Here is a 144,179-nt window from a genome sequence, read left to right on the forward strand (position 1 = left end):
AAAATCCAGCAATATGGTGCTTATGAAAATATTTTAAATTATTACAAGTAGAAGTATGCTTTTGATATCATAAGATTTGTGCTCTGTAGGAGATGAAATAGGAACTCAGCAAACCACTCACAAGCCACCTTTTGAACTTCTTTTAAAAAATATTTATTTATTTTAATTGCCACATCGTAACTGTACATAGTTATGGGGTGCAGTCTGATCTTGTGATGTATACATATATAGTGCAATAATGAAGGCAGGGTAGTTAGTGTATTCCTCACCTCATGCATTTATCATTTCCTTGTGTCGAGAATATTCAAGAGCCTCACCTGTAGCTGTTATGTAATATACAAAACAGTGTTTTCCATAATCACCCTACTGTGCAACAGAACACCAGCATTCCTCCTGTCTAATTGTAATTTTGTATCTGCAGCCAACCTCTCCCTGTTTTCCCTTCAGCCTTCTCCTTCCCAGTCTCTGGTAACCACTGTTCTCTCTGCCTCTATGATACGAACTTGTTTTATTGTTGTTCCCACATGTGAGTATGATCACGTGGTATTTGTCGTTCTGTGGCCGGCTTACTTCACTTAACGTAATGTCCTCCAGGTCCATCCACGTTGCTGCAAGTGACAGGATTTTGTTCTTTTTTTATGATTCAGCGTTTCCTCCAAGATAAGCAGGTTGCACATTTGTTTCCTTATCACTGAATGAGTACATTTGCTATGTGGGAATGTTAGCTATGAGCCAATTAAATTATTGGTATATAGTTATACAAATAATGATTTTGAAATTATAAAAATGCTTCTCTTTCTGGAAGCAATGAGGCACAGGCATCTTGCTCAACCAAAACTGCTATTAAATGATTAAGTGGCAGGTTAAATAGAAAAGGCATCTGAATTCATACTGATTTATTCCACTGGATTTTTCCTACAAAAATTTGATATTTTCTCAATTTAAAAAAATAGACCCAAATTGAATATTTTAGATATTTACTTTTAAACACATTTAATGGTCATAAACATCTAAATTTATCAATATCACTGTTAATACTACATTTGATTATTATTAAAGAATAAAAAGTATTTATGTAAGAGGATGTCCATTATTGCTAATAAAAGAATAAATTAAGAGAAAATATTCAGTTTTTGATATTACAGCGTTTAGGTGACGAAGGTAGTAATCTCTTTAACCTAATGTGATTGTAATAGTCATTCAAAGGTCGTGGATTTTTTATACATATAAGAATTTTACGGAGCACAATTTCTTAACATCTGAACCAGCTACTCTACTGCCCTCTCATGGATGTTGTGTAAGTAGCAAGAAGAATAAATACATCAACGTAAGAATCAACACAATACATTTTATTTGTTAAAGGAAGCCTGTGATGAGTGACAGTTCCACCATAAAATACCTGTTGTTTTCTTTATTCAGAATATTAGCTTTACATTAAAAGTTGTAAACTGTTTAGACACAGACACTTTCAATAATTGTGATGTAAAATAAATGGAGTAAATAAATTTTATTTTTGCTGTTTTAAACTACGGAAATCCTTATTCTCAATTACGCGATTATTCCCGAGTTTGGTAGTCTCACGTCACTGACAGAGTGCAAATGCCTGCAGGTTGGTAGTTCCTTCAAATGATAAATAGTCTTGCCATAATTTACAATTTTCTTCATGGAGAAAGGTGAGAGACCTTAGAAAACTGTAAATATAAAGTAGAAGCCCAAGCATGGAGCTCAGCATAAGAGACTGTGTTTGTGGGAGGTGGAAGGGAGTTGGAACAGAGTTACTGCATGCAGTTGTACAGATTTTAGACTGCACATCTCCAAAGGGTGTTACATACATAAGATATTTTAGAATGAGTGCATACATGTAAATTACACCATTGGGACTTCTAGTATCTTGAACTGAGTAATTAAACATTTTGTCCCTGTATCACTAGGAGGTTAAGGAAATTCATCAGTGCTGATATGGAAGTGCAGTCTATGGATAATTAAGACAAGCAAAGAGCTGGTAAGTACTGAGTCTCTGAAGCATAATATCCTCAATTTGATTTGACATATCTTCAGTTAACAGTTGCAGCTCCGGGTTTAGAATTTCACAGGCCTAAGGAACATGATGTAAGCACTATTTTAGCACTGCTTTTTGGTTCACTCCAAACATACAAATATGAGCATTTCACATGCAGTTTCTATTACTGTTTTTTGGATAAAAATTTTTAGAAACAGTGACAAGTCTTAGAACACTGTCAACCAGATTGAAACATGTTGTTTGACATGTAATATGATCAAAGACACAGGAAACTATCACCCGCTCTCTGTATTGTTCTTCAGAGATTACCTAATTCTAAAAGAACTAAGTGTTAATTATCTTATGTACCAAGGAATAAAGTCCAGATGAACTGTTCTGGAATAGCTGCAGAGCCCACCACTGTGATGCCCATGTTGTGCTGCCAAGAAGACCAACTGTCAGATGCACTTTACCATTGGCTCTGCCTTCTGAGGGATTTGCTTGCAACTTAATATAAAATAAATACCTAGTCAGCTACTCAACATGGATTAAGAATACAAGGCAACACCTTCATTCCTGTAAAACTAAGTCAGAATAAATATTAAACAAAAAATTGAAGGCATTGACGTACATCCAATTTTGACAAATCTTCTCTAAAATCATATTTCCTTGGCATACAAAGTGAAACTCATTTTAGAGTAATCTACTTCTATTTTAATCTGAAACTATGTTTTATTAAGACATGATATTTAGAGGGGGAGTATGCTTGTGTTTGTGCATGCTAGAATAATTTTTTATTAAAAATCCATATCACTTTTTATCAATCTATTCTGTTTTTTTGATTGGTTCTGCTTCCACAGTGGCCTCCTCTTCCAGCTTTTTTAAGTTATTGCTCTCGACTTCCAGTCAAGATGGTGGAATAGACAGTCCCCAGCATCACTCTCTCCCACAAATCAACCAATTTACAACTATAAAAAAGCAATGACAGCCAAGCTGGCTCCACTGGAGCTCAGGGGAAGAGGAGGAGAGACCTACAGAGTTCATGAAGGTGGGAGAAGCCACGATGAGAGAAAGAAAAAACTGCTTAACCCATTTTGAATCCTGGCCACTTCCAGGCTGGAGCTGCTGAGCTCAGGGAGCAGGAACTGGCAAAAGCTGCAGCTGTGCCCTTTGGATGAAGCTGCTTGGAGGCGGCAGGGGAGAAGAGGGCTTTTGTGGCCCCCAGGCCAGCAAAACCACTAATAGGGTTTCCATGGACCCACACAGGAGGAGTCACAGCAATTGAAAAAAGGAGCCACTAAGAGGCTGGTGAGTCATTGCAAGGGACAGGAGCATGGCATTCCATGGGAAGTGTTTGGAGCATTGGCGGTGGGGGAGATGGGCCCACCAGTGGAACACTGGGGCACAGCAAGGACAGCTGATCTGCCCCCCAATCAGTGTAGGTCCACTCAGAGGAGACTGGTCAGGAATATAGAATTGCATGGGGTGCAGTTTGATGAAAAGACTTAAGCACAGACCAGAGTTTCTACACAACCCAGGTATACCAAATCTCATGAGAGCTAGAAGTACCTATAAAGTCAACCATTAAAACCCAAGCTGCACAAAAAGCCTTCCCTAGGGAACCAGCAGCAAAGCAGCAATTTAACTCAACCACAGGGCTCAAGTGCTGGTCCCCACAGGAAGTTCCCTCTTTCAGAAGTAAGCAAAAGACAAAAACTTAGTTCCAGCACAGAGTTGAAGTGGTGGGAACAGCAAATAATCCAACACAGAGCTGAAAGAAAAATCAAAGTACCCACAACCAGAGACAAAGTTTGACTTCCGGTCAAGACAGCAGAATAGACGCCCCAGTGTCACTCTCTCCCACAAATCAACCAATTTACAACTATAAAAATGTAACATCAGCCAAGCTGGGGCCGCTGGAGCTCAGGTGAAGATGAGGAGAGACCTATGGAACTCATGAAGGTGGGAGAAGCCACGAAGAGAGAAAGAATAAACTGCTCTCAGCATTTTGGACCGCGGCCGCTTTAATACTGGAGCACATGGAGCAGGAGCTGGCAGAAGCAGCACTTGTGCCCTTTAGATGGAATTACTTGGAGGAGGCAGGGGAGAAGAGCACTCTGATGGCCCCCAGGACAGCAAGAACACTAATAGGGTTCCCGTGGACTCACACAGGAGTGAGGAGCCAGAACAGCTGAAAAAGGGGAGCCACTGAGAGGCTGGTGAGTCATCACAAGGGACCAGCACAGGGCCTGTTCCATGGGAAGTGTTTGGAGCATGGGTGGTGGGGGAGACGGGCCCACTGGGAGAACACTGGGACACAGCAAGGACAGCCAATCCACCCCCAAATCACTGCAGGACCACTCAGAGGAGACTGGTCAGGAATGCAGAATTGCATGGGGTACAGTTCAATGAAAAAACCCAGGCCTAGATCAGAGTTTCTGCACAACCCAGGTGCACTGAGTATAAGAGCCAGAAGCACCTATAAGGACAACCATTAAACCCCGAGCCGCCCAAAAAGCCTTCCCTAGGGAAACAGCAGCAGAGCAGAAATTTAACTCAACCACAGACCTCAAGTACTGGTTCCCACAGGAAGTTCCCCCATTTTAGAAGCAAGCAAAGGACGGAAACTTAGTTCCAGCCCAGGCACACCACAAATGCCTTGGGGCCCACCAGGGCAATTTAACTCAACCACACAGCTAAAGTACTGGTTCCCACAGGAAGTTTCCCCGGGTTAGAAGCAAGCAAAGGACAAAAACTTAGTTCTGGCACAGGCACACCATGAATGCCTTGGGGCCCCACCCAGGAACCCAAGGATTGGAGCCAAGGACTGGACCCCACTACCACATACAGGCACACCACCAAATGCCTACGGGCCTGCCCAGGGACCTGGGGCTAGCAGTCAGGGACCAGACCCCATTCCCACAACCAGGCACACCATGCCAGCACCTCAGGGCCCACCCTGGGACCCAGGGCATGGAGAAGGGGACTGCAACCCCCTCCCACAACCAGGCACACAGCGCCGGCACCTTGGGGCCCACCCAGGTATCCGAGGCATGGAGAATGGGACCGGACCCCCCCTCCCACAACCAGGCACACCATGCCAGCACCTCGGGGCACACGCTGGGACCCGGGGTATAGAGAAGGGGACTGGACCCCACTCCCACAACCAGGCACACAGCGCCGGCACCTTCGGGCCCACCCAGGTATCCGAGGCATGGAGAATGGGACCGGACCCCCCTCCCACAACCAGGCATCCTGTGCCAACACCTCAGGTATCGCCTGGGGACCCAAGGCATGGAGAATGGGACCAGACCCCCCCTCCCACAACCAGGCACACCATGCCAGCACCTCGGGGCACACGCTGGGACCCGGGGTATAGAGAAGGGGACTGGACCCCACTCCCACAACCAGGCACACTGTGCCAGCACCTTGGGGCCTGCCCTGAGACCCAGGGCATGGAGAAGGGGACCGGACCCCCGTCCTACCACTAGGCACACCACACCAGTGCATCGGGGCCTGCTGTGGACCCAAGGAATGGAGAAGGGGACTGAAACCCCCTCCCACAAACAGGCACACTGTGCCAGCACCTCGGGACAGACTTGGGGACCTGGGGCATGGAACTGGGGATCGGACACTCTGTACAACCAGGCACACTGCCAGCACCACAGAGCAGGCTAAAAATATCTCCTCCATGTGGGTGGCACACCACAACCACCATGATAACCATGGCTGCTGTGAAGGCAGCTAGATGCCAGAACCATCACGCAGATGGTCTGTCAGCCACTGGAGTGCATTCACACAAGCAGAGTCACCAGCAGAGACCAAAGAAAAGAAGAGGACGTCTCTCTACACAAAGCCCATTTCAGAGTGACAGAAGAAGCATCTGCTCTGTGATAACATTGTGGGACCTGATCACACCTCTCAGCATTGGACAGATCATCTAGGCAACAAATCAACAGAGTAACCATTATTCTTTCAGAAGGAGAGAAGAAATCTAGGGTAATTAGAGGGGGGAGGGGGGAGGCAGAGGGGAAGGAGGAGGGATTGGACAAGGGGCATAAAGAATAATTACAATTTGTAACAATATATATGCTAGTAATATTTGATCAACAGATCTCAATGTTGAACCCCCAAAATATGTATAATCAATTTCGATTCAATAAAAATTATTTTAAAAAATGGGGAAAAAAAAGATGATGTATTTCAAGGGAGAAGTAGTAATAGATGACTTTGATGGTAGTGCCAGTACTAAAAAGAAGAACAAAGGAGAAGGACAAACAGTGGCTTCTGCCACCTACAGTTGAGAAAGTCGCTCTCACTGTACTGGAGGCTCCCTCAGGGCAGGCAGCGAGTCTTTTTGTGACTTAACCTAGTTCTTAGGCACAGAGTGCATTCTAGTTGCATGAAATAGTGCTGTTCAAAAGTGATTCTGTTATCTCAGGAGGCTGCTCCTTGGTGAGCACTTGTCCCCAAAGCAGTCTTAAGTAGAAGACCACCTCAGAATCTTCTTGCTCTATTTTGAAATAGAAATACATTACTGCTGAAAAGTGCGGCTTTCCTTCCCACACATAACAATGTGTGTAAGTGGAAAAGTCAGCTGTTACTTGAGAAAGCCTGTATTCTTCAATTTTTCCTTAACAGAAATTATATTTAGAAACATTTCAATTGCATTGAAGCAGACATAATTCAATTTCACCATTAAAATTTCATTTGGCTTCTAAAATTGTACAGTGGAAACATTTTAAATTAGAATATATTTTTTATTGATGTTTTCAATATTGACATATAGTTCCTCTGAAACAGTTTCCCATGAAATCCAGGTTCAACAACTTATTAACTGCCCTATAACTAGTACATTTTAAAACAAAGAATTTCCCTTAAAGATTAGTTACAGGTGCAAGGCAAGACCAGACTGAAGATGATACAGATTCAAAATTCTTCTGACCAGCTTGTTTCCAAAATACAAGTTAAAATTATGGTAGAGAATTATACTTTTTTTTTTTTTTAAATTTAAACTCATCCCATGCTAACTCTCATAGAAAACTTTCCCTACTACAGTGGGGCCTGAACACTCCTTAAATGAAGTGAGCTCACAGCCTCTAGCTAGAACAACTAAGAAGTTTTCTTAAACGGCACACAAGGTTGGTCCTGCTTGCTCCAGAAGTTTGTTATTCAAGCGCTGTTTGAGTATTACAGTGGGAACTAAACAACGATTAACCTGACCACTATAGGACTGTCCTGTTTGCTCTTACAGCTGGCAGGTGCTCAAGGGCACTCTAGTTTCTCATGGGACTCTCCATGTCTCTTGCTGCTTTCTTGGTCTTCAGTGTCTGGATACTGAGAAAGATCTAGGGTCAAAACTCAGCTGAACATGCAGTCCTCATACTGAAATGGAGAAAAGACAGTTAAAAGCCAGTTCCCCTAATTACGGAAAAAGTATTATTAAAGTAAAATAAGAGCTATTAGTGAGTCTAGATTTGCATTAAAAAGGAACCTCGTTGTACCAGAAAAGGTATCAATTATCTGCATTTACATCAGTTTTATTTTTTATTTTAACTTCTCAATATATATTGTAGTTGATTTTCATGACCCTTTACCTGTTCCTCTTTCCCCCTCCCTCTCTCCCCTTACACCCCCACTACATCATATCTGTTCCCTTGTCTTAACAAGTTCAAGGAATTGTTGTGATTTTTGTATCAGTTGTTTTTTTAAAATATTATCTGGTATGAGTTTTTCCATTTCTCATGCAGCATATTTCCATGTGGACCACTAACATTCTGTAAATTAATTTTTATCTTACCTTAAAGGAAAACTCAGGAAGTAAACCCAAGTGCCCCAAAACCAATTGACTTCAATTAGTCGCTCTGCTCAGTTAGCTCAGGTAAGTATTCTGAATGGCTTAAGAAAGGTGTGTTCAAGATGTGATGTAGTGGGGGGGAGGGAAGAAAGGGAGGGGGGAAAGAGGAATGGGTAAAGGGACAGGAAAATCAACTACAATGTAACTACAATGTGGATTTAGAAGTTAAATTTTTTTTTAAATGGTGTTTTCAGATTCTAAAAGTTACTGTCAACCTGGAATTTCTAGTGATTTTTTTTGTTTTTTCCTGTGATACATTTGGAAGATAAATAGTTCACTGTTCTACCACACTACATTTGTTTTTGCTTAAAACATTCAAACATGACAGAAATATGAAATATAATATTAAAAGGTTACTCTGTGTAAGTTCATATGTACTACTATTTTATGTAACAAAACTATTAATGTTCTATAATTTTCAATTTGCTTCTTTCACTTGAGATATACCTTAAATTTCCATGGACTGTCATAGGAAAATATATGGATAGTTATTTTTAAATCTTATTTGATTAAAAAATCATTTAAACCTGTATTTATTTACTACAGAAGTCAAACGGTATCTACAAACTTCATTTGGAACTTTTAATTATAAAAGGAAAGCCCTGTAGCTGTAGGGGTACTAAGTGGGTTTATAGCAGTTTCTCCTCTCCCCCTTTAATTTATCTTTACCTCTGGACAGATGCTTATTACTGCGTCAGCTTTGGAAAAGAACTCTTCTTTTAAGGAAATAATTATCATCTGAAACTGTGTTTGACTCTGCTCTTTGATGTAACTTGTTACCTGGGTGGAAATAAAAGTCATATAATTCATCAGCAAGGAAAAGACTTGTTTGGACTTTGGGGACAGTGATCCTGCATGTCTCTGTCTACCCATTTTAGGTGGTAAGGCACTCACTTGCCTTTCTGGTAATTAATTAAATCCACCACAGATGCAAAAATGGAAATAGCTTAGATTCTAAAATATAAGATGTAAGTAAAAATATATGTATTAACTTCATTAAACCCATGATCGAAAACTTTAAGAATAGGGCTTTCTATATATAGTATCATGTCATCTGCAAATAGAGAAAGTTTGACTTTGTCTTTTCCAATCTGGATTCCCTTTATTTCTCTCTCTTGCCTGATTGCTCTGGCTAGTACCTCCAGTACTAGCTTAAATAGAGGTGGTGAGAGTGGGCATCCTTGTCTTGTTCCTGTTCTTAAGGGAAAGGCCCTCAGTTTTTCCCCATTCAGAATGATACTGGCAGTGGGCTTGTCATGAATGGCTTTTACTGTGTTGAGATATTTTCCTTCTATGCCTAATTTGTTGAGAGTCTTTATCATGAAGGGATGTTGAATTTTGTCAAATGCTATTGAGATAATCATACGGTCTTTGTCCTTGAGTTTGTTGATGTGAAGTATCACATTTATTAACTTTCATATGTTGAACCATCCTTGCATCCCTGGGATGAATCCCACTTTAATGTATAATTTTTAAAATATGTTGCTGTATTTTGATTGCTAATATTTTGTTGAGGATTTTTGCATCTAGGTTCATCAAGGATATTGGCTGGTAATTTTCTTTTTTTGTTGTGTCTTTATCTGGTATCCAAGTTATGTTGGGTTCATAGAATGAGTTTGGAAGAATAGTTTCTGTTTCAATTGTTTAGAATAGTTTGAGGAGAATTGGTATTAACTCCTCTTTAAAAGTCTGATAGAATTCAGCTGTAAAGCCATCTGGCCCTGGACTTTTCCTTGACAGAAGATTGTGAATTACCGCTTCAACCTCCTTGCTTGTTATTGGTCTGTTCAGGTTTTCTATCTCTTCTTGGCTTAATCTTGGTAGTTTGTATGTGTCTAGAAACATATCCATATCTTTCAGAGTTTCATATTTGCTGTCATACAGTTGTTTATAATAGTCTCTAATGATTCTTGTATTTCTGTGGTATCAGTTGTAATGTCTCCCTTTTCATTTCTGATTTTTGTTATCTGGATCTTCTCTCTTCTTCTTTTTGTTAACCTACCTAATGGTTTGTCTATTTTATTTATCTTCTCAAAACACCAACTTTTTGTATTGCTGATCTTTTCTATTGTTTTTTGGGTCTCTATTTCATTTAGTTCTGCTTTGATCTTAATTATTTCTTTCCGTCTACTAGTTTAGGTTCAGATTGTTTTTGTTTTTCAAGTTCTTTGAGGCAGAGTGTTAGGTCATTTACTCAAAGTCTTTCCATTCTTTTGATATAAACATTTATTGCAATAAATTTGTCTATTAGTACTGGTTTTGCAGTATCCCATAGGTTTTGGTATGATGTATCTTTATGTTCATTAGTTTCAAGAAATATTTTGATTTCCTGTTTAATTTCTTCTTGGACCCTTAGGTTGTTCAGGAGCCCATTGTTTAGTTTCCAAGTATTTGTATAGTTTCCAGTGTTATGAACTCCAAGAGCTAGAAAATAACTTCAGTAACGTTGCAGGATACAAAATAAATGCCCCCAAATCAGTTGCATTTATATACTCAAATAATGAACTAACAGAAAGAGAAATAAAGAATGCAAGCCCATTTACAATTGTCACACAAAAAATAAAATACCTAGGGATCAATTTAACCAAGGAGGTGAAAGACCTCTACAATGAGAACTACAAACCACTTCTGAAAGAAATTAAAGAAGACACAAAAAGTTGGAAAGACATTCCATTCTTTTGGATTAGAAGAACTAACATTATGAAAATGTCTATACTACCCGAAGCGATCTACAGATACAGTGAAAACCCCAACAAAATACCAATGACATTCTTCACAGAAATGGAAAAAACAATCTTACCTTTCACATGGAATAACAAAAGACCGCTAATAGCCAAAGCAATTCTGAGCAAAAAAAATAAAGCTGGAGGCATAACACTACCTGACTTCAAATTATACTACAAAGCTATTGTAACCAAAACAGCATGGTACTGGTATATAAATAGACATTCAGACCAGTGGAGTAGAATTGAGAACCCAGAAATCACCCTTCTTGCTTACAGCCATCTGATATCAGACAAAGACAACAAAAATCTACATTGGGGAAAAGACTGCCTCTTCAGCAAGTGGTGCTGGGAAAACTGGATATGCATATGCAAAAGAATGAAACTAGATATACATCTTTCACCGTACACTAAAATCAACTCATAAGGAATCAAAGACTTATGTATGAGACCTGAAACTGTAGAATTCCTGAGGGAAAATATAAGTGAAACAATTCAGCAACTAGGTCTGGGCACAGACTTTATGAACTTGAGTCCTAAAGCTCACGCAGCAAAAGAAAAAATAAACAAATGGGACTATATCAAACTAAAAAGCTTCTGCACAGCAAAAGGAAACAATCAACAGAGTGAAACGACAACCTACAGAGTGGGAGAAAATTTTTGCTAACTATGCATATGACAAGGGATTAATATCCATAATATACAAGGAACTCAAACAATTATGCAGTAAAAAAACCAAATAACCCAATTAAAAAATGGGCAAAGGAGCTGAATAGACATTTTTCAAAGGAAGACATACAAACAGCCAACAAGTACTTTAAAAAAATGCTCAACATCACTAGTCATCAGTGAAATGCAAATTAAAACTACATTTAGATACCACCTCACACCAGTTAGACTGGCTATAATCAAAATGATGGTGAATAACAAATGATTTCGAGGGTTTGGAGAGAAGGGAACAGTCCTGCACTGTTGGTGGGACTGTAAATTAGTACAACCACTATGGAAAACAGTATGGATGTTTCTCAGACAGCTCCAGATAGATCTTCCATGTGATCTAGCAATCCTACTTCTAGGTATATACCCAGAGGAATGGAAATCATCATGTTGAAGGGATACCTGCACTCCCATGTTCATTGCAGATCTGTTTCCAATAGCCAAGACATGGAACCAATCTAAATGTCCATCAATGGATGCCCAGATAAGGAAACTGTGGTATATATACACCATGGAATAAGACTCTGCCATAAAAAAGAATGAAATTCTCCCATCTGCAACAACATGGATGAGCTTGGAGAAATTTATTTTGAGTGAAATAAGCAAAGTACAGACGGTTAAATACCACATTCACTCACTCAAATGTGGGAGCTAAGAGAGAAAGAAGGAAGGAAAGAAAGACCACAGTGTTGCATTGGACTTGCAGAGGGAGAGAACATTTCTTGTGCTATAAAGTGGAGTGGGGGGGAAACGGGGAGGAGGATGGAGGTTGGGGATGGTTGGGTGGGTGATACAGGGTGCAAATGCAGTTTGTGGTAATGTGTAAGCTGACAGTGTGAATCTGGCCCTCACATCATGGGCACGAGTGGTGAAAATCAGCTTTGTATCTCATGAATATTCATAACCAATTAAAAAAACCCAGAAGTAAATGAAAAACAAAACAAAACAAAAAACAAAACTTTAAAAATACATCTCTAACTTGAGATAATATCATCTGAATGTGCAATCAGCCTTTATAACAAGGTAAGTGTCACTCCGATATTTTATGAGTGAACAAGGACTGGTATTTAAACTTCCAGCTTCCTATTTTGCCAATTCAAGCCCTGAAGATGGGAAATACATGGCAATTAAATATGAATTTGTAATCCATAATCCAGTCATTTGGTTAGAGGTGAACTCGGCCTCCTTCAGGAAGCTCAATTCCAAAGGAAATGAGAATATGAGCAAAATACTCTGGATAGAAATGCGTCTTGGTGAACAAACTACTCACAGCTTGGAGAATGACAGAGAAGAACTTAGACTCAAAGTAGCAAGAGTCTAACAAGATACTTGCCAACTGCTTAGATCTCTCGGAAGACCTGGAGTGGGTCTGTGTGTGTACTGGTCCTGACTGCACCAAGACACTCTGGAAACAAGCTTCAGAAGCAGGAACGGCAGCTTCATTTGAGGAATGAGTCACCAGCTAAGGTGAATGACGAGCGAGGAAGGAAACTGCTCTGCTCTTGGCTAACAGGCTGAATTCATAGAAGGAATTAGAGGCAACTAACTAATCGTAGCTACTATGATGCAGGACTAAAAGTCTTGGGATAGTGATAGGAAAAGAAGAGATGTATGGCATGCGTTTTGCTTGGAGAGTTACCTATTATAAATGTTGGGCACCATGATCACAAGGAGGAGTGGAGGCTGCTTCATAGTTGCTCATAGTACATAAGCGCTCACACTCAATTCAGCAGTGGAGTGCCAGGACCATAAATCTCAAAGGGATAATGGAAATTAAGAGGTTTTAAAACATAGGATAGGTGCTAATGGGAGTCTTAAGTAAGGCCTAGTCCCTGGAGATGCCACCAATGCGAGAATCTAAATTTTGCTAGAAGATGTGGATACCTTGAATGCAACCAAAGAAAGCAGCAGTTCACAAAGATTTCCTGCCTCACAGAATATGGGATAGAATGTACCAAAATTTTCCTCCTAAGGGGAGATTTCTCCCAAATGGGTCAGGCCATGGAGTCCAGTCAGCTGATGTAGACTCCTGTCATTCAAGAGAGACAAATCAGGACTTTCTCTCGCTCCTATGTTTTCTTCTCCCCCAAGTCAACACGAAGTTTCTGGCACAGACTTTTTTGTGTGGTATGGAGCTGATGTGATGTTCTTGTGTATCTTGTGCCATATTAAAAAAGGAGGGTCCCAGAAAGATTTGGGTTAGACGAATACAACTTGGGAAATGCTGAGAGACTACATTCAGGCCATAAGAAGGTATCTCACGCTGCAGCTCTGCAACTCCCCCTGACTCGCCCAGGCATCTCAGGAGAGAATCAACAGAGTAAGAAATCAGGGAGGTCAGCTTCAGAGGCACAGAACCTACTGGGCAGCAGCCTAAGACTGAAAACATCTCTCAGAGGTAGGCTCAGTCAAGCTCACAAAACTAGATTATAAACCAGAATGCCAATTTACGAGTAAGTAATGAGATCTGTATCTGTCAGCATGACATTAGAACAGCCTTCTTGTGAGCAGCCATAAATGCAAAGCCCAGGCATTTCTGGAAGGTGGATGGGCCTGGAATCAGAACCAGGAGAGTCTAATTCATCCACCTCCAATGGCAGGAGGACCATGATACCACATCTCTGCAGGCTGGAGCTGTCCCTGTCTCGGGTGGTGATGGGCACTGCCAGGGTTTGCCTTTGTCCTTTGTTCATGTTCCATGGCTGACCCCATTCTCCTATCCCAAATTCAATCTAATTACAGTCAAGCTATGTGAGTTGTGAGCCTGGGTCTTTAGGTAGCTCTGTGCAATCTACCTACCAATCTTCGAATGCTGACTAAAATTTAACGTACAATTTGAACTGTTACCTTAGCTCCCTCATTCTCTCAAATACTGAAAACAGGATCACGCCCAAGTGAGTTTTGATAAAATTGGGGAGGTAGAATTTAATTTAGAGATATTATTCACAGACTTTATTAAACAGCTAATTTGATCCACGAAACCAAAAAAACCTGTGGCCTGGTATTAGTTGCCCTCTAATTCCCAATATCTAGATTTGGGAGAAGCAAGTTCTGGCGGTAGTAATGCTGTTGATAAAGCACAGTGATCCTCATTTGACCCCCTGTGTGGATTTCCTATCTAGTATTGAGGGTCACCTAAACCTAGAATGAAAAGTCAATCATCCTGTTTTGAGATACTTAACTTAGATTTGTAATGTATTGATTTTTATTCAGCAATTATCATTGATTGCCCCAGAACCCTGTTGGTTCAGGGTAAACTGCCTTCTGACTGCCATTATAGATATTCTATTGAAAATTAAAAGCAGAAAGAAACTTACTTTGCCTATGTTAGTATTGTCCAGGACTGCATCCACTTCATTTAAAACAAAGAATGGAGCAGGCTGAAAACTAGAAAAACATTACAGTGAAGTAAGTTACAATTTTCCATTTGTTTTACAAAAGACTTGAAGGAAAGCATTAACATTATTCAGAGTAAATAAGATGCATCTTCTTGGATACTTTTGTCTGGGTAATCAATGACCTTTATGCTGCTAAATCCAGTGCTCATCCTGTGTGACCTATGCAAGGAGTGCTCAGTCAAACCCGCTCCTTGAAACACTAGGACGACACAGTCTACTGCCCTCACCCCCTGCTCCCTCTGCATCCCTTCTGCTAACACGTCATCTCTCTGACCTTGAACATGGCCATGCCCTCAGGGTCAGGGTTTAGTGCTCTCCTGTATCTAATTAACTCCCTCGGTGATTTCACCTGGTCTCAAAGATTTAAGTACCATCCAAATCCTGACAGCTCCCAATACTCCTACCAATCGTTCTGAACTCTTGCCTCACGTGTCCAGCTGCTTACTCAACAATTCCACGTAGGGGTCTAACAAGCATCTCACACTCATCCAAAATCAAACTCCTTACCTGCCCTTCCAAAACTACTCCCTCTTGTGGGGAGCTGCCTTAGTACCCCAGCTGATTAGGCCAAAATGCATGGCGTCACCTGAGTCTTTCTTCACATTCCACAGCCTGTCTGTTCGCAAACTGTGCCCACTCCAACTTCTGTTCTCATCCTGGTCCAGCCCGACACCATCTTTCACCTTGATTGTAACATAGTTTTCAATCCCTGTGCCTGCCACTGCTGCATAAAGTCTATTCTTCACACATGCCAGGCTCACTATGGCCTCAGGGCCTTGGCACTTGCTGCTCCTCACATCTAGAACATTCTTCCCCTATCTACGACTTGCTCCCGCAATTCCTTCAAATCACTGTTCAAATGTCACCTTCTCAAACAGGCCTTCCCTGCGACCGTCTAAAACCACAAACCCTTCTCTGCTGCTCATTACCTCCACTCCCTACTGTTTATTTTCCTCTATAGATTTGTGATTTTCTAGTATTCTCTACATTAGAGAATTAGTTTAATAATATACGTTATTTATTATCTGTCTTCCCCAACTAAAATGAAGATATCTTTGAAGCAGGCATTTGGTTTGTTTCACAGCTGTTTCCCCGCTGTCTGCAATAGCACCTGGCGCACAGTAAAGAGTTAGTAAATATTGTCGAATAAATGGATGGGGGCGCCACCTAGTGACGGTCTTATTCTGCTAAGATTCCTTGTTCAGGACCTGCCTCCTGCTCTCCCAGAGTACCCCTGCCATAGTCGTCTTCTCTCCCATTCCTGTGGTGACCTGTTCCTTTTCCTTCTTGAGACCCGTGAACAATGGTTGTCCCACTCCTGTATGTTTATTTTCCTGGTCATGGAAAGAGAGAGGCAGCATCACCTGCAACTCAGATCTTCATCTAATGCTGTGAATGTTGACAGCTATTATTTGTCTTAATTATAGTTAACTTATTATTTCTTGATTTGTTTCACAAAGAAACAGTGCCACCATCATCAGTGGAAATAAGGAGGTTAAATACTTTTTAAAAGAAATGCTTAGCTTACCATTCTTTACTAAATAGCAGATCTCTGAATATGGACTGGGGAAATAATGTACAGGCTGGATTTTTTGTTTGTTGTTCTTTTTGTTCCTTGGCAATCCTGATGTACGTTTGGCCATTCCAAATATATCTTTTTCTTTCCTTTCTAAAAAGCTGGAATATAACAGCTACTGATAACAGAAACTGAATAAAAATCTGTCAAAGACTGAACTCTCTCTTAGATTTGCTGTCTACATTGTTGCAGGCCTAAAATATAATGAATTGTCTGGCTGAAGAAAACAGTTTTGTATCACATTAGTAAATATTAATGAAGACAAACAGTTAATAAGTCTTCTATAGGATGGTCTGCTTGGTTTCTGCCCTGATACAAAACTGAGTAGCTTGTTGTGACCTTACCTGTACACAGCAAACAGGAGAGCCAAAGCTGCCACACACTTTTCTCCCCGTGACAAATCCTCCATCAGCATAAACCGTTTCCCTGCAGCCATGCAGCTATAGGTAATTCCCTCCAAGTAAGGTTCTTCAGGGTTCTCCAAGATAAGAAATGCCTGAAACACATTTTATTTATGTAGCAACATTAGCAAAGCAACTAGTAAATTTCAACTTGGGGTTGCCAGGGCTGGCCTGTGGCTCACTCGGGAGAGTGTGGTGCTGATAACACCAAGGCCACGGGTTCGGATCCTATATAGGGATGGCCGGTTAGCTCACGGTGCTGACAACTTGGGGTTGCCACAGAGTTTAAATGCAAAATATTCTATTGTTTAGGTTTTCCTCAATTTTGATGGAAACATACCAATGCCTGTAAGTAATGTATTTAGTTCTGTATGTAATCACAGGCAACAGGGTTGTCTAAGTAGAGGGAAGAAGGGAAACATCCTAACACGCCCAAGGATCAGGCCTTGCCACCAGACTGCCATTCAAACCTCTGCAGCAATGCCATCGTCTTACAAAAACAGTCTTCATTCAATTTACTCACTGGTCTATTCTTCAAACACTTATTGAATATCTGTTGTGGGCCAGACACTGTAAATAGATAACTCCTGTTCTCAAGGAGTTAGTGGTTTTATTTTAATCTTACTTTACTGAAAATTAGTATGTTATTTTCAGTTCAAATTTGAAATATCTGATCCAGCACCACCTCTCAGTCATAAAGAACAACAAACAAACAAACAAAAAAACACATGAGAAAACAAAAGCAGAGCAGGTACGTATGTCCTGACCTGCATCTTTCTTTCACACTCAATTCCCTAAGTATTTGCTATGGATATTTATAATGCAATGGGTGGTTACAGCAGAGAGGCTGCCATTAAAAGGGACATATCTGGATTTGAATCCTAACTTTAGTTCTCTCTCTCTCACTTGTTACTCTGTTCGACTTCACAAATCCACTGTTTTCCCAAAGTCTTCTACATGACCCCACCTTTATCATAGAGACCTACCGTTCTTTGAAATCAAATTAGTACCAGACAACAGCATTTCAGAACTCAAGAGATCCTGCAAACCAAATGATCTAACCAACTCATTTTTTTAGATGAAGAAACAGGCCCAGAGAAGTTCTGTCCAGGCTGGCCAGTGTAGAGTGAATGGGATCTAAAAACAGGTCATTAGAGAACCAATCTTCATGAACTGACTATGCCCCATAAGCAAGTCACTCAAATAATGGGGCAGTGTTTATTTCTTTCCCACCAGAAAAAAGCCACTATCGATAACATAAAATTCTCACTAGTATTTGGGGTGAAAAATACGTACTTGGGCACTGTTGTTTCCACAGAGCTTCTTGTAGATTTGATCAATTGAGGTTGACACGTGCTCAAAACACTGGCTGAAAAGATCGTATCTCCTTTTTTTCACCTGTTCAAACTCTTGCCTACACATTGTGGCTTCCTTTGTGCTGGCCTCAAAAGCTAAGAGAGAATCAGTGTTCTTTATTTTGGAAATCACTGAGGGGCTTCTCTTATTTAGACTTTAAAGCATAAAATAGTTTTAAAATTGGATTTCGAATTTGCTTGTCTCGAGTAAATCTACTTTCGACATACCTCAAATATAATTAATTTCAGGAGCGTGGCTTTTACAATCGATGAGCCCTTTTTCTAATAGGGATAATTTCTAGATAATATGGACAAGTTCTAACAAGTATATAAGAAACCTATTTTACTGGTATAAAAATTATCATTATCTGTTCTAAAATAACCAATAAACATGTTTTAAATTAAGCACTTTTTCAAAAAGAAAGCAATTAGTGATTCGGTATTAAAAGCACACATTAAGACAACAGAGGTAAATATATGTAATAAGAAACAGAAAGGTAAAATCTGTGGGGGATTGTCGTCAAGTGTTAAAGAAATCAAAACACCCATGAAGATGATCTTATTAACAACTAAACTCAATTTCACCATCTGTGCATTCTTGAAACTTGTGTCTGAGAGTCTTCAAGTTCTCCTGGGCTCGTCGGTATGGAACTCCTCTCTTGCACAGAACAGCTTCCTGGGATGCTATTTGCTGCAGTAGGAATCTAAGGTGGGCCTTGACTTCTTGATCGGATTGTAGAGCCTATTATTGGCAAAGAACAACACTGATTGTCATGGCTTTTCATCCAGATTGCTAAGGTAAGGCACACATGCAGGGCCCTTCGCCATCTGACCCCACCAGCTCCCTCTGCGCCCCACCCTCCCCGAAGCCCCCTCTGAGCCTGGGGCTGCAGTCGCACCACAGCACCACAGTGTCTGCAGCTTCCTGAGTCGGCTGTGCTCTTTCGTGGCTCTAGTGTTGCCTACGCTGCTCTCTTGGAACACACTTTACCTCCTTATTTTTTAATCTGGTAAAAAGCACCAATTTCTATATCACCTTTATTTACCCTTTGGTTAAAAATATTGATCATCTACTATGGATTAGACACTGAGGATTCAATGATGAACACTACTGTGTTTGCCTTTAAAGGGCTCACAGGTAGCGAGAAAAAGAAACTGGCATTTACAACAGGGAGAAAAGACCTCTAAGAGGCAAGCACAGGTACCGCGGGGCAGAGAGAGAAGATCCCACCCAGCTAGAGCAGGTAACGGCCTGAATGAAACCCGAGTGATGAAGAGAACTAACTCAGATGAGGAGGAAAGAGAAAGTGTGTTGCATGCCCTTCCAGGAAAACTTTCCTTACCTCCCAGAAAGTTAATTACTACATGACAAAGGTGACATTTTAATTCCCTGGGAAGAGAATTATTTGAAAAATGCTGGTAAGTAAATTAGTTAACTTTGGCACTTTGTAAAAAAGTAGACTCTTAACTCATATCATTACTAAAATAAATTTCAGGTAAATTAAAGACATAAATGAAAACAAAAGAAAACCACAAACAGGAATATTTACTCAGTAAGGAGCTGGGAAAAAAGACTTTCTAAATACAAAAGCAAAGGGACAAAGCACGAAACGGAGGACTACAGAGAAGACAAAAGCTTCTTTCTTATTCCCAAAAGGTGCCACAAATACAAAGCGTCCAGCAAATCTAATAAAATATATTAACAACATATGTAATGAGAAGATGTGGTGGGCGTCGCTGCTCAGCATCCACTCTCCATCTCTTCTTTTCCACCCCAGCCCATGCTTTTGACCAGGCAGGTCCATTGCTCCCTCATAGATCCCAGGTACTAGGTAGCGGCTTGCGTGCTTGGTCTAAGGCAGAGACTACCACCCCCTCCCCCACAGTGATGGGCTCAGGAATGAACACGTGACTCCATTCAGGCCACTGGGATAAGAAGACAACTGCTGGGCCTTGGTAGGAAGAACTGTTCTTCAGTCTTGGAACAGCACCACTACAGAAGGCAGCCTCTCTCTCCTCTGAAGCTTATGGCTGCGTGCCTGGAAAGCCAAGACTGGCTGCAGTCATTTTGGCCTCACAAGAGAAGCAGCCTCTGGATGAAACCACCATGCAAGAAATGTATGGCTACAGGGATGACTGAGAAATGAGCCAGCGCTACTAAATTAAGGGATTGTGTAGCTGGATTCCAGGTCTGTCCTCTGCAGCTGCGGAGCGATTGCCACACTATGGCCTATGGCACTCTGGAGAAGCCCCTGTACCTGCTGAGGGTACTACATTGGGACACTGACAGGGCCAGTTCAGGATGCTGAATTAGTTGGCTACTTTTGTTGATGCAGGACTTCTCAACCTGACCACAGAAACTTTTCTTGGGCTAGACATGTCATGGTACTAGTGTTCTGCAGAACACACAGTGAGACACACTGATACGAACATTAGAAAAGGAACCAATTTCCTGCCATTTTGTGCTACTGTGATATAATAAATATATCTCTGGTCTTTGTCCTGATTCCTGGCACAGAGTTTCTACAACCCTTGGAATTTCCTGAGTGATAGAGTTAAGAGGAGCATTTTTTGTTATTCATAATAAGCCCCTTTCCAACAAACCAGAGTTTATGTTGATGAGCTGACTCTTGGAGGATGGGGACTGGTTGCCAGAGGAACCAACCTCAGCCCCTACTGTCTGGGGAGGGCAGCGAGGCTGGAGATTGAGTATAATGACCGATGACCAATGATTTACTCAGTCATGGCCACATAGTGAAGCTTTCACAAAAATCCCCAAATAACATGCTTTGAGACTCTTCTGCGTTGGTGAACACATGGAGATGCTGAGAGGGTGGTGACCCTGCAGGGGGTATGAGAGAGGACACGGAAGCTCTGCATCCCTCTCCCATACCTACTCCTGTGCATCTCTTCCATTTGGCTCTTCCTGAGTTGTATCCTTTATGATACACCAGTACATGGAGTAAAATATTTCCCGTGAGTTCTTTGAATCATTCTAACAAATGATCAAACCTGAGGAGGAGGTGGTGGGATCCCCCGATTTATAGACAGTTGGTCAGAAGTATGGGAGGCCAGGCTTGTAACTGGTGTCTGAAGTGTGAGCAGTCTTGTGGGACTGAGCCCTTTACCTGTGGCATCTGACACTATGTCCCAGGCAGATAGTGTCGGAATTCAGCTGAATCTTAGAATGCTGAGATGGTCTTCAGAGAATTGGAGAATTGCCCGGTATGTAAAACACCCACATATTTGGTGTCAGAAGTCTTGTGAGTATAGGAAAAATATTTTTCCTTTGTATACTTCTTCAAAAACCATTAGGGAAATCTACTTTAACAAGAAAAACTTACTCTATCATCTAAATGTCTTCTTGCGATATTTAAATACTATATTCATTATTACTATGAGTGAGTTAGAAACAATGGAAACCTTTCAATTACCTTCAAATCCTCACTTAGAGAGCTGTAGTCTATTTCAATGGCTTCCTCTTTTTCACAGATACCAGTAGTTGTCTGGGCACTTTCTGCTTCACTTCCCAACTGAAAAACATGGGAAACTCTGTTATTTGAAATGGTGATCTCTATTCATTCGTCAGCCCCCAGCCCTCCAGTTGCTTGTCACCTCATTATGATTAAAAGCTAACAATGAAGGCCTTCAAGGCCACGATGGCCTGGCCCTTGGTCACCCTCTGATTTCATTGTGCACCACTGTCCCGTGCTCACCCTGCTCCAACCACACTGGCCTCCTTGAGCACAGCAGGCACATGCCCACCTCGGGGCTGGCACACTGCCCTCTGCCTGGACAACCTCCCCGAGATGTCTGCACCACTTCGGGTCTCACCTTCTCTCCTCACTGGCTGCCTGCAGGCCATCCCTGGCCTCTCTACCTAAAACTGCAGTCTCCCCTCCACTGATACCCTACATTCCCTTTCCTGCTGTATTTTTTTCTTTAGCATGTATCAACACGTCACAAACAAATATTTTACTTGTTTATCATTTCGTCTGTCCATCTCTCCCTCACTAGAATATGAAAGAGAAATATTGGCCGTTGTATGCACTGCTGTATTCTCAGTGCCTATTGCAATGACTGACCATATATACTTTGATTTCCATGTTTATTACTCTCTAAATGAAGGAAGGAATAGGATAGAAGGAAGAAATAAGTGAGTCCTTCTTCAGCTGCAGGCTGGCCTCAGGCCAAAACCAAGAATCACAAATTAAGAGGCAAAAAAAACCCAAAACACAATGACTGTCACTTTCTCCTTTGTAGATATTCTCAGCTGAAACAAACTCAACGAAACTACTTTTGGAATTAAGTCTACATTTTACGTAATTCATGTATGTTAAAACAGCTCACACAGAAGTTGAACTTGACTACAAAATGTACTGTCGATGCCCTAAATCTCATGATCATTTTTTATGTGATTCGACATCCTCTTTTGTATTACACTTCTATGTAAGTCATCTGGTGCCTTGCTGCTGAAAGTGCAGTCAGTGGACTAGCAACAGCAGGCCTCACCTGTGGGCGGTTAGAAATGCAGACTCCTGGGCAGGAAGAATCCCAGGTGCTTCCCCAGCACGTTATGACTTGGGAACCTGTCACCTACTAAACTCTTCCCGCAAATATAAGAATCTTCTATGAGAACCCTGGCAGGTGTAAGTAACTTACTCTCTGTCTGAACGCCACCATCAGAAGGTGAATCTCAGGTTCTACCTCACAGGTGTTGAAAGACAATTACTCCTACAATTGTAAGACAACCATTTTTAACCCGTGATCATTGTTCAGCCATCAGGAGAGAGACACCTCCTATCTCAGGCTGTTTGTATTCTGGGCTTTGTAGAATATCTCGTGCAGCATCACTATTACACCTCCACCACTAGATGTGCTTACAAAATTCCAATCAGGGAACTCACCAGGAGAGGCCCACTATCTTTCTCCTAGGAAGTGGCCTCTGTGGCCTCTACTCTCCAAATCTAGTATTCCCCTTAGCACCAGAAAGAACAAGTGTGACCCACATGAGAGACCTTCACCAATATGAAGAGAATCAGTGTGTTCCCAAGACGTCACTTCCCAACACCACCTGGTCTAGGATTTCTTCACTATCCCGGACTCTTGAGTGAATGCAATATTCCTGTGTAGCTTCACTAGCGCACAGCCGAGAAGTATCACGTTTTAAAATTAGACTTTATTTTTAGACCAGTTTTAGGTTCACAGCAACGTTGAGAGGAAGGTTACAGGGATATCCCATATCCCCCCTGAACCACACATGCACAGCCACCCCCAACGTCAACATCTCCCACCACAGTGGTGCATTTGTTACAGCTGATGATCCTACACTGACACATCATAGTCACCTAAAGTGAAAGTTTACGTTAGCGTTTGCTCCTGCTATTGTACTTTCTATGGGTTTATATCAATGTATAACAACGTGTAGCCACGGTAATGGTATCAGACACAGTAGTTTCACTACCCTAAAAATCTTCTGTACTCCATTTATTCATCCCTCACTCCTGGGAACCGGTGATCTTTTTACTGTCTCCCTAGTTATGCTTTTTCTGGAATGTCATACAGTTGGAATCATACAGTATGTAGCCTCTCAGATTGGCTTCTTTCACTCAGAAATATGCATTTAGGTTTCCTTCATGTCTTTTCATGTCCTGATCGCTCATGTCTTTCTAGTGCTGGATAATATTGCATTGTCTGAATGTACCACAGTTTATCCATACACCTACTAAAGGACACATTGCTCGTTTCCAAGTTTTGGCAATTATAAATACAGCTGCTATAAACATCTACGTGCAAGTTTTTGAATGGACAGAAGTTTTCAGCTGCTTTGGGTAAATACCAGGGAGTGCAACTGCTGGATCACATGGTAAGAGTATTCTTTAGTTTTGTAAGAAACTGCACAAATGTCTTCCAAAGTGGCCGTACCATTCTATGGGTTTCAGCAATGAAAGACAATTCCTCCTGCTCCACATCCTCGCCAGCATTTACTACTGTCAGTGTTCTGGATTTTGGCCACCCTAATAGGGGTGTCGTGGTGGTTTTGGTCATTCTCGCAGGTGTGTAGTGCTGTAGGTGTGAAGCCATCTGTATAACTTCTTTGGTCAAGTGTCTGTTAAGGTCATTGGCCCAATTTTTAATCAGGTTGTTTTCTTATTTTTGGATTTTAAGAATTCTTTGTATATTTTTACTTTTCTTTCAAATATTTAATTTTATTTCACTCACTTTTAATTTTTTATCGTGATAAAATACACAAAACATAAAATTTACCATTTTAACCACTTTAAACTGCACAGTTCAGTGGCATTAGGAGCAATCACATTCTTGTGCAACCATCAGCACCATCCATCTCCAGAAACTTCTCTTCATCCATGCTGAAATTCTGCACCCATTACACAACATCCCACAGCCTCTCCCCCTCAGTCCCTGTTTACCACTACTCTCCTTTCTCTCTCTATGAACTTGACTATCCTACGTACTTCACACAAGTGGAACAATACAATGTTTGTCTTTTTGAGTCTGGCTTATTTCACTTAGCATAAGTTCTTCAAGCTTCATCCATGCCGTGCCATGTATCAGTACTTCATTCTTTTAAACTTTTATTTTTTTAATTTTAACATTTATTTCTACATATTTGTGGGAAATAGGGTGTTGTTTCAATACATACATATACTGTCAATTAACCCACTTAGGGTAGGTAGCATAGCTTTGTACCTGTTAGTCAACCAGTCCCTGCCACCACACCCAGCCTCATCCTCCCTCCGTTGCTCGGACTTTGGTAACCATTATTCTACTCTCCACTTCTATAAAATCTTTTTTTTTTTTTTTTTAAGTTTCCACATATCATGTGGTATTTGTCTTTCTGTTCCTGGCTTACTTTGCTTAAAATGATGGTCTCCAGTTCCACCTATGTTGCTGCAAATGACATGATTTCATTTTGTTTTATAGCTGAATAGTATTCCATTCTGTATATATACTACACATTTTTTTTAATCCATTCATCTGTTGATGGGCATTCAGCTTGATCCCATCTCTTGTCTATTGTGAATAGTGTTTCAATGAACATGGGAGTGCAGATGTCTCTTTGATACATTGGTTTCATTTCCTTTGGGTATATAGCCAGTAGTGGGATGGCTGGGTCATCAGGTAGTTCAATTTTTAGTGTTCTGAGGAACCTGCACACTGTTTTCCAGTATGGCTGTACTAATTTACATTCCCACCAAGGCAGTAGTTCCTTTTTCTCCACATCTTTACCAGCATTTGTTATTTTCTCTTTTTGATAAAAGTTATTCTAACTGAAGAAAGATATCACATTGGTGTTTCCATTTGCATTTTCCTGATGATTAGTGATGTTGAGCAGTTTTTTGTGTGCCTGTTGGCCATTTGTATGCCTTCTTTTGAAAAAAGTCTGTTCAGGTCAAAGGCCCATTTTTAAAATTTGGTTGTTTTGCTGTCGAGTTACTTATGTATTTTGGTAATTAGCCCCTTGTCTGATTTGTAGTTTGCAAATACTTTCTCCCATTCTATACCTTGTCTCTTCACTTTGTTTATAGTGTCCCTTGTTGTGCAGAAGCTTTTCAGTTTGACATAGTCCCATTTATCTATTGCTGCTTTAGTTAACTGTGCCTTTATATTTTTGTTTAAGAAAGCACTGCCCACTCTCATTTTGTGTAGCATTTTCTCTACATTTCCTTATAGTAGATTCAATTTCTGGTCTTAAGGGCTCAGTGCCTCACAAACCTATTGTGGCACCTCGATCTTGGGGTACAGGTTCACACTCTGTGGCAGGGTTAGATATTTACTGCCTACAGTGCCAGGATCGGTGGCTGCAGGCCTCCTGGCAGCTTGGGCTCTGTTAGCTGTCACTCTGGCCCTGGGGTAGGGTGTGACGGGGTGCTGAACACAGCACTGGCCTGATTCTGGGGGAGAAAGGGTACTCTGGAGGTTTGGATCGGGGGAGCAGAGTATGGCTGCAATTTGGGAATGACAGCAAATGGGGCTTAGTTGTCACTTAGTTCCCAGGGGATGAGGCACCTTGTAGTGGTGACTTTAGCCCCTGAAACAGTGGGACTTAGCACTATATGAGTCTTCAGAGGCCAGGTGCAATGGCAGCAAAAACCCAGAATGGAGGGGTGCAGATTTTTAGGCTCTGGGGGGAAGGGAGTAGCAGAGCGCTGACTTCACTCCCTGGGGGAAGGGGTTTCTCAGCAGCTGAGTCTCTAAGATAACAGTCTAGCTCCAGGGATGCAGAGTACCAGAGTTGTCCAGCCCCTCACCTCAGACACTGCTCTGTTTCCCTGGGATGTGAAGCACTACATCAGCTCAGCCCTGGAATACATAGATGCTTAACTCAGCCAAGAAGCTTCTCAACTAAGACAACAATTCCCAAGGGGCAATGCACCCCTTCAGCTCAGTCCCTGCAGGTGGACTGGGAGGGGTAAAGATTCCCCCAGAGGGAGTGTGTAGCTTTGCAGCTTTAATTCTAGCTTGAGGGTGAGGGCACAGCTACCACCACCCCTCCCCATACCATAAAACGCCCTCCAGCAGCATTTCTAGTTCTAAGATGGGGAAGAAGACTTGTGAGCCATAGATGGCAGGGTATGGTGTGATCTCCTTTGGGAGAGCACAGCTGTGTGGACTCCAGGCAGCTCCTTCAGCTGGGCTTAGTGCCTTTCTATATATTTCAGATAAGTCTTTTATCAGATATGACTTTTGCAAATATTTTCTTTAAGTCCGTAGCTTGTGTTTTCATTCCTTTGACAGTTTCTTACATGGCAGAAATTTTTAATTTTAATAAAGTCCAACTTGTCAATTATTTATTTCATGAGGCATGCCTTTGATGTTGTCTGAAAAGACACCACCAAACACCTGCTTGGTGTCCTCTGAACTTTCTGGATGTGTGGTTTGATGTCTGACATTAATTTCGGGAAATTCTCAGTCATTGTTTCCAATCTGTATTCTGTTACTTTCTTACTTCTCCTTCTGGTATTCCCACTATAGATATGTTATACCTTTTGTAGCTCTTCCATGATTCCTGAATATTCTGTTCTTTTTCCTCCACAGTCTTTTTTCTCTTCGCTTTTTAGCTTTGGAGGTTTCTATGGAGATGTCCTCAAGCTCAGAGAGAACCTTTTCTCAGCCATGTACAACCTATTAATAAGCCCACCAAAACCATTCTTCACGGGTTTTTGATCTGTAGCAATTCTTTACTGTTCTCTTAGAATTGCCATCTATTATGGATTGAATGGATTGAATTGTGTCCTCCCAAAGTTTAATGTATTGGAGGATTGGTCACCACTGTGAAAGTGTTAAGAGGTGGGAAATCCTATTATAGTAATTGAAAGGTGGGGCCTTGAAGAGGTGATTAGATTCTGAAGATCTTGCCTAGTGAAGGACTAACAATGGTGGGCATGGGCATGGTTCCAAGAAAGCTTTAAGAGAAGAGCACATGAGAAGTCCTCTTTCGCAGCCATTTTCTGCCATGTGAGACCTCTCCAGCACTGTAAAACCATCACCAAGGAAGACCCTCACCAGATGTGTTCCCTGGACTTTGGACTTCCCAGCGGAAACTGTAAGCAATTAATTTTCTTTTCTTATAAATCATCCATTTCCAGGTATTTTGTTATAAGCAACAGAAACAAACACACCATCTCTCTGCTTACACTGCCCACCTGATCTTTCTGGTTGTCTGCCTTCTCCATTAGAGTCCTTAGCTTATGAATCACAGTCATTTTACATTCCTGGTCCGGCAATTCCAAGATCCCTGCCACATTTGAGTTTGGTTCTGATGACGATTCTATTTATTCAAACTGTGTTTATTGCCTTTTAGTGTGTCTTGTACTTTTGTTCTTGATAGTCGAACGTGATGTACTGGGTGAAAGGAAGTGCTGTAAACAGGCCTTTAGTAATGTGGTGGTGAGGTGTGTGGGGAGGAGAAGCCTTCTACACTCCTATGATTAGGTCTCAGTCTTTTCAACCTTGTGTCCACTGTGAACTTCACAAGTGTTTCTGGCTCAAGTTGACTGGGGTTGGGTATTTCCCTTCCCCCAGAGGGGTTAGGTGACTCCAGAAGGTTCAGCTCTGGTTAAGACGTTTCACCTGAGGGCAGACCTTAAGAAGAAGGGAATTCTCTGGCTCTCAGAATCTTTCCTCTTCTCCTCCCCTTGCCTTAAGCTCAAGTAGATTTTTCTCTGATATTCACAGGGAGAACCTGGCAGAGCTTCAGGAAGTAACACCTACAAAAGTGTGGAAGCCCCCACTCACTGGGTCCCCTGAAACCAGACTTTTTTTTTTAATCTCTTAGACTTTTACACACAGCCTCCAGCAATTCAGAAACTACAGTTTAGGTTTTCCTACCGCAGTGGCACCAGTCCCCCATGGAGGTTTCTGCTCATGGGTTTCTCCTCCAGTAAATTGCTACACTGTGTATTCAACTGTCTCCCCAGCCTGTGATCTTACTTCTCTTATGACTCTAATAAATTATTGATTTTTCACTTTGTTCAACTTTTTACTTTTTGTGAGGTCAGAGTGGCAACTTGCAAGCCTCTACATGGTGAACTGGAAAGTGGAAGTCTCACTTTTCTTTTTAGATAACGATTGAAAATGAATTCACCTTAAAGTCTTAATACTATACCTGCTTTGAAATACCCTTCCATAAATATGGAAGTCTTTCATGCTAATAAATAAGTAATTTCACATTGATGGTGGGCATGCTGGAAAATATTCCTGAAGGTTAACTAACACCAGAGCAGCAACATTGTTAGTGACCAACATTTATGTAGAAGTCAGTCATTAAAATTGCTTCCTCCTCTATTCCATTATAGTAAACCTCTTTTAAAGCTACCTTACCTTTTAAAACAGACTTTCCATTTCTTTCAGTAGCACAGTGAGCGCTGCTTTTCTGTTCCCACCTCCTTCTGCTGGTAACAGGCCCCTCTTCCCGTCTTTTTACACACACAAGAGTGCGTACATGACCCAGAATAAGCCAATCCAAATTCTCTGACAAGATTTCTCTGAGACAGGGCAGGGGAAAGTTCTCTTTCCCCTCTAGTCAAAGCCAGTGCTTACAGCTCCAGCCCCGTGGAGAGAGTCGATCAGAGAGAACAAAGCCAATACGTACTGAGCAAGAAAGAGTTCCAGCAGCATTCAAGTTCCTGGATTCAGCCATGCCTGAGACCTCCTCCACTCCACCCCAACCCTTTATCCCACTTTCTATCTTCCTTTCTTTCTTTCTTTTTTAAATCTTAAAGAGATTTGAGTTGGGTTTGTGTTATTTGTGGCCAGGAAAGGCTTTTCTCCTTTCCTTACGTCCTGTCTAGAATGTGATCTCTGTTAAAATAAAGAAAAAAGACAAAGACTTTTGAGTGTAGTACCACACCAGAATTATGCTATGAGAAGTGGTCAATATTAGCAAGAGAAAAGCTTCTTTTATAGATGTTTCATTCTGAGTAGCCCAAAGGACCCCAAAGCCTTTTATGTAGCTGAAAACTGGATGGAATTGAGTGAATTTCTGATGTCTGGAGGCACAGTAGGAAGGAGAGCAGGATGGGGAAGGGAGACCAAAGAGAAGAGATCGACGAACACACTCAGTTAGAACTCACAGATGACTTGGGAAGCAAAGCAAATAACTACTTTCAATATACTGTGGATTAACTGAGAGTAAGACATTCCTTCTGAACTGTACAGTGTTCCTTCCCTAACATAAGGGACAGAAATACCGGCATATCCTTGCAACCAACGTAAAACATTCTGTATAACAGAAACGTGGTGAAAAAGAAGGAAAAAAAGGCCAACAGGGACATGTCGACCATTGGTGGGCCTTGGCTTTATCTCGTGATTTCTTGGGTGTCCATTCTTGCCTCTCCGTGCACTCTCAGTACCTGGAGATACTCAGTGGGATTTGTATCTTCCCAGAACCACCTTGATACAGTTGTGGGTGAAAGTACAGAGCAAGATCCCTCCACACATTAAGTGCAATGTTAGGAGAGTGCAGGGAACTGCTCCTGCTGGCAGGTGACTTGCATACTGCCTGAACTTCATTGTGTAAAAAGTTCTCAACTCCAATAGCTGTAATTCTGTTTTCTTTTGGGTATCTAATATATAAGTAAGAAACACAGATCCATCCTGTAGAGCTAAAGAGACATGATTAACAAAAGAGAAAAGAGAAATGCATGAAATGCCTAATCCTTTGGAATGACAACCATTTTGCCCTTTTTCCTTCCTGGAAGAAGATGTCTTCCCTGCCCCTAAACGGGCTGTAGAACAAGAGAAAGAAAAAGCAGTCAAAGGGCACTGCATTAATTTCCATACAACTGCACATATTTTAAAATCATTTGCTTGAATACCTCCAGTTCAGTGATGTCATCCAATGATCCAAACAAAAGAATTATTTCAATATTTTGAACTTTGCAATCAACGAGCATGTCATGTTTCTTTAATTGTTTCTTTTCCACAGAAGTTTGAATGAGTACAACTTCTTTTTCCAACTTTCCCACTTGCCTGTAAATACACGGATATGAAAGTGATATTATTCATTGTATAAAGCTGCACCAGGGAAGAGAAATGTATGTTATAAACTTCCATGACAAAATATTTTTTCCTATTATTGCTATAAACTCTAGAGTTCACTCATTGATGCTTGAAATTTACACATTAACACGCTTGCAAAAGGCCATAAATGTAATGTTAATCCAAGGGAACATTTTTTAATGATACCCATTATTGCTTTAATCAGGGCTAACAAATGTACAGTGCTTTCCTAGTTACTTTATTTTTAAATCTGTATAATTTTTCAAGCTGTATTTCTCCCTCAAATATAAGCTCGACATTTTAGAATCTCAAATCACGAGAAATAGTCTCTTTACAAGAAACATGTCTTACCAAGTAAAACATTTTTATTATTACACACATAATAATCTGAAGCTTCTTTACCACTGCCACCACTAATGTAAGCCTATTACCTGGAAATAAGGGTTTGAGTTTTACCAGCTGAAACGGTGTGGGATTTTGAAGTGACCTAGAAAGAGGACAGGGTGGAGAAGAGGGAGGAAGGGAAGAAGGAAGGACTGTATGGTTTTCAAGAACAGGAAAACAAATGATTTTGTTTGAGCTAAATGCAAGTGTAAAAATTCAAGAGTTAACAGACTTTAATTCTACTCAAAAATCTTAGACAAAGAGCTTTCTGAAGCACTGAAGATCTTTGCATAGTGAGGAAAATTGTAAAATGCCGTGAAGCTGAGCAAAAACAGAGTTCATTTCATCTGATCACCCACAGTCGTATCCGTCCTACAGGAAAGCAGATGTCATTCTGGTCCAACATGCCAGCCAATTCAAAGTGTCATCACAATCATGGCTAATGTATGTTCATCGTGTTCCAGGCACTATTCTAAGTGCCATATGAATATAAACTCATTTAATCCTCACAGCATTCTATAAGGTAGGCACTATTATTATCCCATTTTACTGATGAGGAAATTAAGGCATAGTATGTAAGTAGCAGAGCTGGGACATGACCCCAGGCAGTGTGGCTCTACATTCTACTCTCTGACTCTGTGTGCTAAGCTGCACAGACTACAGGGAATCTCTGTCCAGCAGGAAGATACCAGTATCAAGAGGGATTGAAGGTAAGGGACTCTATACAGGTTCATGTTTTCACCCACCAAAAAGAATTATTTACTCTAAACAACTAACCACCTCTCTTGGTTTTCCCCCAAATTAGAACGTTTGGGCTGGCTGGTTAGCTCAGTTGGTCAGAGCATGGTGTTACAACACCAAAGGGTTTGGATCCCCATTCCAGCCAGATGCCAAAAAAAACCAAACCCACAATGTTTGAAATTTCATATCGATGGTATACATGTTTAAACTCTGGCTAGGTCTTTGAAATTGATGAATTATTAATTACCTTTCAACAGCCAAAAACTTCTTCCGTTCCTCTTCAATTTGAGTTTGAGCTTTGTCAGTGTTGGAATTCTGAGTGATCAATACGTCTTTAAGCTGCTGCCGCTTTGCCATGAGTTCCTCCAGGATTTGCCGACAGTTTTCTTCAGCCTGAATGGGGAAGATCTGCACTGTAGATTTACCATCTTTTATGCGAATAAGGTCAACAGATGACCGTATTACCAACAAAACCAAGCCATTTCATTGTTCTGGGTGCTGCCTGAACCTCTATTATAGATTGTGCCACACTCTCATTCTATGCTTTTTGGAAATTGGTAACCACTACCTGCCTCCGTCCTTCATTTGGATTCACTCCTCAGCTCACGGCCATTTGACTTCTGTTCCCACTGTCCACTGAAAGTGGGTCTTGCTATGGCCTCGATTAGGAAATTAAACAGACATTGTCCAGGCTGTACCTTTCTGAGAGCCTTCCTCACATCCTTCTTCCTGAAACTCTGGGGCTTCTATGACACCAGCTCTTCTGGCTCTCCTCCTAACCTAACTAGCAACCTTCCAGAATCCCATCATTGCTCCACTGCTCTTCACTACCTACCTCCCTGCCTGGGAGTCTCAGCAGTTCTCACATGGTTTCAATGGACTCCCATAAACCAGCAACTCCCAAATCTGAATCTCCAGCCTAGATAGATTTCTCCCCTTATCTACATACTCTTTAACTACCTGCTGGAAACTGCCATCTAGATGGTACAAACACAATTCAAGCTCCCCCGGTCCAGAATTTTCTCTCCTTAACCTGATCCTACCATCACCAATCATCCAAGTTGGAACTTAGCAGTCATCGGGAGCATCCCCCCTTGCCCTCCCTCGAACCTCAACATCCCATAATTCATGAAGCTCTGCTGATTTGAAGTGTTTTTCAAATCTGCCCCCAACTCCTTCTATTACTATTAGGAACCTTCGGGAGCTCGACACGTTTATTCAAGGAAGGACATTACAATTTCAATAAAGAGGCACTTCAGCCTCCCATTATTACCTTGTTTAGGTTATCGATGTATTCTCTTCTTTTCTCGATGCCTTTTTTTAATGCGTTGACCTTATTCAGATTCTTATTAAGCTCATTCCGACTAAATTTCAGTTGAATATTAAGCCGAGCTTTTTGTCTTTCAAATTCTAATCTAGTATAATAAAGTCAATCATTATAATTGGTAAGCAGAGTGCTTTGATTTTTTAACTTTCCCTTATGGAAGTCCCAAAGCAATACAAAACTAGAAGGAATACTGTAATGAACCCCTATGTAGCTCTCACTCAACTGTAATAATTATCAATTCTTGGTCAACCTTGTTTCCTCTATAACCACACTCACTGCCCCTTCCCACCAGGCCTCATGGAATTTCATCTGTCAATATTTTCGTATGTATCTCTGAAAGGGAAATGAATGTTAATTCATAATCACAAACTATTACAGGTAAGAAATGTTAATTCCTTAATATCAATTTTCTATCAATGCCAAATTTCCCAATAGTCTCATTAATTTTTTAAAAATTACCCATTCTTTGAATAACGATTGACACATTGCATACAGGTGATATATTTCTTACATCTTTTGTAATCTATGGGGGTACCCTCACTTCTTTTTCTTTAAATTACAGTTTATGTTTTTATTCTTATTATTTAGTCAGTCTTTTTGAATAGCTATTCCAACATAAATCCAAACTTGGGAACTTAAGAACGTGTTCCATCCTGATGCACTTTCCTACCTTCCAAGCTTCACATACTCCTCATTATTAATTCTAATGTCAACTGTAGATCATCCTGCCCTCCCTTCTCCCTCACATGCCCTGCTCACAGATACTGCTGATAAGAACAACAATACAAACAAACAGTAATATTTAATGAGAGGTTGCTAGATGCCTGACAGTTATAAAAGCTTTTACATCAATGAACTGTCTTAAGTTGTGTGATCGCATGAGGTAAGTAGTACTATCCACCGTATTTAACAGATGAGGTGACCAAGGCACAGTGAGTTAAGTAACTTGCCCAGTGTCACGCACTTAGGAAGTGGTGGAGCCAGGCATGACACACTCAGGGAGGCAGCAGAATTCTACCCCTACTCTCTGACCACACTAGTCAACTATAGGAGAAGTTAAGAAAACCTTCAAGGGATTTATTTCTGCTGCAAGAAGCAGACATACAGACTACGTAGAAGTAAAATACCTACTCACTTGGCTCAGGAACATGACACTACTCTGGCTTTCCTGTCCCCTTACTGGCTGCTCCCTTAAAGGCTCTTGCTCATCTCCTCAACTTGTCACCATCTCCTGGGATCACTTCTCTTTTCTATCCATATTCACTCCCTTGGTGCTCTCATCTAATAAAATAACTTTAAGTACCATCTGTATACTGGCAATGCCAAAATTTATACCTCTAGCCTGAATGTCTCCCTTGAACTCCTGCCTTGTATATTCAACTGCCTATTCTATGTTTCCAATCGGATGTCACAGACATCTCAAACTTAATACCTGGAATACACAATGGATAAGCTGGAATTAATAAGAAGGTTTAACAAAGTAATCAGATGTCAGATCAATCTGAAATTTGAGACCATTTTTCTACAAGAGTAGAAACCAACTATAAAAAATTATAAAATATCATAAGAATACTACTCACAAGAATAAAACCTTCAAACAGATTCTATGGAAAAAAACTTTAAAATTATAATAAAGGATATAGATTAGAATAAGTGGAGAGACATTCTATTTTCTAAAATGGGATGACTTCATATTTTGAAGATATCATTTCTCCTCAAATAAATCTATATATCCAATGTAACCTCAATCAGACTTCCAGTTAGACTTTTATGAGAAACTCAGTAAACACTGTGGTAGGCAGAATTCTTTAGAAAGTCTACTGTAGTTTAAAGTTGACTTCAGAACAAGGAATATAACAGGAGCAAAGAGGGGTCATTTTATGATGATAAACAGATTAATTAATCAGAAAGACATCACAATCTCCAGTATGGATGCACCTAATAATATGGCTTGAAAAACATTAAGTAAAAACTGACAAAACTAGAAGAAGATATTGACAGATCCAGAAGTGCAAGGGAACTTCAAATAGTTCATGGAAAGATTAGTATTATCTTTTAATTCTATTTTTCCTTGAATTGTTTGAAGTACCTTTGTATATTTGGAAATTTCAAAGCTCCGCTCTTAGTGACTGCCATAACAACTAGACGGAGAATCAGTTAAGTACACAGAAGACTTGAGCAACACCAACCAACCTGGCCTAACTGCCAAGTACAGAAGATTCCGTCCAGCACATTTCATGTGTGCATGGAACACTCACTAAAATAGACCACACGACAGGCTATAAAACAAGCTTCAATCTCCTTAAAAGGATAGAAATAATGCAGAATATGTTCTTTACCAAAATGGGATTAAATTAAAAATCAGTAACAGAAATATATTTGAAATCCCCTCCTCTTGCCAATATTTATTTAAACAACACACTTCTTTCTAATCATCCCGAGTCATAGAGAAAAAATCACAAGGGGTATTAGAGATTACTTTGAACAGAATGAAAATGAATATACAACATACTAAAATTTGTGGGATTCAGCTTAAACACTACTTAGAGTTAAATACATAGCTTGAAATTCTTATATTAGAAGAGAAATCTAAAATACATAATGTAAGCTTTCCTCTTAAAAAGCCAAAAAAAGAAGAAGAAATTAAAACTAAATAAGTAGAAGGAAGGAAACATTCAACAGCAGAAATAAATATCATAGAAACAGACAATCCATAGAGAAATTGTAAGACCACGACCTGTTCTTATAAAGGATCAATAAAACTGATACATTTCTAGCAGATATTAGTAAGAGAAGACAAATCACAAATATCAGAAATGACAGCACATCAGTATAGACCTTGAGGACTTTAAAAAGGATAGAGAATACTATGAACAATTTTGTTAATAAGTCTGACAACTCAGATAACATGCACAAATTCTTTGAAAAACACAAACTACCACAGCTCGCGAACAGATAGAAAATAACCAGAATTGTACTATGTCTATTAAGGAAACTGAAAATTTGTAATTGAAAACCTTTCCAGTATTGCCTGTACTATGGTTTATTTCTTTAAATCACTTTTTTAAATTCAAGAAATCTTATTTTAACAGGAGTTTTGCATTTATTATTATTAATGTAAAATTTATTTTTAAAAAAGATTTATTGTTCTAAATGAAAAATAGTATATTATTTGATATAAATTAGAAATGCTAGTAAAATTAAAAATTATAAAAAGCAAACCAAACCACAAGCCTTCCCACAAAGAAAGGTGAATGGCCCAGGTTGCCTCATTGGCAAATTTATGAAGCATTTAGGGAAGAAACAATACCAATTCTATACAAACTCCTTCACTAAAAAGAAGAGGAGAGAACAATTCCCATCTCATTTTATGGGTCTGGCATTACGTTGATACCAAAACATGACAAAGACAATACAAGAAAAGAAAACTACAGATCAGTGCACTCATAAATATACATGTAAAAATCCTTAACAAAATTTTAACAAGTCAAACCTCAAAAGCATACAAAAAAGACCATGATCATTTTGGGTGCACTTCAGGTATGCAAGGTGGATTAACATTCCACAATCAATCAATATAATTTATTAATATATGTATTTACTATTAAGATACTAAAAAACAAAAACAAAAATGAACCATACAATCATCTCAATAGATACCAGAAAGAGTATTTGACAAAATTCAACACTCATTTATGACAAAAATGTCCGTCAAGTAGGCATAGAAGAGAACATCCTCAACCTGATAAAGGGCATTCTAAAGTTCATACACCCAACCAAGACAGACAATGTTTTTCCGCTCAGAATGGGAATGAGGCAGGATGTCTACTCACACCACTTTTATTCAACATTGTACTGGAGTCCTAGCAAGTACAATTAGGTAAGAAGAAGAAATAAAAGTTATACTAATTGTAAAGGCAGAAATAAAATTATTGATTCACTGACAATATGACTATCTATGTTGAAAATCCTAAGGTTCTACAAAAGAGCTATCAAAAATAATAAGTAAATTTAGCAAGGTTTCAGGATACAAAACCAATTTTATTTAGACATACTACCAACAAACAATTTTAAATTGAAATTTTAAAACAATTCCATTTCAATAGCATAAAGATATGAAATACTTAGGAATAAATGTTAACAAAACATGCACAAGACCTGTACACTGAAAACCAAAGACCATTTTTAAAATTTTTGGTGGCTTTTGTCAAAAAGACCCTAAAAACCATTAATGAGAGTAATTAAGAAAGACCTAAATAAAGATAGATACTATGCTCATGAATTGGTATTTTTAAGATGTCAATTCTTTCCAGATTGATCTATATGTTAAACACAATCCCAATCGAAATCCTAGCAGGTATTTTACAACAACCGAAAAGCTGATCCTACAATGTACATGGAAATGCAAAGGACTTAGAACAGGCATGGGCTTGATCTCTCTGGTCCACTACCCTCAGTGCCCAGAAGGGTGCCTGGCAGATATTTACATAGTTAATATGTGTTAAATAAATGAAGTTTAAAAGAATTACAGAGAAAAAATACAAGGAAGTGGGACAAAATGTCAACAGTTTGTATTTCTGGACAGTGGGAAGTTTTCACTATTTTCTCCAAGAGGCACATGCTACTTTTAGATTTAAATGTTATAGTTGAATAGATAATATATACATATGGTACAAAATTCAAAAGGTATAAGGATATACAAAAAGGAAAATGTCTCTTTTCTATGCTTTCAACCTCCCCAGTGGCAGCCACTCTTACTATTTCTCAACAGATGGCGTGTTTATTTCCACCAGAGTATCATTTATCTTCTCATTTTCTTCACGGTGTTTTTGCCACACAATTTTTTTTTTTTAATTTCTTTGCATTTGCATTTTGTCAATTTTTCTTTTATGGCTTCTGGGATTTATGTCATACTCAAAGGCCTTCCCTAATAAGGCCTTGTTGTTTTAAATTCTCCCATGACTTATTCTAGTATTTTTATGTCTTCATTTTTTTTAATATTAAAATCTTTGATTCAGCTGGAACTAGTGTGATCCTAAAGAATGAGAAACGGATCCAAGCAGGTTTTTCCCACATTCCTGCCACATGTATCCCAACATGAATAATTGAAGAGTGTATCTTTTCTCCATTCACGTAAAGTATCAAATTTCTCCTCATAGATCTGAGTATATTTCTGGACTCTATTTATGAGCCAGTACCTCAAGGTTTACACTATGTTTTAAAACCTGGGAGTTCTAATCCTTTCTCATTACCATTTTCAGATTTTTCTTGGCTAGTTCCACACGTGAAATTTAGAACCACTTATAAAGTTAAAAAAAAAACAAAACTTGTCCATCCATGTATTAAGGTGGTGTTTAAGTTATATATTATTTTAGGGAGAACCAACTTCTTTATAATATTGGCTTTTCCTGTAAAAGAGCTATTATCCCTTTCCTTTTTGTTCACGTTTCTGTTCGTATCCTGCATTCTTGTTTAAGGCTTTTTTTTTTAACATATTGTTTTCATATTTGGTAAGTTTATTTCTAAGTTAAAATGTACTTTACCTTTTTTCCCTGATATGATTGGGATAGTTTCTCCCAATATCCTGTGTTACAGGTAGTTTGTATATAAAATGGCTATTAATTTTTGAATTAATTTTTATGTATTTTTAATTTTTTTAAAATTTCGTTTTAATATTTATATCCAGCCACATGACTGAATTCTTTTGTTTGTAATAGATTTTCATTTCTTCTCTAGGGTTTTCCAGATATAAATGATATATCCTGCAAACAGTGATGAGTCTACCTCCTCCTTTCCAAATTTTTATACCCTATTTATTTTTCTTGTCTAGCTCTATTGGCTAGTATCTCCAGAAGAATGTTAGATAACAGTGGTGGTAGTAGATAGCATCCTTTTGTTTCTGACTTTTTACACTTCTAGTGTTACTACACAAAACCACACACAATGCTGATTTCGAATGAGATGTATTTTGTCTTATCACAGGAATCTAACTATTCACACTAAAAGATTTTTCAATCAGGAACGGATGTTGAATTTTGTCAAGTACCTTTTTCATCATCCTTAGAGTTGATCATGTGATTTTTCTCCTTTGACCATCAACATGGTGAATTACAGCAATAGATTTCCTGATACTGAACCATCCTTATATTTTCGATATCCACTAGATAATGGTATATTTATTTTGTTGTTATACTCCTGTTTTCTATTTAACCTTGTTTTATTTGGTTATTTACAGATAAGATTGATTTTTAGTTTCTTATTTATGTGTACCTTTTTAAATTTTGGCATCAATATTATGTTTATTCCATAAAAAATGCATTTCTTCCTCTTCTACATGCTGAAACAGTTCAAATACTGAACATCTGTTTAAACGTTAAACACTGAAGTTACCTGTGCATTTAAATTTTGCTGGGATGATTCACCTGTGAAAACATGTGAGCTTGGTGTATGTGGGGATGGGGTGGGAAGGAAGAATTTTTACTTCCTTTTCCTATGGTAGCTGTTTAGAGTAATTTTTGGCAATACATTGTGTACTGAAAATTATCAATTTTATCTGCATATATGGATATTTACAGACAACCAAGCAAATTAATGTTGCATTATTCTTCTAATTACCAGTGTAAGTGTAATTATGCCCCCATTCTCTGATATTGTATATCTGTGCTTTCTTTTAGAAATTATGGAATGAAAGAATTAGATCTATGTAGAAGAATATGAATTTTTATTAGCTATTTCTGGAGGAGCTGAAATAAAAATTACCTCAGGCATAATTCCTCTAAATTATGAAATAATAGTTATTACTTTTATATACATGTAAGCTGTTTACAAACATCTTTTAATAAAAATACCTTTTTTGATCCATTTCTTGATCCTGTTTAACAGGTTTGTTCTCAAATTCACGAATATTTTTCACACCAATTTCTTCACAGAAGTGTTGAAAGATATCATCTTCTACCTTTTAAATTATTTTAAAACAGTTGGTTTAATAATTTTAGGAAACATATAGACAAATGGTTCAATAAAAATTTTTCCCTCATATTTTTATGGATTAGGTCAAAAACTAATTCTACCAAACATTACTGTACTCTGAGGAGCCAGTGCTTTCTCTTCCTTTAATTCCATAAACTATGTCCATCTATTTTCAAATTTCTTATTCAGAAAACCCATAAAGAATGCTTGCAAATTGGCCTTATTAAGTGTTTTGGTTTTATGAAGTATTTAATATAAAATTGGAGTGATTTAGTCATTCACTTTAGTCACACCAAAATACAACATTCTATGTAAACATAGAAAACATTCTTTATCTATGAGTGGTACTACAGCATCTTAGGCAGTATAAAAACAAGAGGAATAGAGCACAGAATTAAGAATCAAAAAGATGCGGAAAAACTAGAGTGAGCTAAATCCAACAAAATAAAATTTAACTGAAATATTTTTAATGTCCTGAGTTTATGTACAATTATAGGATGAGAGAGACCTGTCTTAACAGCTGGACTTGTTAAAAACTTTCAGATTTTAGTTGAATTAAATATAAATGTAATAAGATTGATGCAGTAGATTTTTCCAATTAGCACAAGTAGATAATCCAGATCATGAAAAGTTATAATTATATGCACAGAGTCCCATGATATTCTGTACTGCTGAGAAAATATTTTGACATTATGCTCCCTTCTGGGCATTGACAAACAAAAGAGTGCATGTGGGGATGGGGTGGGAAGGAAACATTTTCCAGAGGGTGATTATCAAAACTGGCCTTAAATGCCTGGTAATGTGAAATGATAAAAGAAATTAGGGATATTTAACCTGAAAAAGAGATCATTAAAGAGCAGCATGAGTCCGGTTTCACATCATGTGATAAAAGCAGAACTTAAAGCTATGGGTGGAAGTTATAGAGTTGTGATCTGACAAATAACTCTTGGAGGATTAGAGATACCCAACTGTGGAAAAAATTAAATTAGAAAGTTCCTGTCACTTTATAAGCAGATTCTAGACAACCAAATCTTTATTGCACCATGCCTGGCATTTAATAGATGTTAGAAAAAAATAACTACTGAGTAATTCAGGAGCCTTAAAAGATAACCTGAATGACAGTTCTCTCCCTCCTGGTGTCAAGGACAGTGGAAGGAAGAAACTAATTTTTCCAATGGGCAACGAGAGGTTGAACAGGAGGGAGTGTGCACTGGTCACTGTCACTTAAGATGGGCAACAGCGGTTCGCAAAAGATGCAAGGAAACTAATTTGGCAAACCAATAAAACTTAGCGTACGTGTTGTCTCTGATAGGACAGTATTAACAATATCATCCTTTGCTTTAGCACATATTCAAGAAGTTCTCAATCTGGTATCTGGTCTAGAACTATATTCTACATATCATTCAATAATAAATATAACATTTACGACCTCATTGATCTTTTCTTGAAATTCTTTAATTCTTTGTTGTCTTTCTTTGATTCCTTCGTTCAACTTAGTACATTGACACTCAATATTTAGTAGTTCACTTTGTAGCTGAGATTGTTCCTAATAACAAAGGAGAAAAAAAAATTTCAACATGCATGATAGGTGTCTTTTAGAATAAAAGAGGTATTCATGAGTTAAGAGGAATTCAAGTACAGTTGGATAACAAGATTAAGTACCATGAAAATAATTAAAGGACAATAATATAACCTCAATCATATGGTAAAGTATCTAAAGAGTACATGATGCTATCTATAGAATTCCTGAAACTCTGCTGTCGTTCTAATTTCCATCACATTTTGTGTAAGTCTGTAGTACCTGGTAAAAAGTAGCACGGTGCTTTTTTATCATCTGTAGTTCCATCTGCGAATATTGGAGTAGTGCATGAGTTCCTTGGACTAGAGTCTGTAATTGTTTCAAATCTGTTTCCTTGTAGAGTGTCTTCATCAAATCCTAAAAAAGAAGAAAAACATAAGAACATTTTACAGTAGAAAAGCACTTTCTCTTTTCAAAGTGCTTTCACGTGTAATAATTCACTGATTTGTACATGCAACAACACCCTACCTTCCCTCCTTATAAGAGACCAGGCGTTTAAGTACATTAGCCATCTGGAATAACCAAGGTGCCATATAAACTCCTCAAAAAACTAATATACTTTCCAACAGGAAAGGACTAGGTATGAAAAATGAAGAACGGGGAGTGGACGTGTTCCCCTCAACACAGAGAAACGGCATCAGCAGGATCGCGTGACTCAGTGCCTCACTTTCCAGGCATCCTTGTCTTTCTGCTTGCCGCCCCCATTCCCTTCTCCCTTCCCTCACCTTGTTACTCAAACAAATTAACTCCCTCGTACATGTTCTGTATTTGTACTCCAAGTCCTTATGACATACAAGTACGTGAGGTATATATATATTCACCTATCTGTGTTGGTTTTTCAGGCTTGTTTTGCAAATTTGGAATCATATGGTTAGTGTGTTTCTGCATTTTACTTTTCTTATTCAATTACTCACAAAAGTCAACTGATAAAGCTCTAAATTCATTCTTTCAATGGCTGCATATTATTCCGGAGAGTGACTGTACCAAAATTATTCAACTACTCACTTAATGATGGGCATTTACTTTGTTTCCAGGTTTTTGCCACCATGAACAACACTACAGCATACCTGCATGTATGCCCTCAAGTACTGGTGTTTTTATTTCCATGCAATAAATTCCCTGGGTGAGATTCATGGGTCAAAAGTATTCACGTTTTTATTTTAATAGCTGATTTCCCAAAAGGTGTAATCATTCACTTTTCTATAACTATTGTGATTACTCTTTTCCTTACATCTCCGCCTGCGATAAGCATTTTACATATATATTTATTTTCCATGTCTTTTTGATAGGCATAAAGTAATCTTAATTTGTATTCCCGAGTACTACATTCTATATTAAACATTTCTTTATGTTTACTGACCACATGGATTTCTTCTTTCGTTGACTTATCTAATCCTATCCCTCGCCCAGGTGTTTCTATCATAATGTCTTCTTCATGTCAATTTGCAAAGAATTCTATAGGATACAGCCTATGCTCTTCATTTAAAACTCGCTTAAAAATGTATACAATGGCTTTTATCCTCATTTAAAAATTATTTTATATGGAACAATAAAAGACCACGAATAGCCAAAGCAATGCTCAGCAAAAAAAATAAAGCTGGAGGCATAACACTACCTGACTTTAAGCTATACTACAAAGCTATAATAACCAAAACAGTATGGTACTGGCATAAAAACAGACACACTGACCAATGGAATAGAATAGAGAATCCAGAAATCAACCCACACACTTACTGCCATCTGATCTTTGACAAAGGCACCAAGCCTATTCACTGGGGAAGGGACTGCCTCTTCAGCAAGTGGTGCTGGGATAACTGGATATCGATATGCAGGAGAATGAAACTAGATCCATACCTCTCACCGTATACTAAAATCAACTCAAAATGGATTAAGGATTTAAATATACACCCTGAGACAATAAAACTTCTTAAAGAAAACATAGGGGAAACACTTCAGGAAATAGGACTGGGCACAGACTTCATGAATACGACCCCAAAAGCACGGGTAACCAAAGGAAAAATAAACAAATGGGATTATATCAAACTAAAAAGCTTCTGCACAGCAAAAGAAACAATTAAAAGAGTTAAAAGACAACCAACAGAGTGGGAGAAAATATTTGCAAAATATACATCTGACAAAGGATTAATATCCAGAATATATAAGGAACTCAAACAACTTTACAAGAAGAAAACAAGCAACCCAATTAAAAAATGGGCAAAAGAGCTAAGTAGGCATTTCTCGAAGGAAGATATCCAAATGGCCAACAGACATATGAAAAAATGCTCAACATCACTCAGCATCCGGGAAATGCAAATCAAAACCACATTGAGATACCATCTAACCCCAGTTAGGATGGCTAAAATCCAAAAGACTATGAACGATAAATGCTGGCGAGGCTGCGGAGAAAAAGGAACTCTCATACATTGTTGGTGGGACTGCAAAATGGTGCAGCCTCTATGGAAAATGGTATGGAGGTTCCTTAAACAATTGCAAATAGATCTGCCATACGACCCAGCCATCCCACTGTTGGGAATATACCCAGAGGAATGGAAATCATCAAGTCGAAGGTATACCTGTTCCCCAATGTTTATCGCAGCACTCTTTACAATAGCCAAGAGTTGGAACCAGCCCAAATGCCCATCATCAGATGAGTGGATACGGAAAATGTGGTACATCTACACAATGGAATACTACTCAGCTATAAAAACGAATGAAATACTGCCATTTGCAACAACATGGATGGACCTTGAGAGAATTATATTAAGTGAAACAAGTCAGGCACAGAAAGAGAAATACCACATGTTCTCACTTATTGGAGGGAGCTAAAAATTAATATATAAATTCACACACACACATACACACACACACACACAAATCGGGGGGGGAGGGAAGAAGATATAACAACCACAATTATTTGAAGTTGATACAACAAGCAAACAGAAAGGACATTGTTGGGGGGGAGGGGGGGAGGGAGAAGGGAGGGAGGTTTTGGTGATGGGGAGCATTAATCAGCTACAATGTATATCGACAAAATAAAATTAAAAAAAAATTATTTTACATTCATCTTTTAATCCATCTAAAATTTATATATGTTATAAGATGGGGCACAAAATTACTTTCTCTAGATGTGCGGTTACCATTTATTAAATAACCTATCCTTTTGCCTCCGAATGAAATGTCATGTTTGTTATATACAGAGTTGTCAAATATACTGGGCTCTACTTCTGGAATTCCTAGTGTTGCTATCCATCCATTTCTATGCCAATACTACATCAACTAGATTCCGATGGTTTCTCAGAGTATTCTGTGTGCCAGCAGGGGAAGTCCTATTTCACTCTCTTATTCTATATTTTTTGACTAGTCTCAAGAAAATTCACTTGTAAGAACTAGAAGATCATTTTATCAATTAAAAAATCCTTGGTAGTATTTTAATTAAAATTGCATTCAAGTTGTATATTAATGGAAGGTCTTCTAACCTATGAATATAGCATGTCTTTCCTTTCCGTTGTTTTATGTGTTTCAATAAGACATACTTTTCTTTTTAAATTAAAAATTTTTTTCATGATACCTGTTTATAGGACACAGCTTGTTGTTACAACACATGCACATATTGTATAATGTTCCAATCAGAATAATTGGCATTATCTCTCTCCTAGACATTCATTCCTCTGTGATTATAACATTCAGGATACTCTTTTGTGGCTGTCTTGAAATATACTATACAATATTATTAGCTACTGTCACCCTAGGGCACCAGGACTTATTCCTCCTCTGTAACTGTAGCTTTGTACTGGGCCACCACCCTGTCCCCAGGCCCCTCCCCCACCGAGCCTCTGGTAACCACTATTCTACTCTCTATTTCTCTCCTTTTGTCTTTTTTTCTTAATTGACCCATGATAATTGCATATATTTATGGAGTTATTGTGCCTTAATATTTGCATTTATTCCTATTGTGAGAATATGTTTTTCCCTTTTGAGGTGCACAAATATAAACTATGCATTTATATTCATATGGGAAGTTAGTCTTTAGTTTCGGTTTTTTACTATCTTTATAATATTTAATATTAAAGCTACACTATCTTTATAAAATGAACTGGGAAGCTTCCATATTTTTCATGATCTAGAATGGTTTACATAACATTAGAATGATATCACATAGACCTCAGCCAGCTATAAACCCAGAGTCTTCTTTTTTTTAATTTGTGGTAAAATACACGTAACATAAAATTTACTATCTTTACTATTTTTAAGTGTATAGTTCAGTAGTGTTAAAATATTTACAATGTCATGCAATAATCTTCAGAACTGTTCATTTTGTAAAACTGAAACTCTAAGTCCATTAAACTACTCTTTCTCCATTCCCCCAGCCCACTGTACTCACATGTATATATCACATTTTTATCCATTCGTCCACTGATGGACACTTGGCTTGCTCCTTCCTACCTTTCAGCTATTGTGAATAATGCTGCTATGAACATGGGTGTACAAATATCCCTGAGACCCTGCTTCCAATTCTTTTGGGTAGGCACCCCAAAGTAGAATTGCTGGATCATTCTATTTTTGAGGAACCACCACCCTATTTTCCACAGCAGCTGTACCATTTTATATTCCTTAAGTCTTTTTTCAATTATAGATCAGCCAACTAACAGTGGCTTTAAATATAGTGGTTTTATACTTCCCCCAAACACAAGCAGTCTAGTGTGATGCAGTTGCTCAACAATGGCACCCACTCTCACTTTCTCAGTTCAACGGCTTTTATCTCGTGCTTGCTTTTCTCTTGGTGCAAGATTGCTGCTACAGCTCCAGACCTCTTGACTGTGTTCTAGTCAAGTACAAGAAAATGCAAAAAGTAACAGTAACACTTCCATTTATATCTCATTGGCCAAAACTGTCACATGGCCACCCATAGCCACAAGGAAACTTGGGAAATCAAGTCCTCTTAGTGTTTTATGATTCTACAATAGAGGGAGGTAAGGAAGGAGGAAGATGTGGATGGGGACTGGGCCACCCAATGACATTAATGCCTGCTACTGCCTGTCTTTTCAAATGTCCCACTTTTTTTCTGTTTAATCTTGGTAGTCAATATTTTCTGAAAATAATTTCTTCCAGGTTTTCCATTTTTTAAATTATATAGTTATTTGCATCTAAGATCCTTTAAAGGTTTTTAATTTTCTCATTCCTGATCACGTATGTTTGCTTCTGGCTTTTCTTTCCTCCATTAGGGTTGCAAAGAGTCTAAATTTTAATTTAAAAAAAGAGACTGAATTTTATTAGTCATTCAAAGGAACCAGGTTTTAGATTCATTTGTCCCTTTTCTAAGTTGTAATTAATTTCAGCTTTAAAAATAATTCCCTTTTATGGTTTTGGTACTTTGTGGTTGTTCTAATCTCTTAAGGTGATTAATAACTTCCCTTGTATTTCATCTTTCTTCTTTAATAATTAAAACATTTCACTCTTGATGCAGATTTTACTGTGTCTTAAAAATAATGGTAGAAAGTATATTCATCATTTTCTAGACATTTTATAATTTGCCTCTTGATTCCTTGTTGATCCCTAAACTATCTACAAGCACACTGAATTTCTATGTAGGCAAAGACTTTTTTATTCACTATTTCTAACTTCATGGAGTATGATCAAGGTGACCTCACGTGTACGTTTAAGAAACTGTTGAGGTTTCCATTGCGGTCAGCATGTGATCAGTTCCTCTAAGTGTTTCATGGGTATTGTTCATTATACTTCACATTTATTGAGCACTTATCATTGTTCTTTGCAGCTTCTATTTATTAACCGTCTTAATCCCCTTAACAAGGTTATGAAATCGGTGCTATTATTATTCCCATTCTATTGATGAGGTAACTAAAGCATAAAAGCCTGCGAGTAACTTCGAGTCATACCACTAAAATGTTTCACTATAAGTTTCATCTTTACTAAGAAATATTCTCACTTTAAATACTTAGGTGCTGTGTGCTGCAAACAGCTATATAATGGAGAGCTTTGTTTCTTATCACATAACATCTTCTTTGTTCAAGTCATTTAATAAATCTTTATTAAAAGTGTACTATACAACCCAAGGATTTTTAACTTTAAATTTCACATTGTCTGATATTGTCACTACTTTTTTTTTTGTTTGCATTTGTCAGGTGCTCATGCCATTATTTTCAACACTCAATTTTAAGATGACTTCTTGTAAACGACACGTTTAGCTTTTTAACCTATGACAGTCTTGGTCTTTTAATGGGAGACTTGAATCCGCTCATTTCCCGTAATGTCTGTTATACAAAAAATTTATTCCTTCCATTTTTGGTTCTTTTCATTCATTTTTGTTGCTTTGCTATCTGTTCTTGTGTTTAACACTTTGGTTCCACCTCTGACCCTCCTACCCCTCAAGATTCAATCTTTAGAATATTCTAATTTCCTCTCTTCACAGATGAGAACTTTGGAACTTATTTACATCCCTCTCCATTTCTATTATGTTGGTTTGGCTGTTAGTTTAGCACTGTTAATTCATCATAATTAGGTCTAATTTAATTCATGTGGTGCTTAGAGTACTTTCTCTAGTATCTTTGTCACATGGAGTATATGATGACATAGTCTCTGAATCTGCTTGTATGCAGACTCCTAAAAGTTAAATGGTATCCTGGGCTACAATCCTTTTCCCTGTGGCTATTATTCCATAGTACTAACAAGCTCTGTAGTCTATATGCTTGATTTTTTTTCCGTATAATTTTTTTTTTGAAAAGTGTGAGGGAGGGTTGTTTAGCACACGAATTACACCAAGATCTTCATTATGGTGGGCCTTTTCTCACCAAACCTACATGGGACTGAGTGTGTCCTTTCTGTGGTATATTAAAATTCATTCTCAAATTAGAGAATTTTTTATAAATATGTTTCCTCTCCTCTGTGTTACTTTTCATCCTTCTGGGATTTTATTATTCTCAAGTCAAGTTCCCCGAGTCTATCCGCTAAGTCTCTATTAGCAGATATCTTTACTTCATGATTTCATTATCTTTGCAATTTTGTTCCCTTCATTGAGATGCTTCTTCCATTTGGTCTCTCAGGTTGCTAATTTGGTTGTCAACAACAGGAATCTTCTCCTTCAATTCACCTACTTCATTCTGTAGCTAAGAAATATTTTTAGTTCCAGAAGGTCTTTCTTATTCATTTTTTTTTTTTTTTTTTTAGGCAACAGGGGTTGGGGTGAGGGTCAAAACTATACTGAATCTCCTTAAAGCTCCTTCATTTTTTTCGTTTGTTTTTGTTTTTGTTTTATTTGTTTGTTTTGTTCAAGTTGTTGCCTGTCTCCTGGAACACCTCAGATGCTTTTATGTATTTTTTGCCCACTGAGGATCAGGTTTGGGTATTAAAGCACCCTAAAGAGGAGCAGCCTCACAACCTACCTGTTCAGCAAATAATTAGCTTCCGGGGATTCAAGACCAGCCATACCCACATGGGACAAATTTAACTTACCCTTAGGATCCCCATGTCCTTATTCTTCCCGAGGTGCTCTTTACAGATGAAGAGGAGGAATTCCTGCATCAGCTTTTCCGAGCAGCCTCCCCCAGAACCCAAGATATCATTTCCACCCAGCTGTCACTTGGTTCAGATGAGACACACATCTAACATTCATATGGAACAACAAAAGACCCCAAATAGCCAAAGCAATTATGAGCAAAAAAAGTAAAGCTAGAGGTATTAAGTTTCCTGACTTCAGACTATATTACAAGTCTGTAATGTAGCATAGTACTGGCACAGAAACAGACATGTGGACCAATGGAACAGTATAGAGAACTCAGAAATCAACCCACATATTTCCAGCCAACTCATCTTTGGCAGAGGCCCCAAGGATATACATTGGGGAAAAGACTATCTCTTCAATAAATGCTGCTGTGAAAACTGAATATCCATTTGTAGAAGAATGAAACTTGATCTGTACCTTTCACCATATAACAAAATCGACACAAAATGGATTAGCAATCTAAATATAAGGCCTGAAACTTTAAACTTCTAGAAGAAAACATAGGGGAAACACTACAGGATTTAGGACTGGGCAATGACTTTATGAATAACCCACCAAAAGCACAGGCAACAGAAGAAAAAATGAACAAATGGGATTATATCAAACTAAACAGATTCTGCATAGCAAACGAAACAATCAATAGAGTGAAAAGACATCCTACACAATGGGAGAAAATATTTGCAAACTATGCAACTGGCAATGGACTAATATACAGAATGTATAAAGAGCTCAGACAACTTTACAGTAAACAATGATCCAATTAAAAAATGGGCAAAGGAGCTGAATAGACATTTCTCAAAGGTTGACATACAAATGGCCAACAGGTATATGAAAAAATGCTCAACACAACTAATCATCAGGGAAACACAAATCAAAACCCCACTGAGATATCATCTCACCCCAGTTAGACTGGCTACTATCAAAAAGACAGAGAACAAATGCTGGCAAGGATGTGAAGAAGGGGGACCTTCCTACACTGTTGCTGGGACTGTAAATTAGTACAGCCATTATGGAGAACAGTATGGAGGTTCCTCAAACAACTGCACAGAGAACTTCCATATTATCCAGCAATCCCATTCCTGGGGATACATCTAGAGGTTTGAAAAACATCAGGTCACAGGGATACCTGCACTCCCATGTTTACCGCAGCTCTATTTACAATAGCTAGGCAATGGAACCAACCTAAATGTCCATAGATGGATGCCTGGATAAGGAATTTGTGGTATATATAAACATTGGAATACTACTCAGCCATAAAAAGAATGAACTTCTGCTGTTAGCAACAACATGGATGAGCCTGGACAAAATTATCCTAAGGGAAACAACCCAGGTACAGAAAGAGAAATACCACACTCATAGCTGAGAGTTGAATCCATAAATAAACAAATGAACAATAAAGAGAGGCAGAGAGAAAGTAAAAAAGAAACAACAATCACAGTGATATGTTGAACTTTAGAAAACTGTAAGTGGAAAAGGGGAGGGGAGGGGAAAAGGAAGGGGGCTGATGAGGAATTGTTCAATGGACAGGAAATTTTCCTCAGGCTATAAGTCTCTGTTGCAAGATAAGGATTGTGGCACAGCAGGTTGCTGGCTCAAAGACAGACTAGTTACTGATTGTTATGTAAAGATACAGAGAAATTGCTATATGGAGGAATGTTTGCTAAGATCAAGCTTGTGTTGATAAGTTCACCTAACTGTCTACTGGAATGTCATCTGGCTTGTTTCACCAAAAGTTCCCAGCCTATATTTTTAAACTATAACCCCACATTTGTTCTCTTCCTGTAACTTCCTGGTCTGGAAAATAAATGCAGGAAGAGAACCCCAATTTGGTGTTAATTTCCCAAGGAAGGGATCCCTCTTGCTTGAGGGTTCTTGTGGGAGATTAACCACTTTGGGGCCTCTCACTGCTCAGTAGAGATGGGATTTGAGTGATCCTTTGTGTCTCTGTCACCCAGGGGAAGTGGGATGACAAATCCGTGAGGGGCAAAGCAACAAAAAGCCACAGGTAACTATATTGATCCAACTAGCACACATTCTACACAATTATTGAAAATCAACATTACACCCCAAATGTATGTATAATAAAAAAAGTAAATTAAAACAAACATACAAACAAACAAAAACCAGGTAGAAAGTTAATATGGACATGGATAGGATGCAAGATTCATTTCAAGTTGCCATCATCAGAACTTTCTCTGTGCCTTGACCTAAATTTGTAAAACTTTCAAAAGCTGTATATTTCTATACCTTAGACTAAAACATAAAATGTGCTCTTATGCTTACAGAAAAAGAGTAAAAGATGTTAAGTAACCTTGCCAAAAATCAAGTTTTTGATTCATTCCTTGAGTCAGAAACTGGTAATTTGTATACACAAAAGAAGAAAGCTAAATAGGAAAAATAAATAATCTGGAAGCATTCTATCAATTTAGTATCTAAAGTTGACATTTCAAGTATGTGGAGGGGGAAATACAATATGCGACAAATGATACTTTTATAAAATGACAAGTCAATTGGCAAAAATAAGCTGGATCCCAGTCATCAAAATAAATTCCAAAGGAATAAAAAAAAAGAGTAAATGTTAAATACACGAAAGCACTAGAAGGAAGCATTATTGAATTTCTTCTGTGAGCTTAAGAAAGAATTACATCTCTCTAAGCATGATACATTACAACATCCAGAAGTAATAACAGATTAATAAATTTGGCTACATAAAGATGAAAAACACATGTATGACAAAAAGAATAAAGTCAAGTGTCAAACAGATACTTGGCAATCAACAGGAATAAACTGGTGATAACGCACACAACATGAGTATCAAAAACGGTAGGCTAAGTAAAGAAAGCATGGGCAAAAACTTCTTACTGTATGATTCCATTCAAGTGAAAGCCTAGAAGAGGAAAAACTGTAATGACAGAAAGATTGGGTTGCCAGGGCCTAAGGGGTCTAGGGGAGGGGACTGAGTGTAAAGGAGCACAAAAATGGGATTGTGTGTGGGGGTGGGGTAGTGGAAATGATCTACATCATGATTGTGGTGGTGGTTACATAATGAAATACATTTGTCAAAATGTATTAAATTACACACTTAAAATTGGTGACTGTTATTGTATGCTCGTTTACTTATTATACAAATAAAATAGGTAATAAAATAACAAACAATCTAATAGAAAAATGTGCACAGAAAAAAAAAACAGTTCACAGAAGAAAAACTTACAAGGAACCAATAAATACATGAGGAAATGTTCAACCTGTTATAATTTAAGAAATGAATATCAAAGTAGACCACAGTTTCCTATCAATCAGATTGACAAAGACAAATATTTGCTAGTACCCAGTACTACAATGTACGGACATGCACACTCTACTACAGGTTTTCTTTTGATGAGAATTTAGCAATATCTATCAACATTTTATTTATTTATATATTTTTTGGTGGCTAACTCGTACAGGGATAGAACCCTTGACCTTGGTGTTATAACACTGCACTCTAACCAAGTGAGCTAATTGACCAACTGTCTATCAACATTTTAAATACACATATTCTTAGACCCAGATATTCCACTTATAGAAATTCATCTCAGAGATATATTTATGCAAATAAAGATATAATAACATACATTTATAGAGTGCTTCATATGCCAGGAATTTTAAGTATTTTACATAAATTATTTGATTTATTCCTTATAATAACACTAAATGCAAGGTACTTTTATGATCCCCATTGTACAGATGGGACAACTAAAGTACAAAGAGGAACTTACTCAAGGTCATACCACTAGTGACTGGCAGAGTCAGGATTCAAACCCACGCAGCTTTAGAATTATATATGGCTCTAGAATTTATACTCTTAGATACTATGTTATTCTCCATCTCTAAAGAATGTTTAACGTTGGACCATTTGGAACAGCACAATACAAATCAATAGGAGACTGGTTAAATAAATAACATCTACAAAATAAAATACCAGGCACAATTCACTAAAAAATAAAGTAACTTTCTATATATGAAAATTAAAACATGTCATTTTACGGCATTAAATGAAAAAGCTTGTTGCAAACACTACTTACAGCAAAAATATATTTTAAAGCAAAGAAAATAGGAAAATACATATACTTGCATATACAGAGAATACTTCAGGAGGTTAAGCATCAAACTGCATTTAGCAAATACCACTGATATATAATTTTTACTTTTTACTGTATTCCATTCTACATTATTTGAATATTTTAAAATGATAGGCATGCTACTTTTATTACCCAAAACCCCAACCTGTTTTAAAAACACACTCCCTTATTGAACTAGTATTTTGGAACTTTTATGACATGGATTTACCTTCAGCTCTTGGATTAGCTGGCTTCTTCTGACTCTTAGATTCGTTAACTCTTTCTCATCCCAGCATCTAGCCATGTCTTTTAAATCACTTGACCCTCCAGAGATCACGCCCGATTTTAAAAATAATGTTCCATCAAGAGCCACTGTCTGTAAAATCAAAAATATTTTACCTTGAAAAAACATACATAAAGAAGACAAAAATAAGGACATAATGTGGCAATTTGTACAGCTGAAAATTTGAAGATGAGAAACCACTTACTATACTTTACTGACAAAGTATGTAGTTTACGAAGGGACACCAGCCAAGAAACAAGCCACAAATGCAAAACCCCTTTTACTCAGGCCCAAAGCAATTCTAGATAACAAATTAGCAGCAATTACAAAGGTTTGAAATAAGCTGAACATTAGTTTCAAACATATTCAACACTGGCAAGCAAAAACTAAGAATACTTATATGCAGTATCAAATAGATTACATCACATAGTCCTGGGTCTAGAGGAATCTTGTCATATATGTCAATGGCATATTTTGAAAATTGCCTTCATAATTTTAGGATACCAAAAATATCGCACTCTCCAAAGTGGATATGAAACTGGAACCAACAAAAAAATTTAAATGGAGTCAAGGTATAATACAGCGTGAAGTTTATAGTCCTGTTAGTAAGCATGTGCTTTATGGAGTAAGTGAAAGGCTCCACTGCTTTCCTGCTTCTAAATTGTTGTCAATAAAGCATATTTTACCTCTACACTGTGTGTACTAGTAATGTGTGTATATGTGTATGCCAATGTCTCTTATATGACAATCTTCAAAGTCCTTGTGTGGTCCAAGACGACTCGTAGAGTTTCAGCCATAGTGTCTGTGCTTCAAGAAAGAAGACAGGAAGGGAGAGTCAGGGTAAAAGGTTCCCATAAGGAAGCTTTCCTGGCAGGCCCAGCAATGACTACCATTTACATCCAGTAGCTACACCTAGATTGCTACACAATGAAATCAAGGTCCATGAGTAAGGGAGAAGCAGAGAGGAATATTGAGCAGGCAGTTGTCTCTGACACAGACAGGAGGTAGCCAGGGAAATGGCAGTGGTGGCATGCTGGTGGGAAAGGCATGAATGCATAAAATGGATTGTGTATGAGTGTGCACGTGTCACAGGGATGGGATGGGGAAAGAAGGAATATAATGGGTTTGGAATTCCTGCAACAGTTACGGAACAACTTAGAGATGAGGCTAGTAGACAGGCCAGATCTTTGGCAGCCATCAGAGGAAGAACGTGGATGGAATTCCACTGAGGACTAGTGGAGCCTGTAGAGGGAGCTGAGGAGGACTGGCTCTGAACACACTGAAACCCAACAGAAAGAGAAATGTCAGAGAGGAGCTTTAGATAGACCATTCTGGCAACTATTTGGAAAATGCATTGGTCCAGCAAGGCCAGAGATGATGGTATAAATTCAACCAATATTACTGAGGTCTAAGAAAAGGAAAAAGATTTGAGAAATATTTAGGATATATTATAAGAAGAGCCTGGGGATTGTTTGGATATAGAGGTCAGGAAAGAATCCCTGGGGAAACAACAGGATTTTGTTTGGCTGGAATAGTATCATCAAGAATTGAGTTGAAGAACAGAAGAGAGATCAAGATTTAGTAAAAAGAACATGAATTTCCTTTTAAACATGCTGGTTACATAGTGCTTGTGGGCTAGCATTTTCTTTATTTATAATGTGTACCTTGATTATTTTGTTAAAGAATTAATTCTCATAGATTACAATAAAATTATAATGTATGTTAATATACAATCAGAAAGCTACAAATATTAATTAAAATAAAGTTAAGAAATTAAACTAGGTGAAAAAAGAACAAAGTATAATTAATAATTTAGACTACTTTAAAGGCTAAATTATAATATTATAATCACTAAATTTAATTAAATAAGAAAGAGAAAAAAATTCAGTATATGATATTATGGCAAGTAATTAATCATTTAGGGGAAAAAGCTAATACCAACATTTAACAGTGTACATCAAAATAAATTCCTGACAGATAAACATTAGAATATAAAAGTGAGACCATTGAAGAAAAGTAAACTAAAAAAACAGTGGTAAACTTAGGTAAATATATAATTAATCTTATTATAAAGTCCCAGTTGTATATATAAAAATAACTTACAAATATAGTTGTTTATAAAATAACATAAGATATAACATATATGCTATAATACTCACTAGTAGTTCTTATAGAGTGTGGTTACCACGTATGGCAAATAAAAATACAGGATGCCCAGCTAAATTTGAATTTCAGATAAACAAATAATTTTTTGTATATGTATGTCCAAATATTTTACTTGGCAACTATGTTAGGGAATGAGGTGAGGTGTTTTCTTTTTCAGCTCCTGTTTTCCAAAGTTTTCTAAACTGAACATTTATCTACTTGTATTTCTGATGTATGTAAACCAAAGTATAACAGAATAAAAATGTACGGGGGCCTGCTTGGAGAGAAGAGAGAGAAGTATGTCAAGGATTTTGAGCTAATAAATATCTGTCAAAATAAACCTAAGTTCTAGTGCCAACTCTTTCTTCCCAACCGTGATACGTGGGCAAGTCAATTTTGCCTCTTTAAACAGTGTGTGCAGTGATTTTCTGGAGTTGTTTTTACTTTATTGCTGCAGTGACTGATGCTGTTGTTATTGCAACTACTCACTGCTGAACACAATGTGCATTGACACAATGCTTATACATTATTTGACTTGATGTAGATGTTATTTCCATTTTACAAAACGGGCCTTGCTTAAAGATATTAAGTAACTTGCCTAAAAGCCATAGGCAATATAGCACACGGGCTACAGTCCAACTTAGTCAAATACCTAAGTCCATGTTCTTAACTACTATATTATACATCTCTTTCAAATTTAAAAATGTAGTAGGGAACAAAACAATGAATTATGAATTTTATGAGTTTTCAGTAGTTTTTAGGTACACAACAATTTATTTGTATTAAATGTCAATGTACCTTCTTTCATTTGACTTACAGTTAAACTGCTATTCCAGAAAAACGTTTTTCCCCCAGACTGCAGTTTCCTACACGTATAGCTCATATGAGTTGCTCAGTGCCGTAATCCCTGCCTACCTTGGGGGTTACATTCTGAAAAATACCTTGGCTGGCATAGCTGTATCTCACATAAAATAAGGAGCTGAGGAAATTTTTAAATACCATCACATAAAAGTTCAGAGGGCATGGGCCTGCAAAAAGAATGAATTCTTTGGCATTAAAAACTTGTTCTGTAGGATAACACACTATTTCCTGAACCAACTTCAATTGTTTCAAGAAATATTGTTCCAGCGTTATAGGATGGTGAAATAGATTCTCCTACAATTTTTGTGTTATGTAAAGTATACTGTATTTTTAAGTCCTCTTTTTTTGGTATGAAAAATAATATCCTTTAATATTTTATTTCTGAATGGGTAAGATATTCACATAGTTCAAAATTTAAAAGATATTTAAGAATAGAATGAAAAATGTGCCTGGAATTCCTGGCCCCAAGTATCACTACCATCCCTAGATGTAATCAATGCTTTCAATTTCTTGAGTATTCTCCCAGAAATATTTTTGCATATAGAAACAAATACATGCATAAATTTCTTCCCCATTTTTACACAAATAGTCTACTTATTGTTTTTTTAACTGAACATATCTTGGAGATTGTCTCATACTTGGACATACATCAAGAGCTACATGCTTTTTTAAGGTTGCATAGTACTGCATTCTATGAACGTATTCTAATTTTATTGAACTAGTCTTGTATAGGTATCGGGGTTGGTCCCAACTTTTCCTATTACACACATGGATCAATGGATAAACCTTGTGCACACATCATTTCATACAGTGAAAATGATCTATATGTGAAGCTGCTAGAAGGTACAACTTTTAGGAATTCCCCTTCACAGAGCAGGTAGAAATTTACACTCTCAGCCGTGAAGGAAAGGCCTCCTGCCCCACAGAATGTCATCACACTTTCTGATGCTGGTCGGTCTGACGGGTGAAAACAGAACCTCCGTGTAGTTTTAAGGGGCATTTCCCATCTTACAGGTGAGGTTAAGTTTTCATGGTTAAGAGCAATTATACTTCCTTTTATGAAAACAAGTTTGTTCATATCCTTTGTCCATTTTCCCACTGTATCATTGTTCTTTTCCCTTGATTTGCAGGAAAATTTGTTCTTTTCCATGAGTTGCAAATATTTCCCCCAGCTCGCCATTTTCTTTTTTATTTTGCTCATGGTGGTTTTTGCCATGTAGGAATTCTTTATGTTACGTGAATTTATCCATCTTTCATAGCTTTTGGGTTTTCTGTCGTATTGTAAAGGCATTGCTGCCTCTGGGATTGAGAAAATATTTCCATGTTTTCTCTTAAAAATTTTACGGTTTTATTCTTCACGTTTATGTTTCTAATCCATCCAGAACTTATTCTGATATAAAAGTATGAGGATTAAGTTCAACTACATTTTATTCCCGATGGTACTCGTTCAAGCGGTACCCGGTACTTTTATTCACTTTTGTACAATGTGTGCAAATTTTGAAAAACGATCTTTTCACAAATCATTCAGCTATGTAATGACATTTTTTTGCTCCATCATATTAAAAGGGCAAAACAAATAGATCTTCCCATACATATTTTAAAATAACAACCAGTCTATGGGAGAAAGAAGCAAATAACTGTTGTGACTCTGTTTAAGGGGGGTGAATGGAATAATTCAGTATATGTAAAGAGATTCTAGTTTCTGAAATGTTAGTACATAAGTTTTTAAATTATTAAAAAATTGAGTTATCACAAAAATATGGTAACAAAACTATAGCTAGCAGAATTGCTGTTAACTTATGTAGTTTGTAGTTATGTATATAGATTATATATACTATAGTTTATATATAAACCAAACTATTTTGTGATATCACTTGCAATGTTTGAATAAAGAAAATTCTTTTTTTTTAAATTTTATTTTGTCGATATACATTGTAGCTGATTATTGCTCCCCATCACCAACACCTCCCTCCCTTCTCCCTCCCCCCTCCCCCCCAACAATGTCCTTTCTGTTTGCTTGTTGTATCAACTTCAAATAATTGTGGTTGTTATATCTTCTCCCCCCCCCCCCGGTTTGTGTGTGTGTGTGTGTGTGTGTGTGTGTGTGTGTGTGTGTGTGTGTGTGTGTGTGTGAATTTATATATTAATTTTTAGCTCCCTCCAATAAGTGAGAACATGTGGTATTTCTCTTTCTGTGCCTGACTTGTTTCACTTAATATAATTCTCTCAAGGTCCATCCATGTTGTTGCAAATGGCAGTATTTCATTCATTTTTATAGCTGAGTAGTATTCCATTGTGCAGATATACCACATTTTCCGTATCCACTCATCTGATGATGGACAATTGGGCTGGTTCCAACTCTTGGCTATTGTAAAGAGTGCTGCGATGAACACTGGGGAACAGGTATACCTTCGACTTGATGATTTCCATTCCTCTGGGTATATTCCCAACAGTGGGATGGCTGGGTCGTATGGTAGATCTATTTGCAATTGTTTAAGGAACCTCCATACCATTTTCCATAGAGGCTGCACCATTTTGCAGTCCCACCAACAATGTATGAGAGTTCCTTTTTCTCCGCAGCCTCGCCAGCATTTATCGTTCATAGTCTTTTGGATTTTAGCCATCCTAACTGGGGTTAGATGGTATCTCAATGTGGTTTTGATTTGCATTTCCCGGATGCTGAGTGATGTTGAGCATTTTTTCATATGTCTGTTGGCCATTTGGATATCTTCCTTAGAGAAATGCCTACTTAGCTCTTTTGCCCATTTTTTAATTGGGTTGCTTGTTTTCTTCTTGTAAAGTTGTTTGAGTTCCTTATATATTCTGGATATTAATCCTTTGTCAGATGTATATTTTGCAAATATTTTCTCCCACTCTGTTGGTTGTCTTTTAACTCTTTTAATTGTTTCTTTTGCTGTGCAGAAGCTTTTTAGTTTGATATAATCCCATTTGTTTATTTTTCCTTTGGTTACCCGTGCTTTTGGGGTCGTATTCATGAAGTCTGTGCCCAGTCCTATTTCCTGAAGTGTTTCTCCTATGTTTTCTTTAAGAAGTTTTATTGTCTCAGGGTGTATATTTAAATCCTTAATCCATTTTGAGTTGATTTTAGTATACAGTGAGAGGTATGGATCTAGTTTCATTCTCCTGCATATCGATATCCAGTTATCCCAGCACCACTTGCTGAAGAGGCAGTCCCTTCCCCAGTGAATAGGCTTGGTGCCTTTGTCAAAGATCAGATGGCAGTAAGTGTGTGGGTTGATTTCTGGATTCTCTATTCTATTCCATTGGTCAGTGTGTCTGTTTTTATGCCAGTACCATACTGTTTTGGTTATTATAGCTTTGTAGTATAGCTTAAAGTCAGGTAGTATTATGCCTCCAGCTTTATTTTTTTTGCTGAGCATTGCTTTGGCTATTCGTGGTCTTTTATTGTTCCATATAAATGTCTGAATAGTTTTTTCCATTTCTGAGAAAAATGTCTTTGGAATTTTGATGGGGATTGCATTGAATTTGTATATCACTTTGGGTAGTATGGACATTTTCACTATGTTGATTCTTCCAATCCAAGAGCATGGAATATATTTCCATCTTCTTGTATCCTCTCTAATTTCTCTCAGCAGTGGTTTGTAGTTCTCATTATAGAGATTTTTCACCTCCTTGGTTAACTCAATTCCTAAGTATTTTATTTTTTTGGTGGCTATTGTAAATGGGCAGGCTTTCTTGATTTCTCCTTCTGCATGTTCACTATTGGAGAAAAGAAATGCTACTGATTTTTGTGTGTTGATTTTGTATCCTGCTACTGTGCTGAAATCATTTATCAATTCCAACAGTTTTTTTGTAGAGGTTTTAGGCTGTTCGATATATAGGATCATGTCATCTGCAAACAGGGACAGTTTGACTTCATCTTTTCCAATCTGGATGCCCTTTATTTCCTTCTCTTCTCTGATTGCTCTGGCTAGTACTTCCAACACTATGTTGAATAGGAGTGGTGAGAGTGGGCATCCTTGTCTAGTGCCTGTTCTTAAAGGAAAAGCTTTCAGCTTTTCCCCATTCAGGATGATATTGGCAGTGGGTTTGGCATATATGGCTTTAATTATGTTGAGATACTTTCCCTCTATACCTAACTTATAGAGGGTCTTTGTCATGAATGAGTGCTGAACTTTATCAAATGCTTTTTCAGCATCTATAGAGATGATCATAGGGTCCTTGTGTTTGAGTTTATTAATATGGTGTATCACATTTATTGATTTGCGTATGTTGAACCAACCTTGCATCCCTGGGATGAATCCCACTTGATCGTGATGAATAATTTTTCGTATGTGTTGCTGTATTCTGTTTGCTAGTATTTTAGTGAGGATTTTTGCATCTATATTCATCAAGGATATCGGCCTGTAGTTTTCTTTTTTGGTTATATCTTTACCTGGTTTTGGTATCAGGATGATGTTTGCTTCATAGAATGAGTTTGGGAGATTTGCATCCGTTTCAATCTTTTGGAATAGTTTGTAAAGAATCGGTGTCAATTCCTCTTTGAATGTTTGGTAAAATTCTGCTGTGAATCCATCTGGTCCTGGGCTTTTCTTTGTTGGGAGCCTTCTGATAACAGCTTCAATCTCCTTTATTGTTATTGGTCTGTTCAAATTTTCTACATCTTCACGGTTCAGTTTTGGGAGCTTGTGTGTGTCCAGAAATTTATCCATTTCCTCCAGATTTTCAAATTTGTTGGCGTATAGTTGTTTATAGTAGTCTCGAATGATTCCTTGTATTTCAGATGAATCAGTTGTAATATCGCCTTTTTCATTTCTAATTTTTGTTATTTGAGTCTTCTCTCTTCTTTTTTCTGTTAGCCATGCTAATGGTTTGTCAATTTTATTTATCTTTTCAAAAAACCAACTTTTTGATTCGTTGATCTTTTGAATTGTTTTTTGGTTTTCAATTTCATTCAGTTCTGCTCTGATCTTAATGATTTCTTTCCGTCTGCTAACTTTAGGATTGGATTGTTCTTGTTTTTCTAGTTCTTTAAGGTGAAGTGTTAGGTTGTTCACTTGCAATCTTTCCATTCTTCTGAAGTGAGCATTTAATGCAATAAATTTTCCCCTCAATACTGCTTTTGCAGTATCCCACAGGTTTTGGTATGATGTATCATTGTTTTCATTAGTTTCAATAAACTTTTTGATTTCCTGCTTGATTTCTTCTTGGACCCATATGTCATTAAGTAGAATGCTGTTTAATTTCCATGTGTTTGTATAGTTTCCAGAGTTTTGTTTGTTATTAATTTCTAGTTTTAATCCATTGTGGTCTGAGAAGATACATGGGATAATTCCAATTTTTTTGAATTTATTGAGACTTGATTTGTGACCTAATATGTGATCTATCCTGGACAATGATCCATGTGCTGATGAGAAGAATGAATATTCTGAGGTTGTTGGGTGGAATGTTCTGTAGATATCTGCCAATTCCAATTGGTCTAGAGTCTTGTTTAGATCTTGTGTTTCTCTACTGATTCTTTGCCTAGATGATCTGTCTAATATTGACAGTGGAGTGTTCAGGTCCCCTGCTATTATGGTATTAGTGTCTATTTCCTTCTTTAGGTCTAATAGAGTTTGTTTTATAAATCTGGCTGCTCCAACATTGGGTGCGTACATATTTATGATTGTTATGTCTTCTTGATGGATCAGTCCTTTTATCATTAAGTAGTGTCCCTCATTGTCTCTTTTTATGGTTTTTAGTTTAAAGTCTATTTTGTCAGATATAAGAATAGCTACGCCAGCTCGTTTTTCTTTTCTGTTTGCATGGTAAATCTTTTTCCATCCTTTCACTCTTAGTCTGTGTGAATCTTTATGGGTGAGGTGGGTCTCTTGTAGGCAGCATATAGTTGGGTCCTGCTTTTTGATCCAGTCAGCCAGTCTGTGTCTTTTGATTGGGGAATTTAAGCCTTTTACATTAAGAGTTGTTATTGAAAGGTGTTGATTTATTCCTAACATTTTATTGGTTGTTTGGTTGTCTTAGGTGTCTTTTGTTCCTTGCTTTCTGATTTACTGTTTGGTTTCTTTGTTGGTTCCTTAGGTTGTAGATAGTGTTTTTGTTAGCTTGTTTTCTCTTCATGAATGCCATTTTTATTGTACTAGCGGGTTTAGATTTTTCTTAGGTTTTTATGGCAGTGGTAGTTATTTTTCAGGAACCAAACCCAGTACTCCCTTGAGGATTTCTTGTAAGGGTGGTCTTGTGGTAGTGAACTCCCGCAGTTTTTGTTTGTCTGAGAAATATACTATTTGCCCCTCATTTCGGAAGGATAGCCTTGCAGGGTAGAGTATTCTTGGCTGGCAATCTTTGTCTTTTAGTATTTTGAAAATATCATCCCATTCCTTTCTAGCTTTTAGGGTTTGGGATGAAAAGTCTGATGTTAACCTGATTGGGGCTCCCTTATAGGTGATTTGACGCTTCTCTCTTGCAGCTTTTAAGATTCTCTCTTTGTCTCTGAGTTTTGCCAATTTGACTATGACATGTCTTGGAGAAGGCCTTTTTGGGTTGAATACGTTTGGAGATCGTTGAGCTTCCTGGATCTGAAGATCTGTGATTTTTCCTATACCTGGGAAGTTTTCTGCCACTATTTTGTTGAATATGTTTTCAATGGAATCTCCATTTTCCTCCCCTTCTGGAATACCCATGACTCGGATATTTGAGCGCTTGAGGTTGTCTGATATCTCTCTCAGATTTTCTTCCATGTCCTTGATTCTTTTTTCTTTCTTTTTGTCTGCTTGTGTTATTTCAAACAGCCCATCTTCAAGTTCAGAGGTTCTCTCTTCAACTTCGACAAGCCTGCTGGTTAAACTCTCCATTGTGTTTTTTATTTCTCTGAATAACTTCTTCAGTTCAGCAAGTTCTGCTACATTTTTTTTCAGGACATTGATTTCCTTGTATATTTCCTCTTTCAGATCCTGTATACTTTTCCTCATTTCATCATGATGTCTAGCTGAGTTTTCTTGTATCTCATTCAGTTTCCTTAGAATTATCACTCGAAATTCCTTGTCAGTTATTTCAAGGGCTTCTTGTTCTACAGGATCTAGAGTATGAGATTTATTAACTTTTGGTGGTGTACTTTCTTGATTTTTTGTATTTCTGGTGTCTTTTTTTTGGTGTTTATTCATTGTGGCAGGGGGTTTCACAGTCCACCGGTTTGAGACTAATGACTAACTAGGATGTTGCTGTGGTTGCCAATTTGGTATGGCTCCCGCCGTGACTGCTCAGTTGGCCACTAGTGTCTTGTGTGTGTGGTTGCCTCGGGTCTTGGGCTTCTCCGGGGATCCACCTTTCTGGTCAGCTTGTACTCTGCTGGGCTGGTGGATCACGTACCACAGGGTGTGTGATCTCTGTTGAGCTTTCACTTTCTGTACAGGACTTCTCCCCGTTCGGTGTGCTCTGGCCCAGGCTGTTAGATCGTGCAGTGGCGACCCCACCGGGTGTGTGGTTTCTGTCGAGTCTCCGCCTCCCTGGCCGCACGTCTCCCCCCTCTGTGCACACTGTGCTGGGCTGGGGTGTGTCTTCTGCACCCCTCGTCTATCAGCTGGGCCTTCAGGACCCTGCTCAGCACCGCCTCGCCCAGGAAGTCTACCAGGTTTCTGCTAGGCACAGACGACCGGTCTCTCTGGGTGCCTTTGTATCACTGTGTAGATCTTTCTCGGGTCTTGTTCACCTTTGTATCCCCCCGGTATAAACCGAGTCTAGTGCCCGCCTGCAGCCTGCTCTCCGGCAGGTTCAAGCGGACCTGGGAACTCTCCTACCACACTATTCCCAACCAGAAATTCGTTAGGCTTTTTTCCAAACTGGTGGTCGCAGAGATGGTATCTGCCTCCCAGTAACAGGAAGTTTACCGGGGCCGGAGTCCAGGGTGTGGTGGAGTGACAGTCGGCCCGCCCGTACTTCCTAGCCCTCCCAAAACTGGTCGGGACGCCCCACACCCCCAGCCCCGCCAGAGAACCGCGGAGGGAGTGGGAGAGGAGGCCGGTCCGCAGGGTCCGGAAAGCCCCGCGCCAGGCCAAGCAAATGGGCTCAGTGATGGCCGAGCAGGGCGGAGCTGCCCGCACCTGGGAAAATGGAGGCAGCACCGGGGCAGTGAGTGGCCTGGTGGTGCAGGCAGGAGCCGCGTGGGCATCCACTCCCCGAACAGAGCTGTGCCAGGGATCACTCACAGTGCTGTGCCAGGTCGGGCGCTCGCTCTGTCTCTGGTTTGTTGCCTTCCGTGTTCTCGGCGCTGCCGCCTCGGGCTGTTCAGTCGCGGCACCGCTCGGGCACTCCCAGGAATCTTCTTTAATGCCGGTCTGAAACCTCGAATCCTGAATAGGGCAGCTGGCCGCCTTCAGTGCGGCCCCAGCCTCCGGGATCCTGGCTGCATCCACAGCAGCCCTGGCGCCGTGTTCCCTGTTTCAAGACTCGGTTTTGCAGCTAAGAATCAGTTCTTTTCCTGCTCCACACTTCAAAGCTGTTGCCTGTAAATGAGGCAGCCTCTCCTGCCGGGGGCAAAGTGGCGTTGAGCCCCCACGACCGGCCAGCAGCAGCAGTCCTCCCTTAAGAGATGGCCAGAGGAAGGTCCACAAGCTTCCCGGCTGCCTGAGGCTCAGTGGCCACCTTTTCCACCTCAGCTACTCCGCGCCAGCCGCTGCAGCCGCCGCCATCTTGAAAGCTCGGAAGTGCTTTATCTGAATAAAGAAAATTCTAAAACATAATATCAAACTTGTGGAAAACCAAGAGCACAAGTTGCAGACATCAGATGATTTCTGTGAAAATGTGACATCTATCCAATTGCTGTACCCAACCTAAAACACAGAAAATTCTCTAAAAGTTCCTGGAATATAGTTAGGATACAAATGAGACAAATAAACATTAAAATTTTGAAATACTGATGAGAACAAGATACAACCTACAGGGTAAAGCCTGTTATTGTGAATAAGTTACAAATCATAAATATTTGCTAAGTAAAGGAATAAACAATCTTTTACCCATGTGACTTTAAATTTGCCATACAAATCTTCAAAAGTCAATTTTACACATATACAGGTCAATTATAGTTAATGAGGTAGCAAAGTAAGGAAGACACCTTATTAGCTCACTTATTACACTTGCTTAAATTTAATATGTAGAAATCAATGACAGTAATTACTAAAAGACAGTAATCTCATCATTATTAATATTATTATAGACGGCAGCACCGAACGTATGAGAAGTTAATCATGTTACATAAGTCACTAAATTTAAAACTGGAAATTCTTACATCTCATAAGAATAGCCTGTTTGCAATTCTGGACATTCCGGATTAAATGTGTTAATTGACTAGTAAACAATAAAACGACTATCATTTGAGAGTTATTTTCCAGGCACTATAATAGCATTTTGCATGTTATTACTTAACTTAATCCTTATAACCACAGGAAACAGGCAATATCATTTCACCAATTTTAGATGAGAAAACTAAATTAGAGCTTTAGAAACTTGCCTAAGTCACATAATTAATTGCTAAGTAGAATCACTGGTCTTAATCAGAGCTTATGCCTTCAGCGCTATGTTACACTTCATCACGAATGTAGTTTTTAAAAAAAAGGAGAGAGAGAGAGAGATAATTTCAGGAATTTAACATCACTCAACTAAATATAAACTCTATTCAACTGAGAGTGAAACAATATTTGTTTTTAAAACCAAAATTATTCCCTTGCGAGACTAGTATTCAATAATCTCATTTCAATTGTGCTTTGATTAAATTCAAATGTGTTAAACCTTCAATGTGTAAAAGGCAGTATCTCCATTAAGCTATTGAAGAATTAACTCAGAATGAAAATAAGCACCTAAAATCTTTCCTGGTATATAAAAATACTTGTACCACGTATGTAAAGGCAGGGAAAGTCTGAGGATCATAAGGACATTTATTCCATATAAAGTAAAAACAAACAAACAAAAAAACTTCTTTAGGATATAATTACAATAAATCTATTTTCCAAAATATAATTTATGATGTTGGGGACTGCTACAGAGGTGAAATTTTAAAAAACTTAACTGAACATTATAAAAACTAATGAAGCCGTAACCATCTTGGGTCCCATGGTAGTTTTCCGTATAAAAGAGAACATATGGAAGCACATATAAATATTGTTTGTGTAATATATGAGTCTTATAAATACTGCTTCAATGTATCCAAAAGTGCACCCAGTACAAATCTTTTCTTACTTTCCGTCTTTCAGGTCCATCGAATGCAATACTCCTGGCTTCTTCCACAGTCTCACAGACAAGGCCATTTCCACACACAAATTCAATCACTTTCTTGAGCTGAGGAAACTGAGTCCGTATGACATCAATCGCCATTTTACAGCCTTTAATCTCCCTCAATTTTTCATTGATTGGCTTGATCTAAAAGGTTTAAAAAATTCTTCATATACTAGATATACTAAAATATAAACCAACTGCTCATTACGTTCTTTCTCACCAAACACATACAGGCGGGACGACAGATGATGAATAGCGTGCACTTACACATAATAAAAGTTTGACATGAACATGATGAGCTATATCCCACCATTGGCTCATGAACATTAAAAATAAACTTCATCAAAACCCAGAAGATTTAATGTCCAGATACAACCCTGTCACTACTTATTTGGGAGAAAACAATGCAGGAGAAGTGCTCCATGCTCTCAAGACCATGAAATGTAGTGGAAAATAATAACCTTTTACATACGTGTCAAAAGAGCGGTACGACACTAGGGCACTTAAAAAACACTTTAGGAATAAATGATCAGGAAAGGCTTCAGACCTTCTTAGTCATGACTCGTAGGTTGGATCTACAAACAGATCAGAAAAGTGGCTGCAATGTATTAGTGAAAACCTGCAACTAAGATCTCACCTTTGTGTGACAAAGCAAAACAGCAAAAATGCTACATACAACCAAAATGTGTATATGTGTGTGTGTGTTATATATATACACACGTACACACGAGTATATACACTTGCGAATATATATTTATATAAATTGAAGCGTATGGGAGCAATCTAAAGTAGTTACTATTAAGGAGCTGGACACTGAAAAGGGATAAGAGTATTCCCTTTATATTTGATATACTTCTTTATGAGACGTTGTTAAAAAGGAGTTTGCCTTGAAAAACATCTCAAGTGGGGAATAAGTAGAACAGGATTTTAACAGGCAGATGAATTAGGACTAAGAAGTTTCAGGAGGCAGAAGGTCTAAGCAAAAGTGTATTAGTACAATGGGCAGCTGGCACTTGCTGAGCCCCTCCTCTGTGCAGACCCTGTGCCAGGTGGTTTACTTGTAATGATTCCTTGCAATAATCCAATAAGGTAAGAATTAATTCTCCTACTTCATAGATGAAGAAATTGAAGCCCAGAAAAGTTATGAACAACTTAATGAGAGCAAATTAGAAGTAGGGCTGAGATTCAAACTCAGGGCACTCCAACTCCAAGGCATGTGCTGTTAACCACTATGCACACTGCCTGCATTTCAGGGTCTTGACTGCCAGATCAAATAAAACATTATCTTTGGTAGGCAATAAAAAATCACAAAAGATATCAATTGTGATATGACAGAGTTCCTGCTGCAGGAATTTAGATTCTGGACATGGGAACATATCTCAACACATAACTCAAGGCTCAAAATTGAGACTGCCCCACCAAGAGTTGACACACTGGACCAAATATTCACAATAGAGACTGAGTTGACATCTCGCCCACAGACCATACATCTTATCCATCTCCTATCTAGATGGTCCCTAACTTACGATGGTTCAAGTCATGACTTCTTGACTTTACAATGGTGTCAAAGTGATATACATTCAGTAGAAACCGTACTTCAAATTTTGAATGTCAGTCTTTCCCTGGCCTAGTGGTGTGCGGTGTGGTGCTCTCTTGTGATGCTGGCAGGGGCAGCAAACCGCAGCTCTCAGCCAGCCACGTGATCAAGAGTAAACAGCCGACACCCTGCAGCGCACTGTGTTGCTAAGCTATGAGGTTCGGTAGGTTAGGTGTATTAAATGCATTTTCAATGGATGATATTCTCAACTTACGATGGGTTCAATGGATGATATTCTCAACTTACGATGGGTTTACCGTGACATAAAGCAATGGTCAAGTTGAGGAGCACTTGTATTTTGCTACAGAACAAAATACATTGCTGGCTGGTTTGCAGAGTGGTGTACTGCTAGAGCAATGACATCAGAGTCACCAGGATAGAATTATGCAAAACTAGATTAGGAAAAAAATGATGTGATATCAAGAAAGATAGCAGCTACTTGATATTATTCTTTGTCTGCCAATACATCAACGCTAGCCATGCAAATGATGGGCTAATTGGCAACGATTTTTTTCAGTCACTACCATTGTTTTAGGTAATAAAGACGTACTATAACAGACAAGTTTTTATCACTACTAAATACCAACATTACAAATTTCTTACCTCTAGGTAATCTAGAGCAAGGAATGTCTCAGATTCAGCTCTTTCCTCCTTCAGAAATTGAATACAATCTTTTGCTATTTTTACAGAGGCTACAACAATGGCAAACATGTACTGGCCAAGAAGCTTAGTAACAGCCAGCTGGTATTTCTTATGAATAGGATGACACAGGTCAAGCAGTCTTCCAAACTTAGCAGGTTTCAAGAAAGGAAAGAAAAACAAATACATAGTGAGGAACGTATAATTCACTGTTTTCTCATGTAACAAAGCAACATAGACAAAAAGTAATTTATAAAATTATATCATAATTTAATAGACTCATTCACATGGACCTAAGTTCTATTATGAAATGTCCATTTAGGCATGTCACTTCATTTAAGAAAAGAGTAATGCAGAGGGACTAACCTTATCAAAGTACTAAAATATTTTCTAAAACTGTAGTAATTAAATAATATTCATTCATTCCCTATTTATTAAATGAGAATCTATGAGGCACCTACTATGTGCAGGACTGAGCTAGACACTGGATAAACATTACTTAATAAAACAGATACTCTCTGATCTCACAGAGTTTTCAGTCTAGTAAGGAAGAAAGACAATCAATAGCCACATGCATGTAACAAAACACAGCTAGTCACTGTGGCAAAAAAAAAAAAGAGTGCTCTGAGAATATATAAAAGAGATCAGGTTAGCCCAAAAAGTCAAGGAAGGCTTCCAATGAAGAAGTGTTATTTGAGCTAAGATCTGATGAATGGTCAAGAATTAGACAAGTTCAAAAACTTTACTAGCATATGTCTGAATGTCAAACATCCTGTATCAATAGTCTCTAGAATATCTGAAGATTTAATTGTATATCTTTGGTCTCTCTTCCTTTTATTAGGTTCTACTTCAAGAACACAATTTCCTTATGATAGCTCATCGCAGTATTTAATATTTATTATCTTTGCTTTAAACGTTTAAATCTCTTTTTTTTTTCTTTTCCATTTACATGTGATTATCTCAAGCTTTTCTTCTGGGTCAAGAATTTGATTTTCAGCTGTGCAGCTCACTCCTTGTTACTTCTATTTTATTTATTAGTATTCCTTGCTACTTCTTATTAACTTATTTTATTCGTCTATTTTATTTATTAAGTAAATGTTAACTAATTATTATTCAGTAATAATGTTTGTTCTTAATTTGTTTTCTTAGCTCCACGTTTTCCTTTTCATTTTGTTTATCCTCATATTTGAATTTAGTTTTATGAATTCAAGCTCTTATTAAATTATGCAAAGCAGAAAACATTTATGGGGGATTATGTTCTGTAACTGTCTAGGCTGGACTTTTAGGCCTCTAAATATTTTTAAATATTTTCTTTCTCTTTATTATTATGTATACTTATAGCTGTAGCTGCCATAGTGATTCTTTTTGTCTTGCTTAGGTTTAATGTGGGCATCTCTGTTTATTTTCATTTGCTGTAATAATCTTTTCATTTTCTTTTTTTTTTTTAAAGCCTACAGTACCAGGTACTTCCAGGTGGTTTCCTATCCAAGTACTAACCAGGCCCAACCCTGCTTACCTTCCGAGGTCAGACAAGATTGGGCGCGGTTAGGGTGGTATGACTGTAGACAGACTTTTCCTTGATTACCTTTCCCAAAGAACTGAGAAGGCTAACTCCTTTGAGCAACAGTTGGTGGAGCAAGTATTTCCTATTTTATCCACCTTCGTACCACCTCGGGGGTTGGAGGGCAACGTAAGTGAGAGCTCAGCTAAGGCTTTGTAAGATTACGCTTTGTTTGAATACCTGAGTTGTGCTCTTTCTTCTGATTTTTGAAATTAATATCCTATACAAAGGTTCTTCTACCTTGGGGGAGGAGGACAAATCCACTTTGCAAAGAGCTTCAAAATGGCCTCTCAATTTAATGAGGAGCCATAGAGTCTTCGTTTTCATCAGAGAGCATTAGAGAGTCACCTTTCCTGACTCACCAGAATTTTAGTCTAAATCCCTCCAGTTAGAAGAGCAAAAAGATACAGATAAGTTTGCTTCTTGCTAGACTAAGGTATACTAAGTGAGAATTTTAGGAAATAGTCAACTTATCGCTTGGCTTAGGCAGAGTTAAATATAAGCAATGCTATACTTCAATTTTTTTTTTTTAATATCCTGGACTATCACCATTTTTTAGGTTTATAACATTAGTTTGACTGGTTGTTGAAAAGGATATGTTTAGGTTTTTGTCATTTTGTTAGAAATTGTAGAAAAAAGATTCTGTGACCCAGGTTTACTCCTCCATCATTATCCAGAAGTCAAAACCACATATAAGAATCAGAAAGTCAAAAAGGATACTGTAAAGAAGATGAAGATGGGTGGCCAGAAAGGTACAAGGAAAACCATGACAGTGTGGTACCATGGAGGCCAGTGGCAGGTGTTTCAAAATAGGTCAAGTGGTTAACAGTGTCAAATGCTGAAAACAGGCCATCATAACATGACTGCACAGTGTACAATGATGTTAGTGACAAGCAAGTCAGATACCAAACCCCTGATCCCAAAGGAAATAATGCTGTGAGGGTGACACACCAAGTAACAGGTGATTTGTATTTTGGTTGATGACATACATAAGCAATGCTAGATGCGTAGTTAGAGAATAAAAATATGCCAATGATGTCGCTGAAAAAGTATTTTTAAAAAAATTAAAACCTTAAAGAACATGGGGTATGAGTCAATGTATCTGGGGGCTCAGACTACTTCACGGCACCCGTTTCCTTTGGGGATACTGACAATAACTCAGACTTTTTGGGTACTGTGTTCATGTCAATGCTTCTCCCCAGTAATTAATTATCTTTAGACACTACCCAAAGTAATTTACATTTTACCCCAATTATTTACTTTTATACTAAAAAATGTAAATTGCTAAGCACAAAACTTAAAGACTTCTGAATTGTTTTGCTTCCTAATAATGTTATATTTATAGTTCCAAATAAGAATATACTGTTTTCACCACACAGGAAAGCTTAGCCTTATTTTAATTGTTCATTCTAATTACCACAGAATCTGGGTAAAGTCTACTAAGGCGATTCAGAATCTCTGCTCTCTTTTGCTGACATCTTCTCTCATGGTCATCAATTCCATCATTCTGCAGTTCACTTTCAATAAGATCCAATTCTTCATTAACCTCAGACATTCTTGATTTTGCTTTGTCAATTTCAACCACTAGGGTTTCCTCTTGCTCTTTCTTCTCTTTCAAGCGATCCCTATGTAATAACAACAACAGATCATATAGCAAAAAGCAAAACCAAAATTTAGGAATTACCACATGCAACGTACTCTTATCTGGCATTGCAAGGGAATGGAGTAGTGCTCTATTAATGTTGAAAACATAAAAAAAAATACAGTAAATCTAACACCAAATGAGGGCAAAAACAATTTTGATCATTCGTTGTTGATTCAAAAGATATGTATTTCTGCGCACTGAAATAGTAACAATAGATTACTATAACCAGAGCAATCCTCATGAGCTTAATAATAAGGAAATGCCAATTAAAAAGAAACCCTTAGTTACAGAATACTTAGGTTGTATGAGGGTTCTTCAAAAAGTTCATGGAAAGATTCATATTATCGTTTAATTCTATTTTTCCACGAACTTTCTGAAGTAAACTTGCATTAGCTTTCATGATATAACTCACTACTTTCATTAAAAATATCAATACCAAAAGAGACTTAAAGTTTCACTACTGCTACACATTTGTATTTCCAAAATTAAATATTTCATTATTTATGTAGTCAAGGATAATCTTTAACAACCTACGATGAAATGAAAAGCAATGGATGAAACAAAGAAAAGAGTTGAGGAGTGAGAACTTTATAACAGGAGGAGCATTCATTTGATAGACAGAAATAACCAGACACTTGAGACGTAAGAAAGCTGAGTGGTTTTCTTTTTTTCTTTTTTTTACTCTACCTACATGCATGTCTTTGTATCCTCCTCCAACTTCTCTATTCGTTTTTTATGGTCTTCTATTTGTTCTTTTACTTGTTTTAGATTTCCCTGAAACAGGAAAGGAAACCTAAAATCAATTACAGGAATTCCACCTCAGTTAAATTACATGCCTAACACTCACTATAACGTTGTAAGCTGTTATAAATTTGAAGTACATCGAAGACAACCATATGAAAATATTTATGAGAGCAAATTTTAATTTTGAAAGGGCAGTGTGGTATAGAGCTTTGAAGTTGCACAGATCAGGGTTCAAATCGTGACTCCACCATTTGCTGGATATTTGATCTCCAGCTAATTCACTCTCGTAGCTTCAAAGTCCAAGAGGATTATTTTCAAATATCTACACAGTTCTTATCTGTCCCTCAAACTAATTCATTCAATAAACATTTATTCACTGGCTACCATGGGGTAGGAACTAGAGATACGATAATGAACAGGACAGAGACCTTGCCTTCAAGGAGTAATGTCTGGTGGGAAAGAGACAAGTAATGACAGTAGTGTGGTTTAATGTTAAACCACTTATAGGACAACTAATAGACTTTTGGGGAAAGGACTTCACAAAAGTCTTGCTCTATTCATTTTATCATTAAATCCAGTAATGTAGTAATCCCCGATTTGTTTCATGTCTTTAAGCCTTCCCACATCTAATTCATCCTGTGTACTATAGCAAGATTGATCTGTCTTACTCCATTACTGAATGATCTAAAAACCAGGAGTGTATGAAAGTAAAACCACAATGCTTTTCCGTGTACCACTGGGAAAGAAAATACCACACTTTTCAAGTGGAAAAAAACAAGCGTATTCCAAGATAATTACCCTGTTTTACTCACTTATTACACAAATTTACTGAACAAACCTGCACTACGCAAGGTGCCAGAGTTATAAAAATGAGCAAGACAGTTCTTTGGCTGTAGGAACCCACACATGTTGAAATTAGAGTCTCCATACTGAAGTTCTATTATGTCACGTAAGAATTCCATCCAGAGAGGGAAGAGCAAGAGTCGTCAATGAGGAGAGTACCAAGCTCAGCCGCTGGGAACAGGCGCTTCTGCGCCTTTACTCTGGACAGTCCCAGAGCCTGTGTCATGCTAGACGGTCATTACTTTAACATGCCAGGTGGGTCTCTTAGGTGGTGACCTAAGGGCCTGGGACAAATTTCAGACTTGGCTTAGGTGGAAGAGTAGGATTTACTGGAGGAAAATCTAAAAGACCAGGGTCAACAAGAGAAGAGAAGGCGTGGGTCGCATTTGCTCTCACCATCCCACAGGAGGTGTGTCAGGACCTGGGTGCTCTGCTGGACGCATAATGTGGGATAATCAGACTACCCTGGTACTAGGCATTCTGGACTTGAGATGCTGGCTGATCATGCTAGTTGTCTGAGAAAACCAACTATTGCTCAGCGCCAGAGATCTTGGGACCTGTGGAAAGTGACAGAGCCTCCTATCTGTGAAGGGAGTCATCGGTCCTGTGGAAACTCAGTTTGGGCACAGCTCTTCCCCATCTCTCACCACCTGAGCATGTTATTTCTTTTTTATATTCACAAGGCAACAGCCGTTCAACCGACACTCATTGACATGTACTAAGTGCAAGGTTTACAATGGACATCATTATGAATCCTGCCTTGAAGAAGCTTCCAGTCTAGCAGACCTGAGCCAGTTAATTGTAAATTCTGTGCAATCTTATAAAATCCCTTAGACAGATACAGATTAATAACAATGGGTACTCATATGAAGACGAAATTATTTTTGGCTCTTTTTTCGAGTGGAGTGGGGAGAAAATGAGGGCAAGGGAAGGCTTTGTGCTATAGATAACTATAGAACTTATAATGTGATACAAATGATACAATTACACAAATGTTTTAGAAATATTTCCTGCGGGCCGAGCCCGTGGCGCACTCGGTAGAGTGCTGCGCTGGGAGCGCCGCAACGCTCCCGCCGCGGGTTCGGATCCTATATAGGAATGACCGGTGCACTCACTGGCTGAGTGCCGGTCACGAAAAAAAAAAATTAAAAAAAAAAAAAAAAAAAAAGTATTTCCTGCTATGTGACTATCTTTGTTTTTCTTCTGACACAAAATGCCACCTCTTCTGCTCACAGGACTGTCATACACTGCACCTTCCATATTTGCAGTTCCATCTGCCAAATCCCAAAGACTAAATGAGACAGTATACTATAAGGTGAAGGAGAAGCACTCTGAAGACAAAGCGTTTGGAAGTAAATCCCAATTCCTCCACTTATTACCTTAGTCAAGTCTGCTCAGTCATTTTGTGTTTTGATCCCCTCAGCTGTAAAATACAATAATCCAACACATATTTATTGACTATCAGCTGTGGAAAAGGAACTATTCTAGGTGCTTGAGATGGATCACTGAATAAAACAGACAAACATGCCTGCTCGCATAGAATGTACACTGTAGTGGGGGAAGGCAGACAAATATATCTGAACCATAAAAGATCTCCTAAATAATACTAAGCAGCATAACAGGTAATCCAGAAATTATTTAATTGCTTATGTTTGATGTAAATCCATTTACATATTGAAACGTTACTACCAAAAGGGAATAAAATGTCACTGAGGATAATCCCAAATCATCACGGCACAAACTGAGGTACCTGAACTTCACCATGCCTCCTCTTTTCAAATGCCAGGCTGTCTTCCTCCGCCTTCTGTTCCCACTGCAGTTTTTCCAGTTGTTGGATCGTTATAGCTGCTTTCGTTCTTACTTCTTCCTTAAGTTCGTCATAACGATCCAGCTGTATAAACAGCATTGAAACATTGCTAACTCACTTATAGAAACACGACAGGAAACTCTTCGTATTATACTAGCAGATAATTAATCTTATCAAAAGCTAATTTTATATACATTGGATCATAATTGGCCATCTTCCCCAGGTAATCTAATGTGAACATCATAGAAAACCCTCTTTATTTAAAACTGCTTCTATAGAGCAACAAGGTATTCCAAAGAAACCCTATAATAACGTTTCTGTCAGAAAATCTTAAGAGAAAGGGAAATCCAGAGACAATGATATATCTTTGTCCTCTTTATACAGTCACTATTATTTTAGTATATATAATATGATGTAGGATAATCATAAAATTACTGAAAGAGATAAATGATAAAAATTTAGCTGAGAAAATATTTGGAATTCTCAATTATGATATTTGGATATTTATTATTGCTGTATTATAATTAATTACCATATACTAATTTGGATATTAATTTATCACTGAACATTTTAAATCACCTTAAGTAATCAATTTCCTTCCTGTCAATTAAATGATGTCTCTTCAAAGCCACATATATCTGACCTTTAAATTTTTATAATATCACGAGATAAAAAAAAGTACCTTAAATAACTTAATTACCTAACTTTTATATAAGAAAATGACATCATGTAACCTTGTTGAAGTATTTTCTAGACTTTAACTTATAAATGTTATAATGCCATCTAATCTTATAAAAAATACTTTAGTCTGAAGAATAAATTCAGATTCTGTGTATAGGCTAAAAAATCTTAATCCCTATAATTTACATTCTGAGGAAAATCTCTTAAAATATCAGAAAGAGAGAAAATCCTTTACATTTTTTCTAATTAAAAGGAGAAGTTGAAACAATAGGTACAAAAGATTTCCCATATATTGACTTTTTCACCTTACTGTCTTCCAGTTTTAAGTCTCGTAATTTACTTACCAATTCTTTCTCAATCTGGTTTTCAAAACTTCTCCATGCACCATCTAAATCAACCAGTTCTGCCTCCAGAGCTCCTATCTCATCTTCATGTTTAGAACATTGTTTTTCACTGTGCTTTACTGATTTCTTAGCCACATCTAATTTTTCCAGGTGGTGAGAAATGCTTTCTTTGGCTTTAATGTATTGAAGCTTCTTCTCATTTAAAAGTGCTTCAAGAGATCTAAAAAGAAAAAAGTTCACTTTAAAGGAAAGTATCTATTTTTAAATATATAAGGGGAAGAAGTCCTTTTGATCAAATCACATTAAATAATGAATTCTAAAAATCAGCTTTCAGACTGTAAGCAGATCAGTGGTTGCCAGAGGCTGTGCAAGGTCAGGGGGAGGGTTAGACAGATGAAGCATAGGGGCACTTTTCAAGAGTGGTTAAACTACTCTGTATGATATTGAAGTGGCAGACACATGACACTATGAATTTGTCAAAACCTATAGAATTTTAGAGCACCAAGAGTGAACCGTAACGTAAGCAAATTTTTTTAAAACATCACTTGAAAGCTTGAGGGATCCTAAACGGAACAGAATGTGATAAAAGAAATACAAATGTATAAATAAACAACCTTACGGAATGGGTGGGAGGAAAAAGGGCTCACCTAAGTAATTTTGGAAATGAGCAGAGTCTTTAAGACTAAAATCAAAAGGAATTGTTCATAAGCACTGTACTCCAGTTATAAAGTTGCTTCCCTTGAAGGTATGGGTGAACAATTCTGATACTGCTATACGTGATTACTGGAATCGAACAATTAAGCTAATGGATGGCTGATGGTGGACGCCAGGTTTCTCACCATTGAAATGGGGGGTTATAGATAAGCAAGAGAAGGCTAGAGTGATCCGTGTGTTAATGGCTTAAAACGGAGAGACAGTCTGAACTCATGTTTAGTTCAATGAAGATACAGATGACTATATATGGAAATACTTAGATATGTTTATTCACAAGAGTTACTATACACACATATATTTCCTAGTTCTGTCAACTGAGAAAGCCTCAAAACAAAGACATCCAGAAGGAAAGAGCACACCTAGCACCCAGATGTATAGTTCCTAACACCAATAAAAGGACCAGAACTCCTTGAAGAAATTACTGACTCCTGGGCAAGCTCACACAGGCTAGAGCAGGCTGATTCTAGGACTGGCCCCTACGAAATGAGCCTGGAACATCTCGTAATGCAGAAAACGTAAGGAATTGCCCCCAAACCAAAATCCCAATGATGGGGATATGTCGAAGGGACACAGGAGTCCATTCAGAGTTCTTCATAATCTAAACTGCCATAATCTAAGCAACAAAATAAACAATGCAGTATTAGATTATAACCTCAAATATAAAATATCCTCATATCCATACTGATGTAAATAAATAATTGAATAAATAAATAAATAAGAGACAAATCTCCCGTATAGAAGAATTCTAAATAAATTATGTAGATGCTCTGCCCTGGATGCAGAACATAACGCCCCGTTCCTCAGGTTTGGGCTCTGCCTCGTGACTCCCTTCCAAAGAACATAGTATGAAAAGGGGGGAAATAAAAGAAGACCTTTCCAATGGAGAAACCTGACAAAGTCAGGTGCTCAGGGTCAACGTCAACCGTGATATCATGTTGATATTATGATATGTGGTACAGGATGTGATATGTCCTATGACACATATCACATGTTAACATCCTGATGCCTTATGATGAGAATGGCATTTTATTTCTGTCGTCTTCCTCCCCGAATCCCACAACCCCTGTCTAATTATAAGAAAAGTTTTCAGACAAATCCCAACCGAGGGACATTCTGCAAAAACCTGACCAATACTTAAAACTGTCAAGGGCATCAAAAACAAGAAAAGTCTGAGAAACTGTCATAGCTGAGAGAATCCTAAGGAGACAGACAACTAAATGTAATATGGTATTCTGGATCAGAAAAAGGACATTAGGTAAAAACTAAGAAAATATGAATAAAGTATGAACTTAAGTTAAAAATATTGGGCCAATACTGGTTTATTAATTCTGACAAATATATCACACTAAGATGTTAATAACACGAGAGACAGGGCGGAGAATTCTGTACTATCTTTATAATTTTTCCATATATTTAAAAGTATTCCAAAGTAAAAAGCTTATTTTAAAAAGTCAACTTTCAAAGTGTCATTTATTTTTTACTTTCTATCAATCTACATAAAACCCAGCTATTGCTACCTATTTTTAAAGACTCACTTTAATTCATTTTCTGTCTGTTGTAGTTGTTCGGTTAGCATTCCACGTTCCTTTTTCTTGGCTTTAAGTCTGTTTGCATGATGAGAAAGAGACTCTTTTGTGACACTCAAATCCCTATTCACACGCTCTAACGCAGAATTCAGAAAACAAATTTTCTTCTCATTGTGATATAGTTGGAAAAGGTGTAGTTGTATCTTGTTGACTTTCAGTTCTTCAAGGAGACTGTGGTAACGGTCTGCCTATAAAACAGTACAATTCAACAGCAGTAAAAAGTGAATATACTTAAGCTCACCTTTCATAAACCCAACGACTGTATCAACAAATGATCTCTAATGAATTTTCATTGATGTCACTAAGAAACACTATTTTTGCCTAAAGTAGCATTATTTAGGGAAGGTTGCTGAATACACTTCTACATTAAACCAGGAAACCATTAATTTTGTATCCATGAGCTCAGTGGTGTGGTGGTAAGAACAACGGAGTGACACCCCTAACCCGGCTCCTAATCCCATTTCTGTCTTGAGGAGTTTGGCAAGTCCATTAACATTTCTAGCATCAGCCTCCTCATTTGTAAACTGAAGGAAGAGCATCATGTAACTTGTACGGTCCCTAGAAGGGAAGAGATTTTCCTACTGATAGAACTAATAGGACTATTATAGTTCTTAATTATAGGTGAAGAGGAAGAATTTCCTTAACACTGATGCTATTAATAAAGAAATAAAGGAATGAAGTCCCTCAAGAGGAGAGCTCCTAATCAATGAAGAATTTCAAGTAACAACTAAATGGTCATCCTCCAGGATGTTGTAAAAAATTAGGAAGTTGGACTATTCTAATTGTCCTTATCATTTTTCAAGTTCTGTAATTTTATAAGTTATTTCACTACACTGTGACTATTGCAGTCTGACTTTCACTGCTACCACCCCTTTTTACTGACAAAAGGGACACATATACACATTTTAAAAATATGAAGAAACAAAGAAAAACCACGAATAAGAAACATATCCACTTCTCATTTATTACCTTAAATACTTATTGAGTATCTACTGTGTGCTAGGCCCTGTTCTATGTGTTGCTAAGGATATAGTGAAGAAGTAGACAGACTGTCCGTGCTCTTGTAAAGCTTATATTCCAGTTATTTGAATGGGGCGGGGTAGAGGAAGAGGAATCAGAGAACAAACACACAAACAAATAATAAACAAGATCATTTCGTACAGCAATACATGTTCCAAAAGAAACAATACAGGCTGATGTGACAGTACAAGGGAGGGGATGCTAATTGAGATTGGCGCAGGGGCTGGGGGTGGTGGACAGCAAATGCCTGCTTGAGAAAAGAAAATGGCATTTTTATAAACACTTGAACGAGAGAACCAGCCATGCAAAATCAGGCATACAGCTCTCTAGGCAGAGGAAATAGCAAAAGTACCAGGATAAAAGGGAGCTTGATGTATTTGCCAAATAAGAAAGGTCAATAGGGTAGCAAAATAGAGGAAGTTAAGGCTTGAGAGGTGAATAGAGACCAGATCAGTAGGCAGGAAAGGAGACTAGATTTTCAGTGCAGTGGGAAGCACTGCCCTGGAACCTTTCATGCAAGGGAAAGACAATTACCAACCATAGACAAGGCACTATACAGTTCTTCACAAAGGTCGTGGGAAAATGGAGCTAAAAGATAATACTAATCTTTCCATGAACTTCATGAGGACCCCTCGTACTAGGCATTGTGAAGGGCACCAAGAAATACCACAGCATTTGAAAAGTGCAGCCATGATTTCTTAGGAGTCGCCAAGACCCTTTTAGAGAACCCCAGAGGACAAAACTATTTTCATAATCATACTAAGACATCATTTGCCTTTTTCAGTGTGTTGACACTTGCACTGATGATGTAAAAACCAATGGTGGCTAAAACTGCCAAGCTTTAGCACAAAAAAGATTTAATGCTAAGTATTTAGGAGAAGATAGCTGTCTTCTATTAAGCCAGACGTTAAGGAGACCATAAAAATGTAAAACTGTGTTGCTCTTCTAATTAATTTGTTTGGAAAATGTAGTTATTTTTCATAACAATCTTATTTATGTTAACATGTAACAAGTTTATTATTGCTGCTTTTTACATGGACCATTAAATCTGTTTTTAAAATTTCCAGTTTGATTTCAAATACAAGAAGGATTGGTAGATAAAATCCACATGCACAAAAACTCTTTGTGGTCCTCGGTGGTTTTTAAGTGTGTAAGGGGGTCAAGATCCAGAAGTTTCAGAGCCTCTGCTACATAAGAAATAAACCTATCAAGCGTGTTTCTAGTTGAGAAAATCAGACATTTTTGTAGTTCAGGTGGTCCTGCCTGTTTGGGATTAAGAACCCAAATAGTGAAAGATATATCCAAAAGTTTATCTTTACTGAACATTGGGCTTTCTTTTCCTTATATTATTAAAGAAATCTTCTTGGTAATCCCAAGCCAATACCTAGCAACTCTAACAGACAAAAAGTTTTGGTATCTAACACTTACTTGGTTACATCTTCATGACATCTTACCTCTTCTTTCTCTAATTGTGCTTGTTTGCACTCTGCAGCTACACTTTTTTTCTTATTAAAATTAGACTGTGCATCCTCTTCAGCTTTTTGTAACTTTCTCTTCTTTTCCTTATATTCTCCTATTAGTTCTCCCGAGCTGCTGATTTCCTCAAAAAACTTGGTTCTTTCTTTGGGTTTTTTCATTGAAATCGACTCTACACTTTCCTTTTAAAAACAGTAAAGCACATGAACATATAAAATATAGTGATGTATTTTCCCAACTATGAATCCAATCAACTACTACAGCTACTTACCTGAAAAACTAGGCAGTGTCGCGCTTTGACTGTTATGCCTATCTTCTCCAACTCTGCTGTGTAAGCAGAACGACTCACAGGATTATCATCACAATGAAATTCTGAGCATCCGCCTAATATAAAAGGATAAAGACTATTACAGGAAACATAAATATCAGACATCTCTCTACAACCAAAGAAGTTTAATAAAATCATTTTTGTTATTGAAACGGCCAGTGTTGCAATAATATAATCATATACATACTAATAAATGCATTTAATCAGCCAACAAATACCGATTGTCTATTAGGACGGTACCTTAGAAAGTTCATGGAAAAAATAGAATTGAAAGATAATACAAATTTTTCCACGAACCTTTTGCAGGACCCTTGTATATGCCAAAGACTATTTTACAGCAGTGAACAAAACAGATAAAAATTTCTGATCTCAAGGAGCTTATATCCTAGTCAGGAAGACAAACAAAAATAAGATATGCCATAAAAATAAATAGGATGTGAGAAAGTGGTAAATGCTGAGGAGTAAAAATGAGCTGGGAATGTGCAATGGAAGTTTCTGTGTTATGGGGATAGGCTTTGCAATTTTAAATAGGGTGGGCAAAGGAATCCTTACTGATATGGAAACTTTTGAGTTAAAAATCTAAAGAAAGTGAGAAAACTTGCCAATGAATATATCTGGGTGATAAAGTGGTGAAATATTTAAATTACTCATGAAGGCACAAGTATAAAATAATAAGACAGCATTTATACATTAGAAATGTTCTGGTGAACATTGAACAGTAACAACAAAACAAAAACAAATACACGTTTTTATAGAGGCTCTGTGAAATCCAAGCATCGGATAAAAAAATAAATAAACAACTCTCAGTGTTGTTTATTCAGCCAACACAGGGAATTCATGAATAAATCGCAACATAAAAATTCAAACATTTCACTCGAGGTGCTTTTTATGGTAAGAAAAACTGTCTACACAAGCCAAAAGTATGCATCTAATTAGTTCATCATAAGAAAAGCAGATAAACATAACCTCAGGAAGAACTTTTATAACTTCTCTCTCTTTCAGGTAGACTCCTTATATCTTAACCAAATATCCAGATATAAAAATGCTATTTGACAGTAGGGGCATTTGAACAAATACAAGGGTACTTCAAAAGTTTTGTAGAAAGATTTTGAAGTACCCTTGAAATGTCTGCTTAAGGAAGAGTCTTAGTGGAACATCAAATAGATTCTGTTCCTTGCCTCTGAGATTTTCTATTGAACAGGGGGAAATAAACCCTCTCCTTCTCTTTGCCAGTGGAACAACAATGATCACCCTTCAAAGAAAGAAAAGAACAAGCAATCTGACTTAATCCTAAACAATCAAATGACATAAGCAAAAATCTACAGAAAATACCTCGGATAATCCTTGTAAATGTTTTCTCTTCCCCGCTTTCCTCCACATACACAATTTTTACACTTGCAGATGAAGAAATAGGTTTTCCAATATGTGCTCCATGAATAAGATCTTGAATATTTTTCACTCTTAAATTAGCTGCTTTCTCTCCCATTACAAAACGGAGCGCATCCATTACATTAGACTTTCCTGGGGAAGGAAAGAGAAAAATTCATTCATTCCTAATGATAAAAAGCCTTGACCAGAGCTGAAGAAATCAGGACACGACTGGGAGTGAAATACAGCCAATATACATGCCTAAATAGTTCTGTCCTGTCAATGTTCAAATTGCATGTGACTGACAAGTTTTACTATGATTACTTGTTTCTCCTATGCAGCTATGGTAGACCATTAAGAGATCTAAATTTAAGGATCTAAATCCCAGCTCTCTCCCATTATTACGCATTACACCGCAGATAATCATTTAACGTCTATGAATTTCAGTTATTCTTATTTTATAAATAAGGAAACTATCACCTGAAACATTGTCAGTGCAGCACTAAGCCCTCACATACTAAAAAAAAAAAAAAAAAGCTAACTAAACCCAGGGTCTTCCCAACGGACAAACTAAGGTTGCTCGACTATTTAGGACTGGTATGAAATGGTGCTACAAAAAATTATATAGCAGGCCTGAGACTGCTATCCTGTGAAAGTCCTGCTTACAAGGTTGGCATCTGGGGATTGGGATTGGAATTTGGGGAGGGTTTCTACCATTCCCTGATCAGAATAGCCCATTGTGCCTAAAATGTTTGTGCAAACAGTATGATTTATGCTAACACCTGATTTCTTTCTAAGAGTCTAGAATTTTGGTATGTGTCAGGCAGAAAGGACCTGTGTGACCATCTCCCTGTAAAAACTGAGTCTTCGGTGGGGTTCCTGAGTAGGCACCATTTCACCCCTGCGAACTTTTTACTGGATGAATTAAGCACTGTGTGACTTCAGTGGATGAAGACTCATGATCTTGCACCTGGTTTCCTCAGACTTTGCCCCACGTGCCTTTTCCCTTTGCTGTGTTTGCTTTGTATCTTTTCACTGTAATAAATAGTCCTGAGTACAACTATGTGCTGAATCCTGTGAGTCCTCCCTGAAAATCACTGAACCTGGGGATAGCCTTGGGGATTCCCCACGCCAATGGTAAATTTGTTATCCAACCGTGGGCCAGTAATTTCCTCTAAGACAATTTCCAAGGTGTAATATCGATGCAGCTACTTCCATCTGTATTTATTTATTTTTTCCTTTCTCACATTCCTCCCCCCCACATCCACAAACAATTTAAATTTTTAATGCCAGAAGGAGGAAAGTAACATGAACAAAGAGAAAGTTATACCGTCAGTCACTAGAAATATGGGTTCATTTTAGAGATTTAGGATCTTTCTTAAAAAAGCCAGAAGTGGTTAACATGCTGCAAATTCATTTAGCTATGTCTCAGTTAACCAAAGTTAACTGATATATATAAAATGTGGCTATTGGGCTAGCTACTGTAAGACAGTGCATGTAGGACAAAATGAACATTCGTGGAACTGAATTATTAAGTCTGACAGTAACAGAGCTAAACAGAAACTCTTTTTTGGTCAATCCTTATTTAAAATCTGCCTAAAATCAATACTTCCCCACCCAAATTCACTCATTCAATTAATATTGTCCCTGACTAACAAAGGTTATATTCTGTCAATAAAGTCAGACAGTACACAAAAAAGACAATTACATGTTGTAATAAGTATAAAGAGATAAACTGAGTGATGAAATAGAGAGTAACAGAGAGGCAAGGTCAGATAGGATGGACAGAATACATTTATTAAGTGTGCACCTGCAGCTGGTGTTAGCTAACCAACCATGTTGAAAAAATGAATGAACGAATCAAGGCAGGTTTTATAATGATCAGATTGGGGACTTCTACTGTATATAATTTAGAACCAACATCAGGAAAGTTATGCTGAAAGAGTCATCTTTAGGATATCATCACTTGATAAATATGGATCAAGAATTCAAAGATATAAAAATTACACTGTCATTCTCTAAGTCCCTTTTGATTTTAACTCTACATGACTCCCATTCCTCTGCTTCTTTACCACCCTTTGACTAGTTCAAATCGTCCTTACTTTTAAGAACCTCCTTATCTGGACTCTTCAACTTTCAATCTCTTACTCCCTCAAATTCATTCATTCATTCTACAAGCATTTTCTTTTTCTTTTCTTTCTTTCTTTTTTTTTTTTGTCTTTTTCGTGACCGGCACTCAGCCAGTGAGTGCACCGGCCATTCTCATATAGGATCCGAACCCGCGGCGGGAGCGTCGCCGCGCTCCCAACGCCGCACTCTCCTGAGTGCGCCACGGCTCGACCCTACAAGCATTTTCTGAACACCTATTTATCAGGCAGTTTGCTAAGTAGTAGGCTGAAAATACAAATCTGTAGAATTGCACTGTTAAAATTTAGGGGAGGCCATATTTTGGACTAGCCTCCAGCACTAGGCCCCAGCAGAGGAGACCAAACCGAAATGGAGTCACTTATGGAAGTGCTACATAATCAACTGAAACTTTAAGGAAGCAGGTAAATCCCCAAACAGGTCAGCTTTTCCTGAAAACAGGAGATTCACCACAACCATTAAGAAAGAGCCCAGCTAACCTGAGTCGGCATAATAAGGAAGTCTCTACTTTAATCCTCACAAAAAAGGTAGCCTGTAGGGACCTGATGTTAACCAATCCACTTCCTTTTAACTGTTCTGTTTCCTTGGTCCCACCTAGGAAAAACGAACCGCTCTGTCATGCTCAGCAGAACTTCAGTCTATAAAATAGAATGAAGTGCTACCTAATTATATAATCACAAATAAAAGCCAATGAGATCTTTGAACTAATTTTCTTTTGTAATTTTATCCTTTTACTCCTCCAAGGTGCTTACAATGGGGAATGTCAATTTTCATTGAAGCCTATTTTGTGCCAGACACCCCATATCTGTTATTTTGTCTTTGCAACCATCTTAGGAGACAGGGATTTAATTTGCATTTTACAAATAAAGAAACAGAAGCTCAAAGTCAAACAAATCATGTTTTGGAGTGATGTTTTTCTGATTCCAAAACCTATGCTCTTTCCACTAAATGCAGGAAATTCTAATAAGCTATTTAATAAGTTCTAAGATGAAATGAACACAAAGTACTATATTGGCGCTTAGGAGACGCACTAATGATTGGAAGCTCTGAGTAGGCTTTGCAGGAGATAATTGTGAGCTAAGATTTAAATGGTAATTAAAAGTTTAGAGAAGGGGGTGCAGAAGGTAAAATACCATCCCAGAAAAGAGAATAGCTTCACATTGGTACGAAGAAGTGAGAGAGCACTGTACCGTTCCAGTAAGAAACCAAGTAATTCTATGCAGGTACAGCAGAGCTTACAAGGTTGGGAATCCTAAGAGACAGAGATAGGGAAGTTAAGCAAGAATTACAATGTGCTACATTAAAGGAATTAAACTTTATGATGAAGATTATGTGAAGCCACTGAAGTATTTCTTTTCTTTTTTCCAAAATATATTTTATGAAGATTTCTCAGACAATAACCCAACAGGAAAATGGGCAAAGGACACAAACAGCAATTCAGAAAAAAATATAAAGGCCCTTAAACATATGAAAAGATGCTCAAACTCACTCATAAAAAGAAAAATGTGGACCTTGAGAGAATTATATTAAGTGAAACAAGTCAGGCACAGAAAGAGAAATACCACATGTTCTCACTGATTGGTGGGAGCTAAAAATTAATATATAAATTCACACACACAAACACACACACACACACACACACACACACACACACACACACAAACCGGGGGGTGGGGAGAAGATATAACAACCACAACTACTTGAAGTTGATACGACAAGCAAACAGAAAGGACATTGTTGGGGGGGAGGGGGGGCGGGAGAAGGGAGGGAGGTTTTGGTGATGGGGAGCAATAATCAGCCACAATGTATATCGACAAAATAAAACTTAAAAAAATAAATTTAAAAAAAAAAAAAAGAAAAGAAAAATGTGCAGAAGAGGTAAATCCATAATGACAGAAAGTAGGTGCCGAGGGATGGGTGGAGATAGATAACAGGAAGCGAATGCTAATGGGTACAAGGTTTCTTTTGGGGTGATGAAAATGTTATGGAATTAGTACACAGTGATTTGATGATGGTTGCACAACTCTGCGAATAAACTAAAAACCATTGAAAGTGCACTTTAAAGGGATATATTTTATGATATGTAAATTACATCTCAATAAAGCTGTTTTATAAAAAAATTCTAAAAGAGTACTTCATGTATTTTCTAGCTCTGTACGCTGAAATAGATCAGAACCAAAGTTTTCTGAATGCACTGAGTACGTCTAGTTCCTAGAAGGTGGTCTCTAATGTCTTTCCTACTAAAACGAACTGGAAGTCATTAGAGAACCAGCTAATTCCAAGTCTGTGGCAGGGAAAATTGAAGATAAGCCTGGGAACTAGGACATCATATTTCAGAAAGGAAAGAGTACAGGACGCAGCTTGAAGGAATTCTGACCGAATGAATTGTAATAATATGAACACCAAAAATGATTTCGGTGGATTAAAACACACTGCGTCAATGACAATCCATGAGTCCATAATGATACTAACAAAACAAAAAAGAGAAAAATTCATTTTCACCATTTAGGGCAGTTATTAAAAAATTTTTGTTTGAAGATATTAATTAAAAGCAAAGGGGCAAGGATTTATCTTGTTTTTCCAGTGTGAATTCTATTTTAGGTTAATCAGAAAACTCCATTTATTGAAGGGAAGCTCTTTTTTTCTTTTACAGGGAAATACCATCCACTGAATGTACAAAGCATGATAGAATTAGAAAATCTGATTTCGTAAACCTTAATGAAATGCTGATTCAAAGATTATTCACTGGCATTAAAAACATAAATAAATGTCAATAGAGAACATTTGAATAACACCAAAGTAACAGTGGACTTTCTAGTTAGAAAGAAGGAGAAAATCTACACAATACAGAGATCACTGTCACCATCCTAATCCAGGGGTCAATTTTTAGCATCACTAAGAGTACAACAAGCAGGTATTCTGTGACATAATGCAATGTGAAGTACACAATAACACCTATGATGGAGTCTAGCCAAAAATGTTTAATTTGAATCTGTCAGCTCTTCAGATATATCTTCCACTTCACAGAAAAAGAGAGATAGAGAAACAAACTAAATAACACCATAAGGAAGCAGTCAGACAAACCTAAATATTTTATAGAAAAACTTTTCTAATCTTTTCAACAAGTCAGTGTTAGAAATAAAAAGACTGTGCTGAATAAAGAGAGTTAAGGGCTGCAACAACCAGATGCAATATGTGGTTCTAGTTTGGAAAATGGTTTGGTCAAAGAGCATTTTGGAGTCAGCCGGGAAATCTTAATTTGAGCTGTGCAGCAGATGAAATGGTCGTTTACTAAAAAAGGCAAAGATAACTGCCTGAAAACAATAATCCAGAAAACAGTATGTACTGGATGAACTCATTTTCAATTTTTAAAAGTTTGCATTGAAAAAGTCTTTATGGCTATGGCCCTAAGTATTAGAGTAGTAATCTCTGAATTGTGGGAATATGATCGTTTTACATTTTTAAATTTAGTTTATTTTTATTAGCGTATTCATTGTTACAAATCATACGTATTCTTTATGCCCCGTATACAATCTTCCCTCTCCCCATTCCCCTTTTCTACTTTTTTATTCTTTTACTTTTTTATTATTTGTTTTCTAATTCTTTACAAAGATATATTTTGCTTTTGTAACAATAAAAGATTATTTTTTTTTTAAGAATTCCGCAGCCATTATGAATTATCAAAAAAAATCTTTTTTTAAAAATCACTTTCCTGGTTAGAAATGCAAACCATTCAACATAGAAAATTGGGAAAATATAGTTAGCTGAAAATCACAGCATTCAGAGAAAACCTTGTTGATGGAAATGGATACGGAATGTTGTCAAATGCCTTTTCCTCATCTATCAAGAAAAGAAAATGGATCTTCTTTCATGTGGGAACAAATAAAGTTTACTCTGGTAGCACCATGCCACGTGGATTTAAAGTACTATAAGACTGAAGGTTGGGAACTCAGCAAACAGGTTCCTGCATTAATCCAAAAAAAGAGATGATAAGAGCCTGAAGGGATGTGATAGCAGTGGGAATGCAGGGAAGGGCACAGGGCTATTAAGGAGGTAGAACTGGCATGATTGGTAATATACTGGCTGTAATTGGGAGCATTTATCAACGATGAAGGAAAATTCATCAAGTCGGTAGTCATAGGAAACCCTGGGAGAAAAGCCTTCTAAGCCCCAGGACCAGCAAATGCTAACACTCCGAGATGGCAATGTGTTGGGCCTATGCAAGGAAGGCAATAAAAGAAGCAATTCTGACCCAAGTATAGTAAATGTGGGGATTCCAAACTTATACTTTATTGCTTCCCTACATATGCACTACATGCTCCCAGTTTGGAATATGAGCTGTTGCACAAATAGACTTTCACAAAACACTGGAAACACACTCTACTCTTTTGAGTACAGCTCACACGCCATCTTCTCTGGAAAACCTTTCCTGATCTACACCTCTTCCTATCTGTACCTCCCCCAATCAAATGTTTTATTTTCCTCATTTAAAGTTTCATAACCACTGTTATCTAGCATTCTATCTCAATTAGTGTGGTATTTTCTCTTTTTTTAAGTAAAACATTTCATTAATAACCTTTTATACTGATTACACATTAAAATAATATTTTGTATCTGTTGGATTCAATATATTAAAATCAACTTCACCACATGGTTTCAGGAGGTGACCTAACAAAGGTGGAAATGATGACTGTAAGAGAGGCCGGTGATCTGAAAGCTGGCAAATAGAATGGAAGGGACTTTTGCTTCCAGAATACTTGCCGCCAAGTTTAAGCTCATGAAATAAATTCACAAAATGACCAGACGGTTTTCATCTTAACTAATTTGAATATAGGTTAAACTATCAGTCAATTAAATTTAAGTTATTGAGTATAAGAAGACATTAAGAAAGTTAAGTAAAACTCTAATTAAAAGCCAATAAGCAAAGTCTCTGTTTTAACAGCATCACTAGCCTTGCCAAAACAAGGATCCAAAAAATTCGTTTAAGACTCAGAGTTGTTTCTCTCCATGGAAATCTTCAGTAAAATGCAAAAGATTTACACAATCTGAAGAGAAACCAGAGCATCTAGTGTTACTTTCTTACACTCCCTGTAGGTTAGGAACAGAAGCTGTCTTAGTCTGCATATCTTCTTCTGCTCCTAGCACTAGATTTATGTCAACAACTATTTGCTGAATCTAACTGAATGGAAAACATAAAGGTTAAGATTAAAACCGAAATTTTTCCTTTACTCCTCCCCCAAATTAGGAACATATCGAGTTTTGGCAGGTGGTGACAATAGGAAATTATTATAAATATAACAACCAACTAAATTAAAATATAACAGGAAGTGATGAACTGGCTTCATGAAATCTATCTTCATGTGCCAGTAGTTCTGTGAGATTAAAAAAATCTAACAAGAGTTCAAATGAATATAAATGAAATATCACCCATTAAATTAGTCATGGAGGAGTAGTATATTGAGTTTTGGCCTTCATATAGGAAAAAGAATGTGAACAGCCAAGACCAAATCCAGTATTAAGTAAACCAAAAGTCGTTGTGGACAGATGGTATTGAAGGCAAAGCTGAAGGAATCCATGACTGGCTTCATGTGGTTACAAACACAGTCCCTATGTTACCAGTGATGCTCATGAGGAGGCTGAACTTGCAGGGCATGTTTGTCCAGGGAAGGGCAAGCGGAATTTGTAAAGGTATTTCATGATAACCTTAAGTTGGGGTGGAGGGGGAGGCGGAGGGGGGGCAGGGGCCCGGCCCGATGGGGGGTGGAGGCTGAGGGCCGGGGACTCAGGCTGGAGCCGTCCCGGCCGGGTCGGGGTCTCCCGCAGTCCAGTGTGCATGGCCGCCCTCACGTCCCCTCAGTGGGTGGGCGGTGGGACCGGGGACTCAGGCTGGAGCCGTCCCGGCCGGTTCGGGGCCTCACACAGTCCAGTGTGCATGGCTGCCCCCACGTCCCCTCAGTGGGGTGGGCGGTTGGTCGGCGCCCCCAGCAGTCCAGTGTGCATGGCCGCCCTCACGTCCCCTCAGTGGGGTGGGCGGTGGGACCGGGGAGTCAGGCTGGAGCCATCCCGGCCGGTTAAGGGCCTCCCACAGTCCAGTTTGCATGGCCGCCCTCACATCCCCTCGGTCCCCTCAGGCAAAGTGCTGCCGACTGGGCCGGATGGAGGAGTTCAGGTCCCGCCTCGAGGTGCCCAGTTACCGGAGTTATTGGGGCCGATGATGCAGGTGAACCTCTTGAAGGGGCCAATGACCTGGCGGCCCCGCCACGACTTGAAGTTCTCCACGATCAACACCTGCAGGACGCCCATGGCGGCAGCCTCCTCGCCTCAGCCGCGCCCTCGCGCCTGCCGCGAAAAGCGTGGGAAGAGCCGCTCCAAGTCTCGCGAGCCTAGAACGAGACCCTAGAATGAGACCACAGCATGACAGCGCCGTTCCTGAGCAACTGGAGTTGTTGACGACTGTGCACTCTAGGCAATGTGCTGTAAACATTTTTAAACATAGTTATTTTAAATCCCTTGTCTGATAATTCCAGAATCTGTGCTATATTTGAATCTAGTTCCGATGCTTTCCTTGTCTCTGTAGATAATATATGTTCTTTCCTTTTGGTGTCACTGGTAAGTTTTTTGTTGAGAACCACACGTGTTCTACAGAGTGAGGGAAGCGGAGGTAATTAGATACCTACTGGGAGGATTTATGTTAATCAGGATAGAAGTTGGGCTTTATTTCTTCTGGCTATAGGTACCAGAGCCTTCAAGTTCCTCTAGTGTCCTTGTTTCTGTCTTCTCTTTTATTAATTGTGACAAAAGTAAAATACTAGCATAAGATGACAGTAATTGGGGAAACTGGGTGTGGAATAAATTAGATTTCTCTGTACTGTCTTTGCAATAATTCTGTAAACCTAAACTTTTCTTTAAAAATATGTTTTTTAAATTTAGGGTTTTTTTTTCAATGAACATGTTTATAGGGTACAATTTCTTGTTTCAATATATCCATAAATTGTGTGAAGATCTAATCAGAATAATTAGCACATCTGTCACCTCTACATTTATCATTTCTCTGTGGTTATAACATTCAATATCCTCGTTTCTGGCTATCTTGAAATATCCTATACATTATTATTAGCTATTGTCACCCTAGGGCACCAGAACTTATTCTTCTTATCTAACCGTAACTTTGTAACTTTGCACCAGTCACCAACATTTCCCTGGCGCGCCCCTACCCACTTTCTTTCTCTGCCTCTGGGAATCACTGTTCTACTCTATGTGTCTTTTTTGAAATTTATTTTCCTTAATCAACCCATGATCATTGTATAGATTTACGGAGTACGATATGATAATTGGGTATATTTATACTGTGTGCAATGATCATATCAGGGTGCTTAGTACATCCATCACCTCAAACAATTGTCACTTCCTTGTGTCAGAAACATTCAATATCAGGCTGGCCCATTGCTCACTTGGGAGAGTTTGGTGCTGATAACACCAAGGCCACGGGTTCAGATCCCTACATAGGGATGACCCGTTGGCTCACTTGGGAGGGCGTGGTGCTGACAACACCAAGTAAAGGGTTGAGATCCCCTTACAGGTCATCTTTTTTAAAAAAGGGGGAAAAGAAAAAGAAACATTCAATATCATCTTGACTAGTTATTCAAAGATACACTGTGCTTTATGTCCCCTTCCTCTTGCCCCCGCCACTCTCTAGTAACCACTAGTCTACTCTCTGCTTCTGTGAGATCAACGTTTTTAGCTTCTGCATATGTGGGAGAACCTGTGGTCTTTCTGTCTCGGTGTCTGGCTTATTTCACTTAATATATTTCCTCCAAGTTCATCTATGTGGCTGCAAATGGCAGAATTTCATTCTTTTTTTTATGGCTGAGCAGTATTCTGTTGTGTATATATACCACATTTTATTTATCCAGTCATCTGTGGAAGGGCACATAGGTACGATCTAGCTCTTGGCTATTGTGAAGAGAGTCGCGATAAATGCGGGAGTGCAGGTAACCCTTCTACCTGTTGATTTCCATTCCTTTGGATATACAGCCTCAGTCTGCCCACTTGGGTCTTGGCTCTTTCTGTTTCCCCACTAAGTCCTGCTCAGGAACTGGGGCTGATGCTCACATGCAGTTATCTTTCATTGAAATTTCCCAGTTAGGGATCCCCTTCCATGGTATTGCATTTCAGGGAGAACTAGCAGAAGACGTAGTCTTTTGGTGCATCTCCCAGTGTTTGGTATACAATAGCCATTGCCACGTGAATGAGTGACAAGTGACTATGATTATGATCTCCCGTGTAATGTCCAACCTTAGACTAACTAACCACTTTAACTGGGTGACAATGAGGTTTTGCTTTCTGAGTTTGATCAAGAGAGGTGGGGCAGGGGTGTCCTGTCAGTCACGGACAGAAACAGCTGGGGCCATGGTGTCCCCACGCAGGAAGTCTGAGCAGACTAAAGGCTGTAGCAGATGGCGGGTGCATTGTTCAGAAGGACACTTCCCAGTTCCCAGCATACCCCAAGACTCACATTAAGATTTGGAAAGGAGCCGGGCAGGAGAGAGCATTGGTGTCCCTGAGGGATGTAGGCTGTGGTGAGCATCTGCTGCCCTAGGGGAGGCATGAGGAGAGTGCTCACTGGATCCATCGGAACCGCCCTGGCAGGCCAGGGAGGGACGTGGGAGCAGAAATTGGCCAAGGTGGGCTGGAGCCCTGGACCGTGTCATGAATCAGGCAGTCCCAGGAAAATGCCAGGGGCAGTCCCCTGTGTGCCACTCCAGGATGGAGACAAGGCCAGTGCTGGAAAAAGGGGCATTATTGGACAGTCCTTGAAGGGACATGACTGGTGTGGAGAACGCTTGCCCAGGGCTGCTAGGATGCCCAGTGCACCCCAATGGCCTTTCCTGGAGGCATTTCCAGGGCCCACCATCCTCCACAGCAGCCTTTTGTGCCTAGGCACAATTGCCATGGCCCAAGCCTGTTATGTGTATTGAAGCCCAAATAATGTTGATCCAATAAGATTATTTGATCTTTGAGTAAAACTTTATTTAAGACATATATCATGATTTCCTCCTGGGTGCCAGTGCTTATGGTGGGCACCAGGACTTGGGAACATGGCATTCAACCCTTGCTCTGAGGAGCTCTTTATCAAAGAGGGGTGTATGGCCACTTAGGAACTTCTTTCCATATGGTTCCAAAGACCAAATTTGTGTGTACAACAAAAATTTATAATTAACAATGTGCTTGTTTCGAAGTGAGATTCATTTAGCCAGACTTAGGTATAAAGGACACAGCTGACAGCAGGGGCTCTACGGCCAGCCAGCCTGGACATAAACCTCGGCTCTGCCACTTCATAGCTGTGCGATCGTGAGCAAGCTTCCAATCTCCGTGTACTCCATTTTACTTGTCTGCCAAACATGTACAGCATAGTACATAACTGCTGGGGCATTTACAAGGACTAGGCCAGGTATTATCTGTAGAGCATCTAAACAATGTCTGGTCCATACTGTTCTGTGTGTGTTTATTAAACTGGCAATTCCTGACCTCACTAAGTCACTTGTGTTTGTCTCCAGGATTCAGTAGAACAGCTCATGGAAGGTTTAGAAAATAGGGCTAAAACTTCTACTACATAGAACTGTGATGAACTTGAAGCACCTAGCCCACTCCCTGGCATGGGAAATGATCAGTAACTGTGCATGGTTGTCGTCATCCTTGAGGCTGGACCTGATCCTCCAATGCTCCAGAGGGCGCTATTGCAGGAGTCAAATGTTCTTATTTTCTCTACAACCAACCAGTGGCCAGTGCTGGTGAAGCCCCTCAATGTCCTGAATGTCTTCTGCCATCCTCAGGCAGTGCTGTAGAACCATGCGCAGTCCCAGGCATTTTCTCAGTGGAACTTTAAAATAACCCAGGGGTTATGACCACAGAGGCTAATACTTGTACATGAATACACTGGCTTAACTGTGGGGTGCATAAATATTGCTATAATAATAATGAAAGCATCCTCTTACTACTGTTACAGTTGACACAGTGGGTCATGGAAATTATCTCATTTTCTAAATCAAGTATCAGGACACAGGAGACTTGAGATTCTGGCTTTAGACTGAGCCCAATTCAAGTACTCAGGAATCTCTATTTCTAGAGTTTCTGGCCAAGCACACAGATTCCCCCGCCCACGGCTTAAGCCTCTCCTAGTGAAATCTCAGGGTCTAAGTTGCATTTCATTCTGCCGTTCACATCTGCCGCCATTTCAGATCACAATGGTCACAGGAATTTTTAAAAACAGAAAGCAGCTGTGAAGGCCGTGCAGATAACCCTAACTGAAGCGAGGGGATCGTGCCCTTGTGCTCCCTCCCAATGCCCCCTTGACTAGTCACTGGAAGGGACTTGATTCCAGAGAGGCAGTTCCCATCAACTGAGGGCAATTCCTGGAGAGGACCTTGGCTGGGAGTCATCAAAAACTGATGCCCTTGGCAGCTTGGGTAATGAGTGCCTCAGTTGTAAAGGGGGGATCTGGGTGACATCACACCACCCACTGTAGTCCATCTCTTGGAACGGATAAACCTCTTATCTTCATATAGAAAGTTGACCTGATTTGAGACTAACTCCTCAAGGATTCCTGCTGTTCTCTTCCTGATGGAGCTCATAGGAGAAGGAATGGTGGATAATTATGGGCCCTTTGCTACAGCTGGCCTCTAAGCCATAGTGATGATCATTTTCTCTCTTGTCTACTATGCATTCGAGTGTCCCCTCTGTCTCAGCCCGCACCTCTACTGTTCTCAGTGACTTACCTGGTCGAGTAATATGGACCTTAATCCCTGACGGTTAGGAGCCCCTGGTCCCCATGCTCTTCTCAGCATGTGGCACTTACAGTTGTCCAGATACCACAGAAGATAGGCAGGGGATTATCAAGACACATTCAAGCAGAAAACCTGAGTGTCAAACATATCCCTCACTGTTCCCACAGTGTGAGAGCAGCCCTGCCTCCTCCTGACAATCAGGACCAATTATCCCTGCAAGGATGGTAACACCTTTCTGTGCCTGCTGGTCCTACAGCATGAGGTGCTCAAAGTGCCCTGGTGGGAGCCACAGCTTAAAGTTCAATCGGACTCTTATTGTTTCTTCTGATGGGAATATTGTCACACTGGGAATCAATACGTCTAGCCATTACTTTCCAATATGGTAATCAGCAGCCACATGTGGCTGTTGAGTACTGAAATGGGGTTAGTATGACTGAGGACCAGAACTTTTAATATAATTTTAAATAATTTACATTTAAGTACAAATAGCTAAATGTACCTAAAGGCTACCTTCTTGGATAGCACAAGTGTATAACTACAGAACCTAATCTTGTGGGCAGATCGTATAAATTCCCATGTAGGTCACTGCGAGTGATAGTCACTGAGGTCATTCGACACTTTGGTTCATGGATCACGTATTGTACCTACTGACAGCGGACAACAATAATAGATTTTGAGTGTGTACATTCGCTGGAGGACACCCCATCCTTACAGGGTGTCATCTCCTAATTCGCACCTCATTTGCACTGTGTAGAAGCCATTCCATTGCTCCAGAAGACCAGCAGCTTCTGGGTGGTGTAATGTGAACAGTAAGAAGGTAGTCCCACTTGGACGGGAGGAAAGTAAGGACAGACAGGTTTGAAGATTTTGATGACACTAACAACCAGTTGTAAGAGAAAGAGGGGAAAAAGAGAGGGAGGCAGAGAGAGAGATGCCACAAATAACTTCTTGTAGTATCTTTCCTATGTTTTTGAAAATACTATTCTAAGGTTAAACATTTTGTTTTGTCATATTTTTATTTTATTATTTTCATATAACCTATTTTTCATTTCGGCTCCTGAAACTTCAGCTTCCTGGTTTTTCACCTTATGTTCTATATACAAGAGTTGTGTTCTGACTCTTTGCTCCCAAGCTATTTAAATTAATTGTATGAAGCACATACTTTTCTGTAATCTGAGAGCTAATGATGCAGCACTTCACTTTCACTGTCTCATTATATTTCAATCCCCTAAAAAAACAGAAGCCTTGGGTTCCTGGGAAGGTAAAGAACTAAAGCAAATCTTTATCTTTTGACTCTTATAGTTGCATTATCATAAATCACGGTTGAGAATTTACTGCGTATTCACACTAGTACAGACAAGGAGCCAGAATTACCTTGGCCATTTCTCCGACATTATATAATATATACACACCCTTGATTCTGACAGGGGCACATAGATATTTTGTATTCTGTCATCTGCACTGCAGGGGAAATGATTTGGGGTAATGGTACTTCCGTGTGGCCAAGGTCACATAGGGTTGCTGAAAGTACAAAGTGTACTGACTGATATGCTAAAGGCATTTAAGGAATATCTCTCCATGACGTCATCCTATGTATTAGGGATGACATATGTAACTACTGTGAAAAAGGCAAAGTTGTCCTTTGGTTTTGTCTATAATTCACGTTTCCCTTCCACTGCTGTGTCCCTTCCGCTAACAGTACTCTTACTGGACGTGATTATACTTATTAAAGGGTCCAGTAAGTAACAATTTACTTCTCTGGGTCTACCTTTAGACGTTAAACTCCCAGATAGGTCTCTGCCTTAATGATGTTGGGGTCAGTCATTTCTAACAATGTGCCTGAATTATAATAGCCCCTCAACATTCACCTCTTAATGTTCAATGTGTACACGTACCCTAAATTTTATGAAATCATGAGGTACATTTTCCAATTTCTCCCAGATTTAGAACAAAACTTCCCATCATGGGAATTCAAACAGCAGTTGTTTCATGCACAGATGGTGACCCTCAGCGTTCCACGATTGTGAAAACTTGAAGGCAAAGATCCGGAACATTGTGAAGCTGTGACATCAGGTACAGGAGGGCACCTGTAATTCCAGAAGAAGAAATCAAGTCCGGGATCCCCTCTCCACCAAGTGCTCATCTCAGTAATATTTTTTTCCTTGTGTCTTCACTCAAGGATCATCCTGGGCCACTATTTATGCACCTGTCAATTAACAAGAATAAAGACCAGTGTAATAGTGTAAATGCGCCTATGAAAACTTTAAATAAAACCACTCATGAATTATCTTCTTTTGAATATATTATGGCAGATTAGTAACCGAGGCGGGATTAGTTTCCAGACTTCGTAAAACGCTCCTACAAGGCCCTATGTCTGGATAAGTCACTCAATAGAAAAAAGGGCCAGAGGCCTTTCCTAGAAGAAAAAACCAAACCGACCAAGCAGTATTTGAAGGGAAACCAAGATTTGGGTCAAGGTCCTCCCAGACTGGCGGTGCCCCGCACACGTGGCAGGAGCCAAGGGGAACCTTCCCTGGAGGAGAGCACCCTCACCCAGGGCCTCAGAGGCAAAGAAACAAAGGGAGGAAGGTGGCCACCTTCTCAAAGGCGAAGGAGGGAGGCAGCGGAAGAGAAAGTGGTGACAGGCACAGAGAAGGAACAAAGTCACATAGAAATCACCCTGAGCATGAAGGATCAGCTCGGGAGGAGAGCATCTGCACTAGAGAGGGACTGCTGAGGCAGGGATGCTGAGTAAAGAAAGGAGCAGTGGCATTCCTGAGGACAGGCTGGCCAGGGAGGCTGGCCTCCCATGGCCGTGCCAAGGAAAGGGACCAGAAAGGCAGCGGGAAGGCTCAGAAGGCCACTGGGGTGGACAGCGACTTCCGCACATGCTCCCCAGGGACATGTCAAGTGCTGTGGTCTCAGGAAAGGAGGCAACGTCTTGGTGGGACAGTTGGCTGCAAAGAGTGATCCTTGGAAAGGACAAGGACTTCCTGAAAGGAGGACATGTGGCAGGGTGGGGAGGGAATCCTGGTGTGGAGAAGAAAGCAGAACCTGTGGAAGGGACTCACTCATGACCCCAGGAGTCCAGGGAAGGCGAGTCTGTGCTAACACGGTGACCCGAGGCACAGTGGCCGAGCTGGAGCAGAGGAAGGAGACGGGGAAGGCCCCAGATGTCTGCAGTTCTCTGGCCTCTGCCTGGGGGCTCCAGAGTGCCATGGAAGGGTCACAGAGCGAAAGGTGGGAGCAGGGTACCAGTGAGGGGGTGAAGGCTGACCTGCCAAGACACAGCCAGTGTGGGAGGGAGGGAAGACCTGTCCCTGCCAGGACTGTGGGAATTAGGGGATGGGAAGCTGCAGGTGAAGACAGTGTGACACCGAGGTCAGAAGTCAGGTCGTTGCCACGTCTGCAGCTTACTTGTTTCCTGTCATGAAAATCAAGACTGAGATGCATTTCGCAGGGGTGGCCAAAGACCACCCTCCCCATCCATACCTGCGACCCAGCGAAGTGGTTCTTCCCAGGGTCACCCACCACCATGGCGGGGAACTAGCCTTGTGGCTGCTGCCCTGAGTCCCCGCTCCTTGTCACAGATCAGACTTCTGCTTTGTCCCCACTCTAGTGACACTGCACAGGACATGTGAATGGCACATGCTCCTCAGCACGCCCATGAAAGCGAGGAGCAGCTGGCAGAGTCAGAAGAGGACGTGCTGTGACAGCACAGTCATGGCTGTCCCCACTAGAAGCCACGTATTGTATCCGGCTCATTAGGGAAGTTCCAGCTCTTCCACCAACAGGACACGGGAGCAAGGACAGCAGCCCAGCAGTAAGGGGACGCTCACTCCTGATTTGACACTGCTCCAGGGAGGAGCCGGGGGTTCGGCATAAGCTGGCAACCATGGGTGGGGAAAGGATTCCAGGAGGGGACACTGGCGTGGATGACAATTGGAGCTGCTGATATTTCGGGTCCCTCGCAACCCTGAGGCCTATGTCCCATGGAGAACCTACTTTGTCCCCCTCAGCTCATGTCCTCGAGCTTCCCCAGGGACAGAGCAGGTGCATCTCACAAGAATAGAAGAGCAAGCCGTCCTCTGTTGATCCAACATTCACTAACCAGCTACCGTGTCCTGGGCACCCGGCTTACCGCAATGAGTGACCCACAGGACTTACCCTCAAGGAACTTGGAGACGCCGGATGGCCCGACTCTTGCAGTGATTACAACCCTGGGTTACAAGAACCTGTTGGAGGGAGGGGGGGGGGAAGGCAGAAAGTGCCACCCGAACTCAGAGACAAAAATACCTAACATTTGGGGGTGGGTGGGAGGGGCAGTGAATGTGACTTTAAACTTGGGCCCTGAAGGAGGACAGGGGTCTGCCAGGTCTAGAGGAGGCTGGTCTTCCAGGCTGTGGGAATGGTCTGAGAGAAAGCAAGGCGTCCTGGCAGGGTAGGCTGGTTCGGGGACCAGTGACCAGGAAGCACAATGTGACCCAGCACAGAGTGTTAGGCGATAATGCTGGAGCGAGCTGTGGCTGACTGCACCAGGAGAAGGCTTGGCAGGGTTCTCAGTAGGGGGCTGATGGCAGTCTGATGACGACTGGAGATTTACAGAGTGGCTAGGAGCAAGCAGAGCCCGCCTTCGGGTTCAGCCCTGCGGTGCAAGCCTCAGTCTATGGCCCCGTGGACCCCAGGCAAGTGTTATTGCTCCTCTCGCAGCTCCCGTGCCCTCTGGACTGTCCTCTGGGGTACACACTGGGGGTTGGGATAGGTAGCTGAGGACTTGGGTTGCCATTCTGACCCTTCCCTAATGGTGCAGCACACAAGTGCCTAAGCTCCCGCCAGCAGATCCACCCCAGCTCCTCCTCCTGCAATCCCGCCCCCAGTTTCTCCTCCTGGAGCCCCGCCCCCAGTTCCTCCTCCTGAGGCCACGCCCCCAGCCCCTCCTCCTGCAGCCACGCACCCACCTCATCCTCCTGTAGCCTCGCCCCCAGTTCCTCTTCCTGCGGCCCCGCCCCCAGTTCCTCTTCCTGCGGCCCCGCCCCCAGTTCCTCTTCCTGCGGCCCCGCCCCCAGTCCCACCTCCTGCCGCCCCGCCCCCAGTTCCTCCTCCCGCGGCCCCGCCCCCAGTTCCTCCTCCCGCGGCCCCGCCCCCAGTCCCTCCTCCCGCGGCCCCGCCCCCAGTCCCTCCTCCCGCGGCCCCGCCCCCAGCTCTTTCTCACAGCCCAGCTTACCCAGCAGCTCCGCCCCAGCTCCTCCTTGTCCTCAGCAGTTGAGTGGGCCTGGCAGTGAGGGTTAAACCTGATGATGCACAGGTCGTGCCCACCCCAAGGCCTGTCACAAAGAAGCTGTGTGTGCACTGAGGCTAGTGGTTCTCGTTCTCATTATTTCTTTCTCAGGGCACAGGTCTGGGACAGGGGAAGGGGGTTGAACAGGGTGGCACCTGAAGGAGTCGGGAGGAGACACCTGACGGGGACACCTGAGGTCACAGGTCACTCCTAGGGCTGAGCTGAGGTTGGATACCAAGGACTTGTGCTCAGCAGCCCTGGGATAGGAGCCAGGAAGCTCAGGGCCTGCGGTGCCTGGGGCTGGCACAGCCAGGGAGCTGAGAGTATCGGCGAGGTCTGGGTGTGGAGAGGGCAGCAGGAGAAGAAGCAGAGCCCAGGACTGTCCCTGTGTGCTGCCAGAGGGCTGAAGCCAGCCCCGACTCTCACTAGCCCACACTCGTCCGTGTTCCCCTCGGACTTGATGACCTCTATCGTAGCACTGATCACACGCTGTCCTGCCTGTGCCTTTCTCTAGCTGTCCCTGCCATAGTCCGTGAGCTCTCCGAGCATTCCATCAGGTGGATCTGAGTGACCCAAATAACAGCCTTCCCAGACCCAGTCTTCCCTTGGGCCTGCTGTGCTGACAGAGGGTAGCAGTGAACCATCGAGGTCAGTGTGGATTCAGGGCACCTGGGAAATGGGGTGAAGGTCAGGCCCACTGGCCGTGAGCTTGGAGGACTGATGTGTGATGAGCTTCTGTGTTCTCACAGGCCACCGAGGCCCAGAGAGCTTGCGGAAGGTGAAGATCTGTTGCCTCTCCTTCTGGCAGCCTTATGCTGGCTTTGACTTAAACGGGGTCAAGACCTTGGAGTCACGTTGGTGTCCCCTGCTCGGCAGCCACCAGAACCATACCATCGCCATCCACATTGCTAACAGGGACTGGGAAGACGATGCCTGGTGGGAGCTGCTGCAGGGGAGGCTCGTGATGACGCCCGCTCAGATTCAGGCCTTGCTTCGGGAAGGGGAAAAGTTTGGCCGAGGAGAGGTAGCTGGTAAGTGACGATGTGCTGATCATTGTGCTGATGACTCCAAGTGCTGCCACCCTGGATCTGGCTGGGGAGTTTGGGGGCTTCTCTTTTGGCTTGAACTGGTTTGTGTGTTTGCTGCAATTTTCTTAAGCAACGCACCTTCAAGGGGGCAGCAAGGGGCCCTGGGCTGGGGTCTGCAGGCCCAGCTTGCCTCACCTCCGGTAAATCATTTCTCTGCTCTGGGCCTCAGTTTCCTCTTCTGACCTGTGAAGCTGGGTCAGGTCCATGATGTCATGTGCTGCTGGGCTGTGCATGTGCGTGTGTGGGGCAGAGACCACCAGAGGCAGCACAGCACATTGTGCGGGTCGGCTGCCTGCCTGGCTTCACTTGCCTGCCCTGTCCCCACCACCAGTGACACCCTGGGCTAATCCCTTCACCTCCGTGGGTGGTGGGGGGTCCACATCCGCACCTGTCCCTGGTGAACTGCCTCAGAGCCTCGTTGTCTCCATGTTCCCGGGCAGTGGCTGGTGCCCTTCCATTCTCAAACTCCTACCCTCAGCAGTCTTGCTGGCACCTGCACGTTACTTGTGTGGCTTCACAGGGGAGCAGGCCCTGTCCTCTTCATTTCAGGAGAGCTCCCTCGTCCTCACCCAGGATTCCCGGAACATGTTTGGCTCATCATCTGTGCTCCGTGAGAAGGCCCTGCTGCCCTTCCTGTCCTTGTGGTGATGTCATCTAAGTCTGTAGTGGCCGTAATTTTGAATAACCAAGTTGTCACACTGGCAGGCCTTAGTTGATGGAAGGGAAAACCACCCGTGTGTTTCTCTCTTTGTGCACAGGGCTCATTGACGTTGGGGAATCTTTGGAGTGTCCCGAAAACTTAGCTCCTGAGGAGGTCGTGGAACTGGAAAACCAAGCTGTCCTGACCAACCCGCAGCGGAAGTACCTGACTGTGATTTCCACCCCAGGTGGTTACTGGAGCCCTTACCTAGCAAAGGGGGAAAGGATATATTCCAGGTGGACATCCCAGAGCGCCTGATCCCTTTGGGGCAGAAGGTGTGATGTGTGTGGGCTCTTGAGAGGAACGTGGCTGAGAAACCAGCTAAATCATGGCACTGTTGATTCGCCATCTTGGTGCACGTGCATGTAGATCAGGTTAAGTGTGAATTACCCCTGCATTGTAGCGTGCTTCCCACTATGTGGTATTCACAGAAACGGGTTTCTGCGCTCACATGAAGGGAATAAGGGGTTCTGGTGGTCATTTTGGTTCTGCCAATGTCTAGATTGTAGAAATAAATTGTGTCAAAGGTAACTGTGAAGTGTTTGGGGCTCCTTCATGTTTCCCCAGTCTTTCTTCTGGTCGGAGCTCATCAACTCTTTGAACAGCATCCTGGTGACCTTGTGTAAAGCGTGGGTCCAGGCACTGAATGTCTGCCTGAGAGTGACCAGCCATCAATAGCCTGACTCATCCAGGACGAAGAGGACGTCAGACTTAGAAACATGAAGCTGTCCATCCTTCCAGATTCCTCTAGGTCTCTTGTACACACGTCCCCCCGTCATGAGGGCCAATGGTTCATGAAGCCCATGTGTCGCCCGCAGCACAGAGCTTCTTCAGATCCAAACAAAGGACCTGAGATACAGCTCTCATTGAGTGAGGCTGATTTTGCAAAGTGATCAGTAGTGTTATAACTTAGTAGCAAATCTTTCTGTTTTTCTTGTGTGATTTCCCAGCAAAGTTTCTAGTGGTGGTTAGCTATGAGGATCATGGGCTTTCCTCCCAGGCATGGACTGCAGTGTCTGGTCTCTTCTGAGCCAGGACACAGTGGTTGTACCTCCCTTGGAAGATGGGGCAGCCTCTTTGGAGGGACCCTGGGTGCTGGGTTGGGACACTCAGCTGTGGAACAGAAAGTTCCTGGCAACAGTGTGGGGACAGCGATGAGGAAGGAATCTCTTGTTTCAAGGTACGAGACTAATGTAAGGTGATACTCCCAAGGTCAGGAGTGAGGCTGTTCTGTCTCCTGAGCAGCAGGCAAGGCTCAGGGGACCGGATCTTGCTGGGCGAGCCCTCCATAGTCCCCAGCAAAATCCTTTGCTGAGTGTGTGGAAATGCTGCTGCCTCAAATGGAAGAGGACATTGGGGACAAAGCCTGTCTAGGGCAGGATCTTTAGTCTCATGTCAGTGAGATGTGTGTGTTATAGAAGTTTAGAAACGACAGGGAGTCTCACTTCTCATTTACATGGTTTATTTGCTAACATGGGGTTTTGTTGGATTTATTAAAACCAAAAATGGCTTCACCATTAGTAAATGGCCCTTCTTATCATTCCTTAGTGGCCTGTGAGTTTAGGGACCCGGATTGTCCTTTAACTGTTCACAGAATGCACACGTGTAATCAGCCCTCCGACTGCTCCTTGTTGGGCAGCTCACTGGGAGACATTTCTAAGAGGGAAGCCATCAGAGTGGAATAACAGATGTCATACAGAGACATCGGGAGACCAATTCCAGGGTAAAGTGGGAGGTTGGGGAGCGGGTACCCTGCACCTTCCATTATTACAGTGTCAGCCCTGGGCTCAAACCTAACATTCACAGAGATGTCTTCCCCCCTGCTTGGATCATTTGGCTCTTGAGGGGAACGATTTCCTAGGGGATGTCTAGCAACAGTGCCCCTAGACCGGGTACCCCCAGGGAAGATGGAGAACTGAGGGTTACTGGGTCCCTGGACATTTGGGGCTTCCCCCTGGGACTTGCTGTTGGCTTCTTTCTTGGCCTTAATGTGTTGGATTCGCAGGGAATGTCTCGTAGGTACCAGCTTCTTTCTCTTTGCGGTTGGTGCACAGGTTGCTGGCAGAGCAGTGTTTCTGAGGTCACCTTTTTTGTGGATGTTCTCAAGGAGCCCAGGCTGGTCTCTCTGAAAATTGGGGTTACTGTAAAGCTGAAACAAAAGGAAACATTTTAGTCACTCTGAGATAAGATGTGCATTCTTTTATCACCCAGAATCACAGGGGTCTTATTTGATGATGGAGTAAGGAAGTGTTTAAGGTGCTGGCAAGTGTCACTGTGTCCTATAGCATGACCTCACTAGAGAGAAACAATTCATAAGTGAGGGTGGCAGTCTGTACATTTGACATTCCCTTGCTCTGAGTCTCTACTCCTACCCACAGAGTATATCTAAGGGCGTGGTAATTTAATATCAAAATCTATGCTTTCAAAGGGTAGATTTGGATCTGTCCATGAATAATAGGTCATGTTAAAGTTGTTCTCACAAATGAAACTCTTGTAGTATATCATTCACCTTGGCACCTGTAAAGATGTTTGAGTAACAGAGAAAAGGGGTAAGAGGAATATTTTCTACTTTACCATAATTTTCTTGTTCCCCAGAGAATGAACTGAAGAGGTTTTTGTGCGTGTTTTGCTGAATCCATAGCGGTTCATTTGGCGAATGAAGGTTTTCATGCTGTCTGTTTCAAAAATCCTGTCCACGCCTCTCCTGCGAAGAATTTCCCTCTGGAAAAGGTCTTGCTCTATGATCACGGTGTGTCCATCGTCATCCCAGCGCACAGACTCGAGAGCGTCATCCTCAACGATCTTCCAGAGCCTCCTCGGGAAGGAGAGTGTTCTGGGGTCACTGTCTTCTTCTACACTGGACGCCCGTTGGTTTTGATCTGCTGGTTGTTCATCATTTTGGGAGTCTGCATCTTGTCCTATGGCTTGGTCACCTTGAACGTCTGATACCTCCCTTGGATCCAGGTTTGGATCAGTTGGGACCCCGCTTGCTGGCTCTCCACCAGAAGATGAGGCGAGCTCGTTTTCATTGTCATAAGTATCCTGACTATCCATGGGCTACACTGTCATCAGGAGCACTTTGTACCCCACACCATTAACCACTGTCCCAGTAAGTACAAACTGCCTTCACTCTGAGTGGTGATGCCCAATAAATACTGTCCACAGGATTCTAGAATCTCGGTAGGGGGGCAACCGGCTGCTGAAGTCATCGTCCTCTTTATTTGTCATGTGATGTCACGTAGGTGGCTCACGGCCAGTCTGGAGATTGGGCCCTGTCCAAGTGTGGGAAGGGGACAGGTAGCTGGGCCCCCCAGCTTCTCTCTTTTCTAAAAGTGTAGAAAGGGTGGTTCACATTCCCAGAAAGGTCTCCCATGTGCTGAGAGACGCATGGTTTCACGGGGCCAGACCCTGGATGAGTTGAGCAGCCTTGATCCCATGGCCACTCCCACCCCTGGAGACAGGGGAGGCCTGTTGCTGGCCTCTCTGGTTTGCTCAAGGGCCAGTCCCCAGTTAGTCCAAACTTGGGTATCGCCAGGACTGTCTGGGTCAGCTGGGCCCCTGGGTGACTGTACCTCCCAGGAGATGGTGGTCCCTACCAGGCTGGGAAATCTAGTCTTGGTTGGTGTCCCTCTTCTCCCCCCATCTCTTTCCTGCTTTGGTCTCTTCCAAACACTCCTGCTGGTGGGATCCATCTGCTCAGAAGTGCCCAGAGAAAGAGTGACTTATTACCACGTGCTCCAGTTGTCCCCAGAGTGGGGCTGCGCCTGAGCACGGTGGGAGTGCTCCTCTTGCTTCTCGACCAGAGCGGTACTCAGAGCACAGATGTGTGATTGGATGGGCACATGCTCGCCTGGGCTTTGCACTGTCATGTGGAGCTCTGCCTGTCCCCAATGCATCCCTCCACCGATCACAACACGGTTGTGTTTACTTTCCATTTCTTCGTCATGGATCCTGTTCTTATTGTCGGAGACCCTCTCATTTCTGAGGCCTGCTTTACAGAGACTCTACTATGAGGAAAGTTCGTACTTGTTTAACTAGACATGAGTAAAGGAATGCAATACAAAAATACCCATCAACGTGTATTTGAAAACAGATGAGAGTCTGAGGGGCTGTGGGAGCGGTGGAGAAAAACCCCAAATAATTGTCATTTTCAAACAGAGATGAGAGGATAGAACCCTTTCTTTGGTGATACCTGCTCTCTAGCCATTGAGGACAACTTTGATCTTAATATTCACTCTGCACAGGAGATGGATTGGTACAGGGCAAAGGCTCCAGGCTGAAAGGATTCTGGGTCCTCTTCCTACTAAGTAGTAGACTCTCTAATGGCCAGGCCTTTGTTACTAAAAGGGGAGTACAAAGTTGGTTTGAAAGAGAACCTTTTGAGGTATCTTTCAGTCCAAGGGTGCTAATCCTTAATCATTTCTGGGTTTGGGATTGGTCTGTGGTAACGATGCTTTTAAACAAGTTTACAAAGCCTTCATTCGTGAAGTCAGTTTAACCTGTATGCACGTGCATGTACAGGATTAGAATTGAAATGAACTTTATTTTGATGTCTCCAAAGGTCACTCCTAGTGTTTTCAGTGAAACAGCCAGTGTGTTTCATGTGCGTGGCAAAGTCTTTTTTCTTAAGCGAATTCTTAAGCCTAAGAGTGACATATCGCAGTGGCCTTTGCTAGCGTATGCATGCTGCTGATGACTTCTAAAAAGGCTTTGGCCGTTGGGTGGGAGGGGAAGGGTAGTGAAGAGAATGCCCAAGGAATCCATAGCTCTGGCTTTCAGCAAAGAGCTGCTATTTATTTGATTTGGTTTAGACACATGTATGTCATGTCGCTTGCATAGGACCATTAGCTAACATTCTCTTTTTTTTTTTTTTCAGAGTCACTGAATGTCCACTAGGATTGAGAGTGTACGGCCTCTGGCTCTTCTTATGCCCTGAAGGGGAAATAATTCACAGTGCCTTCTCAGTCCAGTCAGAGAAAGGCATTATAGGAACTCCGGTGTCCCTCAGCTTCGGCCTCTTCAGCCTTGAGGAGCCTTGGGCTGCCACTCAGACCGTCTTTCTAAGGAACCTGCTATGCCCAAGCCATGTTGAGAGAATTGATGGGTTTTCTCTTCAGTGCTCCAGAGCCCCCCAAAGATGACCGCTGTGTGTCACCAGCTTATGAATGGAATCATTCCCCACAGTCCTGTCACCCAAGCCGAGCACAGCTGACTCAGGCACCTGTGAGGACCAGTGACCCCCTGGGAAAGTGATCTAAGTTGTAACTTGCTGGACGTTCTCTCTCTCTCTGCGTCTCTCTCTCTCTCTGTCTCTCTCTGTCTCTGTCTCTCTCTCTGTCTCTCTCTCTCTCTCTGTCTCTCTCTCTCTCTCTCTGACACACACACTCACACACATCCCAACTTTCCTCCTCTCTCACACACACACTCACACTCACAGACAGTGAGTGACAATCTGGTGGCTGACAAGCTTTCCCGTAGAAAGCTCACCTCAAAAGTAAGAAGAGGCACGACAATGGTCATCCAGCTCAGCGCCATTGTGATGTGCGTCCTTCGCTGTTCCGCAATCACGTCCATCGAGTGCAAGAACAAGACGGACCACACGATGTAGTAGAGGACCACGAGGCAGAGGAAGGACATGAGAATCCACAGGGGGACACACGCCACCTGAGGGGAGGAGGAGAGGAGGATCTGTCTAGACCTTCTGCCCCAGCCTCTGACAGGACGCACCGTCGTCACCTTCCTCTCCAGTTCAGGCAGCACAAGCTGCTATGAGGACAGTCCCACCTCCCAGGACTGCGGTGGGGACAGCATGGGAAGGAATATGTGGAGCGTGTGCACGACAGGGCCCACCTCCCAGGAAACGTTGTCATCAGTGCCTGTTCCTTCAGGTGACAGCCTCGCATCTGGCCCCGCATCCTCTTCTCTTCCTGACAGCCTCCCTCATTCCCTCCCTCCAGCTCCACATGACTCTGGTGGCTTCACATCTGCCCGAGGAAACGGGTCCCTGCTGTCACCCTGTGCACATACGCATGATATCGCCCCGACATACTTTCTCCACAGGCAACATTTCCCCAACCTGCTGGGGGTGCTTTGACAACACATTTGCCACCATGTTCCCCAGAAACTGCGGCTGCCTGGGCTCCTACAGACCCCCATGTCCACCCCTACCAACTTAGTGAGATGGGCAGATTGATGCTGGGGACGTAACACCACCCGTCCCTGCCACCACGCCAAGGCACGTTCTGAGTATGTTGCTGCCATACCTGAAAAACCTCGTCTCACCCACACTCAGGCCTGCCAAATGCGCCCTGGGGACGTCACCTGCCCAGGCTCACTTGAGTCATTTTCCTCCTGCCTGCCCTGGCCGTGGCACCACTTCTCAGTTGTCCTTGTTTCTTTCATTATTTGTCATACATTAAAACAGCTGTTTGCTTTTCGTGTACAGTTCTGTGAGTTTTAACATACATCACCACAGGCCAGATACAGAACAGTTCCGTCATGCCGTCCCTTCATTGTCACAGCGTCACCCCACCATAACCCCTGGCAACCACTGCCCTGTTCTCTATTGCTATACTTTCATCTCTGTTAGAATGTTGTGCAGATGGCATCACACCGCATGTAACTTTTGACTCAAGTTGTCCCCTGTGTGCATGGGCTGTCCCTGTCACAGCTGAGTGCTATTCCATCATACAATGACTACAGCTTGCTCATGCAGCCGTCCGGTGAACGCGGCTCCAGGTCTCGGCTACCACAAACAAGGCCTCTCTGCAAGCACTCGCACGTGGGCTGTTTTGTGGTTGTGCGTTTTCATTTCCCTACAGTAAGCACCCAGGCATGGGACCGCTGGGTCACATGGTAAGAGCGTGTTTAGCTGTATAAGAAAGTGCCACACTGTTTCCCAGAGGGAGTGCATAATTCTTTCTTCCGACCAGAAATGCAGGAGTGTCCCTGTTCCTGTGCATCCTCCCCAACACGTGGGACTGTGAGTGATTTTTGATTCGTCTTTCAGACAAATGTGCTGCGGGACCTCGTGGAAGTGTTTGTCTTTCCCTCGGGTAAACTTTCCTTGTGCTCATTTGCCACGTGTACATCCTCTTTGTGAACCGTCTGTCAAGTCTTGCCAGTTTTTAAATTAGGTGTTCGCCTTCTCAGTTTTGAGTTTTTATATGTTTTGGATATAAGTCAATGTTTTGACACGTGCTTTGCAAATATTTTTTTCCTATCTGTGGCCTGTCTTTTCGTTCAGTTCATTTTAATTCTGAGGAAGTCCAAATTTATTTACTTGTTTATTTTATGGATTTTGCTGACTCTAGGACCGGAGCAAAGGAAACACAAGATGGGTTTAACATTTTGTGGTGCCAGAAGGTAAGAAATGAGGAGGAATAGAAAGACGCAGGATCTCCCATAGGCTGAATGGAATCCAAAAGCTGGAGAAAGTGAACAGCAGACTAAATTATGATAACATTGAATTATAACGAATAGAATAAACGAATTTTGAGTCTTCTAATCTATGAACATAGTAATATGCCCCCATTTATTTAGATCTTCTTTAATTTTTCTCAGCCATGTTTTCTATTTTTCAGTGCAAAGGTCTTGCATATCTTTCATTAAATTTATTCCCAAACATTTTATGTCTTTTGATGCTATTGATAAGGCGCTCACACTTTTTTAACATTTCCATGTGTTTCTTTTTAGTATAGAGAAATACAATTGATTTTTTTTACATTGAACTCATATTTCAGAATCACAGGATATTAACAATATCATTTTGAATTTTTTTGCTTAGAATCCTTAGAATTTTTCACATTGACCATTGTGTTCTTTGCAATAATGGCACTTTTATTTCTTCCTTTTGCACCTGTATGTCTTTTATTTCTCTCTCTTGCCCTATTGCAATAGTTTGGACCTCTAATAAGACAGTTGGGCAGAAGTGTGAAGTCAGATATTCTTGCCTTGTTCCTGACCCTAGGTGGAAAACATTTAATTTTTTTTTTTCAAGATCCCTCAACCCCCAGATGGGTCTTTATTTCACCAGTGGGCTACTGTTTACACATTCGTATGGGGGTACCTCTCGGTTGAATCACTTAAATCTTTTTTTTTTTTATAATTTTATTTTGTCGATATACATTGTGGCTGATTATTGCTCCCCATCACCAAAACCTCCCTCCCTTCTCCCTCCCCCCTCCACCCAACAATGTCCTTTATGTTTGCTTGTCGTATCAACTTCAAATAATTGTGGTTGTTATATCTTCTTCCCCCCCCAATTTTTTTTTTTGTGTGTGTGAATTTATATATTAATTTTTAGCTCCCACCAATAAGTGAGAACATGTGGTATTTCTCTTTCTGTGCCTGACTTGTTTCACTTAATATAATTCTCTCAAGGTCCATCCATGTTGTTGCAATTTCATTCGTTTTTATAGCTGAGTAGTATTCCATTGTGTAGATGTACCACATTTTCCGTATCCACTCATCTGATGATGGGCATTTGGGCTGGTTCCAACTCTTGGCTATTGTAAAGAGTGCTGCAATGAACATTGGGGAACAGGTATACATTCGACTTGATGATTTCCATTCCTCTGGGTATATTCCCAACAGTGGGATAGCTGGGACGTATGGTAGATCTATCTGCAATTGTTTGAGGAACCTCCATACCATTTTCCATAGAGGCTGTTCTAAAATTTTCAAATGATTACCTGCATTTAATAGTCATTAGAACTTTTATGTTATACTGACTTTCTGTCTATTTTTTCTAACAATTACTGAGAAGTTATATAGGTCAGGAACTTGGATCTACATAAGGAAATGGAGAACAGCAGAAAAGAAATAAATGAAGGTGAAACAGAATGCTTTTTTAATTCTTAACTGATCTAAAAGATAACTGTTTAAGTTAATAATAGTAACATTGGTGATTAGAATGTACAGATAAATAAAATCAATGATACAAGAATGAGAGAGAAGAATTGAATATACTTTTTAATTTTATTTGTTTGTTTTTATTGAGACATAATTGATAATACACATTTGTGCGGTACAGAGTAGGATATCAATACTGTGTGCAATACCTGATGATCAAATCGGGAGAGTTAGTATAGTCATCTTTACAAAACGTAGTCATTCTTTGTGACCCTTGACCAGTTCCTCACTAGCCCCTTCCCCTCTCCCTTTCCTGCCTCTAATAACCACGAATTTGTTCTCTCCTTTTGAAACTTCAGTGTATTCCTGTGATTGTTGTTTCTTTCGCTCATTCTTTCTTTCTTGAGTAAACTTTTAAAAATAAGATATAAACACTAAATAAGAAGAAGTGTAGAATTATTTTAAGGTGGAATTATTTCAAATGTATATTGTAACCTCTATGACAAGCACTAATTTTTTTAAAAGAGCTATATTTTATATGTTGAGAGGAGATAAAATAGAATTGCACTAAAGCTCATTACAGTCAGAGAAGGCAGAAAAAGAAGAGGAAAATGTAACAAAGAACATATGAAAGGAATAGAAAACAGTCACATACATGGTAGATATTAATGCAATTACTTTAATAATCACTTTAGTGTGAATAGTCTAAATACACCAATTAAAAGACATATATTGTCAGAGTGAATAAAAAGAACAATACTCATGCCCATTTCTACAAGAAATTAATTTTAAATGTCAAAGTCTCGGATAGGTTAAATGTGAAGAGATTGAACAAATATACCATATTAACACTAATAAGAGAAAGCTGGAGTAGCTGTACTAATTTCATATTAGAGAGTGCAAAATCCAAAACAAAACCAAAAACAGACGATAACCATTGACGGCTACAGTCAGGATCACCAAGGAGTCTCATTCATTGCTGGTGAGACTGCAAATACGACAGTCAGTTTGGAAACCAGTTTGTGCGTTTCTTACAAAGCCGAGCACAGTCTCACCACATGATCCACCAAACATATTCCTAGGTGTTTACCCAGCTAATTTGAAATTTTATGTTCACACTAAAATCTTGAACATAAATATATATGGCAGCTCATTTAATAATTGACACAACTGGAAGTAACTCTGTTGCTCTTCAGTAGGTGAATGGATAAGCAAATTGGGGTACAACTATGCAATAGAACACTATTGATCAACAAAAAGGAATGATCAAGACACACAAAGATATGGATGAATCTTAAATGCCTGTTACTAAGTGAACGAAGTCAGTCCAAAAAGGCTACATAGTGTATAATCTTATTCATTTGACATTCTGAAAAGGAAAAACTATACAGACAGCAAAAAGATCAGTTGTTGCAAGGAGTTGGGTGGGCAAGGAGGAGCTTTGTAGTATCTAGAGTTAGTGAAGCAGACGGCTGAAGGCAATATTGGACACGAGTAGTAGATGACAGGATTCCACAATACATCCCATATCTAACTAGTCATCTATGGTTGCCACATTTTAGACATGGAACCTCTTACTCCATCTCAAGCTATGCACAGGAATGCAATCCCTGAACATAGGAAGGCAGAGCAGTCTGGTTGAAGTGAGGACTGTAATCCCAGAGTTCTGTCCACCCAGCGTCCTTTCTTCCTCCTTGGAGCAGTGTGCTCTGACACCCCACCACAAGAACCATTGGGTTCGCCCTGAGCACGGCTGGGAAAGCTCTGTGTTAGAACAGTTTTTTTCACACATGGGCTTGTATCTGCTCCTGCACAGGCACCTACCTCAAGTCTGAAGAGTCAAAGCAAGGACCAAAACCAGACTCAGGTATGACACCGGTTTTGTATTTATAAGATAAGGAATTTAACATATCAATGATTTATGTTTTATCTTCTATGTTTAGTGAACTCCTTCCACAGAGGTTGGCGCTGTGTGTGTGTGTTGTTGATTAATAAGAAATGGTTGATACAGGCCAGGAATACGAAATGAGTGTGAAAGCAAGTATGTAGCACAGAAAGAGGAAAATTGGAGGGGAAATGCTCCGGGCATACGTACCTCATTGACTACAAAGGTAAAGGATAGCTGTGGACGGTTTTTGAGATTGTTTATATGAGGGTCCTTCAAAAGGTTCAAAGAAAGATTTATATTATCTTTTTTTTTTTTTTGACACCTGGTCGATACAGGGATCTGAACCACTGCCCTTGGTGTTATATATTATCTTTTAATTCTATTTTTCTATGAACTTATTGAAGTACTTTTGTACTGGAGGAATAACAGACACATAGGCCAATGAAACAAAATAGAGAATCTAGAAATTGATCCATACAAATATATTCAATTAATTTTAATTTTAACAACTTTACTGTGATATACTTCACATACCATACAATTCACATTTTGACATGTATAATTCACTGGTTTTTGTATATTCACAGATATGAGTAACCATCACCATTGTTAACTGATGAACACTTTCATTACCTAAACAAACCCCAAATCCTTGTGCCCTTTAGTTGTCACCCCCCATCTCCCAATCCCCAATCCCCATCCCTAATACACCACTACTATCTGTCTGTATTCATTTCCCTTTTCTGGATTTTATGTGAATGGAATTATATAATATGTGGTCTTTGTGATAGGTTTCTTTCACTTAGTGTATGTTTTCAAGGTTCATCCATGTTGTTACGTGTATCTGTACATCATTTCTTTTTATGGCCAAATAATGTTTCATTATATGGATGTGCCACATTTTGTGTATCTATTCATCATGAGGTAGATATTTGAGTTGTTTCTACTTTTTGGCTATTATGAATAATTCTACTATAAACATTCATGTACAAGTTTCTGGGGGACATATTTTTAATTTATCTTGAGTGTATACTAGGAATGAAATCGGTAGGCCATACGGTAACTCTACATTTGAGGAACTGTCAATCTGTTTTCCAAAGCAGCTGCAGTGTTTTGCATTGCTGTGAGTAGGCTATGAGTGGTATAATTTCTCCACATCCTTGCTAATGTTTGCTATCAGATATTATGATTCTAGCTTTCCTACTGAGTTTGAGGTGGTATTTCAATGTGGTTTTGATGTGCATTTAGTTGATGACTAACAAGGCCAAACATCTTCTCTTCTGATTATTGGCCGTTTGTATGTCTATCTTGGAGAAATGTCTATTTAGATGATTTGCCATTTTTAAACTGGATTACTGTTTTTTTAATTATTGGTTTGTAAGGATTCTATATGTATGATAGTATATATAAAATTGGAAAATGTCTTCTCCCATTCTGTGGCTTGTCTTTTTACTTTCCTTATGGAATCCTTTGAAGCACAAAAGATTTTAATTTTCGTGAGGTCCAATTTATCTATTTTATCTCTTGTTGTTAATGCTTTTTGTGTCATACCTAGGAATTCTTTGCCAAATCCAAGGTCATGAAGGTTTACACCTACATTTTCTTCAAGGAGTTTTATAATAATACCTCTAACATTTAGGTCCTTTATTCATTTTGAGTTAAGTTTTGTATATGGAGTGAGGTAAGGATCCAACTTTATTCTTTTGCATGTGGCTATCCAGTTGTCTTAGCACCATTTGTTGAAAAGATTATTATTTCTCCCAGTGGGTGTTGTTGACATCCTTGTTAAAATCAGTTGTCCACAGAGACGAGAGTTTATTTCTCAATTGTATTTCATTGATCTATAAATCTACCCTCTTACCACTACTACGCTGTCTTGAATACAGTTGCTTTGTAATAAGTTTTGAAATCAGGACGTGTCAGTCTTCTCAGTTTGTTCTGTTTCAAGATTGTGTTGGCTATCCTGGGTACAATTAATTTTTGACAAAGAAGCAAAATCAGTGCAATGGAGGAAAGACAGCATTTTCAACTAATAGTGCTGGAAGAATTGTACGTACGTCAGCAAAAAAATGAACCTCCTTCTAAACTTTATACCTTATACAAATTTATGTCAAATTGGTGATGGACTTAAGTGTAAAATGCAAAACTAGACAACTTTTAGAACAGATCACAGTAAAAATATTCAAGAAATAAGATGTGATGAAGAGATCTAAACATGGCAGTAAAATCACAATCAATAAAAGAAAAAAGTGAAATTCATTAATATTATCAACTTTTGATCTGTGAAAGATCCTGTTAAGAGAATGAAAATATATGCAAACCACATATTCCAAAAAAGTCCAGTGTCTTGAATATGTAAAGAGCTCTCATTAGGGAAATGCAAATTAAAACCACAATTAATTGTTATCATATACCTATTAGAAAAGCTAAAATAGAAAATAGTAACAATACCAAATGCAAGAAAAGATGCAGATTTACTGGATCACTCATACATTGCTGGTGGGAATGTAAAACAGAACAGTCACTCTAGAAAATAGTTTTTCAATTCCTTTGAAAACTAAAAATGGACGTGGAATATGAGCTAGCAATTTCATTCTTGGGCATTTATCCCAGGGATATGAAACTTATTTTTACAGAGACATCTGCACAGGATTGTCATAGCAGCTTTATTTTTAATAGGAAAAACTGGGAAACAACCCAGATGTCCTTTAACGGTAGGACGAATAAACGCACTGTGGTACATCTATTCAGTAAACTACTACCACTGAAAAAAATGAACAGAGAGAGGCCGAACAGTTGCCGGGCCCATGCACCTCAAGGTACCTGTGCCAGAGCAGGTAGGTGATGCCCTGGGAATACCAGCAAAGGCCAGTGCATGTCACCCAGACAGAGGCCTCAAGGGAGGCCCAAGAGCTGCCGGGCCCATGTGGCCCAAAGCACTGGCACTGGAGAAGGTAGGCATTGTCACGGGAATCCCAGCCCAGGCCAGTGCACACCACCCAGAGAGAGGCCCGCAGAGAGGCTTGAGAGCTGCCGGGCTCACGCACCCCAAGGTTTCTGCACCAGAGCAGGTAGGCACCACCACAGGAATCTCAGCCCAGGCCCATGTGCACCACCCAGTGAGAGGCCCCCAGAGAGGCATGAGAGCTTCCGGTCCCACGCACCCCAAGGCATCTGCACCGGTGCATGTAGGTGCCACTGCAGTACTCCCATGCCAGCCAGTGCACGCTGCCCAGAGAGGTCCTAAAGCCGCCAGGCCCACAGGGCCCTGAGCCACGGGATTCGCAGTCCAGGCCAGTTCCCACAGCCCTGAGAGGCCCAAGCCTCCAGCCCACAGGCACCGAGGCAGCCATGCCAAATGGGCAGTCCCTGCAGGATCCTAGCCAAACGTTAGGGTCGAACGAGTGGACCATGAAATCCCCTGCCACAATGACTGAACAACAAAGGAGAGATACCAGAAATGTGAAAAATCAAGAAAGTCCAACACCACCAAAGGGCAATAATATCTCTCAAGCTCTAGATCCTATAGAACAAGAAGTCCCTGAAATGACTGACCAGGAATTTAGAGCAACAATTCTAAGGAAACTAAATGAGATACAAGAAAACTCAGTTAGACAGCACAATGAAATGAGAAAAAGTATACAGGACCTGAAAGAAGAAATGTACAAAGAGATCAATGCCCTGAAAAAGAATGTGGCAGAGCTTGTGGAACTGAAGAATTCATTCAATGAAATAAAAAATACAACAGAGAGTGTAACCAACAGGCCAGAACAAGTAGAAGACAGAATTTCTGACCTTGAAGAATGGGCTCTTTGAAATAACACAGGCGGACAAAAAAAAAAAAAAAAAAAGAAAGAAAGAAAGAAAAAAGAATTAAAAACATTGAAGAAAATCTAAGAGAGGTAACAGAAAACCTTACGTGCTAAAATATCCAAATCATGGGTATGCCAGAATGGGAGGAAATGGAAATTGCATTGAAAACATATTCAATTGAATAATGGCAGAAAACTTCCCAGGTATAGGAAAAGACACAGATCTTCAGATTCAGGAGGCTCAAAGATCCCCAAACATATTCAACCCGAAAAGGTCCTCTCCAAGACATGTTATAGTCAAACTGGCAAAACTCAAAGACAAAGAGAGAATCTTTTAAAGCTGCAAGAGAGAAGCATCAGGTCACTTATAAGGGAACCCCAATCAGACTAACATCAGACTTTTCATCACAAACTCTAAAAGCCAGAAAAGAATAGGATGATATATTCAAAATACTAAAAGACAAACATTGCCAGTGGATGGAGTTTGGATGTGTTGTCCCCTCCAAAACTCATGTGGAAATTTGATCCCCAATATGGCAGTGTTGGAAACTGATTGAATCATGGGGGCGGATCCCTCATGAATGGATTAATGCTCTCCCTGGGGGAGGGGGGATTAATGAGTGAGTTCTCACTCTGTTACTTAAAAAGACCCTGGCACCTCCTCTCTCTCTCTCTTGCTTCCTCTTGCCATGTGATCTGCTTGTACCCGCCGGCTGCCTGCCACTTTCCGCCATGAGTAGAAGCAGCCTGAGGCCCATGCCAGATGCAGCTGTCCCAGAATCATAAGTCAAATAAACGTCTTTTCCTTTTAAATTACCCAGTCTCAGGTATTTCTGTTATAGCCACACAAAACAGACTAAAACACCATCCAAGAATACATTACTCAGCAAGATTATCCTTCTGAAATCAAGGACAAATAGTATATTTCTTAGACAAACAAAAACTGTGGGAGTTCACTACCACAGGATGAGCCTCACAAGAAATTCTCAAGGGAGTACTGGGTTTGGTACCAGAAAAACAACCACCACTGCTATAAATAATCAAGAAAATGCGAAATCCACTAGTAAAATAAAAAGGCTAACAATAGAGAGAAAAAACTGTTATCTACCACCCTAAGAAATCAACAAATATAGAGGACAAACAGTAAATCAGAAAGAAAGGAACAAAAGATACTTAAGACATCTGAACAAAACTCAGTAAAATGGGAGGAGTTAATCAATCCCTTTCAATAATAAATCTTAATGTAAAAGGACCAAACTCCCCACTCAAAAGACACAGACTGACTGACGGGATTTAAAAGGTGGTCCCAACTTTATGCTGCCTTCAAGAGACTCACCTCACCTGTAAAGACACACATAGACTAAGAGTGAAAGGAAGGAAACAGATATACCGTGCCAATAGAAATGAAAAATGACCTGGAGTAGCTAATCTTATATCTGATAAAATAAACATTACACCAAAAACCAAAGAAAGAAATAAAGAAGGCCACTATATTATCATAAAAGGATTTATCCATCAAGAAGACATAAGAATCATAAATATATATGCACCCAATGTCGGAGCAGCCAGATTTATAAAGCAAACACTATTAGACCTAAAGAATGAGATAGACACTAATAACATAATAGCAGGATACCTGAACACCCTCTCTCAATATTGGACAGATCATCTAGGCAAAGAATCAGCAGAGAAACGCAAGATCTAAACAACACTTTGGACCAGTAGGATTTGGCAGATATCTATAGAAGACTGCATCCAACAACTTCAGAATATTCATTCTTATCAGCACATGGAATATTCTCCAGGATAGATCACCTATTACATCACAAAACAAGTCTCAACAAATTTAAAAAAAAAAATGGAATTATTCCATGTATTTTTTCAGATCACAATGGATTAAAATTAGAAATCAATAACAAACAAAACTCTGGAAACTATACAAACACCTGGAAATTAAACAGCATTCTACTTAATGACATATGGGTCTAAAAAGAAATTAAAAAGGTAATAAAAAATTATTGAAACTAATGAAATTAGTGACACATCATTCAAAAACCTGTGGGATACTGCAAAAGCAGTACTAAGGGGGAAATTTATCGCATTAAATGCTTACTTCAGAAGAGTGGAAAGACGGCAAGTAAACAACCTAACACTTCACTTTAAAGAACTAGAAAAACAAGAACAATCTAACCCCAAAGTTAACAGACAGACAGAAAGAATCAAGATCTGAGCGGAATTTAATGAAATAGAAACCCCCAAAACAATACAAAAGATCACTGAATCAAAAAGTTGGTTTTTTGAAAAGATAAATAAAACTGACAAACCATTATCAAGGCTAATTAAAAAATGAAGAGAGAAGACCCAAACAACAAAAATTAGGAATGAAAAGGTGATATTACAACTGATACCTGAGAAATACAAGAAATCATTAGAGACTACTATAAACAACTATATGCCAAGAAATTTGAAAATCTGGAGGAAATGGATAAATTTCTGGACACACACAAACTACCAAAACTGAGCCAAGATGATGTAGAAAATCTGAACAGACCGGTAATAATAAAAGATTGAAGCTGTTATCAGAAGGCTCCCAGCAATGAAAAGCCCATTTCTACCAAACCTTCAAAGAGGAATGGATACCAGTTCTCTACAAACTATTCCAAATATTGAAACAGAGGCCATTCTCCCAAACTCATTCTGTGAAGCAAACATCACCCTGATACCAAAACCAAAGATACAACTAAAAGAGAAAGCCACAGGACAATGTTCTTGATAAATATAGACGCAAAAATCCTCAGTAAAATACTAGCTATGAGAATACAGCAACACATGCAGAAAATTCTATACCATGATCAAGTGGGATACATCCCAGGGATGCGAGGTTGGTTCAACATATGCAAAGCAATAAATGTGATACAGCACATCAATAAAATCAAAGACAAATTCCATATGATCATCTCTATATACACCAGAGAAGCATTTGACAAAATTCAACGTTCGCTCATGATAAAGACTCTCTACAAGTCAGGTATAGACAGAAAGTATCTGAACATAAATAAAGCCATATATGATAAGCCCACTGCCAATATGATCCTGAACAGGAACTAGACAAGGATGCCCACTTTCACCACTCCTATGCAACATAGTGTTGGAAGTACTAGCCAGAGCAATCAGAGAAGAGAAGGACATAAAGGGCACCCAGATGGGAAAAGATGAAGCCAAACTGTCTCTGTTCGCAGATGACATGATCCTATAAATCAAACAGCCTAAAGCCTCCACAAAAAAACTCTTAGAGTTGATAAATGATTTCAGCAAAATTTCAGGATACAAAAACAAACAAACAAACAAAAAAAACAAAACAAAAAATTCAATAGCATTTCTATACTCCAGCAGTGAATATGCAGAAAAAGAAACCCAGAAAGCTAGCCCATTTACAATAGCTACCAAAAAAAAAAAATAAAATAAAATACTTACGAATAAAGTTAACCAAGGATGTGAAAAATCTCCATAATGAGAACTACAAACCACTGCCGAGAGAAATTAAAGAGGACACTAGAAGATGGAAAGTTATCCTATGCACTTGGACTGGAAGAATTAACATTGTGAAAATGTCTATACTACCCAAAGTGATCTACAATTCAATGTAATCCACATCAAAATTCCAATGACATTTTTCTCTGAATTGGAAAAAAAACTATCCTAACATTTATATGGAATAACAAAAGACCACAAATAGCCAAAGTGATTCTGAGCAAAAAAAAAAAAAAATGAAGCTGGAGGCATAATACCACTTGACTTTAAACTGTACTACAAAGCTATAATAACCAAAACAGTATGGTGCTGGCATAAAAACAGACACACAGATCAATGGAATAGAATAGAGAATCTAGATAACAACCCATGCACCTACAGCATCTGATCTTTGATGAAAGCACCAAGTCTACACACTGGGGAAGAGAATACCTTTTCAGCAAATGGTGCTGGGAAAATTGGATATCCACATGCTGGAGAATGAAACTAGACCATAGCTCTCATCATATACCAAAATCAACTCAAAATGGATTAAAGAATTAAATATACACCCTGAAACAATAAAACTCCTTAAAGAAAACATAGGGGAAAATCTCCAGGAAGTAGAAATGTGCACAGACATCAAGAATATGACCTCAGAAGCATGATCAACTAAAGGAAAAATAAATAAATCAATTGTATCAAAGTAAAAAGCTTCTGCACAGCGAAAGAAACAGCTAACAGAGTTAAAAGACAACCAACAGAGTAGGAGGAAATATTTGCAAAAGATACATCAGACAAATGGTTAATATCCAGAATATACAAGGAAGTCAAGCAACTTTACAGCAAAAAAAACCAAGTAATCCAATTTAAAATTGGGCAAAGGAGCTGAATAGATATTTCTCAAAGGAAGATATATAAATGGTCTGTAGACATATGAAAAGATTCTCAGAATCACTCAGCATTTGGGAAATACAAATCAAAACCACACTGAGATACCATCTCACTCCAGTTAGGATGGCTAAAATCAAAAGACTGAGATTGGTAAATGCTGACAAAGTTGCAGAGAAAAAGGTAACCTCCTACACTGTTAGTGGGACTGCAAAATGGTGCTGCCTTTATGGAAAATTGTTTGGAGGTTCCTCAAACAATTACAGATAGATCTACCATCTGATCCAACTATTCTACTGCTGGAAATATACCCAGAGGAATGGAAATCATCAAGTCGAAGGTATACCTGTTCCCCAATGTTTATCGCAGCACTCTTTACAATAGCCAAGAGTTGGAACCAGCCCAAATGTCCATCATCAGATGAGTGGATATGGAAAATGTGGTACATCTACACAATGGAATACTACTCAGCTATAAAAACGAATGAAATACTGCCATTTGCAACAACAAGGATGGACCTTGAGAGAATTATATTAAGTGAAACAAGTCAGGCACAGAAAGAGAAATACCACATGTTCTCACTTATTGGTGGGAGCTAAAAATTCATATATAAATTCACACACACACACACACACACACACACAAACCGGGGGGGGGGGGGAAGAAGTTATAACAACCACAATTACTTGAAGTTGATACGACAAGCAAACAGAAAAGACATTGTTGGGGGGGAGGGGGGAGGGAGGAGGGAGGGAGGTTTTGGTGATGGGGAGCAATAATCAGCCACAATGTATATCGACAAAATAAAAATTTAAATAAAAAAAAAGAATGAAATATTACCATTTGCAGCAACATGGATGGACTTAGAAAAAAATGTATTTAGTGAAATATCTCAGGCACAGAAAGAGAAATACCACATTGTGTATTGATAATATAAAAAAAAAATGCTGGGCAAAAAAAAAAAATATATTAGAAAACCCCAATAATTATTATGAGGACAAATCTTGAAAAAAATCCGGAATAGAGCCTATGCTGCTGTGAAAACTATTAAACTTTCAGCAAGCGCTTTCAGACCTCCCTGATGGTGGAGGACACCTGGAAAGAACTTCACCCCTGTGTTTTATCATTTTGAAAAAGTCTAGGAGAGGGAGCCAGAAGGAAACAAAGGTAAGGGGGAAGACAAGGGGTAGGGACAAAGGAATTGAGACTGAAGGGTGCAGAACACTAATGCTTTATAACTAAAGGCTTTGTTGATGTCCCAGGTAGTTTTTGAAATATACTTTCATATTGGATGACCAACACAACATCTACATGATAAAATCTATGGTCTGTGTACTTTTCCTAACGGTCCTTCGTTATCACTCTGCTTATAGAAAAAAAGAAAAGCTCTTATTCATGCAAATCTACTCTTCTTTATGAGTTCTGTCCATTACTTTGCAAGTCCTGGATAGCAGAAAATTGTAAACAAATGGTGTTTTCAAGTGTAAAAAACATTTAATCACTTGCAATCTAATAAAAGCCAAAACTAAAATTACTAAGTAACAAAATAAATGAAATAAAAATAAAACTCAACAATTAAAATACAAAAAAATTAAAATTGGGCAAAAATATTTGAATAGACCTTTATTCATATAATGTAAAGAAATGACCAAGCACATAAAAAGCTCAACATAATGAGTCTTCTGAGAAATGCAAATGTTTATTACACAATGCAATACTGCTTCACATCCACTAAGATGGCTATGATCAAAAAAAAAGAGAGAGAGAAAGAAAATAAAAAATACATTAAGAAAGAAAAAGAAAACAAGTGTTAGTGAGGATATGAAGAAAATGGAGATCTCATACGTTGCTGAGAACATAAAATAATGACGCTACCGGGGAACACAGGTTGGCATTTCCTCAAGTACTTAAGCATGAGTTCTCATATGACCCAGCAATTCCATTCTCAAAAGAATTGAAAACGTATGTTTTGTAAACTGTTTCTACTTTTTGACTGTCATGAATAATGTAGGAATAAAGTGCTGAGACATGCAACAGCATGGATAAACTTTGACAACATTATGCTTAAGTTAAGAAACAAGATGTAAAAAGCCACATGTCCCATGATTCCATTTATATGAAATGTCCAGAATAGGCAAATCCTTAGAGAAAAAAAGTACAGTCGAGCCTTCGACAACACTGGCGTTAGTGGTGCCAACTCCCCATGCAGTTAAAAGTCCACATATAATATATACAACATTTTACTCCTTCAAAACTTAACTACTGAACTTCTTAGCTACTACTTAAGTAGATCGCATGAATGCAGGGGGTGAGCAGATGGTGGGGAGGGGGACATTTGGAGTGATTGCTAACAGGACCTGGGTTTCCTGTTGGGGTGATGGAAATATTGTGGACTTAGGTAGTGAAGATGTTTGCCGAAAAGTGTGACGATACTAAAAACCCCTGTACTGTACACTTTTAAAGGGTACATTTTAAGATATGTAAATATATATCAATAAAAAATAACAATAATAATAGTTATAACTGCCCAAGACTCTAATGATGAGAGAAAACCCATATACACCAGAGATGTGTTTCTGAATGTAGTAAAAACAAAACAAAACATAACATTAAAATGCTTCCAGAACTTTCACTCAACACATTCTGCATTAACGAATGCATTGTAAAAGCACAGCGTCATGAGCCAGTTTGTCACAAGCTCTGTCTACTACAGAGAGACATTCCTGAACCACTTCCCAGAGTCTTCCCAGCACATCAGGGACAACTGAAGCTTTTTTTTTAAGACAGACAAGAAATTTGGTAAAACCATCTCTCCATAAAAAATCTTACAGAATTGTACAGGCTCTTCTTGACAGCAGGTGACACCATGTAGCCTGTGAATATCCCTCTCACTATGCAGTATGTCCTCAAAGATCATATACTTGTGCACACACATGCTCACACATATGCACATGCATACAAGCATCAGTTTATCACATAGTTCAATGAGGTGGGAGGTGGGGAAGGATGGGGGGAAAGTGAGAAAACAATCAGCTTGGAGAGTGAAAGCACGATTGTATCAGAAACTGGAAGAAGATCGTTAAAGAGAATAAAATGCCCATGGGAGTTTCAGGGGTCATGAATCTAAATAAGACCCTGGGGCAGGGTTGTGTGTTGTGTCCAGCTGAGCTTGGCTGCATGGGAGCAGGTGAGAAGTGGGGGGACAGTGGATTCCACTAGTAAGGTGGTTTAGGCACAGAGTAGAAGGGCGGGGTAGTGGACCCAGGCATTGTGTTGAAAATACCAGCCCAGACTAGGTCTTTCTGGAGCTCACAGGTTAGTTTACTGGGTGAGACTCACAAACAGCAAATACACAAATAATAAATCCTAATGTGCTGAATGCCTGCTCTGTGTCAGGCATGGTGCTATACACATTTCAGCTATTAACCTCTTGAATCCACACAACTGAGCTGTCCAGTGGGTATTGTTATTCGCCGTTTCACACATGAGGAAAGAAAGGCACAGACAACCTTGCCAAGGTCATGGATTCCAAAGAGCCCCATATACGAGTGGAGGTGAACTGCATACAGATGAGGGGTTAGGGGGGTTTAAGGAGAGGGCGGGGCCAGCTTGGCCAGAGGCCATCTGAATTTGGATGGGTTCTGTGCAGGCCCACTCTTCTCTTCTGCCCTCTCTCTGCCCTTATAGACCTGACCACAGAGGGAGTTAGGAGCAGCATTCAGATGCTTAGACACTTGCTCTTGCCCTCATTCATACTTTGCAATCAGATTTAAAGAACTGGTTGCTGTGTGCCACACGTCTCTCTAGGCTCTGGAATAGAGTGCTGACCAAGATGTAAAGTGTGCCTGACCTCACAGAGCTGACAATTTGTTGTGAGAAGTTGAGCTAGTGATTACAATTGCAATGAGAAGGAAAAATACAGGCAACTGCAGGCGCATATAATGTATCATGTCATCCTTGGGCTCGGGTGGGCAGTGGTTAAGGAAGATTTCCTGGAGGAGGAGAGAGTGTTTTCACTTTGATCTGACCTGTGAGGAGGAATTCAGTAGGCTGGGGGAGTGGGGCTGGGTAGGGTCAGAGAGGCAGTTTACTCCAAGCAGCAGGATAAACACAAGCAAACGTTCAGGTGAGAAAAAAGGAACAGAATAGCTCAGGGCCCTGGAACAGAGGGCAGGAGACTGGGGTCTAGAGAGGCTGGCCTGGAGGGCCTGGTGACCCAGGTAAAGGGTGTGGCCTGACCCTCTGAGTCACGGGAGGTGGTAAAGCACTGCTGTTCCATGTTGTTTCTCTGGGCTTTAGTAGTGCAGTTTCCTACAGCCTCATTGTTTAATTTTTTAAAGTCTGATTTATAAATGTTTCCTCCTGGGTAACTTTAGAACTTCAATCAGTAGGTTGCAAGAGTTTAGCTCCACCACCAATGTGGTGAATGAAAGCTGTTTTCACATTTCCCTTTGGAGGGTCCTTGGAAACATCTTGTCATCTCTTGGTCATTGCAGTACTGCCACATGGGCTTCTGCCTGAGGAGAATAGATCAGGCCTAGAGAACCACCACTCAAGATGAACAGGTGAGAGAGAAGCTCTGATCCATTCTTATCCTGGGGGCAGGTGTGAACAGGGCAGTGAAACTACGACATGTGTCAGTCTGGGGAAGAAGGAGGGAGAACGTCAGCATAATGACAATCTTCTATTTTTATTGGTTATGAATATTCATGAGATACAGAGCTGATTATCACTCCTCGAGCCGAAGAGGTGAAGGCCAGATCCATATTGGCAGCATGCCCATTACCATAAATTGTGTTTGTACCCCATGTCCCTCACCCAGTTATGCCCACCCTCCCTCCCCCTCTCCCTTTCCCCCACCCCACTTTGTATCCCTAGGTCTGTTCTCTCCCTCTGCAAGTCCAACGCAACACTGTGGTCTTTCCTTCCTTCCTTCTTTCTCTCTTAGCTCCCAGTTATGAGTGTGAATATGCGGTATTTATCCCTCTGTGCTGTGCTTATTTCACTCAACATAAGTTTCTCCAGGCTCATCCATGTTGTTGCAAATGGGAGAATTTCATTCTTTTTTATGGCAGAGTAGTATTCCATGGTGCATATATACCACAGTTTCCTTATCCAGTCATCCATTGATGGGCATTTAGGTTGGTTCCACATCTTGGCTATTGTAAACAGAGCTGCCATGAACATGGGAGTGCCGGTATCCCTTTGACATGATGATTTCCATTCGTCTGGGTATATACCCAGAAGTGGGATTGCTGGATCGTATGGAAGATCTATCCGTAGTTGTTTAAAAACCTCCATACTGTTTTCCATAGTGGTTGTCTATTCTGAGTCATTCATCTTTCCCTTCCTCTGCTTTGACAGCTTTAGCATTTATCCTCGGGGTCTCCCTATGGTTCGGTCTTCCCATCTAGTAGAAATGCCATTAGCAGTTTATAAGCCCAGCTATGGCTTCATTGAGGCTATGCTCTTAGCCTAGTATGCCCTCACAACTCTCTACCAATAAACATCATATATATTTTTTCAAAAGCTAACTAAATATCATTTCCACCATGAAGTCTTCTAGCACGGGCTGGAAGACATTAATTTACAATTTTATTGCAGCTTGTTTTAGCTGATTGACCTCAAAAAAGTCACTTGACCTTTCTGAGCCTTCAGGTCCTTCCTTTTGCTGCAAAATGGGGATAACAAGCATACCTTTAGCTGCTCAGGAAATGACTTATGCTTCCAAATTTAATCCACTAACAAATTCTGTTGGCACTAGCATCAAAACATCCCCAAATCTTACCTGTTCTCACTACCTCTGTTGTTACCAACTTAGTGTGAGCCACCATCATCTACCACCTGAATTGTTGCATGAGCTTCTTCTTGCTCAAATGAGACCTTCTCAGTGATGCCTTTTCTGACAATTCTTTTTAACATTGGATATCTCGTTCCCAGCTTTATTCTTCCCTATTGCATCTATTATATTCTAATTTATTTATATCTGGTCTGCTTTCCTCCCAGTTGAATGAAAGCTTTAGGAAGGTGGGGACTTTTGACTATTTGATTCACTGTGAAATTGCCAAATACTGCCTAGCCTATACCAGGTTCTCAATATTTGTTTAATGAATAAATACTTACCTTAATGGTTTATTGTGAAAATCAAATGAAGTAATACATATGCGAGTCCATCATATGATTAAGCACTATAAATGTGAGCTATTTCCCTCAGCTGGAATTGAACATTGCCTATCTAAAGCTCATGTCCCTGTTCGTAGGATTCTTTTAAAGAGCTTACTTATTTAGGTGTCTGTATCATGATTTCTTTCCCTCTACGCAAATTGAGGTCTCGGTGTCTCAAACTCAGGCTGAAATTCTTGATGTCTGAGCTGGGTGGAGAATGACTAAATTGTGGGCTTCAGAATGTGGAGACAAGAAAGATCTGTGAGAAAATGCCCAGGAGTGAAACTCGAATTGAGAACTGAAGTGGACAGTCCAACTGGTACAGACTGTGTAGAAAGTGAGAAACAAGTTACCAGGCAACAGTATGGACACCATAACAGCAGAGCAGGAAAAATAGATTTAGTGAATGAGTAAAAAAGAATAAAGGATAGATGGTAGAACCTAGAGCGTTTTCTGAGGTATTTTCACAAAGACACAGATAAACTATATATCAACTTTGGTTTTGTCTGTGGGAGCTATTGACAGTTGTGAGCTGGTTAAGATACCACATCTCTGACATCCTTACCATGGGTGGAACATGATCATTGTTTCCCTGGGGACATCAAGTGGAAAGCTTGGACAGTCTTTGGAACATACTCTAAGTGGGAGAAATAATGCTATGATGGCTTTTTTGGGCATATCACCATACTGGAGCTGGCTAAGGCATTGTGTGTTCAACATCTCCCTTAAAATATACTCCACTTTTTTTGATTATCCCAATTTATCCCTGAGGAAGGGATAGGATCTAGAAGAAAGCAGTAAAAGAGAGAGCACTCCTTCATGACAACGCTGGATTCAGAAGGCAGCTACATTGATAACTACTGTTATCTGGAAGGGCACAGAGGAATTAATGGTCATGCAGCTTTAAGCATCGGGCTGAAATTTGGGTTGCTAATTCATACGTATTGACAGTAAGGCCTAGTATAATGTTTTCCTCTTTAAAGGCCTAGTACTGGCCAACATATTTCTTCTTTAAAAAAATTAATTATGCATATTCATGGGGTACAAAGCTGACCATCACCACCTGTGCCCAGGATGTCATGATCAGATCAAATACTATCAGCATGCACATCACCACAGATTGCAGTTATTCCCTTTGCCACCCACACAACCTCTCCCTGATCTCCTTTCCCTTCCTCTCACCCCAGCAGTCCTAGGTACGCTCTCTCCCTCTGCATGACCAACTCACCACTGTGGTCTTTCTTTCTTTCATTTTTTCTGTCTTAGCTTCCACTTATGAGTGGGGACATGTGGTATTTTTCCCTCTGTGCCTGGCATATTTCACTAAACATAATTTTCTCCAAGGTCATCCATGTTGCTGTGAATGGGAGTATTTAATTCTTTTTCCTGGCCAACTAATATTCCATAGTGTAGATATACCACATTTTCCTTATCCAGTCATATGTTGATGGACATTTACGTTGGTTCCATATCTCATCTATTGTAAATGGAGCTGTGATGAACATGGGAGTGCTTGTATCCCTTCCACGTGATGATTTCTATTCCTTTGGGTATATATCTAGAAGGAGGATTGCTGGATCATATGGTAGGTCTATCTGTAGTTGTTTGAGAAACCTCCATACTATTTTCCATACTGGATGTACTAATTTACAGCCTAACCAACAGTGTGTAATAGTCCCCTCTCTCCACATCCTTGCCAGCATTTGGTATTCAATCTTTTTGTTTATGGCCAGTCTAACTGGGGTGAGATGTAGTTTTGATTTGCATTTCCCTGATGACTAGCAATGTAGAGCATTTTAAAAAACCCCTGTTTGCCATTTATATGTCTTCCTTCTAAAAATGTATCTTCAGCTCCTTTGCCTATTTTTTAATTAGGTTATTTGTTTTTTTACTATATAGTTGCTTGAGTTCCTTGTATATTCTGGATATTAATCCCTTGTCAGATGTTTAGTTTACAGATATTTTCTGCCATCCTGTAGGTTGTTGTTTCACTCTGTTGATTGTTTTCTTTGCTGAGCAGAAGCTCTTTCCTTTGATATAATCCCATTTATTTATTTTTTCTTTCACGGCTTGTGCTTTTGGTGACTTATTCATAAAGTCTTTGCCCAGTCCTACTTCCTGAAGGGTTTCCCCTATGTTTTCCATTAACAGTTTTATAGTTTCAGGTCTTATACTTAAGTCTGTAGTCTACTTTGAGTTGATTTTGGTGTATGGTGAGAGGTGCAGGTCTGGTTTCATTCTTCTGCTTATGGATGTCCAATTTTCCCAGCACCGTTTATTGAAAAGGCAGTCTTTTCCCCATGTGTGTTCTTGTTGCCTTTGTCACAGATCAGTCAGCTGTAAGTCTGTATGTTGATTTCTGGGTTCTCTTTTCTGTTCTATTGGTCTGAGTGTCTATTTACATGCCAGTACTATGCTGTTTGGGTTACTATAGCTTTGTAGTATAATTTGAAGTCAGGTCATGTTATTCCTCTGGCTTTATTTATTTCTCTTCAGGATTGCTTTGGCTATTTGGTGTCTTTTGGTCTGATATGTTACATTAATGTTTTCAGATTTCTGCCACCTGATTTTTAATGGATTGAGTCTATACAGCAACCAACTCACAAACATCACCTAGTACAGATCTTTCATTTAGTGGATGACTCCTCTATTCTTTTTGCCTGCATTTCTTTTTCTACTGGGCCCCAGGGTCTCCGCATTTGTGTGTAGTATAGTGGTCAGCCAGGATTTGGGGCACAGTCTATACACAGATTTTGAAGCCCATCCCTTCTGTTACTCTCTTACTTCCAGGGCTCCCACCCCTATTATTCCACATTCTGTGCTACCTTGAGCCAGTAGCACTGTTGTATATGCCACAGGAATTCTAGGTTTGGGGAGCACCTTCAGGAAAGAAGAACCACAAACTCACAATTCTAACCCACTACTGCTGTCATCTTTCAAGGGTAAACTCACCGTAAGTTTCTGTCTGCTTACAGTCACTTCCTATTACTTTCAAGTTGTGTATGTGTATGTGTGTGTATATGTATACACATATGTATGGTACATTTATATATATATGAGGGTTCTTCAAAAAGTTCATGGAAAAATAGAATTAGAAGATAGCACAAATCTTTCCATAAACTTTTTGAAGTACCATATCTCTCTCTCTCTCTCTCTCTCTCTCTCTCTCTCTCTCTCACACACACACACACACACACACACACACACACACACACACACACACACACAGGGGTACTTCAAAAAGTTCATGGAAAAATTGAATTAAAAGATAATACAAATTCTTTGATGAACTTCTGCACACACACAGAGTTGTTGTTCAGAATGTGTAATTAATAGCTACAGGAAGATGTATCCAAACAATTTATTCTACTAGTACCAAAACCTGGCATATTTGTTGTTATTTTAATTTGTGTTAAGACTAATACTTCCTTCATGTTTATTAGCAATTTTTGTCCACTTCATGAATTTTCTGTTTATTTACCCATTTTTCTGTTTGTGTTTGTTTTTATTTATCTGTAAGATTTCATTATTTATTAAAGATAATAAGATATTAGCCCATCAGACATATTGTTATTTCAAGGTTCAGATGAAATGTGTGTTAAAATATAAGGTTCTGGCATTATGGTGATTGCTTTATTGGCCTTTGATATTTATACGTGATCATTCAGCAGTAGAGATCAAGTAAGGAGCTTGTCCTTACCAGAGATATCACTCCACAGAGGAGGGAGCTCTTGCCTTTCCTAAGGCAGAGTCTTGTGGTCAGCTTGTATGATGGTGGGGGGAAGTTGTCAGTGATCTTCCTAAGAAAAGTCTTGTCAGATATATTAGTTCCATACCTATCAATCGTCATGGCATTACTTCTCAATCACAATCATTTGCCTTACTCACCAGTAACTGCTGTTAGTAGACTTCTGCTTCCCTGCATCAGAGGAAATATTTCAAGGTAATTGATATCTGCTAAGAGCACTGTGGGTCCTCACCAGAACGCTACTGAAACATTGTTCTCTCTCTTTTTGCTCCTAGGAGTATACTATTGATGTATTTTTTCGGCAGACATGGCATGACGAAAGACTGAAATTTGATGGACCCATGAAGATCCTTCCATTGAACAATCTCCTGGCTAGTAAGATCTGGACTCCTGACACCTTTTTCCACAATGGCAAGAAATCAGTGGCTCATAATATGACCACACCCAACAAGCTGCTCAGACTGGTGGACAATAGGACCCTTCTCTATACAATGAGGTCAGAGATTGGTGGCCCCACCCCAAAGTATAGTGGGGGTAGGACTGGTGTTGAAAGCAGGGTGTTTTAAGATATCCATTGAAAATTCTGTCAGGTTTATAGATTAGAAATGCACATGTATGTATACACTTCATTACTCATTTGCATGTATACACACACATGGACATTCCTATTCTAGATACACATATAGAGAGTTGCACAGATGAACATTCTGAGACACACAGAGATATATGTCCATGATGTGTAAAAGTATGCATACTCAAGGACACATGTGGACTAACACGTGGCACATACATATTCAAGGACACTTAAGTACACAAACTCACAAAAACATATACACAGGCATGAACAACGTGATAATCAGAATAAGCCAGATTTAACTGTAGCAACAAACTGCCACTATGATTCAGAGTTGTGAGAATTAAATGAGATGATGAGTATTTTCTAAAACATACAGTATTTTATACATATAAATAAAAACTTACAGCAACATTTATTTATGCCACATTGCCTAGAGATGCTGAAGACTTTGATATGAGTGAAGTTTCCAAACAACTTAAGGTTATAACTTTTAAACATGATAGAGATAGATAGATGATAGATAGATAGATAGATAGATAGATAGATAGATAGATAGATGATAGATAGATAGATAGGTTGGTATTGAATTCTTCATAAAACAGAAAGTATAATTCATACTTTTTTACCTCCCGGTGCATAAAACCATCACAATTTTATGTATTTCTTTTCTTTTCTTTTCTTTTTTTTTTGTCTTTTTCGTGACCGGCTCTCAGCCAGTGAGTGTACTGGCCATTCCTATATAGGATTCGAACCCGCGGCGGGATCGTCGCCACGCTCCCAGCACCGCACTCTCCCGAGTGTGCCACGGGCTCGGCCCACAATTTTATGTATTTCATGACTCATTATTGCAACTAGAGTTATTATCAACTGGTGTTGAATTTTCTGTCAAAAATAGTAACTTTGAAATCATTTACAGTGCAATAAGATTCTTTGCTCGAATACTAAGAAACTTCCTTGGCTCTCATATCTGCTTTTACGCTTTTGCTAGTTCCTCTGCTATCAGTTGTCACTTCTTGAAGCTTTCTCCCACATTCATGAGTGTTGATTTTGTACAACTGAGTGAACCCTTACTGAATGGATAAATGCCCCCATCTAGCGCAGGTTCTATGGCTATTTCAAATTTATGTATTATTATTTTGCACAATGAAACTCAAATTATGCATGCCTGGCAAATATATGGTGAGTAAATTAAGTTTGTTTGCCTGTATACTAGTCCTTCATTACTTTGAATTTGCTATTTTTTGATGTTTTTCCTGCAAGAATTTGGGACACAGAAAGATGACCAAGGAAGAAAGGATAACGAATGAGTATTTAAGAGAAAAGCTGAACGAGAGAGGAGGAGATGGAAGACTAGAGGAGAAATGAGCACAGAGTAGAGGAGAAAATGATGAAGAAAAGAAGTAAAGTAGATAGAATAGGAAAAGAGGGTAGAGGGGGAGGGAGATACTAATCATATATATATATACACACACAATATATATACAAACACATAATTGTCATTTTAGTACAGGCATATATATACTATATATGCATGCATGTATGTATGTGTCAGGGAAATGAAGGTAGAGAAAAGAGAGAATATAAGAAGAGAGAAAAAATAACAGAAAAGTCGAGAAAGTCAAGAAGAAGATGTAGTAAAATATCAATAAGCTATATATTAGAATATCCTAAAGACAGGAGAAATTGGTGAAGAAGATGTAGTAAGTGGGAAGAAAGACGAGAAGACATAGATAAGTGGAGAGGGACACTGGAGGAAATGAACCAGAGGGAGGGAAATTGTGGATGGAAGAAAGATACGTGTTCATCATTTATTCACTAACCAAACATGTTTTGACTTCCCATACATGGCCTTGGCCTAAGTTCTTTGTATGTAGACATTAATGACACATGGTCTCTGTTCTTAAGACAGTCACAGTATAACAGGGGAGAAAGAGTAATTAATCACAAACAATATTGGCTGAAATTTTGAAGATATGGGTAACTATGGGAGAGTAGGAGAGAGTCATCTTCCTCATTTTGGGGGGGTCAGGTTGAGCAAAGAGTCCCTGCAGAGGGCACCACCTAAACTCCCGATTATTGGTATTATCATTAGTTTTTATATTATTAGATAAGTAGAATGTAGTCAAGAAGATTACAGGTAAGGGGCAGATGAAGAGAGAAGGAAAACCAAGAGAGTAGCTGTAGGAATTGGAATGACATTTTACATAAGAGAATGAGGTGGTTAGTTTTCTATTTTAATATGACACTGTAGTTACTGTGTAAAAAATGCGTTCAAAGGCAACAAGACTGAAATTAGAGAAAACGGTTAGGAGACAGTTGAAATAGTCTTGGTGAGAAGTGACGAAATTCCAGTTCAGAGCAGTGGATTAAGATGGAGCACGGGAAATACATGGAGGAAATAGGCAGTACAAACAGACAACTTCAGACACAGAAAGGTTCTCAAGGTAGTAGGTAACCAAGCAACATGGGTGTGCAAAGTGGGGTAGACCGTACACAAGCGAGAACCAGTTTAGATAAGAACTCTGTGAGGCTAATGTTGGACAAGATCAACTTAAGAAGACTGTAGATTATTCAGGGAGAGAAGCCTAATAGCAGTTGGATATGTCTGAAAATTGGGAGAAAGATGCAAGCTTGGGATGTAAAGCTTGGTACTGTTAGTAGGTTAGGACAAGTTGAAACCGTAGGAATGGATGTGATCACTTCCCAAAGTCACACCAAGGGTTTAATCATGTAGCACTACTGTCATTCAAGCAGCAGGGAGAAAGAGTAATCTACGAAGGAGATCAAGAAAGAAAAGCAAGCGAGGTGTAATGGAACCACCACTGTGCAGTATCCTGAAAGCTAAGTATGTTGATCTGTACTGTCACTTTCCGTCATTTCTACGTCATCTCTTTCTGTGTACGTGGTAGTGTCGCACTTCCCTTGAGCCTTGAGGTTAGGCATGAACAGATCACTTGATTTGGCTGACCATATGAGAATGTAAATGGCATGTGTCAGTTCTTAGGGGGGATGGGAAGTCTTTTAGAGCCAGTATGATGTCAGGGGTAGGGTCTAGGGGAGCCTGATAGTGGGCCTCAATCCACCTAGTCCTCTTACCAGGTTCTTGACTCCACCACAGCAAAGAATTCAAGTGCAGAGTCACAGCAGAAAGTGAGGACACGTTTAATATAACAGATAAGAAATGCAGGATCCACACAGAGAATGTGGTATGCTCCAGAGACTGAGCAGGGCCCACACCAAGTTTAACACAAAAGTGAGTTCAGTACAGATATCAAGTCTAACACAAAAGGAAGAAAAACACACTTAAAGTTCAGTACAGAGTGCAGGCTGGCTCAAGAGAGTGAGCAGCTGCTTGCTGAAGGAAAGTTTGATACAATGTAAAGTTTGATACAATGTAAAGAATTCACACCTCAGCCAGGGAAGTGTAGGTTGCCTCCAGGAGGATAAGCAACAACCCTGCCTTCGGCTGGGATTTGGCTACCTAATGAATATTCAGTTAAGGGGGTGGCTCCCAGTTATGTAACATTTATCTTGCACATGCTCAGTCGTCTCTTCCTGGAGCATGTTCATTGGTCAGACCCCATCACATGCACTAGGCATATTCAAGAATATTCTGTGCTTTCTGTTGAGCATGCCCAGCCACTGGATGTGCATAAGCCAGCCTGTTGTGGTCTCATTTTCCCCATGTTTCTGCTGAAAATAGGTTTAACTGGCAACAGTAACTTTCCTCCAGGCGAGAGCCTAGAAGAGGGGGCCTGAGACCTCAGGAAGTAGCTGGAAACCCAGAGGAGTGTCTTGAAACCCAAGCCCAGGGAAACTGAGCACCTCCTATATCAAGTGTTTGATTTGCCATGTTACCTTCCCCATGCCACAGTGAGTAGCATTATGCTGGGGGGTCTTGGATCCATCACTCTGTTTCTTACTGAAAATGGTATAGAAGTAAGCCCTCTTGCCCCAACCTGAGAAAGAGAGTGCGCATGAGAAATAAACCTTTCTTGCTTTAGGACACTGAGATTTTAGGATTGTTTCTTACTGCATGTTAATCTAACCCATCTTGATTGATATATCAAAGGAGTAAAGAGTTTCAGAAAGATGACAGTGATCAATAATAACACCAATAACAGCATAATAAGTACAATAATTAGAATCAATATAGTACTTAAGTGAGCTTACACTGTTCTAATCACTGTGATTTTATAGTCTTCATAGCAACTGTGTGAGATAGGTACTGTATTTTATTAAGATGATAGTGATTTTTATTTTTATTTGAAAGTTTTATATATTTTATAAATATTTTTGTTAATGAAATGAACAATAATATTTAATATGTTAACAGAACAAGTTCAGAGATTGTTTTTTGTTTATATATATATGTATTTATTATTGAAATGTAATTGATTGTGCATATCTTTGGGGTGTAGCATTGAATATCAATACCTGTGTGCAGTATGTGATGCTTAACTCAGGATAATTACTATATTTTTCATTGCACATATATTCATTTTTTGTGGCCCTTTACCAGTTTCTCACCAACCCCTCTCCTCCTCCCCCACTTCTCTCCTCTGGTGGCCTCAGTTCTGTTCTCTCCTTTTGAAAGTTCAAGGAATTATTGAAGATCAAAGAATGATTGTATCATTCTTTCTACATTTATTTATTTATTTATTTATTTGTTTGTTTATTTATTTATTTGCTTGCTTGCTCGCTCGCTCGCTCGCTCCCACTTATGAGTGAGGACATGCAGTGTTTTTCTTTCTGTGCCTGGCTTATTTCCCTTAACATAATTTTCTGTAAATTCATCCATGTTGCTGTGAGTGGCAGAATTTCATTCTTTTTTATGGCAGAGTAGTATATATATATGTATGTATATATGTGTACATATATACACACATACATAAACACCAAGTTTCCTTATCCACTCATCCTTTGATGGACATTTAGGTTGTTTCCAACTCTTGGCTATTATAAACAGAGCTGCGATGAACGTGGGAGTGCAGGTATCACTTCAACATAATGGTGTCCATTTCTTTGGGTATTTACCCAGCACAGTGATTGCTGGATTGTTTGGCAATTCTGTGATTGTTTAAGGAACCTCCATACTGTTTCCTATAATGGCTGCACTAATTTACAGTCTCAGCAACAGTGTAGGAGGGTTACCCTTTCTCCATATCCTCACCAGCATTTGTTATTCTCCAAATTTTGGTAATGACCATTCTAACTGGGGTGAGATGATATCTCAGTGTCGTTTTCATTTGCAAGTCCCTGATGCTGAGTGATGTTTGGCATTTTTTCATGTGTCTGTTGGCCACTTGTTTATCTTCCTTTGAGAAGTGCCTATTTAGCTCCTTTGCCCAGTTTTGAATCAGGTTATCTGTTTTCTTACTGATAAGTTTTTTGAGTTCCTTGTATATTCTGGATATTGATGTCTTCTCAGAAGCATAGTCTGCAAATATTTGCTCCCATTCTGTATGCTATCTTTTCGCTCTTTTACTGTTTCTTTTGCTCTGAAAAGCTTTTTAGTTTGATATAATCCCATTCATTTATATTTTATTTTGTTGTCTGTGCTTTTGGAGACTTGTTCTTTGCTCAATCCTACTTCCTCAAGTATTTCCCTTATGTTTTCGTTTCGTAGTTTTATAGTTTCAGGTCTTATATTTAAGTTTTCAATCCATTTTCAGTTCATTTTGGTATGTGGTAAAAGGTACTGGTCTAGTTTCATTCTTCTACACTTGGATGTCCAGTTTTCCCAGCACATTTATTGAAGAGGCGGTCTTTTCTCCAATGTATGTTCTTGTTGCCTTCGTCAAAATCACTTGGCTGTAAGTAGGTGGGTTGATCTCAGGGTTCTCTGTTCTGTCCCATTGGTTCAAGTGTCCGTTTTTATGCCAGTATCGTGATGTTTTGATTACTATAGCTTAGTATATAATTTGAAGTCAGGTGGCATTATGCTTCTAGCCTTATTATTATTATTATTTTGCTCAGGATTGCATTGGCTATTCAGGGTCTTTTGTTGTTCCATATAAATGTTAGGACTGTTTTTTCTATTTTTTTGAAGAAAGTCATTGGTATTTTTATGGGGATTGCATTGAATCTGTAGATCACTTTGGGTAGTGTGGACATTTTCACAATGATCAGTCTTCCAATCCAAGAGCATGGAATGTCTTTCCATCTTTTCGTGTCCTCTTTAATATCTTTCAGCAGTGATCAGTAGTTCTCATTGTAGAGATCTTTCACCTCCTTGGTTAAATTGATTCTTAGCTGTTTTATTTTTTTGTGACTATTGTAAATGGGCTAGCTTTCTTCATTTCTTTTTCTGCTAGTTTGTTATTGGAGTATACAAACACTACTGATTTTGTGTGTTGATTTTTGTATCCTGCAACTTTACTGAAATTGCTTATCAGCTCTAAGAGTTTTTTGGTAGAGTCTTTAGGTTTTTCTATATATAGGATCATGTCATCTACAAACAGGGACAGTATGACTTTGTCTTTTCCAATCCGTATGCCCTGTCTTTCTTTCTCTTGCCTGATTGCTCTGGGTCGTATTCCAATACTATGTTAAGTAGGAGTAGTATTTCAAAACAATAAAATCCATATACAACAAACCTACCACCAATGTCATCCTGAATGAACAGAAACAGGACAAGGATGCCCACTCTCCCCACTCCTACTTAACATAGTATTGGAATACTACCCAGAGCAATCAGGGAAGAGAAAGAAATAAAGGGCATACGGATTGGAAAAGACAAAGTCATACTGTCCCTGTTTGTAGATGACATGATTCTATATATAGAAAAACCTAAAAATACTTTCCTTCTATACCTAATTGGCTGAAAGTCTTTATCATGAAGGGATGCTGAATTTTGTCAAAAGTTTATTCTCCAACTATTGAGATAATCAAATGGTTATTGTCCTTGATTTTGTTAATGTGGAATTTCACATTTATTGACTTGAATATGTTGAACCAATCTTGGATCCCTGGGATGAATCCCACTTGATCATGGTGTATAATTTTTTTCTATAAGTTGCTATATTCTGATTGCTAGCATTTTGTTGAGGATTTTTTCATCTATGTTCATCAGAGATAATGGCCTACAGTTTTCTTCTTTTTAAAATAAAAATTTCGTCTCGTTTTGTTATTGGGGTGATGCTGGCCTCATCAAATGAGTTTAGGAGAATGGCCTCCGTTTCAATTATTTTGGAATAGTTTGAATAGAAATGATACTAATTCTTCTTTATTTTTTTTTTTCTTTTTCGTGACCGGTAAGGGGATCGCAACCCTTGGCTTGGTGTCGCCCGCACCACGCACAGCCAGTGAGTGCACCAGCCATCTCTATATAGGAGCCGAACCTGCGGCGGGAGAGCCGCTGCACTCCCAGCACCACGCTCTCCCGAGTGAGCTACTGGGTCGGCCCCTAATTGTTCTTTAAAGGTTTGGTAGAGTCAGTAGTAAAGCCATCTGGTCCTCAGTTTTTCTTTGTTGGGAGACTGCTGATTACTGCTTCAATCTTGTTGGTTTTTATTGGTCTTTCAAGATTTCTGTCTCTTTAGTTCACTCTTGGTAGTTTGTATGTGCCCCCAAATTTATCCATATCCTTCAAGTTTTCAAATATGTTGCTGTATAGTTGTTTATAATAGTCTCTAGTGATTCTTTGAATTTCTGTGGAATCAGTTGTGATATCTCCTTTTTCATTACTGATTTTTGTTATTCGGGTCTTTTCTTTTCTTTCTCTCCTTCCTTCCCTCCCTCCCTCCTTCCTTCCTTCTTTCCTTCCTTCCTTCCTTCCTTCCTTCCTTCCTTCCTTCCTTCCTTCCTTCCTTCCTTCCTTCCTTCCTTCCTTCCTTCCTTCTTTCCTTCCTTCCTTCCTTCCCTCCCTCCCTCCCTCCCTCCCTCCCTCCCTCCCTCTCTCCCTTCCTTCCTTCCTTCCTCCTGGCTAATCATTTGTCTGTTTTTGTATTTTATCAAAAAACCCTTTCTGCTTCATTGATCTTTTGTATCATTTTTGGTCTCTATTTCACTTAGTTCTGGTCTGATCTTAATTATTTCTTTCTGTCTAGTAATTTTGGGATTGGATTATTGCTGTTTTTGTTGTTCTTTTGGGTGTAGCATTATGTTGTTTATTTGAAAACTTTTTGTTCTTTTGATGTAAGCATTTAATGCAATAAACTTCCCTATTAGTAATGCTTTTGCTGTATCCCACAGGTTTTGGTGTGATGTGTCCTTACTTTTGGTGTTTGCTAGAAATTTCTGATTTACTGTTTAATTTCTTCTTGGACCCATAGGTCATTCAGGAGCATGCTGATTTCCACGTATTTTTATAGTTTCCAAAGTTTTGTTTGTTATTGTTTTCTCATATTAATACATTGTGATCTCAAAAGGTCCTTTAAATGAATTCAGTTTTTAAAAATTGGTTGAGATTTCACTTATGACTTAATATGTAGTCTACCCTGGAGAATGTTCCATGTGCTGAAGAGAGGAATGTGTATTCTATAATTGTTGGATGAAACATTCTGTAGATATCTGCCAGGTCCAATTGGCCTTAAGTGTAGTTCAAGTCCTGTGTTTTTCTGTTGATTTGGTGCCTAGATGATCTGTCCAGTGTTGATATAGGGGTGTTCAGGTCCCCCATTATTACTGTGTGGAGGTCTATCTCTTTCCTTAGGTCTAATAGCATTTACTTTATGTATCAGCATGCTCTGGTGTTGGCTGCATATATATTTCTGGTTGTTATGTCTTCTTGCTGGATAGATACTTTTATCTTTATATAGTGGCCTTCTTTGTCTCTTTTTATAGTTTTTGGTGTAAAGTCTGTTTTATCTAATATAAGAATAGCCACTCCTGCTCATTTTTGGTTTCTATTTGCATGGTATACCTTTTTCCAACTCTTCGCTGTTCGTCTGTGTGTGTCTTTACAGGCAACTTGAATCTCTTGAAGACAGCATATAGTTGGGTCTGTCTTTTTAATACAATCAGTCAGTGTGTGTCTGTTGAGTGGAGAGTTTAATCCTTTTACATTTAGTGTTGTTACTAAAAGGTATTGTCTTACTTCTGCCATTTTATCCATTTCCATTTGGATGTTTTAAATATCTTTTGTTCCTTTCTTCCCCTTTCATTGTTTGTCTTTGATGCTTGTTGGGTTTTTAGGTGGTGAGGTTTATTTTCCTTCTCTTTCTCATTTGCATTTTTGTTCTTTCTTTGTATTCATGGTAGTGATTATTGTTTTTTGGATTTCAGGTGCAGGACTCCCTTGAGGATTTCTCACAAGGCTGGTCGTATGGTGGTCATCTCCCACAGTTTTTGTTTGTCTGGGATATATACTATTTCCCTCTCATTTCTGAAGGATATCTTTTCTGGGTATAGTATTCTTGGCTGGAAGATATTTTCTTTTAGTATTTTGTAAAAATATTTCCATTCTCTTTTGGCTTGTAAGATTTCTGCTGAGAAGTGTACTGTTAGTCTAATGGGGGCTTCCGCATAGGTGACTTGATAATTGTCTCTTGCTGCTTTTAGGATTCTCTCTTTGTCTTTGACAGACACAGAGACAGACACAGGGATGGAAAGACAGGCAGACAGACAGATACACAGACAGACAGACAGAGACAGACAGACACACAGACAGACAGAGAGACAGAAAGACATTCATAGAGACAGACAGAGACAGATAGACAGAGAGACAGAAACTCAGACAGACAGACACACAGACAGACAGAGAGACAGAAAGACAGACAGAGACATACAGACAGACAAACAAAAAAAACCACTCAGACAGAAAAACAGAGACAGACACAGAGACAGAAACTCAGACAGACACACACAGAGACAGAAAGACAAACAGACAGAAGACACACAGACAGACACAGAGACAGACAGACACACAGACAAACAGAAACAGAGAGACAGACACAGAGACAGAAAGACACACAGACAGACAGACACAGAGACAGAAATACGGACCGAAGACACATAGACAGACAGAGGCACAGACAGACTGACACAGTGACAGACAGACAGAGAGACAGGGAGACAGACAGAGCCATACAGACAGACAGAAAGACAAACAGAGAGACCGACACAGAGACAGAAAGACACACAGACCGACAGACACAGAGACAGACAGACAGACAGACAAACAGAAACAGAGAGATGGACACAGAGACAGAAAGACACACAGACAGACAGACACACAGACAGACAGACAGAGAGACAGAAAGACACACAGACAAAGTCAGACAGACACACAGACAGACAAACACACAGACAGACAGACATAGAGACAGACATACACACAGACAGAATACACTCAGACAGACAGACAGTCAGACAGACACCCAGACAGACAGACACACAGACAGACAGACATAGAGACAGACATACAGACAGAGAGAATACACTCAGACAGACACCCAGACAGACAGACACCCAGACAGACAGACACACAGAAAGACAGACACACAGACAGAGAGACAGACAGAGACAGAGAGACAGAAACGCAGACAGACAGACACACAGACAGACAGACAGAGAGACAGAAATACACACAGACTGAGAGACAAACGGACAGACAGACAGAGAGACACAGAGACAGACCGACAGAGAGAAAGAAAGACAAAAAAACAGACAGACACACAAACAGACAGAAAAACATACAGACAGACAGACTGACAGACAGAGACAGAGATACAGAAACTCAGATAGACAGACACAGAGAGACAGACAGACACAGAGACAGACAGACACAGAGACAGACACACAGACAGACAGACACAAAGACATAAGACACTCAGACAGACAGACAGACAGACACGCAGACAGACAGACACACAGACAGACACGCAGACAGAAAGACACACAGGCACACATACACACAGAGAGACACACAGAGAGACAGACACACAGACAGACAGACAGACAGACAGAGACACACAGAGAGACAGACACACAGACAGACCGAGAGTCAGACAGACAGAGAGACAGAGACAGTCAGAGAGAAATTAAGAGAGACAGACACACAGACAGACACACAGACAGACAGACACACAGACAGACAGACAGAGAGACAGAAAGACACTGAGACAGACAGACACATAGACAGACAGACAGAGAGACAGACAGAGTGACAGACAGAGACAGAGAGACAGAAACTCAGACAGACAGACACAGACAGACAGACAGACACAGAGACAGACAGACAGACAGACAGACAGAAACACAGACAGAAGACACTCAGACAGACAGACACCCAGTCAGACAGACAGACAGACAGAGAGACACACAGACAGACCGACTGACAGAGAGACAGAGACACAGAGAGAGAGAGAGACAGAGAAAGACACAGCCAGACAGAGACAGAGACAGACACAGTGAAAGAAAGACACACAGACAGACAGACACACAGACAGACAGACAGAGAAACAGAAAGACAGACAGAGACATACAGACAAACAGACAGACAGACAGAGAGACAGAAAGAAACACAGACAGACAGAGACATACAGACAAACAGACAGACAGACAGAGACAGACAGACAGACAGAGACAGTCACAGGGACAGAAAGACACATAGACATTGAGACACACTGACAGACACACAGTGAGGGACAGACAGACACACAGACATACAGAGAGACAGACAGACACACAGACAGACATACAGAGAGACAGACAGACACACAGACAGAAAGACAGAGAGACA

At 39.8% G+C, this 144,179-nt stretch overlaps 2 protein-coding genes, 1 non-coding gene and 2 pseudogenes across 4 annotated transcripts; 1 reads left to right on the forward strand and 4 right to left on the reverse strand.

The window, feature by feature from the left end:
* Positions 1-7,360: 7,360 nt before the first annotated feature.
* Positions 7,361-91,502, reverse strand: LOC134367448 (structural maintenance of chromosomes protein 1B-like). 2 transcript variants are annotated; one of them, XM_063084205.1, is made up of 25 exons: positions 91,394-91,502; positions 83,019-83,207; positions 81,630-81,742; positions 81,337-81,540; positions 78,812-79,050; positions 76,524-76,782; positions 75,481-75,621; positions 72,835-72,917; positions 71,916-72,123; positions 68,902-69,087; positions 66,666-66,845; positions 53,397-53,543; positions 41,774-41,908; positions 41,402-41,518; positions 39,852-39,958; positions 32,950-33,091; positions 31,924-32,069; positions 30,368-30,521; positions 21,461-21,559; positions 18,612-18,768; positions 17,968-18,122; positions 16,615-16,766; positions 14,614-14,683; positions 8,526-8,636; positions 7,361-7,384 (listed from the first exon to the last, which is right to left on the reverse strand). In XM_063084205.1, the coding sequence occupies exons 1-25, from the start codon at positions 91,500-91,502 to the stop codon at positions 7,361-7,363; spliced, it is 3,627 nt and encodes a 1,208-aa protein (XP_062940275.1). The 2 variants fall into 2 exon arrangements, with proteins under 2 accessions (XP_062940275.1, XP_062940276.1); XM_063084206.1 differs by lacking the exons at positions 14,614-14,683; positions 16,615-16,766.
* LOC134368859 (5S ribosomal RNA) lies at positions 70,386-70,504 on the reverse strand (annotated as a pseudogene).
* Positions 90,149-90,264, reverse strand: LOC134368745 (U5 spliceosomal RNA). Its single transcript, XR_010022456.1, has one exon. It is a non-coding gene; the product is annotated as a U5 spliceosomal RNA (small nuclear RNA).
* Positions 91,503-99,056: 7,554 nt separating the features above from the next.
* On the forward strand, positions 99,057-103,330 carry LOC134368624 (EOLA-like protein; annotated as a pseudogene).
* Positions 103,331-104,658: 1,328 nt separating this feature from the next.
* Positions 104,659-106,103, reverse strand: LOC134368625 (heat shock transcription factor, X-linked member 3-like). The gene is made up of 2 exons (XM_063085048.1): positions 105,624-106,103; positions 104,659-105,198 (listed from the first exon to the last, which is right to left on the reverse strand). Exons 1-2 carry the CDS (start codon positions 106,101-106,103, stop codon positions 104,659-104,661), a joined length of 1,020 nt encoding a protein of 339 aa, XP_062941118.1.
* Positions 106,104-144,179: the final 38,076 nt, after the last annotated feature.

The sequence above is a fragment of the Cynocephalus volans genome, chromosome X (assembly GCF_027409185.1).
Source record: "Cynocephalus volans isolate mCynVol1 chromosome X, mCynVol1.pri, whole genome shotgun sequence".
Taxonomy (NCBI): domain Eukaryota; kingdom Metazoa; phylum Chordata; class Mammalia; order Dermoptera; family Cynocephalidae; genus Cynocephalus; species Cynocephalus volans.

Coding starts and splice junctions, on each gene's coding strand:
- LOC134367448 (XM_063084205.1), bottom strand. CDS start 91,502: ATGGGCGTCCTGCAGGTGTTGATCGTGGAGAACTTCAAGTCGTGGCGG. Junction 75,622..76,523: donor TAAAACTGGAAGACAGTAAG/GTGAAAAAGTCA, acceptor CTGTTTATACAG/CTGGATCGTTATGACGAACT. Junction 41,519..41,773: donor ACCGTGCTACTTTTTACCAG/GTACTACAGACT, acceptor CTTTGTTATTAG/GAACAATCTCAGCTACAAAG.
- LOC134368625 (XM_063085048.1), bottom strand. CDS start 106,103: ATGGATAGTCAGGATACTTATGACAATGAAAACGAGCTCGCCTCATCT. Junction 105,199..105,623: donor TGGGGAACAAGAAAATTATG/GTAAAGTAGAAA, acceptor CTTTTGTTTCAG/CTTTACAGTAACCCCAATTT.